The sequence below is a fragment of the Fistularia commersonii genome, chromosome 9 (assembly GCF_037954325.1).
Source record: "Fistularia commersonii isolate RoL2024-O1a breed Wild chromosome 9, RoL_Fcom_v1.0, whole genome shotgun sequence".
Classification (NCBI taxonomy): domain Eukaryota; kingdom Metazoa; phylum Chordata; class Actinopteri; order Syngnathiformes; family Fistulariidae; genus Fistularia; species Fistularia commersonii.
Genome location: NC_141292.1, coordinates 16,384,703 through 16,526,305, shown reverse-complemented (window position 1 = coordinate 16,526,305; position 141,603 = coordinate 16,384,703). Strand labels below are relative to the sequence as shown.

At 46.1% G+C, this 141,603-nt stretch overlaps 8 protein-coding genes across 13 annotated transcripts in view; 2 read left to right on the top strand and 6 right to left on the bottom strand.

Moving 5' to 3' along the window:
* Nucleotides 1-1,964, top strand: part of hapln1b (hyaluronan and proteoglycan link protein 1b) — a 17,565-nt gene extending 15,601 nt beyond the window's left edge. For all 3 annotated transcript variants that reach the window (XM_086152781.1, XM_086152783.1, XM_086152782.1), the window contains exon 6: nt 1-1,964. This exon is cut by the window's left edge and continues 802 nt beyond it. The gene's annotated coding sequence lies outside the window, so the exon portion shown is untranslated.
* A 1,098-nt stretch (nt 1,965-3,062) lies between these two features.
* On the bottom strand, nt 3,063-38,536 carry vcanb (versican b). Of its 3 annotated transcripts, none has more exons than XM_086152778.1 (18): nt 38,345-38,536; nt 36,557-36,649; nt 36,108-36,458; nt 34,669-34,843; nt 34,434-34,561; nt 33,597-33,887; nt 28,133-28,702; nt 22,522-22,709; nt 20,246-20,741; nt 19,101-19,346; nt 17,559-17,981; nt 16,224-16,337; nt 15,992-16,105; nt 10,659-10,817; nt 9,996-10,078; nt 6,303-6,447; nt 4,793-4,975; nt 3,063-3,911 (listed from the first exon to the last, which is right to left on the bottom strand). In XM_086152778.1, the coding sequence occupies exons 2-18, from the start codon at nt 36,636-36,638 to the stop codon at nt 3,703-3,705; spliced, it is 3,957 nt and encodes a 1,318-aa protein (XP_086008904.1). In that variant the 5' UTR covers nt 36,639-36,649; nt 38,345-38,536; the 3' UTR covers nt 3,063-3,702. The 3 variants fall into 3 exon arrangements, with proteins under 3 accessions (XP_086008904.1, XP_086008905.1, XP_086008906.1); XM_086152779.1 differs by having other exon boundaries at nt 36,563-36,649; nt 38,345-38,535; XM_086152780.1 differs by lacking the exon at nt 38,345-38,536 and having other exon boundaries at nt 36,553-36,578.
* A 1,290-nt stretch (nt 38,537-39,826) lies between these two features.
* LOC147231400 (DNA repair protein XRCC4-like) lies at nt 39,827-60,758 on the bottom strand. Its single transcript, XM_086152777.1, has 8 exons — nt 60,630-60,758; nt 57,562-57,705; nt 57,231-57,421; nt 51,847-52,013; nt 50,298-50,429; nt 50,097-50,203; nt 48,404-48,542; nt 39,827-40,908 (listed from the first exon to the last, which is right to left on the bottom strand). Exons 2-8 carry the CDS (start codon nt 57,701-57,703, stop codon nt 40,797-40,799), a joined length of 990 nt encoding a protein of 329 aa, XP_086008903.1. The 5' UTR covers nt 57,704-57,705; nt 60,630-60,758; the 3' UTR covers nt 39,827-40,796.
* Nucleotides 60,759-72,107: 11,349 nt separating this feature from the next.
* zcchc9 (zinc finger, CCHC domain containing 9) lies at nt 72,108-75,617 on the bottom strand. 2 transcript variants are annotated; one of them, XM_086153121.1, is made up of 7 exons: nt 75,565-75,617; nt 73,870-74,265; nt 72,999-73,149; nt 72,832-72,924; nt 72,679-72,747; nt 72,337-72,456; nt 72,108-72,242 (listed from the first exon to the last, which is right to left on the bottom strand). In XM_086153121.1, the coding sequence occupies exons 2-6, from the start codon at nt 74,248-74,250 to the stop codon at nt 72,344-72,346; spliced, it is 807 nt and encodes a 268-aa protein (XP_086009247.1). In that variant the 5' UTR covers nt 74,251-74,265; nt 75,565-75,617; the 3' UTR covers nt 72,108-72,242; nt 72,337-72,343. The 2 variants fall into 2 exon arrangements, with proteins under 2 accessions (XP_086009247.1, XP_086009246.1); XM_086153120.1 differs by lacking the exon at nt 72,108-72,242 and having other exon boundaries at nt 72,250-72,456.
* A 984-nt stretch (nt 75,618-76,601) lies between these two features.
* On the top strand, nt 76,602-89,843 carry LOC147231398 (putative ATP-dependent RNA helicase DDX56). Its single transcript, XM_086152762.1, has 14 exons — nt 76,602-76,670; nt 80,090-80,251; nt 82,675-82,829; nt 82,910-83,080; nt 83,358-83,448; nt 84,498-84,739; nt 84,820-84,957; nt 85,035-85,148; nt 88,614-88,708; nt 88,798-88,871; nt 88,950-89,039; nt 89,128-89,233; nt 89,312-89,415; nt 89,550-89,843. The coding sequence occupies exons 1-14, from the start codon at nt 76,614-76,616 to the stop codon at nt 89,625-89,627; spliced, it is 1,677 nt and encodes a 558-aa protein (XP_086008888.1). The 5' UTR covers nt 76,602-76,613; the 3' UTR covers nt 89,628-89,843.
* Nucleotides 89,844-90,278: 435 nt separating this feature from the next.
* Nucleotides 90,279-93,875, bottom strand: LOC147231397 (class I histocompatibility antigen, F10 alpha chain-like). The gene is made up of 8 exons (XM_086152763.1): nt 93,732-93,875; nt 92,913-93,179; nt 92,503-92,781; nt 91,745-92,035; nt 91,405-91,503; nt 91,210-91,227; nt 90,980-91,059; nt 90,279-90,883 (listed from the first exon to the last, which is right to left on the bottom strand). The coding sequence occupies exons 1-7, from the start codon at nt 93,787-93,789 to the stop codon at nt 91,004-91,006; spliced, it is 1,068 nt and encodes a 355-aa protein (XP_086008889.1). The 5' UTR covers nt 93,790-93,875; the 3' UTR covers nt 90,279-90,883; nt 90,980-91,003.
* A 20,782-nt stretch (nt 93,876-114,657) lies between these two features.
* LOC147231396 (major histocompatibility complex class I-related protein 1-like) lies at nt 114,658-120,680 on the bottom strand. The gene is made up of 8 exons (XM_086152769.1): nt 120,549-120,680; nt 117,461-117,727; nt 117,047-117,325; nt 116,289-116,579; nt 115,958-116,047; nt 115,763-115,780; nt 115,532-115,611; nt 114,658-115,434 (listed from the first exon to the last, which is right to left on the bottom strand). Exons 1-7 carry the CDS (start codon nt 120,604-120,606, stop codon nt 115,556-115,558), a joined length of 1,059 nt encoding a protein of 352 aa, XP_086008895.1. The 5' UTR covers nt 120,607-120,680; the 3' UTR covers nt 114,658-115,434; nt 115,532-115,555.
* Nucleotides 120,681-140,452: 19,772 nt separating this feature from the next.
* Nucleotides 140,453-141,603, bottom strand: part of LOC147231395 (HLA class I histocompatibility antigen, alpha chain G-like) — a 2,045-nt gene continuing 894 nt past the window's right edge. The window contains exons 3-4 of the mRNA XM_086152775.1: nt 141,506-141,523; nt 140,453-141,354 (exon numbers count right to left, since the gene is read on the bottom strand). Coding sequence (XP_086008901.1) covers nt 141,299-141,354; nt 141,506-141,523 — 74 coding nt within the window. The 3' untranslated portion in view covers nt 140,453-141,298. The remainder of the gene's footprint in view (nt 141,355-141,505; nt 141,524-141,603) is intronic.

Genomic DNA, 141,603 nt, shown 5'->3' with positions numbered 1-141,603 from the left:
CAAGTCAAAACTTAGCTAGCATTCACCAGCTGGGTTCTCCTTCAAGATGAACCCAACAGACACGATTTTTCTTTTCACTAGCATGATGAGTAGCGCGTGGCTACCGGCGATTTTTGCACGTAGATGTAGATTTAGCGACGAAACTTTCAATGCTAACGGTTATTACCGTATGTTTGTTAGCGGCTGTCAAAACCGTCGATTGATTCATTAGTCACTCGTCCAGCAAAACTTAATGAAGACATGTTAATAAGACATTTATTGTTGACAATTTGTACTATTTAATCCTAATTATTAAAATGATTAACTTTCACTCATTTGTTCAACTAATGAATTCAACTAATAATTAGTTTCATCTTCATTAACCAGTCAATAGTGTATTTGACTTCATCGGTGAACATGAACATATTCATGAATACATTAGTAAACAGTGAATTAGCAGAAAGCTAGCTAGACGTGGTACTAACATGACTGAGCTTGAGTTAGCGATTAGCTAGATTTGATACGTAAAACTCTTTATAGCCTTCTAACCCGTCTTCTTCTAACAACTTCACCCCTTTGATTAAGCCTCTGTTTACGCACTAACCCCTAATTAACGCTTTATTAACACTAACTTACATGTCGTAACTAGTAATTATTAATGTACAATGTGTGTGTGTCAAACCAGCTAGTGAACACAATAATAAACACATTATGCCTTGATGAATAGTTAAACCGATTAATTGTTTCATATAAAACCTGGACGGAAAAATGGAATTAATGTAATTAATGACCTGATTATTTTGTAATCAATTAACCAATATTAATCGTATTTTGATCGCATTTCATATTTGACACTTGTGCACTTTGTACAACGCTAACACAACTGACCGTGTGCTCATACAAAGCTAACATTACCAACCCGCGCTCGTACAAAGCTAACATAACCCAACTTGCATGGCAATACGAAGCTAACATTACTGGCCTGCGCGCTTGAACAAAGCTAACATTACCAACCCACGTAATCGTACAGCGCTAACATTACTAACCTACGTGCTAGTATACACTAGCATTTCCAACCCGGGCCATCGTACAAAGCTAACACTACAAGCTTGTTTGTTTGTACGAAGGTAGCATTACCAACCTGTGATCTAGTACAACACTAACATTACCAACCTGCATGCTCATATAAAGCTAATATTTATGACCTGCCTGCTAGTACATGGCTCAAAGTTGATATAAACAACTTGCATGCTTGTACAAAGCTAACATTACCAACATGTGCGCTCGTACAAAGCTACCATTACAGACCAATGCGCTAGTACAAAGCTAACATAACCGACCCGCGTGGTAGTACAAAGCTAACCGACTTGCGTGTAACAGCTGATGTTAGCGTATGCTTAAACAAAGTCAATGTCGGCGACCTGCGCGCTAGCTCTGACATATTTAGCGTTGAGGTGCTAATGGAAGGTGGAGGTGCTCTTGTGATGTAAACTTCCTTCCCACATTAAGTGCAAAAACTAGCATGTTTGATTGGTCCATCATGCTAATTGCACCACGCGTCAGTGTTATGAGTCCCCTTTGGAACTCGGTCTCTCAGAAACGTTCCACGGTGCAAATGTAAGTGCGATTAAAATGCGTTCGTTTTCTTAATTTTCTGTATTGAATTAATCGCTAATTGACGCGTTAAAGTGTGGCTTAACACTTATTACTGTCTTAATGAATGAAAACGCCCTTATTGTTGAGTGTGTCCTTTCTGTGTCAGTGAACGAGGGAATCCAGTTGTTTTCTTTGTTTATGTTTTTTTTAGGATGTTTAGAACAATATCTTTTATTTCTTAAACCTTCTTACACAGCGGCTAACAGAATATGATGGGTTTTTTTCGCACTGAGATGCGGTCATTCTCCATTGAAGCAATTGAAAATGCCTGGCATCGATTGAAATGAAATAAAAAATAAAGAAAGTACGTACCCGTTGCAGTAAATGATGCTCTTTAGTTTCAGTTTTGTCATTGTCTTCTTGCATGCTAACATTTAACGTCCAACTAACTCTCTGCTAGCATTGCCAAGGTGAATTCAGGTGATCAATCTCCAAACAAAACTACAAAAAAAAACGATTAAAAAAACTACAAAACATCCAGCATCGAATGTGGTTTTCTTTGATTGCTTGTTCTCCAAAAAGCTAATGCTTCCAGAAGCTGCCTTCCTGCGCCGAACACAGTGACTTGACTAAACCAAGGGCACCTCACTGCTGTTGCTCGCTAATGCAGAGCTAACATCAACTAATTGTTTTTAGCATGGATTAGCCAAGTGCCTCGGCTAGGCAATGTGGCTTGCTGATGCTATATTTAGTCGCTCAATAAACAGAAAACAAATACGAGCTGATTTAGCATCTTAGCAAACTACAGTAGCTTGCTAATACAGTATGGCTGTAAATAGAACAGCCTGCTAACTAACAGCTAATATATACTAGCGTGTCTTGGCTAGCTAAGAGAAAATATACTGCAACTGTCCTAACTGCAGACAGTGCTATGCTAGGAGTGCAGCTAACATTAAAATGAGTGAAAGTGTTTTATGTTGCTATAGTGACCATAGAAATCTCAAGGCTTGCTTAACTTAGCTTGCTTAGCGAACAGCAACTAAAGCGTAGCTAACCACAGTACAAATGCATAGTTAACGTGCTAGAACAGTGTGGCTAACAACAATAGCATGCTAGAGCTGATCTAACACTAACAGAAGCTAAGTCTAATGCTACCTCACCGCTCAAACTACCCGAAGGCTAGCTTCAAAGCTAGAGATTACGATGAAGCCACCTTTCACTGTTGTTGTAGCCATTTTTGGCTAACAGATTAGCGCGTCGGGGATTAGCGACGATCAAACCCGCATGAGGCCATGTGACCATAGAGGTGGAGAACATCCTGCGAGATCCTTGACCTTGACCCTTGACCCCTTAGCTATAAGGAACTGTGTGGCTAACAGCGCTAACACCGCTACATGTCAATACTGCCCCATTCCTGGGGACGATCATCTAACTAATAAACATTATTTTGTCGATTCTTTTTTTGGGAACAACACAAAGGAGGCGCGTTTGCAACGAGCTTTATTTAATATCACAGTAAAAGTGTATAATAACTTAAGGTCGTATGGCTTTGTGTGTCTATTATAAACCCTAAAAACACACACATTCACACACTCAACCCCCCTCCCCACTTCAACCCCTCCCTTTAAAATTTCTGTTAAAACTTTTTGTACAAAAAAAGGGGGAAAAAAAATATTATTCTTTTTATCCCCCAGCGAGCTCTTATTTTAAAACGCGAACAAGCGCCAGTCTGAATGCGTCGCCACGGATACGGACGGCACGGCATAGGACGCGGTGATGTCACTTCCTGTTTCAAGGGAAAAAAAAAAAAAAAATCTTTTAACTTTGAAAGACAGAATGTTTAAAAACCACTCTCAAAATAAAAGCGCCAGTGTCCGGCAATGTTTTGGACGGATTTATAAGTTAAATGAAAAAAAAAAAAAAAAAAAAAGTGGCACTTATCGGCATCTCAGATTTCCCACGCTTCCCCCCTGGCAGTGAAGGCACCGCCCCCAACCCACCAGCCTGAATGGGAACTAAACTGCAGGTTCAGCTCTGGAGAATCTCCCTGGTTCCTCCAGGGGGCGGCGAATCCGTGGATGCCCACGGGCGCCGCCGCCGCCGCCGCCTCCCAACAGGAAGTGGGCGTCAGTGATGCCTCTTCTCCCGCATCAGCTGCTGGAAGCGGCTCTGCAGTGGAAGCCACAGGTTCTGCAGGAGGCCGAAGCTCCGCTCCTCCTCCTCCTGGTGTTTAGGGTTCCTCGGAGGCTGGAGGTGGTGGTTGTACGGCGGCGGCGGCTGCTGGTGCTGCTGGTGGTCGCGGCGGCGGAAAGCGACGGATTTGTGGTAGGTGGCGGCTGAGAAGGTGGAATTTAAATGCATTATTTGTGTGTTTTGATTCAATTCTTTTTACCATTTTCGAAAGAATTTACGGCGAAAAAAAAAAAAAAAAATCTCTCAAATTGTGTGTTGATAGTGTGCTAATTCAGCTAATTTAGCTAATTGTGTCTTTATTCCACGGTAACTAAAAAAAATGAAAAAATGAAAATAAATACGAGATAGAAACATAGAGAGATAGAATGGCATTAAAACTGGAAAATACATATGTACATATATACAGAATGGGAAGGTATATAAAAATATGTATATACATATTGAGAGATCTAGAAAATATATTCAATAAAAACGGGATGGATGTAAATATATATATATATATGTATCAAAATATCCATATATATCGATCTGTTTACCTCTACATATAGATGTCGATGTATATGTATATAGATACACAGAATTTGCTAAAAATGTATAAATAGAATGGGATAGATACATATATACAGTGTATATATATATATATATACGAAGAATGGAATGGATATAATGGATGGATATAAAAGTAAAGAGAAAATGTGTAAATAAAAAATATATCTACAGACTAGGATAGCTATGAGAATAAAAATACTAAAAGAGATGGATATAATATATCTCTATCTATCTATATGTATATGTAGATATAGATCTCTCTCTCTCTTTCTATATATATATATATATATACACAAATTGAGATGGATATTGATCATAAAGATACATATATACAGAATTATATAGATATAAAAAATTCTAAATGTTTCCTAGTAATAATTCCCATCAACTATTGCATATTTTCCACACAACATCGGTTCATGTGAGTTGTTTTTTCAATGCTAGCCACCCGTTAGCCACGAGCTAAGCGACTCACGGTTCATGCAGGTGACTTTGGGGACGTCCCATTGGCCGCTGGCCCGGCAGCGTATGGTCGGCGTGTGCCTCTGGATGAGGCCCTGCTTGCAGTGGTAGCGCAGCAGGGAGTTGATTTCATAGTGCGGCTTCATGGGGCCGAACACCCGGGCGTCCTTAACCACCGGCGGCGCGCCGCACGACACTGCAGGAGACAGGTGGGAGGTCACATGACTAGAACTGGGGTGAAGAGCCATCTTGAATTCAAGGTTGACAACATGGTGTCCCCTTGGGGTTGTTTGTGGACCCAGAAGTTCTTCTTTTCCTTTGTGGTGCTCCCTTTAGGGGTCACAGCAAATCATCTGACTATCTCCAGCCCACTGGCTTGATCTCCAGAACATCTAACATGTGCTGTCCCTCTGATGGACTCCATCCTCCCGACTCCCAAAGAGAGCCTCCACATCTTCATCCCTGCTGCCTCATGTCTTCTCCTCGGACAACATGGCCACTCTTGCCTTCGTCTTCGAGATCTTTCCTTTCACACTCTTTTACCACCCCTGACCCTTTTGTCCACCTCTTCCAACCTTTTGTCCACCCACTTCATCAAACGGGCTTTTGACCTTCTGCACTTAAGTCCTCCACCTTCTTTATCTCCACTCCCTGTAGCCTCATCATCCCACTTGGTCCTTCCTTTCCAGAGCATACCTCCACCTCTCTAGATGTACCTCAACCTGTTCCCTGCTCTCACTACAGATCACAATGTCAGCTGCAAAGGCCTTGGTCCACAGAGAGTCCTGTCAAACCTCATCTGTCAGCCTGTCCATCACCACTGCAAACAAGAAGGGGCTCAGAACTGATCCCTGATGTAGTCCCACCTCCACCTTGAACTCCATTATCACACCTACAGCATACCTCACCAATGTCTCACAGCTGGCATACATGTCCTGCACCAGTCTAACAAACTTCTCTGCCACTCCAGATTTCCTCGGTTCCTCTCTCAACACCCTGTCGTATGCGTCTTCTTCTAGATCTACATAGGCACGACGCAGTTCCATCTCACTTTCTCTGGAGCAAGGGTCTATTTCATGACCGAGGAAACGGTGGGAGAGAAACGAGAAAGTGGAGATGACAGAGAGCAGAGAGCAGGAGAACATTAAGAGAATACGGTAAAAAAACAAGACCGGAGTCAATGGAGTGAACCAAGATAAGAGAACATGGAGAGAGCAAGCACAAAGACAGAACTCAGGAAGGAGAGCATGCAGACTCCATACAAGGGGAATCCAGGCTGGAGAACGCAGGGAGAAGAATGTGGACAACAGGGTAAAAAAAGAAAACAAGATGGGAGAATATGGAGAAGAACCAGGCAGGAGAAGATGGAGAGGGCATATAGACAGCACCAAGCACCTGCTGTAAGGTGACTGTGTGGACCCCTTACCTCTGACCTCTAATCTCTGACCCTTGACCCTTGACCCTGGACCCGCCCTCTACACTTAAACCCAGCAGAACCTCCCAACCCCAAGACGTGGGCCCACCTGTCCCCTTCTTGCAGGTAAAGGTCAGGTGGTAGTTGCAGGGCACGTCGTTCCACTGGCCGCCCTCGTGCCAGATCATCACCACGCAGTCCTCCCCGGACTGGAAGAAGCTGTCAGGCTGGTTCGGCCTCCAGCGGTCGTACTGCTGTTGGAACAGGAGTTTCAACAGTTTAGACCTTCTCCTGTTGTTTTTATTGTCCGTGACACCCCATAAACATCCTATAAAACCCCAGGCTTCAGGAGAGCCGGGCGGCTGGGAAGCATTAAGACACGCTTTGCGAATTACGCCTTGCCTCTGGGTCTTCAAAGGAGGCTAGGCAGGGCTGGAAACATCGGAAAGTAATCCGAAAAACACGAGGTTTCGGTTTGTGGCTCCTTTCTGGCGCTGTAATACCGACCGCCGGCCCTTTTAACTCCCAACTGGTGTGACAGTTTGAGAACGTCTGGAACCACTAGTGCTACATCCTCAAGCTAATGGTAAATGGTTGTTTCACACTGGGAAACATTCACCCATTCACACACCAATGCGTAGAAGGCGCGAAGCATACCGTTGGAGAAACTTGGGATTCAGTGTCTTCAGGACACTTCGGTATGCAGACGCGGGGAGCTGGTAATTGAACCTCCAATGAACCTCCAAAGCCGCCTCAATGTGACATTTCACTGCCTTGCCTTGCCTTTCCATTGGGATGCTGGCTGACTGGGGGCTCTCATTTGTCGAGCTTTGCTAATAAGTCAGTAGGCTACCTGCGTTCCAAAAAGATCTAGTAAGACGGATCTTATCTGTCCTGCACTGGCTCCCACTACAGCTCAGAGTAGAACTAGCAGCCCGGTGCTCAAAGACCTCCTGGAAGCAGACCACCCAGTCGGATCCTCATGCTCCCAGGATGCAGGGCAACTTTTGTGGTCTTTGGAGTCTCCAGAAGCAGAACAAGGGCTGAAGCATTGAGTTACCGAGCTCCTCTTCTGTGGAACCATCTCCCGCGCGCCATCCAGAGGGCGGACAGCCTCTCTTTGTTCAAAAATATGCTTAAAACTTATCATTTTGGGAAAGCGCTTGTAGTTAGCACTAGGCCAGCCCCTAGTTATGCTGCCATAGAAAAGTCTGATGAGGGCTATCCCACGTCTGCACTCGTTCATCGGTCAGGTTCCCGGGGGGCGTGGCTTGATCTATTGCACCGTTTCGCCAGGCGTTCACCATTGTTATTTCTTTTATGACTGTTAAAGCTCTTGTTGTATTATTTCATCTACTAGCATGTAACTGTGAGCACTGTGTTAACCGTTGTTGATCATTTGTGTGTGTCCCTTCCAACACTAATAATCCCTCTGTCTCTATCACCCTTGCTTTCTATCATTGAGTTTGGATCTATCCCAGGCTCTTGTAGGCCATAAGAGTGTGGTCCAGACCTGCTCTACATGGAAAGGGTCGTCAGACGACTGGGTTGCGATTTGGCGCCATAGAAAGAAAACCGGACGTGGCTTGACTTGAGCATACCGGCAAAAATGTTATCCAGTTTTGCGCAATTCACAGTTCTTTTTTAGGAGTCCATACAGCTCGCTACGAAGAGTTCTTTTGACAGCTTCCTCCAACTATCGTGGGCCAACCTAGTTGTCTCCATGACGAGCCCTAGGAGCGTCAATCACCTGGAATCACGACTCGTACCGCCCCCCCCGAGTCTTTGTAGGAGCAAGTTAAATTTATATTTTTTATTCCTCAATACACAGGAAAAGACATTACTGCCCCTTGTGCCAAAGTCCAAGGTAAAACACGCCTAGAAGCCCATTCAGGTTATAAAGAAGCTAAAAACCACTAGAACAAACAGTGAGCAAGATACCAGCAAGCTAACAAACGTAGCCAACAGTATTCTGAAGCTGGTCATTAGGGTTCTCTAGTGGGCATCTTCCTCCATCTGTGCTTTGTCAAGTTAGGCCGAGGACACCTCAAGAAGGCTTAACAGTGAAATCCAGCGTCCTGGAAACATACCCTCCATGCTACATAGTCGATCTACCAGATCCTACCTTAGCGACCTCCCCAGCCAGCATGCTTCCTTCTTGACCACAGCTGCTCGTTCTTTCATTCTGTTGCCAGAGATGTGTTCCAGCCTACATGTTTCAGGCTCCTACTGCGAATGCCCAACTCGGTTAGTTGGGCAATGACCAAAGTAGCTCACCTCTACAAGCCTCTACAACCTCACTGCTCTACACGTGCGGGTGCTAACTATGTATGCTGGGATAACCAGTTACTCTGAGCTATCCCTGAGTTGTGCCTGAACTTAAACGGTCTAACCTTTTCTCACTCAAGTACAAATTTAACCCTCCTTACTAGCAACTACCAAATTTACCTCTAGACGCTTTTCCTTTGACTATATAACTAGAACCTTGATGGCCAAAACTTCCAGGGCGTTTAGGGGATCCAGTTTAGTGACCTAAGGATGGGATCTTTGACCCTCCGTGATCTATGTTCCCACCCTCATCTCTGGTCAGGAGCTGTGGGTGGAGACCGAAAGGACCAGATCAGGGAAACAAGTGGACAAACTCAGTTTCCTCCTCGGGGTATCTGGGTTCTTCATTAAGACATAGGGTGAGAAGTTCAGCCCTCCACCAGGGGCTTGGAGTAGACCTACTGCTTCTCCGTATCCAGAGGAGCTACAAGAGGTGGGTCGGGCATCTGGCCAGGATGCCTCCTGAATGCCTCCCTGGTGAGATGTTCTTGTGATGTCCCACCAGGAGGAAGAAGACCAAGGCCAAGCTGAAAGATCTGGGATTCCCTCGAGATCCCCCCGGAAGAGCTGGACCAAGTGTATATTTGGTTTTTCTTCACTGCTGTCTTCCTTGCAAAAGGAGTCTCGAGACAAACTCTTGAAACTCTTTAGAATTCATTCCAGGCCTTCTCCGACCCCTGACTGACGCCACCCATGAGGATAGTGAACTCAGCGCCTCGCTAATTCGACACACATGAGGGCGGGGTGTATTTCACAGAATGACCATAGGGTGGAGCCGGTGGACCGGCCCAGCTCTGGTAGGCTTGCAAGGACATAGATGCACGGCTTTGTGTGAAAATCAAAATAACAAGCCGGGACTCCGCGAGGGGCGCGTCCCACTCCTGCAGGGGTCACATGTCCAGCCTCTGTTTTAACAGCTGTGCCCGGTCATGACCCGCCTGCAACGCCATGGTGCCGAGTGCACAGGTAGACTGACGTCACGTGGCGTTTCCAAACAAACAGGGGCTGGGAGTTTATTGGTGCGACGCGCGGTTCCATTGGTTCTGAACCTTCTGGGACGCAGGATGGTAATCGTTAGCTGAAGCAAATGCACAGAAGAAACAACTAGAAGCTAAAGTGCAGGCTAAAAACAACTAGAGGCTAACTGTATGCAGACAGACAAACAAGCTCGAGGAGTTAATTGACAAAAAAAATGTACACGTGCTAAATTTAAGTTCCCGGCTGAACTCTTTTGATCAGATTCCTCCCTGGATGCATCTCGACTCCCATCTTTTCTAGATCCAGGGGTCACTAACAAGCTCAACATAGACTCCTGTTACAACCATTTAGGCTACAGAAAGGTAAATGTTAGCTAAATAAGGTTGGTAAAGTGCAGGTCTGATGGAAGAACAAGATCCAGACCATTTAAGAATTGCAGATTATAAAGATCCAACATGGCATGCTCAACAAGAAGACAACGTTAAAGTGGCCTTACCATTGGCCTGCCGTCAGTCCACCTGAAGTCCCTCTCGAACATCTTATCGTTGAGGCCGATCCACTGGTAGTCGCTGCCCAGCTCTGCAGGGGGGAGCCAGAGTGTCATCACTGGCGGCGGCGGCGTGGGAGTTAATCATGGCTTTTTAGCTTACACGCTAATTTTTGAAGCTAATTCAAGTCTGGTTTCAGCTGGTAGTCATTTCAAGCTATGGTTTGTTGGCGTTCAAATCCAGCCGTGCTCCACGGTGTGACAAGCTAACGTGATTTGGACATCGTGGGGAAGGCGTGGAGAAGAAATGAAGGTCAAAGGAGCTTAACTAAAAGACAAACCACCAGGGAAACCCTGAATTGCCGGTGTACCTGAAGGACTTCCCCGGTGGCCGATGAAACCTTTCACGAGCCAAAAACAGGTTTGCGGGAGTCACAGTTCCCCTTTGACCTTCGAGGGTGGCCCTCATCCAGTCTGTGCCAAAGTGACCTTTGACTCCCCGACTTGGCGAACATCCCAAGCTAACGAGGTCGCCCTCTGGTATTTTTCAGAACCCCGACAAGAAAAGCCCTGAGGTGGTTTTGTGTCCAAGTGACTTTTGACCTCGGGATCCAATTAAGGCCAGTGCTGCTAACGACATCAACAACGATGAAATACGCGGCAGTCACTTACGGTTGACGAACTCCTGCTCCTCCTGGGACAGGATGCTGGCCAGGTGGGCGCCGTGGAGGCGGCACTCGCGCTCGGCGGCGTCCCACGTCCGGCGATGGGTGAAGTACTTGTAGCAGTGGGACTGGAACTTCTGCCACCCGAACCCGCAAACCTCGGTGTCTGCGGAGGAACCGGAATGTAAACTATTTTTTACAAGGTAATAACGGCGGAAGCTCGGAGGCTGGATTCACCAAGAGATAACTTGGGTGTACTCTGAGTACTCGTGTATGATACTCCAATACTTTCATACTGCAGACAGAAAGAGTACATGTATGTCACCGTCATACAAAGTGTACAAGTGAAGGGGTGCAGAGAGGTGACCTTTTTGGACTTTTCTTGAAAATAAATGGGTTCAGATTCAAGCTCAGAACATGTGGAGTTTCCAAACCTCTGTTTTGCTCTGATGAAGTTTTGGGTAGGAACCTCTGGATGGAACCGGGAAAACTTCGGGAATAAGAATCTATATGTCCAGCGCTTTAGGAATGTTCTAGAATCGCAAGGATATCTGTTTGGATGTCGGACATTAAGATAGGAAAATCAGACTTCTGGAGTTGCCAGGAAAAACATCTGGAGTATCAGAAACAAAACCCGCATTTCTGGAATCAAAAGGACAGCCTTTGGATTCTCATCAAAAAATCTAGGAATTAAAACGCACACATTTAAGAGTGAGTGGACAGAATTGCTAACAAGACAGACAAATTTTCTAGAATCACAACCTAAAGAGCTGGAATTCCCCAGCTAAATGTTTCAGGAATAGCGTTTAGAATCACAAAGGAAAGGGTTGGAAACGCAACCAACTGAAATCTCAGGAAATTATTCATGGTTATGAGCAAAACCTTTGGATTCAAGACTAAAGCTGATTCATCGTTGAACTTCTGGAGTAGCCAGGAAAACATCTAGAGTCTTAGAATCACAACCCACTTTTCCTGAATCACAAAGATAATTCCTTTGAATTCTGAAGGAAACTTTCCGGGGATTGAAACGCAAATTTAGGATTCAGGAATGAACCTTCAGGAATTTCCCCCCCAAAAATCCTGAATTCTGGATGAGTTTTCTGGAGTCACAAGCTCAAGTTTTGGATTCACCGGCAAAATGTTTCAGGAATCGCTTCCAGAACCAAAAACCGAAAAATTTCAGAAAACGCGACCAACGTTTTTGGAATCTCAGAAAAACACCCACATTTATGAGCGTAAACTTCGGATTCAAGAGCAGTTACTTTGCAGCTGCACTTCTGACAACCCGCATTTCCAGAATCGCAAAGATTGTGAAGAAAAATCTGCGGATTCAAAGAAACATTCGGGATTCAAGTGGGTACATTCAGGAATCACACACAGGGTAGCCCCAGTTCCGATTCTAGAATTCTAGATCTGGATTCTAGAATAAAAACACGATCACTTCGAAACTGCAAACAGCATAAAAACATCAACAGTTGCAACCTGAGCCTTCAGATTCAAGACTGAAGCTGGTTCACGACTTAACTTCTGGAGTCGGCCGGAAAACATCTGGAGTCTTAGAATCGCAACAGCGTTTCTAGACTCACAAGAAGAACCTCTGGATTCTGGGAGTTGAAGTGAACCATCTAGGTTCAAGAGTGAATCATGAACAAGACATCCATGATTCCTGTTTTTTGGAATCACAAGCCAAAGTTTTTGAATCGCCAGCAAAATATTTCACGGAGCACTTCCAGATTAAGAAATTGAAAAGTTCAGAACAAAGCCTTCAGATTGAAGACGAAAGCCAATTCACCGCTAAACTTCTGGAGTAGCCGGGAAAAAGATTTGGACTTTTAAAATCATAATTTTCCGGAATCACAGAGAACCACTGGAATTCTCAACAAAAAAAACAAAACAAACAAAAACAAATGAGTTTAAAATGAACACTCAAGATTCAACCGTGAACGTTCAGGAATTGCTCATAAAATACCACAAATTCCTATTTTCCGGAATCACGAGTCAAAGTTTTGGATTTGCAGGCAAACATTTCAGGAATGACTTCTAAAATCCAAAAACTAAAATTTCAGAACTGCTTAAAAGGCAGAGAAACAGGAAGGTTTACAACACAAACCTGTAGATTCAAGAGTGACATTTCACATTTCCCTGGAATCCGGAACCAAGACTTCAGGAATCAAAACTTTTCTGGAGTTAGATCCAAAATCTTGGAATTTAAACATGTCGAGTAACAGCCTCCGGATTCACAGGCCAAACGTCAACGTCGAACCCGAAACTTTGGATTCTTGTTTCGAATCAAGACTCTGGAATCACAACTCTGGAATCACGACTCTGGAATCACAACTCTGGAATCAAGACTCTAAAATCACGACTCTGGAATCACGACTCTGGAATCAAGACTCTGGAATCACAACTCTGGAATCAAGACTCTGGAATCACAACTCTGGAATCAAGACTCTAAAATCACGACTGGAATCAAAACTCTGGAATCACGACTCTGGAATCAAGACTCTAAAATCACGACTCTGGAATCACAACTCTGGAATCACGACTCTGGAATCTCGTCCCCTAACGTGAAATTGGGATGTAAAAGCGGAATCACAAGAACTCTCGTCTGTTTTGGAAAAAACTTTTTCCGGAATCCCGTTCGAACGCCTTTTCTGGATCCGGAGGTCGTGGAGGTCACCCGAAACTTCCGGTACACAACGTCTTCCATTTATCCCGAATTTATCCCGAATTTTTGTCCCGTCCAGCTGCCGCTCAATGAGCTCATCCCCGACAATCCTCGGCTTGTCCGCCTGACCTCCCGTTCCTTTCGCCCGGGCTACGGAACCGGAGTCCACCTGCCGCCCACATCTGGAACCATTCAAGATCCGGGAAGGGGACGCCAGGTGACGCCCATAATCGATCGGCGTTGATATGAGCGACCGGGTGGAACGGGAGGAACACCTGGAAGGTCAGGTCGGGGTCAAAGATGGCGCTCCCCCATCATCCCCCTCCCGACCGACTGGAAACTGACATTTACGGAGACAGAGGCGAGTCTGACCGCCGAGCAGCTGCGAAATAAAAAGAGCGATTATCTCCGTCGCTCCTCCTCGTCTTCTTTTTCTTCCCCAAGCTGGACGCCAGCGACGGGGCGACAGCTGGGAGCTCTCGGCTCGCCGCCGCCGCCGCCGCCACCGCCGCCGCCTCAACTCGACATTTATTGGGTCCAAAAAAAAAAAAAAAAGAGGAATGAACGAAAAAAAAGGAAAAAAACACTGCTCAAAAAATACAGGAACGCTAAAATAACATCCTAGATCTTAACGAATGAAATATTCTTACTAAATATTTTGTTCTTTACAAAGCTGAACGTGCAAAATCACATCAAAATAATCAACGGAAATCAGATAAAACTGTATAAACACATTAAATCAACTCAAAATGAATCAGTGTTGTTTTTTTCGGGCAGTAAAGCTTAAAACTTGACAAAAAAAAAAAAAAAAAAAAAAAAGGTGAGTGAGATCTAGCTGGCGCGTTAGATGGTAATAACAACGTAATAGCGATGTAATAACTGTGTCGTTAGCATGTAATAACCGGAAAACGAATGGATAACGCTAGAATTAGCGATACATCTTTTAGCTACCAGAAATAAACAACTCCCGTCGCCGTGGCGACAGCGTAGTTCACCCCCCCCCTCGTTAATTTCCATGGCAACGCCGTCAGCGCTGACTCACGGCGCAAATATGGCGTCTGGAAACAATCGGCCGGGTGAACCCCGCCCGGAAGGACATCCCATAATATGCAACCCGACACCTTGTCGTCATAGTAGCGTCGGAGTTTTCAATTACAATTGAATAACAAAGGGATTACTCTGAACACACACACACACACACACACACACACACGCAGCATGGGGAAACACAGACACACCATGCAGACACGAACCAGACACACACATGCTCACACACACTTGGAATTATTAAGTAAATACACACTGACCTTGTGGACACACACTCACACACCTGCTCACCATGGGGGAAAAACAATGAACACACACACTCACCATGCAGACGTATAACAGACACACACACTCGCCGTGTTGACAAACCGCAGACACACACACTCACGGTGCTGATGCATCACAGACAGACGGAGACACACACACTTGTCATGATGACGCATGACAGACACACACACACACACAATCGCCGTGTGCACACACACACACGTGCATACACAAAAACACAATCACACACATAGACACAGATACACAGACATGCACACACACATACACTGACCTTGCTGGCACTCACACACAAACAGACACACACACACACATGCACACACACACGTGCACACACACACACACAAACACACAGAACAGATACATACACACACACCCACACACACACTGATCGTGCAGGCAAACACACACACATACACACATAGAAACACATGTGCGCACACACACAGACACACAAGGGGCACACACACACACACACACACACACACACACACACAGACACTCACACACAAACACACATACTCATATACACACAGACCTAGGACACAAAAACACACTCTGACACACACACACACACACACACACACACGCGCGTGCGCACACACACAAACACACAAAACAGATACAGACACACACACTGACTGTGTAGGCAAATACAAACTCCCCCTCAGACACACACTCACACACACACACATACATACTCATATACACACTGACTGAAGGCCCAAAAACACTCACACACACACTGACTGTGCAGGCACAGACACACACACACACACAAAAACGCGAGCACACACACGCAAACACACAAACATACACACACATAGTCATATACACACTGACCTAAGGCACAATACACACACACACACACACACACACACACACAAACATACACACACACACACATACTCATATACACAAAGACGTAAGGCACAATACACACACACACACACACACACACACACACACACACACAAATATACACACACACACATATTCATATACACGCAGACCTAAGGCACAATAGACACACACACACACACACACACACACACACACACGTGCGCACACCTACACACACACCTACACACACACACACACACACACACACACACATACATACTCATATACCCACTGACTGAAGGCACAAAAACACTCACACACACACTGACTGTGCAGGCACAGACACACACTCACACACACGCACACACACACACACACACACACACACACACACACACACACGTGCGCACACACACTCATAAACACACACATACTCATATACACACAGACCTAAGACACAAAAACACACACACACACACACACACACACACACTGACCGTGCTCACACAGCTGGCCGCTGTAGCTCGGCAGGCAGACGCAGCTGAAGGAGTCGATGGCGTCCAGACAGGTGGCGCCGTTCATGCACGGGTTGGACTGGCACTCGTCCACATCTGCCGACACACGCACACACACACACACACACACACACACACACACACAGTTGCATTATTCATCCCTCCGTCCGTCTGTCAGCCCAGGGGTCAAAGGTCGTGGGGGCGGAGCTCCCACCTGTCTCGCACCGCCGCCCTGTGAACCCGGCTGGACACGAGCAGAGGAGGTCGGCGCCGCGTCGGAGGCACGAGCCGCCGTGCAAACACACATTGGTGTCGCACGGCAACAGGTCTGCACACACACACACACACACACAAAGAACACATAAAACAAAAATCAACATTTAAATGGTTAAACATTACTGTTATTACTATCTAATTACATGGTATGAATTTAGATCTTCTCATCTGGGCTGCTCCCTTCCGGGGTAACAGCCAATCATCTGCCTTCGTCTATTCCGGCAACCAATCACCTGCCTCCGTCCAACCCCTAGTGAATCACCGTGAAGCAACAGCCAATCGCCATCATTAATCTGAACTACAGCCAATTATTAATTAAGTTAGACCCTCACATCCAATCACCTTTCTCCTTAAATTCTCCTATCCAATCACGTGCCTCCACCTGTCCTACATCTGATCATCTTCCCTCCAACCACCAGCCAATCACCTGCCTCCATCTAACCCCTAAACCAGGGGTCGGCAACCTTTAACACCCAAGACATTTGGACCCGGTTTCCTCGGAAAAGAAAACACTGGGAGCCGCAATTACTTTTTGACGTCTAAAATAAAGGTACCGCTGTATATATTGCTTTTTATTACCTTTACACTTTGTATAAACAAGTGTGTTGCTTTTGAAATTTACAAAGTATTACGTAGAAAATTAAATTTTATTTATGTAATGAACTCATTTTGAGCTTTCAGAGCGTGTAGCGGAGCCTTGACCTGAATTATGAAAATAAAATCGGGAAAAAATCACTGTGTCAGTAAACAATGAAAAATAAATATTTGCAAAATATCTTCATAAATTTTTATTTCACCTGGTTTATGGGACTTCTGCTCCTGAACTTCTGCGCACAGCATCTGCACATCGGGACTTTACCGGCTTCCACGAGTGTGACGTTATTTTGAGCGGCAAAAAATAATAATTTTATTTAATATTTCAAGATCACAATAATCTTCCAACTTAGATCTAAAAGTTAAAAAAAGGAATTAACACAAATGAAACACTTCAATTAAATATTTATCATTTATTTTCCCAAGCCGCTCGGAGCCGCAGTGTAAAGATGGAAGGTTGTCGACAATCTAAACTACAATCAATTATCAGCCTCAAGTTATACCCTCACATCCAATCACCTTCCTCCTTAAATTCTCCCATCCAATCGCATGCCTCCACCTATCCTACATCATCTTGCATCCAACCAACAGCCAATCACATGCCTCCTTTTCTACATCTCCTGATATCATGTAGCCCCGCCTCCACTGTGATGTCAACCAATAGTTGTCCGCCGCTTACCCCCGGGAGCCTCGGTGCTGGTCCGCAGAAGCCCCGCCCATTGTGTGGCTCCGCCCCCTTGCGTGGCCCCGCCTCCTCGGCTGGCTCCGCCCCCTTGGGGCTCCAGCGGCCCCGCCTCCACCCGGTTGGGGAAGATCTCCCGCTCGTAGTCCACCATCTTGTCCTCCAGCAGCGGCGTGGCGTTCGGGTCGGGCCTCAGCAGCCAATCAGGCGGGATGTAGTCGTAGGCGGGAGAAGGCTCGATGGCGAGCGGCGCCGGTGTCGTCCAGGCGGGCGCTTCCGATGCGGCGCCGAAGGCCAGGGGTGCGGCGGTGACCTCTGTGACCTCTGTGACCTTTGTGACCTCTGTGACCTTTGTGACCTTTGTGACCTCTGTGACCTGTGTGACCTCCACCCCTGATGGCTGCTCCTCACGTGAGTGACCTAAAATCCAGGAATTAACCTGTTATCGATCAGTAATTAGCCTGTTATTAATCGTAATTAACCAGATATTACTGTTTTCGACCCGTTGTTAAATGTTTATTCGTCTCTTATAAGCGGTTGTTCAGTTATCAACAGAAACACACAGATCGTTCAAAACACTCAAAACCGCACACGATATATTCAATATTATTATTATTATTATTATTGTTATTATTAGTATGATAAGCGGTAGTAGTATTATTATTTTAACTATTATAATAATTATTAATATTATTATTACTATTATTATAGTAGTAGGAGGAGAAGGTTTCTAGTATTAGCAGTAGCAGTAATGATATTCTATAATTATTATAATAATAATTATTATTCGTAGAAGTGGTAGTAGTGTCGGTAATAGTAATAGGATCATTATTATTACATTACCTCTAAAACTTTTAATCTTACATTAATTCTTATTATTAGTAGTAGAAGTGGTAGTATTAGTAGTATCATCATCATTATCATCATTATTATTATTATCATTATTATTATTACCGTAGTAATAGAAACATCATTATCATTATCATCATTATTATTATTATCATTATTATTATTACCGTAGTAATAGAAACATCATTATCATTATAATTATTATTAGTAGTAGTATTAGTAGAAGTAGTAATATCATTATTATTAGAACTACAATTATTTTATGACATTATCTTTACAATTTTTAATTATTAGCAGTAGAAGTGGCAGTACTTGTAGTATCATTATTATTATTATTATTATTATTATTATAGAAGTAATAGTAGTCATAAAATTTAAATAATAATAATAAAAATAATAATAATAATAATTATTATTATTATTAGTAGTAGTAGTAGTTGTAGTAGTAGATGTGGTAGCAGTAGCAGTAAAATTCAAATGATAATATTAATAATAATGATAATAATAGTAACAATAATAATAATAATAATAATAATAGTATTAGTAGTAGTAGTATCATTTTATAATTGTTGTCACCACGATGATCATTACCAGCATTATTATAATGAAGACAATTATTGCTTTTGTTATTCTTGTTCAGAAAACAACCCGAACCCGAGCTGTAGATAAACAAAGATGGCGTCCGCGTACCTCCGAAGGCCTCGGTGGTCATCTCCAGGCGGTCCGTGCTCGGGCTCCAATCGCGAGCCGGATCCTCGGTGAGATGACCCACGCAGTTGTTGGTGGAATCCTCGGGGTCGGGGGTCGAACTTTTCAATACGGCGCCGAAGAGCTGGGGTTCGGCGGTGACCTCGTCCACCTCCGTGACCGCCGCGTCCTCCTCCCTTGGCGCCGCCCCCGATGGCCGCTCCTCGCCCAAGCCTGGCTCGGCTTTATCTGGAGGTTGAATTCCAGAAAAATGTGAAATGAACATAAATTCTCCAAAAATCTGTCTGAAAACGATACACAACTAATTATCATTCATCAGTTATTAACCCTTTATAAATCATGTATTAACATTAATAAACTCTTCACCAAAGCCCAAAATCTTTAAATTTGGTCGAAATCATCAAATTTTGTCAATGTTGAAATTTAGCATGAAATTTCGAAAACGTGATATACATGACATTCACAGATTTCACAGGAAACTTCAGATGTGCAGATCTCTGGTGATATTTCCAAACATAACCTGAAAATTCCAAATTTGGTATGATACATTAAAATGAAATGTCCAGATATAGCTGGAAAGTTTGAAATTTAACATGAGAATTCAAAATTTAACCAAATTCAGCATGAAATTTCCAAATTTCACATGAATTTTCCACATTAGGCATGACCTTTCCACATGTGACATGAGATTTCCAAATTTACTGTGAAATTTGAGAAGTCAACACAGAATTTCCTAATTTACTGTGAAATTTGAGAAGTCAACACAGAATTTCCAAATTTCACATGAAATTTTCAATCATTTATATATGATTTTAAACAAAATTTCCAAACGTAATCTGAAGATTCCAAAATTTTCTATGAAATATCAAATTTTAGCATAAAATGTCCAGATGTAGCTTGAAAGATCAAAATCTAACATGAGATTTCAGAATTGAACATGGAATTTCCAAATTTAGCATGAAATTTCCAAATGTTACCATGAAATCTCTAAAATTTAGCAAGAAATTCACCTCAATTTTACGCTCATTTGGATGAAATCCCACCAGAAAATAGAAAAAGCTCCAATTTAAAAGCTAGCTTTTGCCGTTGGGGGAGCCGGATGGAGCAGCTACCTCCTCCACTCTCACCTGAGCCGTCGTCCATGACCTTCTCCTGGTCGCCATCTTGGCCCGAGGCCTCCTCCTCCAGCTCCTCCTCCCCGGAGGCGGAGCCTTCGGCGTCCCCCTTCAGCGTCTCCGCCATCTCCGTCTCGTCGGTCACCACTCCCGCTTGCAAGTAGGCGGCGGCGGCGGCGGACGGCGGCGGCGTGAAGGTGGTGTCGGCGGAGCCCTCCAGGTGAGCGCCCGACCCCTCCATGTCCTCATACGGGGACACGCCGGTGGACCGAGCGGGCGATGAAGATGCGACCCAGCGTTCCACGCCGGCGGCCGTATCTGACGGGGTAGCGTCGGCGGTTTCCCGCGGCGACGGCGTCGGCGTTCCCGTGTGAATTTCAATGGCGCTGTAGTCAAAGGGCGTCACGCCGTCCTCATAAACCTCGCCCTCCTCCTCCACCTGGATGGGGGTCGCCGTCTCAAACTGGTCGCCTCGAGCTTCCTCCGGCAGCTCGGGTTCAAAGGTCACCTGAGGAACGGCGGCGCAGCGAGGCTTGAACCCTTAAACGACTTGTGGGCGGAGCCTGTGCCGAGGGGCGACCTCGACTGAGGTGAGAGCTGAGATAGCCTAAGCTAAGCTAAGATCAGATCAGATATCATAAAATAAAACTAGATATCTTAAGATAAAATAGGACAAGATAAGATAGCTTGTGCTGACGTACGTTAAGCTAAGCTAAGATCAGGTATCTTAAGATAAGATAGGACAAGATAAGATAGCTTGTGCTGACATACGTTAAGCTAAGCTAAGATCAGGTATCTTAAGATAAGATATCTTGAGATAACATAGGACAACATTAAGATTTAAGATAAGATGAGATGAGATAAGACAACCTAAGATAAGGATTCTGATTGGTAAGCCTCGACTGACGTGAGAGCTAAGATAATCCAAGCTAAGCTAAGTCAAGAGTTGATATCTCAAGATAAGATAAGATAAGATAGGATAAGATAAGATAAGATAAGGATTCTGATTGGTAAGCGCCGACTGACGTGAGAGATAAGATAAAATAAGCTAAGCTAAGCTAAGAACAGATCAGATCAGATATCATAAAATAAAATCAGATATCTTAAGATAAAATAGGACAAGATAAGATAGCTTGTAGTGACGTACGTTAAGCTAAGCTAAGATCAGATATCTTAAGTTAAGATATCTTGAGATAACATAGGACAACATTAAGATTTAAGATAAGATGAGATAAGATAAGACAAGCTAAGATAAGGATTCTGATTGGTAAGCCTCTACTGACGTGAGAGATAAGATAATCAAAGCTAAGCTAAGATCAGATATCGTAAGATAAGATAAGACAACATTAGATAAAATAAGATATCTTCAGATGACATATGAAAACATGAGATAATCAAAGCTAAGATGACGATTCTCATTGGTAAATCTTGACTCAAGTGAGAGCTAAGTTAATCTAAACTAAGCTAAGACAAGAGTTGATATCTCAAGATAAGATAAGATAAGATAAGATAAGGATTCTGATTGGTAAACCCCGACTGACGTGAGAGCTAAGATAAGCTAAGATCAGATATCTTAAGATACGATAAGAGAACATAAGATAAGATATCTTCAGATAACGTATGAAAACATGAGATAAGCAAAGCTAAGATGACGATTCTTATTGGTAAGTCTCGACTCAAGTGAGAGATAAGATAAAATAAGCTAAGCTAAGCTAAGCTAAGCTAAGATAAGATGAGGATTCTGATTGGTAAGCCCTGACTGACGTGAGAGCTAAGATAAGCTAAGATGAGATATTTAAGATACGATAAGAGAACATAAGCTAACATAAGATAAGATAAGCTAAGATGAGATCAGATATCTTAAGATAAGATAAGATAAGATCAGCTAAGCTAAGATAAGTTAAGATAAGTTAAGATAAGATAAGATAAGATAAGATAAGATAAGATAAGATAAGATAAGATAAGATACTTATTGATAAGCCTCGACTGACATGAGAGATAAGATAAAATAAGCTAAGCTAAGCTAAGCTAACATAAGATAAGATAAGATAAGATAAGATAAGTTGAGGATTCTTATTGATAAGCCTTGACTGACGGGAGAGCTAAGATAAGCTTAGATTAGATATCTTTAGATACGATAAGAGAACATTAGATAACATAAGATAAGCTAAGCTAAGATGAGATTTTAAGATATCTTAAGAAATGATAAGAAAACATGAGGTCACATAAGAGCTAAGATACTGGTGAGGAAAAAGGTTTGATCGGCTCCTGATCAATAATTGTCCTACCTCGTGTTTCCTGTTGACGAAGCTGACCATCGGGGGCAGGTCGACAGGCGTGGTCTCGGCGGCGCCGGCGTCCCCGCTGCCCAGGGCGCCGCCAATCAGGTGCGTCAGGTCGGTGATGTGAGGGAAGCCGGGCTGCAGGCTGTCAGCGCCGCCAGGAGGCTGCTTCAGGATCTCCACGATACGGTCCACTGAGGGAGGAACAGGAACAGAGGGCGGGATTAGGAACAAGAACAGGAGCAGGAGCAGGAAACAGGAAACAGGAAGGGAAGAAGGGAACAGGGAACAGGAAGAGGGGGATGTAGAGGAACAGGAACCGGGAATCAATACCCAGGAAACGGGAAAAGGCACAGGAACATGGAACAGGAACAGGAACAGGAAAGGGAAACAGGAACGCAGGAAGAGAAGGAGGTAACACAGAACAGGAAGAGGAAGGGGGGAAATGAAACAGGAAGTGGGGAGTGTAGAGGAACAGGAACCAGGAATCAGTATCCAGGAAACAGGAAAAGGTGGGTAAGGGGAGCAGGAAACAGGAACAGGAAGAGGAGGATGTAGAGGAACAGGAACCGGGAATCAATATCCAGGAAACGGGAAAAGGCACAGGAACAAGGAACAGGAGCAGGAACAGGAACAGAAACAGGAAAGGGAAACAGGAACAGGAAGGGAAGAAGGGAACAGGGAACAGGAAGAGGGGAATGTAGAGGAACAGGAACCGGGAATCAATATCCAGGAAACGGGAAAAGGCACAGGAACAAGGAACAGGAACAGGAAAGGGAAACAAGAACACAGGAAGAGAAGGAGGGAACACGGAACAGGAAGAGGAAGGGGGGACATGAAACACGAAGGAAGGAACAAGAACCAGGAATCAGTATCCAGGAAACAGGAAAAGGTGGATAAGGGGAGCAGGAAACAGGAACAGGAACAAGAAACAGGTAAGGGAAACAGAAACAGGACGGTGAAGAGGGGGATGAAAATGAACAGGAATCAGGAATTGGGAGCCAGGAACAGGAAACAGGAAAAGGGGAATGAACAGGAAACAGGAATCAGTATCCAAGAAACAGGAACAAGGAGGATACAGGAACAAGGAACAGGAACAGGAAGAGCTGGTAGATAGAGGAACCAGGAGCAAAAAGAGCAGACAAAAAGAGGAAACAGGGAACAGGAAGAGGAAACAGGGATAAAGAAGACTAAGAGTCATGAACCAGAACAAGGAAACAGGACACATAGACTGGAAGTGGGGGCAAGAATAGGAAACAGGAAGAGGAAGGAGAAGGGGAAAAGGAGAGCAAGAAAGAGGAACAGGAAAAAGAAAACAGGAAGCGGAAGATGGGATGAAGAATTGGGAACCAGGAGACAGGAAACAGCAAGAGGGAGCAGGAGCAAGAAAAGGAAACAGGAAGAGGAAGAGGAAATGGGGACCAAGGGACAGGAAGAGATAGAGAAACAGGAACAAGAATAGGGAGGGGGGATGCAGAGGAACAGGAATCAGGAACAATCGAAAGGGAAACTGGAACAGTAGCAGGAGCAAGAACAGCAAACGGCAAGTGGATGAAGAAGGAAGAAGAGAAAGGGGAAGAGGTAACAGGAACTGGAAAAGAAAAAAAGGAAAAGGGTACCAGGAACCACGAACCAGGACCAGGAAACAGGAAACAGGAATAGGAAGAGTGGGAAGAGGAGGAACAGGAATCGGAGCAGGGGCAAGAACACGAAGTGGAAAGGGAAGAAGAAGAGGAAACAGCAAACAGGAACCAGGACACAGTAACGGTAAACAGGAATCAAAAGACAGACCAAAAAACAGGAAACAGGAACTTGGAAGCAGAGAGAGGAAGAGGGAAGAGAGAAGAGTGAAGAGAACAAGATCCAAAAGGTCTGATCCGATCGTTGATCCTGATGTTCCTTAATCTGAGGAAGAAAATTACCATCAGCAGCTACATGAAGTTCACCCAATATACCCAATAACAAGGTGTGTGTGTGTGTGTGTGTGTGTGTGTGTGTGTGTGTGTGTGTTGGGGGGCAGTTGAGTGACTTGGGGCCTCACCGATGGCGTCAAGATAGAACACCCACAAGCGGGAGGTGGTAAACCAAGGGCATACCGTTTTCCTGAGCCGTTCCCTACAGAGCATACGGGAGTAGTTTGCCCCGACAGCAAGTCCACAGGAAGTCGGGGTGAAAAAAAAAAGTCAACGGTTCCCCACCGAAGGACCGCAGGATCAGGGGCCCCGAAAACACGAACCTCTTTGCAGTTCCCGACATTGTGACGGGTTTAGACACGAACATAAGGAGTCTTTGTTGACTGGAACTGCGGAGTTCATGTATTCACTGAGTGTGGACTGGAGGTGGGGGGGGTCAAGGGTCAAGGCTTTTACTTTGACAGAACAGAGAGGACATTGACAAGACGGAGCGGAAGACAAGGATTCTATTCTCTCCATCGGAGAAGGTCAGACAACTGGAAGTCTTTCCACTGGCCCGCTGCGACCCGACAAGGAAGTAGACTGCTCCTGAAACTGAATCTAACATGCGACATGTGAATGAGAGGGTGAAAGAGTGTATGTCTATATATGGCAAGTGAATGGGTGCATGACTTGTATGCCTTCATATGTGGTGAAACCCCGCCTCTCTTCCAATGACAGCCAAGATAGGCTTCAGGACAAGCGTTTTAGATACTAATGAATGAAAAGTATCGCCATTAAGGTCCACTGCTTACTTCTCAAGCATTGGTGAACTGTATTTTTCGCACTATACGATGCATTTGAAATCCTTAAAATTTCTCAAAAATCATCTGTGGGCCTTATAATCCAGTGCGCCTTATGTACAGTATGTGCTGACGTCGAACCAGTTTGGTTGGAGGGAGGCTCTTTCATCTTTACACTGCGGCTCCGAGTGGCTTGGGAAAATAATTTATAAAATTTAATTGAAGTGTATTTCATTTGTGTTAATTCCTTTTTTTAACTTTTAGTTCTAAGTTGTGATCTTGAAATATTAAATAAAATTATATTTATTATTTTTCGCCACTCAAAGTAACGTCATACTCGCGGAAGCCGGTAAAGTCCCGGTTTGCAGATGCTGTGCGCAGAAGTTCAGCAGCAGAAGTCCCATAAACCAGGTAAAATAAATATTTATGAAGATATTTTGCAAATATTTATTTTTTTATTGTTTACTGACACAGTGATTTTTTCCTGATTTATTTCTAAAATTCAGGTCAAGGCTCCGCTAAACGCTCTGAAAGCCCAAAATGAGTTGATTACATAAATAAAATTTAATTTTCTCCGTAATACTTTGTGAATTTCAGAAGCAACACACTTGTTTATACAAAGTATAAAGGTAATAAAAAGCAATATATACAGTGGTACCTTTATTTTAGACGTCAAAAAGTAATTGCGGCTCCCGGTGTTTTCTTTTCCGAGGAAACCGGGTCCAAATGGCTCTTTGGGTGTTTAAGGTTGCCGACCCCTGGTTGGAGGTCCAGTTTTTATGTGGTCCACTGCGTTCAAAAATCTGTCAAAATGTTTTAGTGCGACTTTGCTGAGCGACAAAGCCGCTCTTCTCAATTAGTTGTCGTGTTAAAGTGGTTGAATATGGGGTGCAACTTCAGATAACGTTAGATAACTAATGATGCAGTGCTGGAATACAACGTTGGTCCAACCTCACACTAACTTCAGGTGTCCACTATCGCCGGTAACCATTAACAATTAGAGAGCAGTGCCTAGTACACTTACCTCCGGTGCGTACTGTGCTTCAACAAAATAATACTGAGGACCCCCAAAATATCTCCTGTTAAGAGACATGCATACTAAGCGCAATTCAAACTCAAGGCTATCAGTCGCGCAGTTGATGATGGGAAAAGAGCAGCTGCGAAAGAATTCAACATGAATGAATCAATGGTACGGAAGTGGAGGAAGCAAGCAGATGAACCGCCCCAAATAAAGAAAACTAAGAGTTTCCAAGGGAACAAAGCGAGATGGCCACAGTTAGAGGACAACATTGAATAGTGGGTTATTGAACAAGGGAATGAATTGAATAAAGTTGGACTAAACTGACTGTTTTGTTTGGCTTTAAATACTGTATGTTTTATCGAGTTCCTTATAACCCAGTGCGCCTTATGGTCCGAAAAATACCGTACTTGGTCTGCGGTCCCGGGAGATGCCAAGTGACTTCATCAAGAGATCATTGCTCACAACGAAGAACAGCGAGGAAGAAGAATCCGTCAGTGTCTCCGAAGGCGAAGAAGGCAGAGGGAGAAGAGAAGGAAGATGGGAGCTCCTGAGCTTCGGGGGTTTCCTGGGAAGTACCTCCAGAAGGTCACAAGACCTTCCAGAGCGGCAGAGCCCTGGCCAAGCGAGCAGGTTTTGGTAGTAGCAGGTAAGAAAAACAGCTAGTGATGATCAAAAACAGTACTCGATTCCGATGAAAATCCAGATATATCCGACAAGAGAAGTTCAATCAGAAGCTAGCTTGTCACAGGTCATGTCTGGGCATTGCAAGTTAGCTCTAGATGCGTCATTAGCTGTAGCTAGCTCATGGTGTTAGCGAGCATTCACTCGCGATATTAGCTAGTGCTAATATGTGACGGTAGCAAGCACTAGAACAACTCAATCGGTTGGAACTTCACCGGCGCCAGTTTGCCGCCATGTTTGTTTTGACTGGTGCTCCTGGTTCCCGTGACATCAGGCCACTGGAATCACAACGCTGAGGGTTGTTTAGGAGAAACGCCAGCCGTCTGGTCCGGCATCTGACCCGCCACGTCCAGTTCACGCCTTATTAGGATCAGAATGAACGTTGTGGTGCGCTAGAGGAGTGGTTAGCGATTTGGCCTCACAGTAAGAAGGTTCCTGGTTCCTTCAGGGACTGCCGGGACAAGGGGTCTCATGACATGTGAACGAATGATTCAGGTCCACTACTTGTTCCACCAGCGGGGGCGCTAAAGGCTGAGGGGGAAGTAGCATGGCGAAGCAATAACGTGACGGCCACAGGACAAAACTAGCTAGAACATGTAACGCTTATGCACTTCCTGAGTGGGAACTTGCGGTTCTAACTGAGATGGATTTTTTCCCATGACTTGATTGTTAGCATTTCGCTAAACAACAAGATTATTAGCATTTTGCCAAACAATGGGGGGATATTTGCATGAAAGTAAACAGGACACTTAGAATTTAGCTTAACAGGACACTTAGAATTTAGCTAAACAATGGGAACATTAGCATTTAGTTAAACAGCAGGATAATTAGCAATCATCTTGACAATGGGGAAATTAGCATTACGCTACACAACAGGAAATTATTATTTCACTAAACAATGTGGAGAGTGAGGGTTGAGCCGAACAACAGGATTATTAGCATTTAGCAAACCCACTGGAAAATTTGCATTCAGCTAAAGGACTGGAAAATTAGCATTTCACTGAACAGTGGGGGAAATTAGCATTGGTCTAGCCATTGAGTAAATTAGCATTGGTCTAATCATTGAGTAAATTAGCATTTAGCCAAACAACAGGGTTAATCAGCATTTAACTAGACAACAAGAAATGTAGCATGAAGCTCAAACAAGTGACTCCTCATGATGTTTCGGGCTGTCAATCTTCAAAGGTGGAACCAATCAACGATATGGACCCCTTACCCACCTGATTGGTCCTTGCTCTGCACGTTGACGATGATGACGTGGAACGGCGGTTTGTCGGACGAGTTGGCGTCATGCGCCGGCAGGACGGCGGGCGTCACGTCCTCTTTAAAAACGACAGCAGGGCGCAACGGATCCGCCTCCACGCTGCTGACATGTATGCTCGGGATCCCGTGCAGAACCACCCCTTCCGTTGTGGGCGGGGTCTGCGGCCACGTTGGGGCGGAGCTCGAAGCCTCTGCGCCGCTCGCCCCGTCGTCGCCGCTACTCCCTGACCCGCCGTGGGCGATGTCAAGGTGCGCCATCTGCGAACGAGTGGTGGGCAGCAACGGGAGCTCCATGGGGGGCAGAACGTCTCCCCTTACCGGAACTGCCTCCACCTGAGAGAAGGTGTTGAACTCTCGCAGATCGAAGTCGTCCGGCTTTGGGGTCCAGAAGGTGGAGGTCTGACCCGGCGAGGGGGTGGGTGGAGATGTGACCCCATCAGGGTGAGCTTGGTGCCCCATTGTCCTTGCAGAGTGGGGGCCCTCCGTTGTCTCCAACGGACTTGGGGTCGTAGGTTCTGGAAGCTTTGCTGCAAAAAAAAGGAAAAAGGTTCTCGGGTACACTGTGGGAATTGAAGGGTTTCAGGTAACCATAGCAACAGTCGCTACCTTCTGAAAACTCCTAACTAGTGTGAGCTTCTGCCACGAGCAAGTGCTAGCTGTCAGTGCCCAGACCGGACCACATTCTCCAGTCTGGGTTCTCTTCATGCTCTCTTGTCTCGAGCTCCAACTCGTGTTCCCTCCATGTTCTCAGGTCAGGGTTTTCTCCATGTTGTCCTGCCAGGGTTCTTGTTATGGGATGTATCTACAGTCTACCCATGCCTTCTTGAGTTCTCTCTATGTTCTCCTGCCCAGGTTCTCCTTGTGTGGCCTTCTCATGTTCTCCTGTCTGGATATCTTTCATGATCTCCTGCCTCTGGTTCTCTCTTATCCTTCCATCGTCAGCAGGTTCATTGAAGACCCTAAATTGTCCAAAGGAGAAGGTAAACGGTTGTCTGTCTCAGTGTGTGGCCCTGTGATTGACAGCTGACCCCTCCAACCTTTTGGCAACTGTGATTGACTCCAGGCATCTTCAGAACCTCCCCCACCCAAGCCTCTAATTACAAGTTTGCATTTGCAGCCATCCAGAGCACCTTGTGTTGTGTAAACAACGCCACGGAAACACCTTGAGGGCCAGGTTTTGATTGACAGGCATGCCAGGGAACCCGCGGAGCAACCAAGCAAACACGAGGGGAACATCTTGAGAAGTCCATCGGCAAGTTCCAGATATGGAGAGAGCAGACGGACGGATGGGATGGCAAATACACAAAGCTGGGAAAACAAATAATGCAGAGCAAAAACAAACTTGGATTTTGGGAGGCGGGTCCTGAGAGGATACATCCAGAAATGTTATACCAACACTACTGAGGGACTCGCTGAAGGAAGGCGAGCCAAGTTTAGCAAAAGAACCTGGATTTGGGGTCCAAATTGTCAGGTCCTTACCATGTAACATCGACGGATGGCGGTTTAAAACCTATTGTCAACCAAAGCCTTTATTGCATCAAATAGGAGTACTTAAAATAGGAGTACTTAGGGTCGCGTACAGCCTCGACCCTACGCCAACCAGAGCAAGAAGGTGAAAGAAACGGGCAATGATGCGGTATGACATCAATGCTAGTGGCTAACACATCAACCCCATCGTCCAAACCCCCCAAAATTTCAACTCCCACATCCTTTAATTGTCTGTCCTGGAGTGAAAGGACACCTTCTCAGATTCTACATCCCTAAAGGAAACAGAAGGTACTGTACAGCTTTACATTCATGCTCTATCAACATGCTGGTAGTCATCAACAAATTGTTACAATAATATTCATGAAGCCAAATCTCTAAAGCCTTAGTGAGTGCATTAAGATGTCATGGAGAGCGGAAGCAAAACAATGACTCCTCAACCAAAACAATATTATGTGCACGGGCAGCTCAGGATGGAGCGGTCCAGATAAAAGAGTGTCCATAGCACGTCTGAGACAGTCATATGGAGAACCTCGAGTAAAGGAACGTGATTGTAGAGAAATGGATAACAACTCCATAGATGATAAACAAGGAGGTACTGAGGGTTCTTTAGATAGAGGAGGTGTGCGCTATAATGACCTTTAACACACCAAAAAGCCATGAGGAGTCTGATAACGATGGGCCAATCCGCGCAAGCTACCTCCTGGGAGAAGACCATAACAACTGTCATCGACCAATGACAAGAAGACACCGACAACTACGCATTTCATTCTTTGTATTACAAAAACATTGGGTCAGGAAAACATAACCAGACTTTGTGAACTGACACACTTTGTTGCTTGTCAGGGAAGATCAGACCCCGAGCTCTGTATGCTTTATTTTGACTGCTGAATTAAATGCTGACTTCAGCCTAAATATCTTGTATCGCGTCATTGCCGAACACGCCGGATCCACCCACACATAGTGTCAGGGTAGGTAGCAGCCAGGATCCAACAGTACTCAAGAAGCTGCTTTCCAGAAGAAGTGACTCAGGATCTGACTTGTCAGCAAGGATCTGTTCACAAATGCCTAACAGCTCTTTTATGCTAACACTACATCTGTAAACTTCTATTTCAAACGTCAAACATCACCGCCCGCAAACGTCCAATGCGAGCTTTAAGCACTGCATCCACTAGAGGGCAGTGCGGAGTTCACTTCCAAGTTCCGGGTTCCCTTTCAAACATGGGGAGCAGGAGATGGTGTGCATTCTAAGAGAGAGGCAGCACACTAGACGGCGGCGGTCTGAGCATCCTTTAAATACAAGGCAGCATGTGGAGAATTCTTCTCCCTGGTTGCACCCATGTCATGTTGTCTTCCATGTTCTTAAGCATACCGTGCAGCAGTGCCCACGACTTCCGGTGGTACCTCTCCGCTTGCTGCGTTTGGCTATGCCTCCCTGAGCTAACAGAAGAGCGGGGTTACATTTAACGGAAAGGACTGATGGCAGGCCCCGCCCATATGTGGATTTAAGGGTGCGCATGATTAAGCCTTTAGGTACAAGGTCTCCTCATTGGACAGTGGCACTGGTCCACAAATGATCCATTTGCAGGCCCCATGTCATGTTGTCTTCCATGTTCTTAAGCATACCGCGCAACAGTGCTCACGACTTCCGGTGGTACCTCTCCGCTTGCTGCGTTTGGCTACGCCTCCCTGAGCTAACAGAAGAGCAGGGTTACATTTAAGTCAAAGGACGGATGGAAGGCCCCGCCCACATGTGGATTTAAGGGTGAGCATGATTGAGCCTCATTGGAGCCTCATTGGACAGCGCCATTGGTCTACAAACGACCCATTTGCAGGCCCAAGTGCTCCACAAAGAGTCACTCGGCTGCTAAGGAAAGAGCTACAACACTTCCTTTGACGGGTAGGCGCTAAGTCAAAACAAGCTAACCTACTCGTTGGCTAATCCCAACATCTTTGCACTGACAGCTCCATGGTTTCAGACTCCTTGGATCCTAGCGAACTGGGTCACCATTCAAGAGAACAAAACCTAGCCACAGTATGCTATCGACCATCGTACTTCTTCCGTTCATCCCCAGAAAACTTTTGATTCCTGGGGTTTGAATCCGATCTTTTTTTTCCTCCAAACATGCGCTAATTGCAATCCCGAAAACAGACCGCCTGAGGGAGGAGGCTTCTGGCCGGCGATGCTAGCAAAGATCTCTATCTCATTCTGATGGAATACATACCATATGAGAAAAGGCAGGAAACACACGTCCAAAACACACACACACACGTGCATGTGTACATGCAAACACACACACACACCCACACACACAATGCAGGGCTTTGTGCGGCCGGCGAGCTGAGTTCATATAGTTAGCGTACTGGGAATATGCAGCAGGTTTGCCTCAACATCTCTGACATAATGCTTTAATAAGCGCTACAAAATTGACCAAAACACACACACACACACACACACACACACACACACACACACACACACACACTCCTACTTTGCCTGTGAGGGGCCGTGGACACGAGAAGGGGACGGGCGGGGGTTCTTATTTATGTTTCACGTCGTCCCCGGCATATTTGTTTTTGCACTTCCACTCCCGGCCACCAGGGGGCGCCATCACACATTCACCAGCTGAAGTTTTGGGGTCAAACCAAAGATCATCGGAGATCCTAAATTCTCCAGACGTATGAATGAGAGGGTGAACGGGCAAACTACGGTCGGTTGGTCTTTTTAATCCGGCCCTCCAAAGATCGGAATAGAATTTAAACTCGATGTGTTTGATTGAATGATTGGATCAATAAATGTTGGAGCTCAAACAGGAGATTATTTCATTTCTGGAGCTAATTGGGAATTTTCAGCTCCCCTGATATTCAGCTCCGTCTGATATCAACTGTTAGCATTTTTACATGTATCGTAGCTTGTGCTGAACCGTCCTGTTTGTCAAATTTTAAAAGTTGATTCGGTCCCTGAGCCAAAAAGTTTGGACTATTTGGCGCCTGAAGGAACAAGTGAAAACTGTCTGTATGTGACAAGCGAATGCGATTTTTCTTTGTAAAAATATCAATTTTTTTTATCCATATCGAACCCCCTCCGCCGTCCGCTGGCCTCTTCTCGCAGGTATGACATCATGATTCTGGCGAGCCGTGCGTTGACTTCACCGTGGAGGACGAAGAAGAGGAGGAGGAACCTCGCAGATACCGGACTATCGTCCTTATTTACTTGTTTTCCAAATCATCTGCTCCACAGATGGTTTCTGCGTCTTTATGTTTCGGGGCGTCTCGTCTTGGGAGGACCTCCACCTCCTCCTCTACCTTCTCCCCCGGCCTTGGCGGGTTCCAGCTGGGAACCATTAGGGACCCGTCCCGGTTCTGCAGGATCTGTGTCAGAGTGCACCAGGGCTCGGGGTTTTCCCCTCATAAACTCAGTGGCGGGAGCTCATGTTCCTCTTTTGGGTCGAACCCCCACCCCCCTCACCGTGATGGTACGAGCCGGACGGTACCACTGATCAACAGCAAACTACGGAGAACATGGAAGAACATGGAGGAACACACTGAGATCCCACTGAGAACGTAGGAAGAACCCAGACAGGAAACCATAGACAACCCACATATGGAGAACCAAGGCAGGAGGACATGGAGAACCCATACAGATAGAAGACAGGTTGGGGAACATGTAGGTACCAGGAAATAGAACACCCTGTAGGAGGAACCCTAGCAGAAGGTCAACTAATAGACCAACCAATAGAGAACCAAGGCTGAAGAACATGGAGAACCCAGGCAAAGGATAAACCTATAGTGAACAAAGGCAGGAGAACATGGATACAGATGGAACACAGGTTGGAGAACCTGAAGAGTCCACATAAAGCGAACCTGGAGAACCTGGTGCACAGGTAGAGGAACATGTAGATACCAGGTAAGAGAACATAGGATGAACCAGCTCACCTCTGAAGCAGTAGGCCCCGTGGAGCTCCCAGGGGTCTGGGAAGCCCGTCTGGTCAGGGTTCTTGTAGAGGGTCCGAACCCCTAGCAGGCCGCCGCCGCACTGGAGCCGGGGGACGTTGACCGGGTAGCGCACGCTGCCGTCGGACAACCAGCCGTAGTCGCAGCGGTCCAGGCCACTGCGCCAGGCGGCGAACAGCTGGCCCGGCGTCGCCAGGGTGGCGTTCCTGCCGGCGCACTCGTTCCGGGCCTCGCGGAGAGTTAGCTTGTCCCACGGAGCATAGAAGACCTCGCCTTCAGATTGGACGAGAGGGGCGACACGTCAAATCCCAAATATTGTAAGGAAACATATGGAGGTTGGCGCTAACGCTAAGGCGAAGCTGTCTGTTAGCACGGGTTAGCTTGACTTTGCTGGCGATGCGGACTGACGAAAAGAAAACGTGGAGTTCGGTCATGTGATTCTGACATACCGCAGGAATTTGTTTGCCAATGGGCAGAGTCGGTACTTCAGCTAACGTGAAGCTAGCGCTATCTTGGTTTGCTAACACTCAGATAGTTCACATCAAGACGACCTGACTTGACCTTTTTTCAGATCTCTGCGGAATGTTAGCGGTGGTAGCCTAAAGATCCCTCCTTAGAAACATATGGACGTTAGCTTGGATGGATATTAGCACTATCGAGTAAGCTAGGTCACGTCAGATCTCCGAGGTGAATTTGCTCATCTGCGATGTTTTCAACTTAAGCTCACAACTTTGCTCTCTTGTTTTCCAATAGCACTACCTAAGCTAATTTGAGCTCAGCTAAACTGAGCTAAGCTAAGCAGAAACCACAGTTGCCTACCATGAAGCTCCTCCACGTAGCAGTAAACATCGTATTTCTCCGTCAGGTTTCGGACGCCGTAGGATCGGACTCCGGGTAGGTCATTCAGGTCTCCTTCGCAGCCGGGACGAGGAGTTGTGATCGGGTACCTGATCGGGAAAATAGCAGTCGATCAATAATATTGACGATCGATCCGTCACGTTACGAAGGAAACAATCAGGATTTTTGGGGGTATGGCTGTCGCTGATGACCTCACCTGACCGTCTGGTCTTTAAGCCAGCCGGCGTCGCACTGGTCCAGGCCGTCCTCGAAGGCGGCGCTCAGCTGTGCGGGCGACGCCATGGTAGCCCCGGCCGACGTGCACGCTTCTCCCGCCGCCGCAAAGTCCAGAGTGTAGCGGCTAGTGTGAGCGCGGTAGTGGAAGACGACCCCTGGAGAGGGAACGGGCAGAAGTAAGTCTGAGAGGATCCGAAAAGTGGGTAGGGATGGTCAGAGAGGTTCAAGGAAGTCGGCAAGATTGGTCCGTGAGGATACAGGAGGTGGGAATGGTTAGTCTGAGAAGATTCGAGAAGTTGGCAGGGTTAGTCATAGAGGATCCAGGAGGTGTCTGGAGGGGGGAATCCAGGGAGAAGTCAGGGTTAGTCCAAGAGGTTCGTCCAACCCCTTAAAAATCTCCAATCCCCAAACTTAAACCGCCTCCCACCAAGACCACCCCAAAAACTACATCCTTCGGCCAACCTCCAACCCCCAAACCCATAACCCCTCCATCTCTAACCTCCAAACCTCCAAACCCAAACTTCCAACTTCCCAATGGACACCACCCCCTGCTTTCAAACTACTAGCCTCCCAACCAACATGCAACCCTGCAAACCTCCAACCTCCTACTTCAACCATCACAAGCTACACCACCTCCCACTACCACGCCCTGGTCAACCTCTAATTCCAACTCTCTACCACCTCCTGCAACCTCCCAAACCAACAACACCTCCCAACAAGACCACCCCAAAAACTACGTCCTTCGGCAAACCTCCAACCCCCCAACCCATAAGCCACCATCTCTAACCTCCAAACCTCCAAACCCAAACTTCCAACTTCCCAATTGACACCACGCCCTGCTTTTAAACTACTAGCATCCCCACCAAGGTGCAACCCGGTAAACCCCTAACCTCCTACTTCAACCACCACAACCTCCACCACCTCCCACTACCACGCCCTGGTCAACCTCTAACTCCAAGTCTCTACCACCTCCCAAACCAACAACACCTCCCACCAAGACCACTTCAAAAACTACATCCTTCGGCCAACCGCCAAACCTCCAAACCCAAACTTCCAACTTCCCAATTGACACCAACCCCTGCTTACAAACTACTAGCCTCCAAACCAACATGCAACCCTGCAAACCTCCAACCTCCTACTTCAACCACCACAACCTCCACCACCTCCCACTACCACGCCCTGGTCAACCTCTAACTCCAACTCTCTACCACCTCCCAAACCAACAACACCTCCCAACAAGACCCCCCAGACTTCCGAACCCCCGACTAGCACACCCCTTCCAACCGCCAACTCCACAACCTCAAACCCTCTACCACCCCCTGCACCTCCATCCCCAACACCATCAAGGACACTGAAGATGAGTTTTGAAAAATACCGTTCCGTCCCCGCCCCCGAGTGGTACCCTTAGGCCCAACTGACCTTTGACCTGGATGCTAACGGTTCTCTGCGTGTCGTCCATGCCTTGCATCACCTCGCAGCGGTACAGCCCGCCGTCGCTGGAGCGCAGCCGGGAAATGGCGAGCGATCCGTCGCCCGACGCCAGCGAGGGGACGGCCACCGCCACCCGGTCCTGGTACCCCTCCCCCACCTTCACCACGCTGTCCTGGGCCACCAGCACCACCTTCTCCACGCCGACGTCCACGTCCAGCCGGGTCCACTTGATCCTCAGGAGCTTGTCCGGGTACCGAGCGTGGAGGCTGGTGGTCACCGGGCAGGGGAGCAACATCCTGCCCCCTAAGGAACCGACGAGGGTCTTCATCTCCGTCGAACCTGCATCAGGACATCAGGCTTCTTTTAGTCCCGCCCACGAGTAACCACGGCAACAAGGGTCACATATTTTTTGGAGGTTTTCAAGACGTCTCACACACACTCACCTGGCGGCGGACGGGCGACACACACAGCGGACACACACAGCAGAACCAGCAGGCGGCGGGCGGCGGCGGGCGTCATGGCGACGAGACCTGCGGACGGGACGAACGCAACCACCAGTCCTTCACTTGCGTATATATATATATATACATAATAATCATAATAATAATAATGAAAATGCCTTTTATTTTAGGCGTCTTACTCCGCGTCTCAGATACACAAATACAGATTTAAAAGAAAACAAAAAATTAAAAACACAAGAAGTGACAAAGTGGTAAAATACATAAATGGATTAAATTGCTATTTTTTCCATAAATTATTGATAATTATCAATTTCTGAAGCTTTTTTTTTTTTTTTTTTTAAACAATGAGACGAAAACCTCTGTCAGTTTTTTTATGTTGGTCTAATTGCATTTAAACAAAATACTGATTTAAAAGAAATGATAAAAATAAAAACACAAAAGTGACAAAATACAGAAATGGATAAATAAATCTTAAAAATACTCTTTCTTTCTAAATTACTATTTTTTTCACAAATAATTGATAATTATCAACTTCAGAAGCATTTTTTAAATAATGTGACAAAAACTTAATTAATTGCCTCTATTGCTTTTTGCACTAGGTCTAATTACATTTAAACAAAATACTGATTTAAAAGAAACAATAATAATAAAATACAAAAGAGTGACAAAATGGTAAAATAAATGAATGAATGAATGAAATAAAATTCAAAACAAAGATTAACTTCAGATTCTGTTTATTTTCCCATATTGCTTTTTTTTTCTAAATAATTAAAAAAAAAACAATTAATTATCTCTATTCTTACAGCAGGTCTAATTCCGTATACACAAAAACAAGGAAACAATAGAAATGCAAACATTAATAGTGACAATTTATGAATTAATGAATTTAAAAATGTACTGTTTTTTTCAAAATTGCTATTTTTTTTTAATTATTGATAATTATCAACATTTTTCAAAATTGTTTTAACCAACCATCTCTTTTTTACTGTAAGCCTAAATGATTGTTAGAACAAATCCCATTTGATTTAAATTGATTAACTTATCAATGAATTAAAACATTTACTATATTTTTCAAAAATTGCTATTTATTCACAAATTATTGATAATTATCAACTTTTGCCAATTCTTTTTTAACCAACTACCTCTATCCGTTTTTTTTTAATATAAGTCTAAATGCCTGTTGGGATGATTCTTTTTTGATTTAAATTGATTAGATAATTAATGAATTTAAAAGATTAACTGTATTTTTCAAAATTGCCATTTTTTTCCACAAAGTATCTTTGATTATCAACTTTTGTCAAGGTTTTTTTTTTTAAACTAACTATCTCTATCTGTTTTTTAATGGCGGTCTAAATGATAAAAAATAAAATTCCTTTTGATTTGAATTGATTAAATTTAAAAACAATAATTAAACATGTCAATTTCTTTCAAAAAAAAAAAAAAAAGATTTCGCTTTTTTTCATTATTTTGTGAAACCCGGGTGGGGTTTTTCTCTTAACCCCGTGGCCCCCCAAAAAAGCTTTTTGAAACAAATTGTCTGTTAACAATAATATATATCTTTTTTCTATAAACATCTGTCTGCACCTCCAGATGTTTCTAAGAGTTTAAAACCCTGCAAGATTAAAAACCCTTTCAGATTTAAATCCTCTGCAGGAGCCGCCACGATGAGGACTTTTTGTTTTTATTTATATTTCCTTCATTTTCTTTTAAAACAGCTGCAGATCTGATTTATTTATTTCCCCCCCAAAAAAATAAAACACCCACCTTGTGAAATCCTTGAAACTTCAACGAAAAAAATAAAAAAAAAAGAAGAAGAAAAATCCGGTTGAAAAAAAAAAAAATGAGGAGAAAAACTTCCGTGAGTAAAAGAGGAGGATGAAGAACAACCGGCTGCGGCTCCGGTTCGCCGCAAAGTGTCGTCCCCGCAAGTTCAAATCCACTTTTACGGCGTGAGGAAGGGGCGGGGCGGGGCGGGGCGCATTGTGCGGGACGCCCAGTGCGGGAGGAGGAGGGGGAGGGGGGTTGCGGGGGCCGATGGTCCGGAGATTCCGTGGAAAGTGTTCGGTTTCGTTTTCTCATTTTTTTCTCCTATTTTTATACATATATATATATATATATTTAAATTTATATATATATATATATATATATATATATATATATAATTTTTTTTTTTTTAATTTTATTTATTTATTTATTTTTTTAAACATTAAAAAAGTGGTTTACTGTGCAAAAAGTTGTTGATGTCTGATGTCACCACTTCCGGTATGTGTTACCGCGAGATGACGGTCAAAAACGGGAAATTCTGAGATTAATGTCTCCTAACGATCACAAACGCGACTTTTATAATTTTATTATTCTTAATAAACAATTTGTAAATTCAGATGACTGCTCTTTTAAAGTTCAAATATACTTCCAAATCTGAATTTCTCAACAAATATATATATATAATATATACTGCTGTATATTTATTTATTCGTGGATTTTTTTTTGGTCTCCTTATCTCGTCTTCTGCTTTTGTATTTAGATTTATATTTATATTTATATTTCTTTTCTTTTTTGGCATCTTGACCGTTACGCTGCTGTGACAAAGAATTTCAATTTCTTTATTGATTTTCGAATAAAGTTTATCTTATAACACAATTTTTTTATATGTAAACATATAAACAAATTAACTGTGTAAGAATTAGCAAAATCAAATGATAGTATATATCTAATACATAGACTAAATATATGTGCTATATGTTTTTATATATAAAATACAAATTAACCGTTATGAATGGATAGAGCATAATCAAATAAGCAAAACATGTTTATTTTGAAATGATATACATATAACATTAAAAAAAACCATAAATATTTATATATGCTAATATATACAAATAATTTGGGGTTTATGTGGTCAAAAAATATTTTTATATTATACTTGGGCATATATTTTAAAAAGGTGATATAAATATATATTATATACATATATACATAAATATATCAGAACACATACATATATATGTATATATACATATAAACACTTATGAGTGTGTATATACATGTACATACATATAAACAGATGTATAGATATATATTTATGTACATATAAATACTTAACCATACTGATCTAAATGACAGTGATGAGTTTCTCTTGACTGTATCAGTTGTTGCCATGGTAACTATCACCGAACGGTCGTCGGGGGCGACAGAAAATGTCTCCTGTTGATGAAGACTTCTAAAAACACACCTAGCGGAACGCGGTGACATCATCACACTTCTTTATTTAGTACAAAAAAATAAAAATAGTTTCGCGGTTTTCAGACGGAGCTCCGGAGAACGTTGCGTAGGTGGAACGTTATGCAGGAACCACCTCAACGTTCCTTTTTACGTTCTCCTGAAGACCTGGAATGTTCTTTTCAGGTGCTTTCCTTCCACGGTTCCACTCAATAAAATGAAGGGTTCATGGGGTCCAGATAAAAAAAATATTGTTCTAAAATGGGATTCTATTAAACATAGTTCTCATGTTCTAAGGTTCCTGATATTTGAGCTTCTGGGATGTTTAGCGGGTTCTCTAGGTGAGGGTTTGAACTGGGTTCTATCATGTATGCTTAAGAAGGCAATCAAGGGTCTGTTGGGAGGGTTCTAGAAAACCCCTTTGGGGTTCTAGATGTTCCATAATAAGGTTCCTTTCAAAATAGCAGTTCACATGTTCTGGGGTTTGAACTTCTGGGATGTTTTGTCGGTTCTCAAGGTTACGGCTCTGTAGGCTTTGCTCGGGCTAAAGATAAATTTGGGATTCTACCTTGTATGCTTTAGGTGACATTGCAGTGTCTGTAGGGAGGGTTCCAGAAAAACTTTTGTGGCTCTAGATGCATTTTATGGGTCTATAATGTGGTTCTATAAAACAAGCTTCTTCTGTTCAGCGGTTCCTGAATTTGAACTTTATGATTATTTGGGGGCTTTCCAGGGTTCTTTTGGGTGACTTTAGGGTTCTGTTTTTGGGGCGACACTTCTTGAGGTTCTCTCATGAGGTTCTGTATGATTTGTTGGTTCTAGTTCTGATGATCCGTGGTTCCACCTGGTTGTGCTGGCAGCTTCGAAGCAGATATCAGCGTCTTGCTCTTGATCCTCCCAATGTTCCATGAGGTTCCTGGAGGTTCTACACCACCGCTGGCTTGAGAACCAAAGATCTTTGGCCTTGCGGAGAAGGTTCCCCACTGGATGTTCCACATCACATGCCTTCAAACAGATCCTCATCTGCAGAATGTGCCGCCTCGTCCACATTGCGCGCTGGCGTTGGCATCGGCGGCTGCTGCTTAGCGGCTGCTGCAGGGCAGGGGTTACTGTGCAACACACACACACACACACACACACACACACACACACACACACACACACACACAGAGCAGGTCAGTGGGCTAATGAGGCTGGTTTACAGGAGAGTTTTCCTGTTGAGACAGGAAGTGGATCATGTGGCTCATAAGGAGTGAGACCAGAACCATGTGTGTGTGTGTGTGTGTGTGTGTGTGTGTGTGTGTGTGTGTGTGTGTGCGTCTGCGTCAAGATCAGGAGCTCGTATATCCCGGCGAAGGCGGCGCTGTGATGTTTTTAACGGCGTCAGACAGTGAGGATGAGGAGGGGTCGGCGGATCAAAGATGCCCAGTGGGAAGCAGGACGGGGCGTTTCCAGGTTCCCTTCTTGGGTTCCACTGAACTTCAGATCATTACAAAGGTTCCTTTTAGGTTCCTTGTGGAACGTGACCTCGTTAATGGCCGGTAACTTCGGGGTTCTGATGTTCCTCCGCTTTAGATTGGAGTTTGTGACGAGACGGATGTTCTTCTTCAGCCGCTTTCAAACAGTTCGAAGACCTGTCCAGCTCAAATTTGGTTCCAGGAAGTAGCCTCCTTCAGAGGAACCTTGGACTTTTTCATTCCCACGAGCAGTGAAAGGACCACGATGGGGTCCAAGTTAGACCTTGGAGAGTTCCTTGGTCCTGAAAAGTCCTTCCACATTTTGACGCTGCCGAAGGAATCGTTCCGCCAGGCAGGATGTCTCGGTTTGGCGAGGAACCGCGAGTGAAGTGGTGAGCACCGTCCAGAAACAACAGCTCAAGAACAAAACGGCAAATGGTCTCCACTTCTTCAGCGCTGGACACTAGATAGCATTCAACCAAGTCACACAATCTGCCCTTTCCTGTAGAGCCATAAAAGAATGGAACGGGCTTCCAGACAATCTTCAGAACATGACTTGATTTACCCTTCTGGGTCACATCTGATGGCCCCCAAAGTAACAATATCACAACAAGAGCACTTTCAACTTGCAAAATACATATTTTATTGCCTGTTTATATATTGTAGAGTTATTTCATTGCCTATCTGTATATTTTATATATATTGTCTATTTTATACAGTTTTATATTTGTATTGTCCAGGACTACAGATGGAAATTGGCTATGAGCTACAATCTGGTACAAACATCTCTGCCTCTGTGCTTCATGTATTTGTACACCGTCCTGATAAACTTCTAAACAAACGAACAAACAAGGCGCGAACCACCCCAACAGGAGGAGGCGGGAATCGAACCGCCGACTATCTGAGTGTTGGGGACAATTAAGGTGACTGTTTTTGGACTGACGATTGGAGAACCTACAGAGGAACCCAGGCAGGAGCTCAGTCTGACCACGTGGAACCCTGTTGCCATGGAAGGGGGGTGAGGCTCTGGGCTTCTTTGAAATCAGTACCAAATGGATGATAAATACTGCCCCCCTGCTGGACCAGGTTAGGAGGAAATAAGAGACGGGGGTTGGACCACCGCAGAAAAGGGGGACATTGGAGGGGGGCTGTAACCCCGGACAACAAGGAACCCCCACATACAGCGACGGAGCACGACGTGAGCTTGCTGCACCACCACTTTGAAGTTCAAGCCAAGCGCCTTCTGTTCGGACTCTGTTGGTGAGCGGTGCGGGCGCAGGGAGGGGGTAGGCAAGGGCACAATCGCCGTTGTTGACCATTTTGGGCAAAAAGTAGGAGCAAACGAAGGGCAAAGAAGAAGGAGGCATCCCATCAAGGGGAAACAGCGCCTCCCGATGACGTTGAAGCCATACAAGGGTTGATGCCCGATGACGTAACCCCACCACCACGGGGCGATTACTTCCCTCGCCACATAGATGAAGATGCGAACTGCAAGTCATGCTTGCGCGTCGGAAGGCGTCACGTCCAAGAAAACTAAGAAAGCGCTGATTCCGGCACGTAGCGTCAGAGGGACTCCGGTGCGCGGTCTTGAAGTGATTATCGGTGATGGCCAGGGGCGATGGCTGATGGTTTACAGAGCTTGTGCACGTGTGTGTGTGCGTGCTCATACACTTCCCTGCAACCCTCTCGGTTGAGTTCCGTGGGAACAAACATGCTTTAAGTACACAAACACTAAATCTAGAACTACCAGCGAAGAATCAGACAGGGAAGTGGCGACTCGGGCATCCAGATGTTGGAGGACCTCCAAACTTCTCCGACTTTGTAAAGCTAGCTTTCTTCCTCTTGCTAATGTGCAAAAGCTTTTTTGAATACAATTTGGGAGTTAAGGGCATGTACTCTTAGGGTAGTGGATAACATCTCGAGGAAGACCCTCGACCTCGTCATCTTCCGCCGTCAACCGACACACCTGATCCAACTGTTCCAATTGTGTCAAACGTTCTTCCCAGAAAAACCTGCGCTAACTCAAGGTGACCTCATCCCATGACATCACCATGGCGCCACCTCTGGCGCCGCGCCGCCCTTTTGAATCTCCACTTAAGGGACACCTGGGATGCTGATGTGCGGAAGCCTCCTGGGCGCCTCTCTCTTTTCAATGTGCCGAGTGACGGAATTAATGAAAACAAACAACAGGCCGGTGTGGGATTGCCAGAAGCCTGCACCCCCAACCACCCCTCCTCCGCTTCTTCCACTTCCCTCCTCCTCCTTCACATTCAGACAAAGGCTTCTCTTCAGCTGCCGGCGTTTGCCAGCTCCGAGGGAGGCCCTCCCAGCGTCCCACCGGCCACAGATGCTCGCCGGCGCTCGGTAATCAGCCCCCGCTAACGGGCACCATCGCCGACTCCTGACAGCGGCCGAGGATGGATGGCACCCCCTGCGGTTGCCTGCATGCGGCGCAGGCCACGGTGGTTGGAGAGCGCCCAGCAGAGCCTCGGCGCCGGAGGGGTTCGGCGGATTGCTTCACAAACAAGTCCTTGGAGAAGATGAGGGAGCTGGCAGGGGAAGAACGAGCCCGGTATTGTTAGGCCTTGGACGTGATTCTTGACGCCTCTTTGAGACCCGACTGACTTTGGCCCACCAGGTTCTGGTCTCCCAGACCTCCCTTAGAAAGTCTGTCCCCTGGCCTCCCCAGTGTCCACACCAGACCATAATAGCATTCAAACGCGTCCAAGAGGGTAGCTTTGCTACTCGGGGTCATCGCGGGTTCACCTGTCCTCAGCTGCACCGCCACAGCGCTAACCTAAAGCTAAGTTAACCCACCAACTAATAGAAATATACGGGTAGTTTTCCTGCTCACGCCTTTATTTAATTCTTGCTAAATATACCAGACTCTAGAAATCAGCAAGGTTAGAGAAGAGATGGTGATAAAACAGTATGAAAGTGAAGGTGTAGAAGGCGGAGGTGAGAACCACCACAAGATAAGATAAGATAAGACCAACTTTATTAATCCCAAAGGAAATTGTTGTGCCAGAGTTACAGAAAATAAAACAGTAATGAATAATAAAAAGAAAAAGGCAGAATTAGAAATAAAAATAAACTACAAACTATAAAGTGTCTCAGTGAAACTATAAAGTGTCTTAGTAAACAAGTGATAAAACTACAAGTGTCTTAGTAACAAGTGAGGTAAGGAGTGCACAATAGTATGATATGATGTTGTCTGGTTTAGGGACACTGAGCAGAAGACAGGAGGCAACAGGGATGAAGATGTGGAGGTTCTCTCTGGGAGTGAAGAGGATGGAGAGGATCAGCAACAAGTCCATCAGAGGGACAGCACATGTGAAATATACCGGAGACAAAGTCACACGGCAACGGTTTGGACTTGTGCGGAGGAAGGAGAGTGAAGATCTGGGTAGAAGATGCTGAGGTTCTAAGCATACAGGAAGACCACGGAGATGTAGGGGTGGAGGAAAACAGGGCAGATGGAGGCAGGTGATTGGCTGTGCAACCCCAAAGAAGATGGAGGAGGAGATATTATATCTCGACACCTTTGATGGAACTACCTTTGAGAAGCCGACGTAGCTTGTTGTGAAAACATACCGAGGTTTGTGGCAAAAACTCGAGTTTGTGCTTCAGAACGGGTAAAATGTAGCTGCCACAAAGTTCAAAACATAAACGTATCATAAAATGAGTATGCAGGGGATTCGTTCTTCAAGAGCGTCAAAGGTCCGAAGGTAAGAGATTCCCACCGCTGACATCGAGGTACAGCTGCGAGCTACTCATATAGAAAAATATACTCTCTGTGAGATGTTTCAGAAGGTTCTAGAGGAGAGCCAATCAAATCGGAGGCGTCGCAGCTCTCCATATGAGGCATTTCAGCAAGGAAGCGTTATCTTCATCCGCAGTGACTGGAGGTAAACATGGAGTGGACCAATGGTTTTGGCCTTTACCAGCATTTGCATTGACATCTGCGATGGTCCGTTCCATAGCCACGATGGTATGTCCTACCCGTGGCCCTGGTTTCCTGCAATATTTCCCCTTCCTCCTCATGTTCCTCCATCGGAGAGCTTCTCCGGGTCCCCTAGTCCACTATGAGGCCTTCGCAGGATCTTATCTTCTCGGTAACAGCTTTATTGACCAAGTATGTTCACACGTACAAGGAATTCGGCTCCAGTTGCAAGTTACACCTCGGACTGTCGCGGTATCTCAGGAGTGTTCCCGGACCTAGGAGCCCACTCTCACTCCGAACCCTCGCCTAGGTGTTCAGCAGATTATTTGACAGCTGGAACATACATATTTTCCAACGACGCTAACTCCTCTTACTCGTGATTATACACCTCGAAATCGGCCACGGAGATCTTAGGAATACTGACGCCTCCGTCTGCTGTTTGGCACTCTCTCATTAGTGGAGCGGCGTGTTCGTAAAACCTTCATAAAAACCCCGGGTGGAAGAGGTCCCTCTCCCGAGGCGACATCCTCCGCCCCAGCTGGCCCCCGCCTGGAGCCTCCACAGCGTCTTCTGGACGGGTAAGGAGATAAAGCGGGGGCCAGGCTGGGCGGCCGGACCGGGAGGACACCCGTAAAGCCCGACCTGCCCTGGAGGGTTTCAGCTGGGCTTTCTGGAAACTTCTCCTCTACCTTTCTATTTTAACCCTTTGAGGTGGTGTCTTCTGGGCACATGTTTGATGTTTTGGAGAGAAGGTCAGAGAAGCCAGACGGAGATGGTTGGGTCATCTACAGAGGAGGGATAGTGAACACATTGATCGATGGACTCTGGAATTGGAGCTGCCAGGCAGGAGATTTACTGATGTACCGAGAGAAGATATGAAGCTAGTTGGTGTGAGAGAGGAGGATCCAGAAAATAGGGTTAGATGGAGAAGGTTGATTCACTGTGGTGACCTCTGAAGGGAAAAGGCCAAAGGAAAAGAAGAAGAAGGTGGTGTCTTCTTCAAGACGGAACTGTCCATCGCCCTTCGGATCAGCGAGCTTTCGCACTCATGTCTTTGACAAGGTGCGACAAAAGGAACCAGAAGGACTGTGAAGAAACAAGTTTTGGGGTTCCACCTCACCACGCCGAGATGAGTCCCTTTGTCACTGAAGGAACTTTGTGCGGTTCCAAAAAACCTTTTCAGGAACGAGGTCGTTTTTGCCCCGGACCTCCTAGTTCCTACTTCTTGTAGGATGTGAGATGGGAATAACTGACAAGCAAGGAGGTTCCAGGTTATGATCGGTCGAGTTCTCCCCATGTTCTCAGGCCTGTTCTAGAACCATCTGAACGCTGACTCAGAAGCAGGGTCTCTTTATGGATCCGTAGGAACTGACATGACGTAGGTACTTGGTGACTAGTGGAACTCTTAAGCCACGTCCATTAGCAGATACCAGATGTTCCCATATGGACAGAGGAGCGCCATCTTTAAAAACGATTACGGTCACTGGGCGGCTTTTTTCTTTCAATTAAATTCGACAAAAGCGGCGAGAAATAGAGCAGCAAAGAGGGGTTTCCAGAGCTCACAGAGAAATGTCAACATTTTGGCCAAAATAAGTCTGGCGTTAGCGCCGGCTAACAGAGAGAAGCTAAAAACAATTCAACCCATCTGATAGTCCATGGTTATTATCCCCGCCATGCAGAACATGAACACTTTTGGCAGCCTTGCTCTTCTTGCTGTCCTGGCATCTTCCTCTTCTTCGGTGTTTGCTTTTAAATATTGGGACACAGGTTCCTTCAGGGAATGTGAAACTAAAATGATCTCTTGGAGGAGGAAGGTACAGTATACCCTTGTTTTTGGCGGGGGCGACGTTCCAAAAAGAACGGCAAAATCCGTGAAGTAGAAACCTTTATTTTTTTTTTTTACAATTATCATACGAGTATCATCCACCTCTTCCCTGTCAGCAAAGTTTTGATACAGTATTCTCGCTTTTGTGCAGATAACGTTTGTATCAAACGTAATTTTTTCCTGTAGTCATTAATCCACAGAGCTAATGCAGACTCCATCCTCACCATGTTCTTGTTGCGGACAGTTGCAACCCTTTTTGCATCCTTATTAAAACTTATCGCTGCTGTCGTCCTTATGTTTTTTTCTTCCTTCTTAATGGAACGGACGGAAGATTCATTCATTCCGTAATGCCGACCTGCAGCCGCATAGCTTTTAGCTTCCCTTAGCATGTCCAGAAGTTTAACTTTATCTGCCATAGATAGCATCTTCCGCTGCCTTTTGGGCCCTTTTGTCGCTCCAGAGCGTTTTGTCAACATTATGGGTTTTAGAGAAACTCGAAATTGCGAGAGAATTTGCACGTACGTCATGTAAATTCGTCAAGCTGTTTTACGTACGTGTACATATTAAACTGCGACGTTATTGACGCACAGGTAGAGAAGAAGCGGAGTGACATTTTAGCCAATCAGAATGCAGAACACAATGCACCATGCAAATCCAGGAAGTAGCGAAACCGTGAAAAGTAAACCGCGTTATAGCGAGGGATCACTGTAGTGCCTGAAACTTACCTGGACACACTTCCGTCTGAAAGCGGTTTTCATTACATGCAAACTACAAACCATTGGTGGATCATGACTTGTATCTTCTTTTGAAGATGAGCCGCTCTGTCTGCCGTCTTTTTGCAGGGTCTTCCTGCTTAGACTTACATTCGGGCTCCGGGAAGGATTTGGATGACAATACCTCCCTGGGTCTTTGTGGACGTTTTGGGTTTAGTCTACATCCCCAACCCCCACCCCCGTGAAAATCACACATCCCTCCGCAGGTTTACCCAGGAGACTGCGGGTCAACGGGGGGTTTACGGCCTGCAGCGAGCATACCGCCAGCCTCCGCATCTGCGGCGTACGTACTTCCCGGGAATCTCCTTGAATGGAGGGTAAAGGAGATTCCCGGTGGGGTGTCATTGTGGGGGATTCAACGCTGTTTGATTTTCCCGTTGAGCTCGGTACCACGTTCCCTTCTCTTGTTTGAACCCCTTTGCGTATAAACAAAGCTGGAGTCGGGGAGGAGAGGAGCCGCCGGCTAACTCAATTAGAGATGTTTTATTAGCCGCCAGTAAAAAGTGTGTTTACGCCGACGTGGCGTTCGCTCGCAGTGGGAGTATCTACGCGCCCATTCAAGTGCACGACACGTTAAACTGATAACGAATACTTCCCCGCGGTTACCTGCGTGTTTTCTGCGGGGGGTTGCGCTTCGACGCCACGTCCGAGTCGCCGAGGTGACGGAGGCGGCGCTTGCGGCAGGGCGCCACGTCTGTCAGGTCACTCAGGCCAACGTCGTCCAATGGGCTGGGAGAGGAGGCACCTGAGGGGAGAAACACAACGTCAACGTTCATTCTTACGCTGATGACACCCTGCTCTATAGAACCCCTCCAAACCAAAGTCCTCTCCTTCGCCATCTTCATCAAGGTCGGGTCACAGTTCCCCTGAGGAGGTTCCCGAACTCGCCAACTTGTCGGCGCGACCCTCGGTTCAGGGAGTCACCCTAGACCTGTGGTGTATCTCCAGTTCCATATTAACATCTCCAAGTCCACCGATCTTTATGTTAAATATCAACAGACTCTGTCCATAGCCTGGTCACCTCCTTCTGCGCCCTGGAGAACCTCGATCCTTCAGCAGCTCCACAGGCCGCCCACAGAACCTCAAGATAAATGCATCCATACCCGTCCCAACCTCCTTTTTATTCGATTTTTATTCATTTATTGTAACGTCACTTCCTGTTTATAAAGGTGCCCACAAATTAAATTTTAATATTTCAGTTTTTTTTGTTTTTTTTTTTCAGTTAAATTCTAACCAATTTCTGGGAATTTCTGTCCATAATTTATTTGTTTTTTAAATTAACTTTATAAAAGTGAACAAAAAACAGTAAGAGTTAGATTGAACTACAAATATGGAGGCCACTTGTCGGCCATGTTTGTTTACCCTCCGCGGCTTTCATAGTCATGGCTGCTTTTGTGATGCGTTCATTCTTGAATTGGAAATAAAAAAAAATTATTCTTGAAAAATTAATCTATTTTATCATTTTTATTCGCTGTTTTTTTCACATTTCCTGCTGACCGTCACGGAATTTCGGTGGTTTTATTTTAATATTCTGTTATAATATGACATTACAAAATGTGTTAACAATTATTTTAATGAGCCCCTTAAATGGAATCTTATTTTTGTGTGGAAAAATAATTATAAAATAAAAACTTCCATGAGCCAGTCATTAATCATATTTTCTACTTTTAATTCCAGTAATGTTTAAAAAAGCTAAAAAAAAGAATAATTATTTGTTGTTTTGTTTCCAGCGCTCTCAGCGAGAACAAACGCTGCCTGTATCTGGTCGCCAACGGCGACCGGCTGACTCATTGTCGTGGCAACGGTAACAACACACATGTTTCACTCTCCCTTTTTTTTTTCCTCCCCGTCATCCGACGGAGAAGACGGGGTCACCTGAAAAACCCCCGGACTCACCAAACACACACACACACTCATGCATATGTGTGTGTGTGTGTGTGTGGACGACCCGCAAAGGTGTGAGAAAGTGGAAAACAGGGAGGGGGCTGGACTGCGAGGCCGCCGGGTGACGGCACGTTAATCAAGTCCAGGGCCGCTGCTGCGCGATGAAGGTGATGAGGAGGGGTGTGTGTGTGTGTGTGTGTGTGAGGTGCTACTCTACTCCTTGTTACATAACCCCCTTGGTGATGTCATGGCTGCCCGTGCTGCCAGACACGCACGCTCGGCTGCTGTGGCAACGGTTCGTCGAGACGTCCCGTGACGGGGCCGTCACACTAAATTTCTACTTGTGTAATTACCGTGTAATAACAATCGTTTTTATTCCATTCGAACATTTCGGCAATTTTTCCCAGCTCCATACCTCGGCACGGCGAAGCAGCGGTGGCTGGCGTCCCCTCCGGCTCTTCGTCGGTGCTTCCTCCGTACTCGTCCTCCCCGCCTTCCGGCTCCTTTCGGCCCTCTGAACTCCTGCAACGCGGTAATACACCTGTTATTACATGCTTAGTACACATTGTGGGTTATACTTCATATATAACGACGGCATCAACGACGAGGGGCTCACCGCACTTCCTGCGGCCCGCGCATGGCATCCTGCAGGCTGCGGATCTTGGCTTTCTTCTCGTTCAGCACCAGCACGAAGCGGGAGTACAGCTCCGTCTCCAGGGCCTCCTTACTACCGACGTAGCGCTTCAGTCTGAAACAGCCATTAGCCAATTGGTATTACTTGCTAAGTCATAACTATGATATTACACCTCACTTCCAGCGTGAAGGTACCGTATTTTTCGCACTATAAGGCGCACTGGATTATAAGGCGCAACCTCAATGAATGGCCTATTCTAAAAAAAATTTCATATATAAGGCGCACCCCATTATAAGGCGCATATAAACAGAAGCTACAGTAGTGGCTGGGGTTGCGTTATGCATCCACTAAATGGAGCTGCGCTAAAGGGAATGTCAACAAAACAGTCAGATGAGTTAGTCAAACAAACCTACGTTCCGACAACTCCCAAAACAAGTTAGTCCATTCACAATTCGGTAACGTACGTACCGGTAGCTCTTACCGGTATTTGTGCCGCCTTCATTAAAAGGAATGTATTTCCAACTCCATTTGTCACAGTTCAAAGCCTTTCATAAAACGAAAGCACCGAGAAGGACCGCCTCTAAATTCATTGATGTTCATGTCGCTAGCTAGCGCTGTTGCCTTCATTTGAATAGTGACCGTAGAGATGCTTCTACCTGCTGCTCTCTGTTCAACAACCCACTAATCAAGTTGGTCCTCCAACTGTAGCCATCTTGCTTTGTTCCCTCGGAAACTCTGTTTAGTCTTCTTTACTTGGTGCAGGTCATCTTGTCGCTTCCTCCACTTCCGCACCATTGATTCATTACTGTTGAATTCTCTCGCCGTTGCTCTATTCCCGTGTTCTACTCCGTGATTGATCGCCTTGAGTTTAAAATCTGCTTCGTAAGCTTGTCTCTTGAAAGGTGGCGTTTTGGGATCTTTTTACACACACAAGTGGTGAGACTGGAATTCCCCCTTTACCGCGCACACACACACACACTTAAATGGAAATGGAAATAAAAATGCGCACTTCGCGCAGTCATATATCCCAGCATGCGCCGCGCGCTACTTCTTCTACAAGAGAAAATGGAGTTGGCGGCTGCTTCTCGTAGTTGCAAGATCTCTTGCGGCTCAATATTATCCATATATAAGGCGCACTGGATTATAAGGCGCACTGTTGGTTTTTGAGAAGATTATAGGTTTTTAGGTCCGCCTTATAGTGCGGAAAATACGGTAAATGCATCTTATTGTGACAGCAGAATCTCGTGGGTTGTGAATCACAGAGGCTGAATCACACACACACACACATACATGAACGCACGCAGTTGTACATGTTGGGCAATAAGAAAGTGCAGCTTTCAGGGAAGTTCATTTGTCGTGACGCAGCGGGACATCCCCCAGGGTTCAAACAGCAGTCGAAGTTATGCTGTCACAGCTAAAACGTCCGCAGGAAACACGACGTTCTCACCTCGCCGTTCTAATTATGCTGGTGTTCTTGTATGAGGTTGCCGGACATCCTGCTGCGCAGGCATCTCCAAACAGCGGTACTTACTCGCCCCTGATGCGTTCGTGCTCCAGCTTCAGACGCCGATTCTCCTCCTCCAGATTCCGGTTGTGCTTCTCCAGGTCGCTCCCTTTCTCCAGAATGTGGAGCAGCATGCCTCGCACCGCCGTCGCCGGGTCGTCGACGATGCCCAGCATGACGGAGCCCAACCTGAACTGGACGAGTGGTGGAAAGCAAAACATCGGGAGCTGAGCCAAAATGGCACATCTGGGTCTCATGAGGTGTTCACAGACACTTGAAAGCACCTGGAGTTCAGTGACTTCAGCGAGTACCGCCAGCATCGCGCCACAGGGTCGCGGCTAGCATAAACCGACGGGCCTCCTAGCACCCAGGGCAACTATGTATACACGAGGACGTCATAGACAAGACACCGCAGGTTGACAGTTAGTATCAGGTCGCTGAGTGTTTACTGATGTGTACTCTTACGGTACATACCATTTCAACCGTCACTAGACGTCACTGTCCACATACTTCCCGCTCTGGTGTAGAGTTCAGAATTCACTCACAGGCTATGAGTTCAACAAATGCTGATGGAGAAGCTGGTGATGATGTGCATTCTAAGAAGAAGGCAGAGGTCATACCGACACCTTGTCTTTTTCTCTGCTCCTTTTGCTGGTCACGTTTGAGCATACCGTGTGGCGCAGCTCCGTTTGGCAAACAGAAGGACTCATCCATAAGCATTTAACTTTTTTGTGAAACTTCAGGCAAACTTCAGTTGCATTTTGTTGTCGCAGTAGCTGCTTCGGACAAAAAATTCAGACTGAAAACTCTTCCTCCAGGAGAACGTCTTAGGTATGCATTCCCACGGGCAGTAAGGGACCGATAGGACGTATACCTTCGGCGTTACACTCAAAAACCAACCATGGAAGAAGAGGAAGACAACCCGGACAACATGTAGGTGGAAGGTGGCCCCAACGTTCATGTTCCACCTGACGGGAGTTAAACCATGGACTATTAAATGCTGAATTGTTTTATTTTCTCCCTGTGCTGCTTCACAGTGTGAATACACCTGTTAGCCATTAGCTAACACGGAGAACGTTGCGCACAATTGTGCAAACGCGCACTGCTCCAGCGTTCTCTGTGCACAACAATGCTGAACTGTAGATAAATTAAGTACATTTATCTTATGTACAGTTCAGCTCAGATTTTATTTTGTGCACAACATAGATTTGAACGCTGGAGCAGTAGGGTTAGGGTTAGTGAGAAGCTATGCAGTAACGCCGCAGTGCAAAGCAAGCTTGAACGCCAACTCCAAACGAAATACCATTCCGTTCAAAACAAGCCGATGGACTATTTTGTGCGCTTACGTACAATTAATGAGAAGCGGGTAATTTTTTGGAGAAAAAAACCACGAAGGTAAACGAGAGAGCCCTCAAAGCTAGCTACCTTGTTGCTGAACTCGTAGCTAAATCAAAAAAGTCCCAAACTGTGGCAGAAACAAGAATACTGTCAGCTTGTAAGGCTCGAGCAAGAGCTTCTTGTGTGTCTTTCGACCATGACTGCCAGGATATCCATTGTGTGCTCATCCAAACAGACCCAGGTTTCACACTAAGTGAGTGTAAATACATTAAAAACTATATTATTAACTGTATGATATGTATTGTGTTAGAGTGTCATTTTGGTTGGTGGTGTGCCCCAGGATTTTATAAATGTAAAAAAAATGTGCCGCGTCTCAAAAAAGGTTAAAAATACCCTTTAATGTGAACATACTGACTCACATGAATGAGCTGGACGTGAAGCTACAAGGGAAAAACTGGTTTGTCCATGAATTTCAAGCAAATGCCAGAGCCTTCAAAACCAAGATGGTTTTATTTTCAAAGCAAATGTCAGATGAGTCGGATATGTACCATTCACAAATGTGTTTTTTTTTTTGTAGTTATATGTATCGTATCTTGCGTTGAAGTCAATGTGGTCCCTGAGCCAACAAGTTTGCCCACCCCTGGACTCGTTCCTGAAAAGGTTCGAGGAACTGCAAAGTTACTCCAGTGCCAAAGGGGCTAAACACATGATCAACAGTGATTTACGACCATTCACCCTCTTATTCACACTTGTGGACAATTTGGAAGTCTTCAGTTTACTTCTCTGGACCAGAACCTGGAACCTCCTTGGAGAGCCTCCTCCATCCCAGACTTCCCTTTACCTTTCTGCCGCTTCTTTTTGTTGCGCTTCGTCAAAAAGATGAGAACCCGCCTTGGAGTAGGAGCTAAAATGGAGCTGAAGGTTCACTGTTCCCGCTCCTCTGCCGTCTGAATGCAACAGTGTACTTCCCAAAAAGGTTTTCGGAACTCCCAAAAGGCTTTGGTGCCAAAGGGCTACTGCACATCGTGTTAGCGCCGGCATTGTCCTCGTCAACTGTCGTGCAAGGTTTACCGCTAGTTCCCCCGAGAGGAAATACGTGGCCAACGGGACAAATTTCTAAGACTGTCACTTGCTATTCGCTACGAGGCTCATCAGCACAAACCACAGATGCTAGTCGCTAACAGCAACTGGCGCACACATGTGTCTCATAGTGTCCAGAGTAACTTCTTCCTTCTACTCTTCTGCTACGTGATGCCTCTTTTCCCCATGGCGTGTTTTTCCCCAACCTGATGTGGAGTACACAAAGGTCATCTTCACCCAAAGGAGGAAGGACGACGCCTTCCACACCCGGCTCCTTACGCCATCAAATCTACACAGGAAGTTGACCCGGCGCCCGACAGGAAGTTGTAGCGCGGTGTTAGACGCACACATTCTAACTCCACATTTGGACAAACGTTTTGCTTCCACGACACTTGCCCTGATCAACATGTTCTCCTGTCCTGCCACCTTGTAGACTCCATATTGACCTTCCTCCGTTCTCCATGTGTGGTGTCTCCAGGTTGTCCTTCCTGGGTTCTCCCAACGTTCTCCATCTTCAGTCCAGACACGGTCACCAGGTTCATCGAGGACTCTACCATCGAATGATTGGCCGTCTCCATACGCAAGCATGTGATTGACAGCTAACCCGTCCAGGTTAAGCCCCGCCTCCACCATCCTAGTAGTAACGCTGAATGTAATAACAGCTGTAAACACTTGATAGCCTTAAACTTGGCAATTTATATTTTATTGTATTTCTTATTCTCCCTCCTTCCTACTATTATCTATTTTTTTATTATTTTTTTTTAAATAAAAAGGTATAATAACTGTGTAAAATACACACTTTTCAGTGTGTGTGTGTGTACACAGGAAAAGCCTTAATCGCAGACACGTCCTCCAATGCCTCACACTTCGGCTGGAACGCCGACACACACACAGCCAGGGGGGAACACGGACACACACACACACACACACACACACACACACACACACACACACACACAGGCCTGGTATGCAGAACCCGGCAGGTAACACCTGTAGCAGAGCGCTGCTGTGATTAGCAGTGATTAGAGGGAACCACCGCCTGTCATCATGACTCATCGCCGTGGCGACGGATGACCTCGCCGTCTTTCGCCATGGCGGTGACGCAGCCGTGCGCTTCTCTAAATTCCTACTTTCACCCTGAAAAGAAACTAATAACTAAAATAAAAAAAGGGAAAATTAAGAGCTGCAACAGGCGCACGAGGCTTTCCATTTGGTCATCGTAACCTTGGCGACGAGGCTTTCTGTGCGTGTGTGTGTGTGTGTGTGTGTGTGTGTGTGTGTGTGTAAAACGCTGCGCTAACGCAGTGAAACACTGTTCACTCTTCGAGGTGTTTCATACGATGTTTCTTGAAAACCTGTGTGTGTTTTCCCTCATTAAATGTGGTCATTGTTTCACTATAAATATTTATATTATTATTATGTAATAATTATGTAATAGCCCATAATAGCCCACCTTTAGTGGGATTTGTCAGTTGTTCCAAAGTCGATGGGAATTCAGTGCTGATTTCCATGACGTCTGACATAATCTTAGTTGTTATCTGTTTATTTATAATAATATAGATAATTATAAAATAGAATCATGATCTGATTTACACACAGTTTTCAACCTGGGATTTAACGCTAAGGGAATTCCATGCGATAATCTCTTTTTGGCTAATTTTGAGATAATTTCATGCTATTCCAATGGGATTTTGCTGCTAGCATCAACGCATTACATGAAAATTCCCTCGAGACTGGCATGAAATTACTTTAAAATTAATCTCCGGGTAATTTGTGCCATTTCTCAATTTAAAGGGTAATTTTCATGCTCTCCTCGGAAATTGTAGCTGATTTTAAAATATATGTCGAGCCAATTTGTAGCTTATTTTCAAGTTAATTTATCTTCTGAGCATTGTAGCTCACTTTAAGGGAATTTGTAGCTGATTTTAAAAACAATTTCACACCTATGTATGGGGAATTTTGTACTAATTTTGCAGGAAATTTTGACTAATTAAATGGGATTTTAACACTAATCGCCAGGAAATTAATCATAAATTTAGGGGGAATTTGTAGCTAGCATTCAAGGCAATTTTCTTGAGGCATCCCGATATTCCTCAATTCCTTAATAAGATTTCTTTGCACAGTTTACATGTCTTTGCACTTATTAGACTTCAATGCGAATGGCAAAATAAGCATTTCATTGTACAGGGAAACAAGTTTTCCAAACACTTTATATGAAAATCTTCAACTTCAAGCTAATCTTGAAGCTCTTTGTATGTAATTTTAAGGCAATTCCATACAAATTTCCAGGGATATTGTGACTAATTGTACCCAGGGGAATTTGTTGCTAGTTTTGAGATCATTTCATTTTAACTTGCAATCTGAAACGTAGACAATTTTAAGCAAATTTGGGGAAAGTTTATAGTGACTGTATGGTTAATTTTAAGATGATGTTATTCTAACGTCATGGGATTTTGTAGCAATTTTAAGGGAAATCAAACTAACTATGAGGTAATTTCATGCTAACCTTTAGGGTGAATGTTGTTAATATTAATGGAATTTGTGAGGTAAATAAGAGTGAATCTTGCTAGTTTCACAACAATTCAATGCTAATCTTAAGTGAATTTGTAGCTAAAGTTTAAGGAAAACTCAAGATAATCTCTGTGTGATTTTAAACCTAGAATCATGATATCCTTTTGGGCAATTGCTACTTATTTTCAGGGAATTTGTCGCTAATTTTGAAGCACAATTCATGCTTTCATACAAATATAGCTACTTTTTAAAGGGACTTTCATGCTAGTCTCCGAGAAAATAGTGATCGATTTAAGGGAACGTGTTGCTAATTTTAACTTCAAGCTATTCTTGGAGGTAGTAATGAGCAGCTAATTTCAAGGTATTATTAGTTAATTTCCCCAGGATTTAATGCCAAGGTGAATATAACATAACTGTAGCTAGTTATGCTAATATTACATTCATTTGATGCTAACCCGCTAACCTCTTTAGCAGAGACTCACCGAAATGTCACCCTGGACCTTCTCGTACGTCAGCGTCACGGTGTCGCAGCGCGCCGTCGGCGACGGCGTCAGGTCGAAGCTGTAGGAGGCGGAGCCTCCCATCCCGGTCAGCGCCTGCTGGAGGTCCTCCTCGTACACTTCCTCTTCCATCTCCAGCTCCGACGCCTCCTCACGCAACGCCGCCTCGCTCACTGCGACGTAGACAAACGCACACCTCGGCTCATCAAAGAGTGTAAAAGTATTTTTTTATCATAATCTGTCGTAATTAGCGTAAATCTGTCGGGACATATGTGTGAAAAGTCCAAAGGTCAAGAGGTGTGGGTGTGTTTACCTTCTCCTCTCCATGCATCCCGACCATCAGTGAGCATCAGCTGGAGCCCCGAGGATAAGCCCCGCCCCCTCCATTCCACCCGCAGGAAGTAGGCGGAGTCAGGGTCGGAGGAGGCGCGGATTTCGCGCAACGCCGTCTTCATCCCTGGCGGCGGAAAGAGGACGACGTATTTTTAGCATCCTTTCCAATTTTAATAACCAATGATCGGAAGGGGAATTCTTGTCGCCGGGCGGATTTTAAAGACAAACGACAGGGAGGTGGAAGGTGGGACAACATTAGGGATCTGCTCTGAGACCCTTCTTAATCGCCATGGTGAGACGCGGTAGACAGGAATCTATGGATTAAGATGTTTCGCAGATGACACTGTGATGAGCAGTGAGAGCAGGAAGCTGGGGGAGGAACATCTAGAGAGGTGGAGGTTCGTGAAAGAGTCGAGGTGGAGAAATGGCGACGCCGGAGGAAACAAGAGATGAAGGTTCTCCTTGCGAGCGAGGAGGTCGGACAGGAAGCAACGAGATCACCAGAGGGACCGCAGATGTTCTGGAGATGAAGTCCCACTGGGAAGGTTGGGACATGGACAGAGGAGGGATGGTGAAGATCTGGGTAGAAGGTAGCTGAAGTTGAAGGAGTAGGGGAAGACCAGGGAGGAGATTTATGGACAGGAAGTGAGTTGATGTGGGAGAAGAGGATGGAGGCGGATGATTGGCTGTGGCGACCCAGAGGAGAAGCAGAAGAAGCAGAAGACCCGTGTTGTAATAACTTAGCAGTTACACAGACAGCTGGAGCACCATAGCCGGAATCTGTCGTTTTGGGGAAAAAAAATACATAAAAACCCGCTTGGAGAAAGTGTCAAAACTCCCGCAGCTGCTCTGAGGTCATTTTCCTGGCGTCGCCACCATCATGGCAGCCGTTTACTTCCAGTGTAGGGAGCTATTTACGAGCACTTCCCATCTTCTGGCGTTGATGTTAATCAAGTCTTCTGGCTAATAATCTGCTCATTTCTGCGATTTTCCTTCTTCCCGGCTACTTGTTTCGATCGCTTCTTCAGGAGCTCCTGAATTTGGGAATGGACGCCGGCCCCCGGGAGGCCCTGGTGTACCTCCGGCGATTATGTAATTGTCAAATGTAGGTTTTTCCGCCACGTACACGAACGCGCGACCCCCTCATTAGGCCTAAGTACAGGCGAGGGTGGGGGACACACACCTCCGTCAGCTGGATGCTAATGGCTAACAATTTACGACATCCGTCACACACCTGCTTCACGCTGACACACAGACGTACGCGACGAAAAGACGGAACGAGCCTCCTCCTGGGGAACCTTTTAGCTTTCTGTGGCGTAGCAAACCAGGAGTGCTTGGACCTTCTCGTTGGTCCACGATGGGAGCTCCACATGTCACGTGAGATCCTGTGGAACCGTAAGAAGAGCCTGCAGAGGTCCACGGTGTCTGGTTCTTCTACGGTCCAGTTGCACTAAGGAATGGTTGAGTTTCTGAAAAGGTTCAAGGAAGTAGCCTAGAAAAAGCTTGCATCAACCCATCTTTCTTCGGCCTCAAATCCGAGGTGGGATCTCGGGGGCAGCAGCTCTTTTCTGCTCCCGAACCCACCGAGAGAAATGCATCTTGGGTCTTCCTCCTCCCAGGGAGGACGTCTTGAGGAGCATCTCTCCCCTCTGAGCTCCTCACGCTATCTCCTTGGGAGAGCGTAGCTCCACCAGCCGGGTCATTTTGAACTCACCTGTCGGTCCACGCGGGATCTCCTTCTCATTTTGGATTTGTTTTGAATTGTTTGTATTTGTAGCTACTTTTTTTTTTAGGCACATTTCAAGTCCTTCAACTTCTCGGCAGAGCGTTCAGTGACCGAGCTCCTCTTCTGTGGAACCACCTTTCAATCTCCAACCCGGGACGCCGAGCTCCTCCCTTAGTTAAAGATAGACTCAAAACCTCCCTTTTTTCAGGCGTAGACTGAAACCACCAAGGAGCTCCACGGAACGCCACAGGAGGTCTTTCCTACCTGAGGCTATCAGACTTTTTAATTCCTCTTCCTTCAGCCAAAGGGAATCTTCAAATCTTTGTACTTAAGACCTTAAAACACTTGATAGCCTTTACAACTTACATTTTACTGTATTTCTTATTCTCCCTCCTTCCTACTATTATCTATTATTGTTATGTTTTTGCTTGAAACTCTGGCACAACAATTTCCTTCAAAATAAAGTTGTTCTTATCGCATGTTATCTTAGCTTTTTGAGAATGCTTATAATTAGCATTAGGCTAATGCCTAGTTAGCATCCCACTGCTACGACCATGAATTACTGGATATCTTGCGAAATTGAAATAGTTGATGCAACACTTTTGCCCTTTTGCACTTTTGTTACTTTGACCCCCAGATGACCAAAGTAACAATATCACAACAATAGCACTTTCAACTTGCAAAATACATATTTTATTGCCTGTTTATATATTGTATAGTTATTTTATTGCCTATCTGTATATGTGATATATATTGTCTACTTTATACAGTTATATATTTGTATTGTACAGGACTAGAGATGGAAATTAGCTATGAGCTATAATCTGGTACAAACATCTCTGCCTCTGTGTTTAATGTATTTGTACACTGTCCTTATAAACTTCTAAACAAACAAACAATGTTGTGCTCATTTTCTACATATAATTTCTGACCTTTTTGCCCATAATTCAAGAAAACTGATTTCATTGCAAACCCCACCTGTTTGATATGAAGTGTCATCAGCTCATAAGGGAAAAGCAAGCAAGGCTCAGAAGTGGTGATATTTGACGATTATTTCTGATAAAAGGGAGTCAGAAATAATAACGGAGGTTCGAGATGACGCGTCAACACCCGCAAAACAAGAAAAGAAGTAGATTTAAACTCCTTTCAGCAAAACCCCGACGCCACAACCGATGTTTACATGGAGCACACCGGCGGTGGCGGGGGTGTGAGCTAACCAAGCTAATCATAACACGGAACTCCGAGCGTCAAAAAACGGGGTAAGACCCCCAAAAATGGGGCGTTTCCAACGGTGTCACACTCGGCGCCGGTTCAGGACTCACCTCCGAGCCGCTCCGAAGCCACCACCTTCTCCCCCGGGTTCCGTTTTGACAAGAAATCCGCAACTTGCACCTGCTAGGCTAGCAGACGGATCAGAGCGACGCCGGGATTAACGTCATCTTCCCGCGACGCTTACCCTGACGTCATCATTCTGCGACAGGTTTCGAAAGATTGGGTTTTTTTCCTTTCAATTGCTTTATTGACAACAGAGCATAGAAAACACACACACACAGCACCTAACTCAACGAGATTATACAAAAATGGTATTAATTAAAAGTTTTTATGTATGAAGAAAAATTTATACATATTCTTAAGTAGTCCCTTTACATTTTTTTTGGTTCATGGAGTTTGCGAAGGCACGCCGTTGCCTAGCCAACCTTTTAGTCCAGTGATTGTGTTGTGATTTTCTACTGCAATTTGATTTATTTTTGTTAATATTGTCACAGCCTGCAGACTGATTTATATTATCTCTTGATCATTCTCAATTAAAATATGCTTATCTTTTGGGGTTGGGGGGGCTGTTTTAGTTAAGTATTTTTAAGTATCTCAGCGGGCCAAAATATTAATCACAATAAATTTTAGCAAACATAGAATGGGATATTATTTCAATGGTCCCAAAGTGGGGAAAGTTCAATCTCAGTGGACATTGCAAGAAAAGTTATCAAAAATAGAGGAACTACGTATAAAAAATAAACAGTGTTAATATATATAAACAGGTAAGGCTTGTGTTAACAAGTACCTAAATAATATGACAATATAGAACCAGTAAGTGCAACTTGCAGGGAAACAACAGCAATACTTGTGGTAAAATGGGGTGTGAATTAAAATGAATGTATGTCTCTATATGTGTGATAATATATGGCAACATTACCATTTTTTCTCCTCCTTTGCACAGAGAAAACCATCATCCTGCTATTACAACGTATACCATTATGGTTCTTTCTTCTGATCTTTGTGCTAAACTGTGCAGAAAGAAAACATATCAGTCTGTACTTACATGCACTTTATATTTCACCTACACAGTTTAATGTTTACCGTTTAATGTAACAGTGCACTTTACTGCTGATTTGCACTCAATTATTATTATTATTACTATTACTATTACTATTATTTCGTGAATTTCACATCATATCTTCTCCAGTCCCCTGTTTATCCGATGCATGTGAAGAAATTGAAAATAAAGCTGATTTTGACTTTGAATGTATATGACGTGAACGAGAGGGTGAATGTTTGTACATCTCCATAGCAGAATCAGAATCAGAACACTTTATCGATCCACCAGAGTAAAAATAGCAAATGATAAGAAATGAAATAAATAACAGTAAAGATCAAAAGAAAGAAATTAAAATAAAGTCAAAGGTATGTTAAAAATGAGTATTTACAAGTACATGTATATGATTACTTATAGTATTTATAAATCAGGGTTGTTGCATAAAAGACAATCGGACTATTAAACACACGGAGAATTAATTTTCATATGAGGTGTGAATGAGTGAGGAAATGTTTGTATGTCTCTATATGAGGTGCAAATTAAAGGGTGAATGGATCCGCAAAGAAAATCTTTCTTGGTCCAAATGATAGCTTTTTCATTCGGCTTTCCGGGTCCTATTTTGAAAAGCGACTATTTCCGCCTTCGCCTTACTGCCGACCTTAACTCTGTTGCGCAATTCATACATTAGCTACCACAAGCTAGCCCTTGAAGAAAATGAGTCGGAAACAAAAGTCGCCAGAGAGCTTTTTGGGTGAAAACGAGCAAAAGCAGCACAGACTGCAAGCGAAAAAAAAAAGCTGCATTTAAAAGAAAATATCAAGATTCCTAATATAAATACATTTATTATTCATAATTTATTATTTATTTGGGGGGCACGGGCCGGTGTCTTCCTGAGCCGGTCCCCAGATAAATGCAGCAGGTTACTTTAAACTGTTACCAAACCAAACATGCGGCTCAAACCTAATAATCTCATACCGGATCAGCCGAGGACTAGGTTAACAATAAAACGCCATTGGTGCCCATGACCTACAGGGAACCAATGGACACTGGGCTACTGTAGGTCAAAGAAGGAGAGGTGGAAGGTGCGATCGGAAGCAGAGAGGGAAGAGGAAAGGCAAGAGTCTGGGACTGAGAGGAGGGACTCTGAATATTGGGACTATGACAGGAAAAGGTAGAGAGTTGGTGGACATGATGCAGAGAAGGAAGGTGGATATACTGTGTGTCCAGGAGACCAGGTGGAAAGGTAGTAAGGCTAGAAGCTTAGGAGCAGCTTTAAGTTGTACTATTATGGTACTGACAGGAAGAGAAATGGAGTAGGAGTTATCTTGAAGGAGAAGTTTGTTAGGGACGTCCTAGAGGTGAAAAGAATGTCCGGTAAACTTTTGAGTCTAAAACTGGACATTGAACGTTTGCTGCTCAGTGTTGTTAGTGGCTATGAACCACAGGTGGGATGTGAATCTGAAGAGAAGGAGAAGTTCTGGAATGAGTTGGATGAAGTGATGCAGAATATTCCCAGTGGTCATTGGTGCAGACTTCAATGGACATGTCGGTGAAGGCAATAGAGGGGATGAAGAAGTGATGGGCAGATTTGGTATCCAGGATAGGAATGCAGAGGGACAGATGGTGGTAGATTTTGCAAAAAGGATGGAAATGGCTGTAGTGAACACCTTTTTCCAGAAAAAACAGGAACATAGGGTAACTTATAAGAGCGGAGGTAGGATCACGCAGGTAGACTACATCTTGTATAGACGAGGTAACCTGAAAGAGATCAGTGACTGCAAAGTAGTTGTAGGTGAGAGTGTAGCCAGACAGCATAGGATGGTGGTTTGTAGGATGACTATGGTGACAAGGAAGATCAAGAGGACAAAGGCAGAGCAGAGGACAAAATGGTGGAAGCTGAAAAGGGAGGAGTGTTGCATGGTTTTCAGGGAGGAGTTGAGAAAGGGTCTGGGTGGTCAGGGTGAGCTTCCAGATGATTGGACAACAACAGCTAGTGTTATCAGGGAGACAGGTAGAAGAGTACTTGGTGTGTCGTCTGGAAGGAAAGTAGATAAGGAGACTTGGTGGTGGAATGAGGAAGTGCAGGAGTGTATACAGAGAAAGCGGTTAGCGAAGAAGAAGTGGGATACTGAGAGGACTGAAGAGAACAGACAGGAGTTCAGGGAGATACAATGTAAGGCAAAGACAGAGGTAGCAAAGGCAAAACAAATGGCGTAAGATGACTTGTATGCTCTGGCAGACAGTAAAGGATGGAGAGAATGATCTATACAGGTTGGCGAAACAGAGAGATAAAGATGGAAAGGATGTACAACAGGTCCGGGTGATTAAGGACAGAGAGGGAAATGTATTGACAGATGCTAGAAGAGTGATGGGAAGATGGAAAGAGTACTTTGAAGAGCTGATGAATGTGGAAAATGAAAGAGAGGCAAGGGTAGAAGAGGTGATTATCGTAGACCACAAAGTAGCACAAATTAGTAAAAGTGAAGTGAGGAAGGCATTGAAGAGGATGAAGAGTGGAAAAGCAGTTGGTCCTGATGATATACCTGTGGAGGTGTGGAAGTGTCTAGGAGAGGCAGCGGTAGATTGTCTGACTAGATTATTCAACAGGATCTTAGAGAGTGAGAAGATGCCTGAGGGGATGTGCAGAATTGTGGCAACTACAGAGGGATAAAGTTGATGAGCCATACAATGAAGTTGTGGGAAAGAGTAGTGGAAAGTAGACTGAGAGCAGAAGTCAGCATTTGTGAACAGCAGTATGGCTTCATGCCGAGGAAGAGTATTACAGATGTAGTATTTGCTTTGAGAATGCTAATAGAGAAGTTCAGAGAAGGCCAGAGGGAACTGCATTGCGTTTTTGTAGACCTAGAAAAAGCATATGACAGGGTGCCAAGAGAGGAGCTCTGGTATTGTATGAGGAAATATAGTGTAGCAGAAAAGTATGTTAAACTGGTGCAGGACATGTATGCTCACAGGGTTTAGATGGAGAAGGTTGATTCACTGTGGAGACCTCAAACTGGTCCCTGGTACAAAAAAGGTTTCTGACCGATAGGAACCATGATATGTGAATGAATGGCTGCATGTCCCTTTGTGGTGTGAATGAGAGGGTGAATGGTTGTTAAAAAAAAACAACAAACATGCAGCAGACTCTGGGGGTCTTGGGTTTATATATGGCCCCCCCGACCCGTCAGAGGGGGCTGAAGCAACAAGCTGCCTGCTGCATGCAGTGGCGGGGGGGAAATGAAGGGATTATTCCAAGGCAGCCGTTTCCCTTCTGCAAACACACACTCCGTCCAAGAATAATTGCTTCAGGAGGAAAAAAACGCACACACACACACACACACACACACACACACACACACACACACACACTCATGGACAGGGACTCATCTGTTGCATCTATGCGCCACGCAGCGAGGGAGGGGGGTTATGACACAGCGTTACCGACACAGTTGCCCCAGCGTTACCGTGGCAACCAGACAACGCTGACCCTGCCACCCCGATGGCGGCGCTCGTCATCCTACAAGGGGACGGCGTCCTCTACTCCCATTGGGCGTCCGAGCGCTCCTGGATTCGTAGAATCCCACAACCGCCTCTACGTCCTCCATCTTGAACGATGGCGTCCGGAGATTAATATTCCTATTTGTTCTGGAAAAACGACGAGCTCCAAGGCGCTTCTCGAGAATCGGGGGGATTTCGGCGACCATCGATCACCGAGGCCGTGGTGGAACGCCGAGCACATCTGGAAGGGGATCCCGTAAATGGTGAGAAGGTTTTGGAGGTGAACCCCTTAACGGCCCTCTGTGGACGTCCCTTGAAAAAAAGAGGTTTCTCTGATAGCGAAAGTCAACAAACCCGGAGTCCAGCAGCCTGGGATTTGTTTATACTGGCGCCCGGACGGCGTGGTCGTGAGACGGGGCCTCCTGGGGAGAAGATCCGGAGGAGACCAGACGAGGAGCTTCCGATCCTGGCGGCCGAAACGGCGGCGGCGGCCAGCCGATGTCACTGGGAGGTGGGAGTCGCAGCCAATCCCGGCAGAGGGGCGGGGTTTAACCTGGACTGATCAGCTGTCAATCATAGGTCCACATATAGAGACGTCCAACCATTCACACCTATGGATATTGGATGGTGTCTTTATATGGTGTGTGAATGATTCTAGATCAGTGTTTCCCAACCGCTGTGCCGTGAAAGATCATCAGGTGTGCCGTGGAAAAATGCCCACTTTCACCCGATTGGTCCGAAAATTATTTATCCAACGCAAATAATGTGTCTTCGATGGCAACGGGTAGCGAATTAACCTGTGCATCTGTGTATCAGAGTGATTAGTGACGCTTTGCGTGATACATTTTTAAAATAAAAAGTACCGTAATTTCTGGACTATAAGGCGCACCTCAATATAAGCCGCACCGGCTAAACCAGGGGTCGGCAACCTTTAACACCCAAAGAGCCATTTGGACCCGGTTTCCTCGGAAAAGAAAACTCTGGGAGCTGCGATTACTTTTTGACGTCTAAAATAAAGGTACCACTGTATATATTGCTTTTTATTACCTTTACACTTTGTATAAACAAGTGTGTTGCTTCTGATATTCACAAAGTATTACGGAGAAAAATTAAATTTTATTTATGTAATGAACTCATTTTGGGCTTTCGGAGCGTGTAGCGGAGCCTTGACCTGAATTTTAAAAATAAATCGGGAAAAAATCACTGTGTCAGTAAACAATAAAAAATAAATATTTGCAAAATATCTTCATAAATATTTATTTCATCTGGTTTATGGGATTTCTGCTCCTGAACTTCTGCGCACAGCATCTGCAAATCGGGACTTTACCGGCTTCCGCGAGTGTGACGTTATTTTGAGCGGCGAAAAATAATGAATATAATTTTATTTAATATTTCAAGATCACAATAATCTTCCAATTTAGAACTAAAAATTAAAAAAAGGAATTAACACAAATGAAATACACTTCAATCAAATATTTATCATTTATTTTCCCAAGCCGCTCGGAGCCGCAGTGTAAAGATGGAAGAGCCGCATGGGTTGTCGCATCGGCTAGCCGGTCGCTATCTTTAGCTTCCTCCTGCGCGCTAAAAACACCAAAGTTGTCTTCTTCGGTGTCGGAGTTGAACAGACTCAGAATTTCCCGGTCATTTCATCGGTCCGATGTGATGAGGATAAACGTTTTAGCGGCGTGAAGCTCGTTAGCGTCCCCCCAACCAAAGTCCATATATTAGCCGCGTCGTTGTTTACGTGAAAAAAGTCGCGGCTTATCGTCCGGAAATGACTTGTATCTGCGTAAACAAACAGGCAGCATTGTTGAAAACTACCAGGACGAGTTGCTGAACTCATCTGTAAACCCAAACAGCAAAACATTAATACGACCTGCCGGCAAAATCATTGGAGAAGAAATGCTCAGTTCTGGCGTTGATAAAGAAATAGCCAGTTCTCTCAAATAATACCATTTCCAGACATATTGATGACATGTCTTTGGACATTGAAAAAAGTGTTCTGGAAAAGTTGCACATCAGTGGGAAATTTGCATTGCAACTTGACGAATCTACAGATATTAGATATATTAGATTTCACACTAAGTAAATCGAGACTACGGTTTCATGCTAATTCGTTAAAAAATGTTTTTGACATATTTATTTGGTGGTGTGCCGTGTGATTTTTCTAATGTAAAATATGTGCCGTGGCTCTAAAAAGGTTGGGAAACACTGATCTAGATGACATGGGAATGAATTAGTGAATGGTTAAATGTCTCATATATGGCTATGTTTTTATATGATGGGAATGAATGAATGCATGTCCCTGCATGATGTGAATGAGAGGCTGAGTGCCACTGAGGGGGCAATACTTGTATGTCTCTATAACGTGTGAATTAAAATGAATAGTTGTATGTCTCCATATGATGTGTGATGAATAAGTGAATGGCTGCATGTCTTTAGATGAAGTGCTAATTAAAGGGTGAATGGTTGTTCCTCTATAAGACGTGTGAGTGAGAAGGTGAATGGTTGATCTGATTGGTCCAGGGTGAACCCTGCCTCCCGTCCAACGATGACCAATTGCTAAATGCTACAATTGTAGCTTTAATCTTCCCAAAGCAGCATAAGTCAGAGCTAGGCTAACGCTAACTATTAGCTTTCTGAAAATGAATCCCCGCCCCCCCACTGGATGGAGAGCTAGCTAACGCAGTATTAGCCTCCGGGCTAGTAACAGTTAGGCTATTTAGTGTTGCAACAACTCTTTCAATGTTGCAAGACATACAATAATTTGCGGTTGGGGCAGCGCAGGGGGTCGGAGGAGGAGGAGGAGGGCTGCTTCTGTTCATCTGGTGGTTCCCACAAAGCTGTGAGGAACATAAATACATGTTGCGCAACTACTTCCCCGCGGTATCGGCGGTCGCTCGTTTCAGGTTCCCGTCTTATTAACACATAAACGGCTGGAAACAGATGAGGGGGGTCAGATCTGAGGCTCCTCTCCAATGAATGAACAGAACTTGTGTCATGATTTTTGAAAGGTTCCTGACCCAAATGCAGAAATACTCTGGAGGTAAGGCGCTTTAAGGGGTTTATTTACAAAGGGCACGAGTGGAGGATGCACTGGGTTGTTTCTGGAATCGGGAGTCGCAGGAACTTGCGGGGAAAGATAAGACGTAGACCTCTGGACGAGGAAAAGCAAGGTGTAGAATTCTGGACTCGGGAACCGGGGACTTAAAGAAATAGATTTTTGGACTTTGGAGAAGCCCACTCAGGGACAGGAAGCCAGCATACACTGACATGGGAAGAAGCCCGGTCCAGGACGGGCAGCTAGCATACGCAGGCATGGGCAGCTAGCATACACCGACAGTGGGAGAGGCCAGGTTGGGGATGGCGGCTAGCATACGGCGACACAGGCGGCTAGCATACGCTGACACGGGCAGCTGGGAGAAGCCTGGTTGGGGACGGGTGGCTAGCATAGGCCAACACAGGTGGCTATCATACGGTGACACGGGCGGCTAGCATACGCCGGCATGGGAAGAAGCCCGGTTGGGGACAGGCAGCTAACATACACAGACACAGGCGGCTCGCATACACTGACTTGGGAAGAAGCCCGGTCCAGGACGGGCAGCTAGCGTAAGCCCACACGGGCGGTGAGCATACACCGACGGTGGGAGAAGCCCAGGCGGGGATGGGCGGCTAGCATACGGCGACACAGGCGGCTAGCATACGCTAACACGGGCAGCTGGGAGAAGCGTGGTTGGGGACAGGCAGCTAGCGTACGCCAACACAGGTGGCTATCATACGGTGACACGTGCGGCTAGCGTACGCCAACAAAGGTGGCTATCATACGGTGACACGTGCGGCTAGCGTACGCCAACACAGGTGGCTATCATACGGTGACACGTGCGGCTAGCGTACGCCAACACAGGTGGCTATCGTACGGTGACACGTGCGGCTAGCATACGCCGGCATGGGAAGAAGCCCGGTTGGGGACAGGCAGCTAACATAAACAAACCAGGGAGAGTTTGGGAACAATAAAGAGATAATAGGTCTTACTGTGGAGATGATGAGGATTCACCTGGAAGGGATGAATGGAATCTGGGAGAGGGGTCCATGTGGAGGTACCCACTCTAGGTACGGAATCAATGAAATGAAGTGGTGAAATAAACGAGTTTCCGACGTGTAGGAGGTCGAAAACATTCATTTACAAAAAGAAAATGAGGAACAAGTTCCCCCATGTTTGTCATGTAACGTTTGACCCACCAAATTAGCATGCTAACATTAACGGAAGGTGGGCTAGCCTCTGTTGCTGTTAGCGTCAATGTCGCAATCTGATGAGTGTGGTGCGGTTAGCGTCTTATAGTTCCGAGAGATGTTGAATGAATGAATGAATGAATGAATGAATTGTGTTAGCCATTAGCATGTTACCATCGGCACTACTGGTATTTGACACCATTAAATCCGGATCTACAGGGGGTTTGGAGGTTCCACGCTGCTGAGGACGCAGAAACAGACCCCCGTCGTCCCGGGATACGGCGAGATCGGGGATTATTTACTGTCGCGGAGCGACGGCGGCGGCGTTCTCAGGCTCGTTTGCGGCGCGAGAGTGTTCCCATGTGTGCCGGCGGCAGGAGGATGGATGGCGGTGGCAACATACGCCAAGTCAGCGATGAAGAGGAGGGCGACGTTCCCCAGGAAACAGGAAGATGGCCTGACGCCAAACAGGAAGTCGACATGGAGCCGGTAGCATTAGCGCTAACTCCACGTTCTCCATGATACTCCATCCTGATTAGCCGGTTGACGGCATCATCATGCTTCACCTTTGACCTCCATCTGGAGGATGAATGTTCTGACCCAGTGGGTGACTGGGCTCTTCATCTTCTCCCAGGTTCTTCCTGTTCTCCTGCCTGGGTTTCCATGTTCTCCTATCTCTATGGGTTCTCTCCAGGTTCTCCTTCCTCCAAAAGGAAGTGACAGGAAGGACTAAATCCCGGGTTCGATGAAACGATAAAAACAGGTAAACCCGGGACGCCGTCTCCTGTCGAGAAGATCGGAAGGGGCGACTGCGGGAGGATCCTCGGGTTCTCCGCTGCATCATCTCAGACGTCTGGTGAAGAAAACCCGAACGTGGGGGGGCCGAGGAGGACCAGGACCTCCAGGGGCTCGGCTGTTGAGCAAGGCAGCGTCTGGAAGACAATCGCGGGAGGCCTCCCCGAGGGGGGGCGCTAAGTGGAACCAGGAGGCGGCGGTGAATGGATCCCTTTGTGCTTTTGTTACGAGGCGTAAACGTCCACACACACACACACACTCACACACACACACCCAAACAAACCCCACGCAGCTTCCTCCTGCACCCATTGGCCGAAAACACAGCCGACAGGGGGCCAATCCGGCGAGGGGGAGGAGGCAATTGGGCGATATCGGCGCAAATGAGGCGGTAATCTGCCCCTTTTTTTTTTTTTTTGGGGTCCACAGACCGGTTGAAGATACCAGATCAAGAACATAATGAAGAGCAGGAATGAAGGAGTAGAAAATGAATGAAAGTATAGTGATACCGGGTAAAAGGTACTTGTATGTCCTCTTTCCCCAATGTGATTACATTACATTACATTTGGCAGACGCTTTTATCCAAAGCGACTTACAATAGAGGACATAAGGACTGCAAATACACCTGCAAATACAAGATGCACAGGAAATATACAGAACAGTAAGCTGGGGTTAGTGAGTTTTTTTTGTTTTTTTGACAAAGACATACACACACACACACACACACACTGCATAGCCTAACTTGCTGCCTCACCTGATCTGGGGCATCAGCGCGGTATAAAGTCCTGAAAGAGAACAGTTTTTACCTGTTTCTTGAAGGTTGAGAGAGATGATGCTGGTCTTGTTGCTTCCGGAAGTTTGTTCCACCACTGAGGTAGTAGAACTGAGAACAGTTTTGCCTGAGATCGCTTAGAGCGAGCAGAAGGTCCTGCTAGTAGGTTTGTATTAGAGGAACGCAGCTCTCTGCCGGGAACATAAGGTCTTATCGTTTGGTTCAGACATGCTGGACCTGTTCCTGAGGTGGTTTTGAAGGCCAGGGTCAGGATCTCGTGCTCGATCCTGGCAGCTACTGGATGAACAGAGGTGTAACATGAGCCCTTTTTGGGTGCTGCAGCATTCTGAACCATCTGCAGTGGTTTTATTGCACAATATTGAGGAATGTGATGTGATGTGATGTCGGGGAACCTCCTCATAAGCGCCGCACGTGAAACTACGGCGACGTCGGCTCTTTTATCCCGAAGCAACGGCGTTTTTCAACTTTGCCAAACTTCTTGCACTTCGTCTTACGTGGCAGTCGCCCTCCTCTTCCCGAAAAGCTCGCTTCCTGCGCCAAACCGCCGTCCACTTCGACATTCCCGACCAATCCTCGGTTGTCCTCGGCGCTCGCCGTATCAGTCTGACTCACGGAAAACGACCTTCCGCCCGACGAGTTTGATGCTGTCCAGCCCCCCCCCCGGCGTTATCGTCCAATAGGAACCCAAAAAAAATAGAAGAAAAAAATAAACGGCGTCATTTCGTCTGGACGTTCCTGATCTCGCCCGGATTCCCCGCCTGTCCTTGAAAGGACTGTTTCTGGATGTGAGACAGGTCGAGCGCCCCATGTTCTCCATGTTCTCCATGGGGTTCCTCAGGGTTCTCCGGGTTCCAACCAAAGTCCAGCAGGAGCTTCATGGAGACACTAACCTGTCCAGATGTGTGATAGACACTGAACATTCTCCCTGCTGGATGGTAAACTAATCCTTCATCAGGTAGTCTTTTTTTTTTTCTTCTCAATGGTGCTTCATATTTGGCGCTCAAAATCCTTACATTTTCTCAAAAATTTGATATAATAATTTATATTTGATTCAAATAATCTTCATTTCTTTGCTGTGTTGCTTTACTTTGAACGGGAACTTCCAGTCCCGGCAGGCGGCGGCTCATCGAGGAACGGCGCAACGCTGCTCCCTAGCGGCGCAAGGATGCTAGGAACACTAGCAAGCAGGGATGGGAACCAAAAAAGGTCACCATGGTAACGGAAAAACTCTTAACTACGGAGATATTATCGCTTCCTCTCCTCCTTCGTTCAATAACGAATGAATTTTTTTGATCGACTTCCAGGATGCTAAACCACAGTAGGAAAAAAAACAACCTTTATTGATAATTTGCTATTTACACGCCGGCGGAGTCCAGGTTACCGCGGTAACATCAGCGCCTACCGTCGCCTCAGAACACGACCACTTTGGCCTTCTTGGCCGGCGCTTTCTTCACGGGGACGTGGACCTCCTCGTGGTCGGCGCTCATGTTGTTGGACAGCCACGCCACGGTGACGGCGTTGCCTGGGAGACAGAGCGGAGGGCAAAATTCACCCAAGTGTTTTATAGTGGGAGGAAAACGATAGCCCTGATAATTAGCGAGGAGATACTTAGAAGATAACAATAATATATAATAAGGCCGTGGAACTTCATGATAATTCAACTGTTATCGCCAAAAGTGCAGCCATTTCAAAATAAAAGCATTTAATGATTAAACAAAAGAATTTTGTGTGGGTTTTGTCTCACCTGCGGCCTGATGTTCTGGACAGTCCTTCTGGAAGTGTTCTACTGAGCCACACACACGACAGCAGCCTCCTGCGTGCGCACACACACACACATATTCAGCCCGGAGATGGTGATGCAGGTGTGTGTGTGCGTGTGATTGTGTGTGTGTGTTACCTTGTGCGTACATTCCTTTGGGATTGTCCGGACAGGATCGAGACAAATGTCCAGTCTGACTGCAGATGAAACACTTAGCGTACGGGAAGTCACCTAGGATGGAACAACTCGCGGTTAGACCCATCACGTGTGTGTGTGTGTGTGTGTGTGTGTGGGGGTTAGCTCACCGAGGGCCGGGTCCACCTTGGCCCTGCACTTCTGGATCTCGTGCTCCGTGGAGCCGCAGCGGTAGCAGATCCCCCGTCCCATCTCCTCGTCCCTGTCGGCCTCCGGACAGTCGGCCAAGCCGTGACCGGGCTTTCTGCAGTTAAAACACAACTGGAGAAAGGAAGGGGCAAGATGACCTTTGACCTTTGAAAGGCATTTATCTACCACACAAGTATCCTCTAGTCCAGGGGTCGGCAACCCGTAACACCCAAAGAGCCATTTGGACCCGGTTTCCTCGGAAAAGAAAACACCGGGAGCCGCGATTACTTTTTGACGTCTAAAATAAAGGTACCGCTGTATATATTGCTTTTTATTACCTTTACACTTTGTATAAACAAGTGTGTTGCTTCTGAAATTTACAAAGTATTACAGAGAAAATAAAATTTTATTTATGTAATGAACTCATTTTGGGCTTTCAGAGCGTGTAGCGGAGCCTTGACCTGAATTTTAAAAATAAATCGGAAAAAAATCACCGTGTCAGTAAACGATAAAAAATAAATACTTGCAAAATATCTTCATAAATATTTATTTTATCAGGTTTATGGGACTTCAGCTCCTGAACTTCTGCGCACAGCATCTGCACATCGGGACTTTACCGGCTTCCGCGAGTGTGACGTTATTTTGAGCGGTGAAAAATAATAAATATTCAATATTTCAAGATCACAACAATCTTCCTACTTAGAACTAAAAGTAAAAAAAAAAGGAATTAACACAAATGAAATACACATCATTTATTTTCCCAAGCCGCTCTGAGCCGCAGTGTAAAGACGGAAGAGCCGCGGGTTGCCGACCCCTGAACTGGACTGCTACATCTTCACATGCTTTCCTCACCATCTTGTTCTTCTTGTCCTTCTGCCTCTTGACCCTCCGGTCCTCTCGCCTCTGGTCCTTCTTCAAGGCCACCTCCACCTCCCCCATCAGCTCCTTAAGCTCCGCCCCCTTCCTTTGGCACCCAGCCCCTCCCCTCGCCGCCGCCGCCGCTCCAGCTCCCTCGCCGCTCTGCCGCAGGAATTCCATGAAGCCGTTCACGTCCTCGTTGTCGTACTCCTTCTTCTTGCGGTTGGGCTTCTTCACCCCCGAGCCTGTGGGTCTCCGGGGTCCCGGTGGCCTCCCTCCACCTCGCCCTCCGCCCCCTCCACGGAGCTGACTCCAAGGCGTGGCATCCGCCGGCTTGTGTTTGTGGACGTTATTGGCTCTCGCCCACCTCGTCATGGCTGCGCCCTCTCCCTGAGAGATTAAAACAAAAGAAGAAAAGAAATTTTGGGCGGCATTTCCGAGCTTTTGTCATAAAACTACAACTACAGAGCTTTACCAAACAAACACTTTGAAGGAATCAGCTGGACTACAAGCCTCAAACAGCAGCTTAAACAATGATACGGCTAATTTATGGATTTTTTTTGGGCTAAACCATTTCCCCTCATCACACCAATGGATCAATGAAATTGTGCTTCACTCACGCACCCTCATCATGGAAAACGCTTGAAGAAATGCAGATGATGCAGCTTATGACTTAAAAGCAATCAAAACGGCCGTCAAAAGACGAAATAGAGCCAAATAAGCATACCGGTATATATTTAATTTAATAGTTTTATAAAAATGCATCTGTGTAAATATCTCATGTCACAACGTGAACACCTGCAGCATATACACATTTACACAAATAGTTATTTGATCATTTTTGTTTAGCCGGTGCAGCTTATGTTCAGGTGCGCTCACTGGTCAGGAAATACGGTAAATGGAAATGAAGTCCAAAGTTACATCTGATCTGTTTTTCAAGCAATTTTGGAATGAGGAATGCAAAATACAGTTGATTATCTCTAGATGATTTTGGTACGTTTTGCTCTCCTCAAACTGTCCGTAATTTTTTATTTCTTTTCAATATAATTACTTGGAGTATTTAACGTACTTTCATTAAGATATTTTATATTTATATTATCACAAGAAGTGGAGATTTCTTGAAAATGTGCTCATAAACTGATAAGAATTACTTGCAAATTCAATCATTCAGTGACTGTATTTTTAAGTTAACATCGGAATTTAGTGGAATGTGTCAATATACCTGCAAATTGGCAGTTGACAGTGAGCACGACATCAGTGGAAAATAAATGAATGTTGGCGAATTTTATTTTTTTTGAGTTTCAAAGAAAATTAGCAGGGATTTACCTGCACATTAGCTTGCCGTTTATTAGTTCTGCTCATAAAGTAGAGTAATTTTACATACCAACAAAATGTGTTTCGTTGGAAGACAACAGATTTGGATGCCATGTCTTCAAGGGTCTATTCTTGTTGATAAAAATGTTTAAATTCCAACGAAGAAGACCGAATGATTGTTTGTTTACAGTTTATACTGAGTCGGATTGGCCAGTTAGCATGTTAGCTTCGACTGAAAAGGTCGGTTTTTAAAATATGAAAAAGCAACAAAGTTGCTGAAATGCTAACAAAATAACGACCGTTTGATTGCGTGTGATATTTTCATTGTTTTGTAATCGTTGTCTTTCAGAAAACACAGAGAATAATTAGACTTACTTTTAAACGTTATGGTCCCATGTGTTTTCCACAGACCGGAAGTTACTTCTTCTTCGTGTGTTAGCGGTGGCTCGGGAACTTATAGCGCCCTCTGGCGGTCAAGATTAAAACGACAGCTGGAAGGAAAATACAGGAAATGGGTTTTTTTTTTTATTCTTTGGGGTAAATTTTCGATAATAAATTTCTCTTGTTAAAATCTGAATTTAAATGTGTATTTTTGACAACTTAATAAAGATTTCCCACTTGCAAGGGGAATATAATATCTATTTAACTTGGTCATTCACAAGGAAACTCAGACAGCAAACTGTATATTTTTTGGTTTTTGTGTTTTTTCCATAAGTTTTAAGGGTTTTTTAATATTATTCAAAATCGTTTATAAAGAACGTAAAATTAGGGGAACACTTTTGCACTCTGTTTTCGTGAATGAAGAACTTGGCCAGGCCTGCAATAACATTGACACAATTTGTAGCTTAAAAGCAAACCAAATGTAATATCATCTGTTGAAGAATGGGGTTAAATGGAGACAGAGGCCTTGACCTCTGAAGGGAGCAGGCAAAAGGAGAAGGAGGAGATGTATTTACAATGATTTAATCTCCACTTTGTATTCTATAACGTGAGTTATTTTCATTCACCCCTTCCATGAATTAATTAATTTTTTTTTCCCCAATAATTATGTGTATGTTCTGTCTTCTGTCTTTCACTTGTAAAGCATCTTTGAGTACCTTGAAAAGCGCTATACAAATCGGATGTATTTTTATTATTACTATTAATAAACACCAACGACAAATGCAATTATTATAATAACAGAAGTGTTTACATTTTGTCAAAACGTGTTACTACAGTCCATTTGTGAATTTTCCTCTGAAATTTAATTCAATTTAAGGTGGACGGTCAAACAATTTATTAGATTTTTCAAATTAATTAATGATTTATTTTTTAATGTTTACGGGAAAGACCGGAAGTCGTGAGGTTTAACCGGAAGTCGTAGCGTAACTGTGACGCAAAAAGGGATGCGACCCACGTGCGTGTCCACAGTGTGTTGTGAAAACATGGCCGCCGACAGGCTGCAGTTCCATGAGATGGGTCTCGACGACCGTCTTTTAAAGGTAAGAAACCACCCGACATGCCGGGAAAATAATGTTTAATAATTCCAGGAGACGCCGAACGGCCGGAAGTCGACGTGGATTTGGTTTGCCAGCCTGACAGGCTGACGTAAAAGGGCGAAAAAACATCGCTGTCTGGGGACAGAGCTTGAACTAGCTAAATGCTACTCCGCTAAATCTTGTCGTGAAGTGGGAATTTAGATAAATATATCTGTTTTATGCCCGTCAAATTCGTGAATTTTAACTTTGAAATTACACCCTCATTTCATTTATTTATTTTCGCATTCAGACGACTGGTGTCAATAATGGCTAGCAGTTATATCCTCATCTAAATCAAGTATCTGCACCAAACTATACAACCGCAGTTACCCCCACTATCACTCCAGGAAATCTCAATTCTGGATAGAAAATGCAGCAACTCCTTTATTAGGAAATGTTGTACAGAAAACTTATTCCCTGGACGTCAAAAAACAAATTATCTTAAATACATTTGATAAGGAATCGATTGCCACGCTGCGAACTATGTATCTGATTCTACCCAAGGCAAAAGAGACCCACTTCAATTATCGAGGTTATGCTTTAATATTGAAGATAATATTTGTACATTTTGTGAAGACAACATTGAAACCACTGATCATATATTTTTCTCATGTGAAAAAGTACAAGGCTTTTGGGCTAAAACCCAAAAATGGGTTAAAGACAAAATTCCATCGTCATCAGTTTCTTTCTCAAGAGATGACATAACATTTGGTTTACTTTAAAGCAACAAAACAGACGAACTCTGTGTCAGTGTTATTTTAGGCCTGGACAAGTTCTTCATTCACAAAAACAGAATGCAAAAGTGTTCCCCCAATTTTATGCTCTTCATAAACGATTTTGAATAAAAAAAAATATCTTAAAACGCATGGAAAAATTCAAAAACCAAAAGATATACAGTTTGATGACTGAGTTTCCTTGCGAACCACCAAGTTACATACCGTATTTTTCGGCCAATACGTCACTCCGGATTTTAAGTCGCACAAGCCAAAAATGAAGAATTAAGAACGAAAAAATCATATATAAGTCGCGCTGGAGTATAAGTTGCATTTTTTGGGGGAAATTTATTTGATAAAATCCAACACCAAGAATTGACATTTCATCTCGAAAGGCAATTTAAAATAAAAACAGACAAGAGAACAGGCTGAACAAGTATAGCCTAGTATAGCCTATATGATGCATAAACAACGAACTGAGAACGTGCCTGCTAGGCTATGCTAACGTAACATAATTCAGTAAGAATCATTCAAATAACTATAGCATATAGAACATGCTAAAACCAAACAATCAGTGTCACTCTTAATCACTAAATCCAACGAAATCTTCTTCTTTGGTGTCCCTTCTGAACAACTCCGCCAACTCCGAAGGTAGACAATGTTCTGCTTCCTCTTCTACCGGTATGTCGCTTACGCCGGAGTCACTTGCAGTTCCAATTATTCCAGCTTTCTGAATCCCGACAGGATGGCGTCCTTGCGATTGCGTTGCATGAAGCGGTAACACCAGGAAGGTCCTCCCGCAAACTCATTTCTATTCACCTCCTTGGCAACTACCTGGCGTGAAGACGCAACTGTCCTGTTGACAAGCCTCTCCCGGCAGCGCCTTGTTCAAACACCAAGTGTGAACTGGTTCCTCTAGCCGTGGACAGCTAGCTTTTAGCCCGCGATTAGCTTCTTTAGTTTTCTTCATTTCAGTAAGAGTAACCTCCGCTTTCCGTCAGTCCCTTACAAGTTTCTCACTAACTTCAAACTTTCTTTCTGCTGCTCCATTACTGTTTTCGGCTGCATATTTCACTCCTTCCAGCTTGTAACCTGCAGAATATGGTTTTCTTTTCGGTGCCATTTTTGTTCAGCCCTTCTCAGTTGTTTTTATAAGTTACCGCGAATGTCGACATGATCAATTTTCATAGGTATAGAAGTTGCTGGTAGCTTCTTTTTTCACAACGCACTTCTGCCATGACCCGCCACCGCTGAATTTTGATTGGTTGGCGTGTGTGTGTGAAGATCGCTGTTATATTAAAGACACACACGCAGACACACATATCAAAGCAAGACAGCTCAATAATTTCATCCATAAGTAGCTCCAGAGTATAAGTCGCACCCCCGGCCAAACTGAAAAAAACTGCGACTTATAGTCTGAAAAATACGGTGCATGTTATATTCCCCTTGCAAGGGTTTTCTTTTTTTCTTTTTTTTTAGAGGGAAAAAAATAAAAATCCAAGTATCTGCTAATACGAAATTATGATCCTCCATTTATTACTAAATTTGATATTGCAGTTAAGCCAAAAGAGCATGACATAATCTTTAGTTCTATCTCAAGAAATGTCTTGCAACTACTTATTGGCTCTACAGCAGATCTTCATGTCACTTCTGAACACGAATTGACAAATGTTCAAATGAATACATTAAAAAACTTGTAGGTGTAACTGCTCCGATGGCAAAAGCTTTTGGGTCTTCTCTATAATGATTTAAATTGGAATGAAATATTGCTGATTAGTAGTAAATTCAGTCTAAACAATAATCTCTTCACAAAGCTACACAAAATATATCCAGCACAAAAAACATCAGAACAATTTAAAATTGATATTGATGACTCTTGGGATTTCAATGGAATAAATGCAGGATCAATTGAACATTTATTTTATAATTGCTTGTACTCACAAATATTCTGGTTAAATGTTCAAGGCTCTATCAAGAGAATTCCTGTTTCCACTTTTGGAAACTGAAAACCTGTTGGTTTGAAAGACTGCGATAATATCAAACAGGTTTTGATATTCTTGCAAGCCAAAGAGCAGGAAAAGACTGATCTAAACCCGCTCAGATTACCACTTTATACTTTAAGGCTGAGATGACGGGAACCCGCTGCAACTCTAAAGTTCCATTAAAACTTCGATGCAACTTTTCAGTTTTTAGTCTGTGACTGAAAATTTAAATATAAGGCGAGCAATAGCGACACATGCGTTTGCGACATGCACCAAGCTGTTGTTCTGGTTCTGCGCGGTGAGCATACTAACCGCGCGTTATCAGAAGGGTTGAAGTGTTTCTCTGTGTGAAGAACCCCGCCGTCCGCTAAATCCATTCTTATTTTGGAGAAATCTTTATGTACCTCTGCGAGCCCTGTAAATCCCACTGTGGCATAGCAGGCCAGAAGAGCTGGGGCCTCTTCATCACTCCATTTCTTGCCGGATCAGTCTTTTTTGTTGCAAGAAAACAGCTGGCCAGTGACTAACAATCATATTTATCAAGCATTTGTATGGATATATTTATTTGTTTCACCCCTTTGGTGCTTGTTTAACTACAGATGTTATCTGTGTGTATTTGTTCGCATATATCCGACACCAAGCTTGCAAAACATTCTTTGAGCCACTTCCTGTCTGGTGCCATCTGCAGGCGGTGGCAGATCTGGGCTGGTCACAGCCAACCCTCATCCAGGAGAAGGCCATCCCTCTGGCCCTGGAGGGAAAAGACCTCCTGGCTCGTGCCCGAACTGGGTCAGGGAAGACGGCAGCCTACGCCGTCCCCGTCATCCAGCGCATCCTGGACTCCAAACAGGTGCGAGATGCTGGCTGTACGTTCTATCCCAAGGGGTTCCAGAGGATCCTGATTTTCCTTTGCCTGTTGAGGAGAATAAAAGAGAATATTTTAAATATTTAAAAAGTACTTGATGCTCAAAGCTGTACTTTCAAAGGTAGTAGCTCAAAACATATTACCTGTAATGATGCTGTTTACTGGTGGATAGAAAATGTGAACAGGGTGGCAGAAGATCCTGTAAAACAAGCCAAGAGGAGTAGAAGAGGCGACAATTGTAGACTACAATGTAGCAGAGTTTAATAAAGGTGAAACAAGGCGGTCTCTGAAGAGAATGAGGAGTGTAGAGCTAGTTGGTCCAGTTGATGTACCTGTGGAGGTATCGAAGTGTCTCAGGAGAGGCATCAGTAGAGTTTGAGAAGATCATTCCATGGGATCTTAGAGAGTGAGAGGATGCTGAAGGAAAGGAGAAGTGTGCTGGTGCCTATTTTCCAAAAAAACAAAGGAGATGTGCAGAGTAGTATCAACAGAAGCTGAAAAAAAGATGAGCCATGCAATGGAGTTCTTTGGAAGAGAAGTGTAAACTACACTGAGAGCAGAAGTCAGCATTTCTGAGCAGCAGTGTCGTCTCATGGCTAGACAGAGTACTACAGATGCAGCATTTGCTTTAAGAATGCTGGTTGAAAAGTACAGAGATGGTCAGAGGCCACTGCACTTCTGTTGATATAGTAAAAGCGTCCAACAGGGTCCCTAGAGAAGAACTGCAGTACCGTATGAGTGGCAGAGAAGTCAATTAAACTGGTGCAGGACATGTATGTGAGGTCTGAGACAGTGGTGCGGTGTGCTGCAGTTGTGATGGAGAAGTTCATGGTGGAGACAGGACTACATCAAGGATCAGTTTTGACCTTCTTGTTTGTGATGTTGTTGGACGGGTTGACAGTTGAGGCTAGACAGCAATCTGCTTGGACAATAATGTTTGCAGAGAATATTGAGATCTGTTGTGGGAGTAGGGATTAGGTGGAGAAAAGTCTAAAGGTGGAGGTATGCTTTGGAAAGGAGTAGAATAAAGTTAGCCACAGCAAGAGAGAATTCATCTGTATGAATGAGAAGTAGAGATGGAGAAGGTGAAGCATTTCAAGTACAAAGGGTCTACAGTCCAGAGCAGTGGAGAAGAGGTCAAGAGACCGTTTTATGTGCAAATGGGAACAGCTTAGGAAAGGTTAGAATATCAAGTTGAGACCAGATAGGTTGACTGATTTGGAAAAGACAGGAAGCTGAGCTGGAGGGAACAGAGACAAATATGTCGAGCTTCTGTTTGGGAGTGAGGAGGGTAGATGGGATCTGTCCACCAGAGGGACAGCACATGTTCCGTGCTCTGGAACAAAAGTCGGACTGAGACTATTTGGACATGGACCGAGAAGGGAGAGTACAGATCTGGGTAGAAGGATGCTGAGGTTGGAAGTGCAAGAAGGGAGGCCTAGAGGACGACCGGAGAGGAGACTTGTGGACAGTGGGAAAGAGGAGAGCAAGGTAGTTGATGTGAGAGAAGAGGATGCAGAAGAGAGGATTAGATGGGGGCAGGTGATCGGCTATAGTGACCCCTGAGGGGTCACTAGCTAATACCGGGAGTGGCAGCAGACCGGTATGCTCCAAACTAAGTGTCAACATGTTGACATCAGGTGTGAACGTGTTCAAATTGGCCATTCTCATTTTAACATTTGATGTTAGCGTGTTTGTGTTATTTTGAAGGTGCTAATTTAATGTTAGCTTGATATGAACATAGCAAAATATACACTGCTCAAAAAAATAAAGGGAACACTTAAAAAACACGTCCAAGATCTAAATGAATGAAATATTCTTATGAAATACTTTGCTCTTTATACAGTTGAATGTGCTGACAACAAAATCACACAAAAATGATCCATGGAAATCAATTGTATCAACCCATGGAGGTCTGGATTAGGAATCACACTCCAAATTAAAGTGTAAAAACAAACTCCAGGCTGATCCAACTTTGATGTAATGTCCTTAAAACAAGTCCAAATGAATGTGTGTTGCTTCCTGAGTGGACACTATGATTTCACACAAGTGGGATTGACTTGGAGTTACATTGTGTTGTTCAAGTGTTCCCTTTATTTTTTTGAGCAGTATATATAGCTGCTAAAACTACGTGTGAACCTGCCAAATGAGTTTGAACAAATGTGTTAACTGAGTGACACCAAGTGAACGAGTGGTTTCTGGTCGAGGCCACGCTAATGTCGGATATATGAAGGTGTGAATCTTTAAATATCAGGTGTGAACACACTCATTCAGTGGTGTTGGGCGTTTATGTGTTTTATTGAACACAATTTGTCATAATAGGTCTCAGTGTGTGAATGTTTAGTTGGCGCCTGAGATGTTAGATGTTTCGATGTTAATTGGTCGTGAACTATGTCCCTCCTTCTCAGACGGTGCGTGAGCAGGCCGTCAGAGCTTTGGTCCTGGTTCCCACCAAGGAGCTGGGCCAGCAGGTCCAGGCCATGATGCGGCAGCTGGCAGCCTATTGTTCGCGGGACGTACGCGTTGCCGATATCTCCTGGAAGGCGGACCTGTCTGCTCAGAGGTCAGCGCAGTGCCCGATGTCTGACACCTTCTTCTCTTAAAAGCTCAGATGATGAGGAAGGTGCACTTCCTGTCCCGCAGGCCCATCTTGATGGAGAAGCCCGATGTGGTTGTGGGGACGCCGTCCCGCGTCCTGGCCCACCTCAACGCCCAGAACCTGGTCCTGCACTCGTCGCTGGAGATGCTGGTGGTGGACGAAGCCGACCTGCTCTTCTCTTTCGGCTTCGAGGCAGACCTAAAGAACCTGCTGTGGTGAGAACCAGTGCAACTCCGGAGAAAGGTTCAGAGTCTGGCCCGTGGAAACAACTCTGGGCCAAGACAGAAGCTTCTCTGGTCAGAAAAATGGAAGTTATTCTGGATCTATTCAGCTAGATGGACAAGATTGATTCACTGTGGCGACCCCTGAAGGGAAAAGCTGAAAGGAATCGAAGAGGAGACACTGGATTGATTCAGGAGTCACTGGAAAAGAAACTCATCAAACTCTTCCCCTCCACAATTATCCACCGCTCTGCTCCTTGTGTTTCAACAGCCATCTGCCGAAGATCTACCAGTCGTTCCTGATGTCAGCCACCTTCACTGAGGATGTCCAGGCCTTGAAGGAGCTGCTGCTTCACAACCCGGTAAAGATAGATTCCTATTCATTTTATCAAAGAGATCTAAACATCAATCTACCAGTGGTACTATGAAGAATACTCCTGTAACCTTAAAAGGGCTCCTGTGTCCAATGAAGGGTTTTTGTTGCTTAGTCACTTGTTTGATGCGTGTCTTGTCAATGTTCCAGAGTTTCATGTGGATCTTGGAGGCAAGTCAGATGTCTGATTCATGTCAGTTATCTGATCCATCTCCTGCAATAAGATCAGAGTTCATCCCTGTTTTGTTGCCTGGTCAGGTGTTTGTTGTTGTCTTTGTCATGGTCAGGCATCAGAAACAGAATTGCTTTAAGTACAAAGTCATTTTTCAACGACAAGGAATTTGCTTTGGTTAGCAGTGTTAGACAACAGACAACATGTAACAGTCATTAAATTAAGAAGTGAATCAGGGCGATTGTGGTTGGTGGTGCAAAGTGGCAAGTTGTGAAGAAGTAGTGCAATAGTAGGGGTGGCACAGTGTCAGTGGGAGTCCGGGGCCTTATTGATGGTCCAGGCCACTGATGGGAAGAAACTGTTTTTGTGGCGGGTAGTTTTGGTCCCGAAGGGCCACGGTCTCCTCTTAGAGGGGGGTGTTTCTAAAAATCCATGTCATGGGTGAGAGGATTCACCAGGGCCATACCTGTGCGCCTGCGGGTCCTGGGGACATACAGGTCCTATTGAGAAGGTAGATTTCAGCCAATCACCCCCTTGCAAAGCAGATGATACACTGCAGTCTGCCCTTGCCTCTGCCGATGGCGGCGGCGTACCAGATGGTGATGTAAGAGGTGGGGATGAACTTGATTATGGAGGTGTAGAAGTGCAACGTCATCGTATTTTGCTCGTTGTATTGCCTTCAAGTCAGGTGATCACTCCTTGTCTTGCTCTCTGGGCAGGTGTTTGATCCTCGTTTTGCCTTCAGGTCTGGTGTTTGATTCTTGTTTTGCTGTCCTGTCAGGTGTGTTATCTATATTTTCCATCCAGTTGGGTGTTTGATCCTTTTCTTGCTGTGACATCAGGTGTTGTTTCTATCTTCTGGTAAGGTGACCCTGAAGCTCCAGGGCTCCCAGCTGCCCGACAGCCAACAGCTGCAGCAGTTCAGTCTGCGCTGCGAGGAGGAGGACAAGTTCCTGCTCATCTACACGCTGCTGAAGCTGAGGCTAGTTCAGGGCAAGACGCTGGTATTCGTGGGCACAGTGGATCGATGTTACCGCCTCAAACTCTTCTTGGAACAGTTCAGCATCCCAGCCTGTGTGCTGAACTCTGAGCTTCCTGTCCAGTCCAGGTGGGAGTCGTCCTGTCCTGAGAGTCCCCGGGTTCTTTCTTTTTTTGTGCGTGATCTCATGGGGGTTTCCCCTGCTGCAGGTGTCACATCATCACCCAGTTCAACCGTGGATTCTACGATTACATCATCGCCACGGACGAGCACAGTCTGGCCGACCCAGCTGCCTCACAACCGGTTGCTAAGGGCAAGAAGAAGAAGGTGGCAGAGAAATCAGCAGTGTAAGTCCAGCACTATCCTGCATGTACAATTATAATGCCCGCAGGTTCCAAATTGACTGGATCCACTTTTTCCATAGGACAAAGGATAAGGAGTACGGTGTTTCCAGAGGGGTGGACTTTCAGAATGTTGCCAATGTCATCAACTTTGACTTCCCCTCTACAGTGGAGTCGTACATCCATCGCGTCGGCAGGTAAAGTTACAGCACCACCACAATAGAGTGAGAGGTTGTTTAAACAGTTTTTCAAAGTATCAGTTGTTTTTTTTTTCTTTTTTTTTTTGATGGTGCCGTGTCTGACACGTTCCATTAAGAGCAACTATGAACTACCACTCTGAAAGATGATCTCTAGATACCTAATATTCTGCTAGGGGAAGGCCCTGCTAGGAGCAAGCACAATGCCAAGGAGACACTGACTTTTACTGGCACAGAGCATCGAATGCCCTGGCCCTGGACCTTGGGAACCTTGCGCCCCCACTTGCGGGACCCCGGTAGCCCCAAGCGCCCAGTCGCAGGACCTTGGTAGGACCCGCGCGCCCAGTTGCTGTGACCCCGGAATCCAGCCTGCCCTGATGCTGGGAACCCCGCACAGCCTGTTGCTGGACACCAGGAGCTCCGGGAGTAGTACGCCCCCTACCCCCGGACACCGGGAGCCCCGCCCACCCTTCAACAGAATTCCCATGTACCCCGTCAACAGGATTTCCGCTTGCCCTGTTGCTGGACTCCAGGCGCTCCGGGAGCCGCGTGCCCCTTAAACCCGGGCGCCAGGAACACCTTGCACTCTTTCACCAGGATTCCCACACTTCCTGTCACATGGATTCCCGTGCGTCCTGTCCCCGGGAACCCCGCGCGCCCTGTTGCTGGAGCCCAGGGAGCCATGAGCCCCCTTCCCCCCAGACCCCAGGAGCCCCACACGCCCTGATGCCAGTAACCTAGCCCCAAGAGCCCTGTTTAATCCCGAGAGCCGTGCGCGCCCAGATGCCGGGTATCTTTCGCACCTTGTCGCTGGACCCCGGAAGCGCCGCATCCTGAGAGCCCCGCGCGCCCTGTCGCCGCAGCCCGGGAATTTCGCGCGCCCTGTGACTCGGAACCCAGGTAGGCGTGGGCCCCTCTTCTCAGACGCAGGGAGCCCCGTGCCCCCTTCACCAGGATTTCAGAGTACCCTGTCAACAGGATTCCCTCGCACCCTGTCAGCAGGATTCCCACTCGCCCTGTCACATGGATTCCCGTGCGCCCTGTTGCCGGGAACCCCGTGTGCCCCAATGCGGGAGCCCAGGGAGCCATGCGGCCTGACGCTGGACCCCAGGAGCTCAGGGAGCCATACACCCCTCCCCCCCAAACGTCAGGAGCCCTGCTCGCCCTGATGCCAGCAACCTTGCCAACCATGTTGCTGACCCAAACAGACTTGCACCTCTGGATCCCCACACGCCCTGTCCCTGCTCCCCAGGATCCCCGTGCACCCCTATTGCTGCACCTGGGAGCCCACTGTATCCTGTCTCTGGGATCCATGCGCATGCGTTGTTGCTTGGCCCCAGGAGCCCTGCGCCCCTAGACGCTGGGAATCTTTCGTCCCTTGTTCCTGGACCCCAGAGGCGCAGCACCCTGGATGCCCTGCGCGCCCAGATGCAGGGAATCTTTTGGGCCTTTTTGCTGGACCCCAGAAGCCCCGCGCCCCATGTCGCGGCACACCGGAAGCCCCGCAAGCCCTGTCATGGCACCCTGGGAGCCCTGCGCGCCCTGATACGGCACCTTAGGAGCCCCACGCGCCCAGATCTGGGAATCTTTCGCACTCTGTCGCTGGACCCCAGAAGCTCAGCATCTCGGGAGCCCAGCGCGCCCTGCTGCGGCACCCCAGGAGCCCCGCGTGCCCAGTCGCCGCATCCCGGGAGCCCTGCACACCCTGTTTCCAGACACCGCCCGCCCTGCCTCTGGAGCCCCCGTAGTTGCGGGCCCCTCTCCCCAGAGGCCGGGAGCCCCGCACCCCCATTCACCAGGAACCTTGGCAGCTTGTTGCTTGACCCAAGTAGCCACACATCCCTGTAGCCCCTGTAGCGCGCCTACTTGTCTGACTCGGGTAGCCCCGCGCGCATCGTGTCAACAGGAAACCCGCGCGCCCTGTTGCTGGACTCCAGGATCTCCTGGAGCCGCATGCCCCTTAACCTTGGGCGTCGGGTGCCCCTTGCACTCTGTCACCAGGATTCCTGTGCGCCCTGTCACCAGGTTTCCTTTGCCCCCTGTCACCAGGATTCTCATACGACCTGTCACATGGATTCCTGCGCACCCTGTCACCAGAAACCCCGCGCGACCTGTTGCTGGACGCCAGGAGCTCCAGGAGCCATACACCCTGATGCCGGGAACATTGCGCACCGTATTGCGGGACCCTGGGAGCCCCGCCCCACCCTTCGGACACTGGTAGTCTCAGGCACCTGTCCCGGGGTTCCTGCCGCACCCTGGGAGCCCAGTGCGTCCTGTCGCCGGGAACCCTGCGCGCCCTGATGCTGGACCCCAGGAGCCCAGGAAGCCGTGCGCGCCCCTCCCAGGCGCCTGGAGCCCCGCACACCCTTACGCCAGGAACCTTGCAAGCCTCCTTCCAGGCCCCGCACCCCGGGGTCCCCGCGCGCCCTGTCCCTGCTCCCTAGGATCCCCGCGCACCCCAATTGCTGCACCCTGGGAGCCCACTGTGTCCAGTCTTTGGGATGCATGCGCGCGCTGATGCTGGATCCCAGGAGCCCCGGGAGCCCTCCGCGCTCAGACGCTGGGAATCTTCTGCATCTTATTGCTAGACCCCAGAAGCGCCGCACCCCGGGAGGACCGCGCGCCAGGTCGCTGCACCCCGGGAACCCCGTGTGCCCTACCACTCGAGCCCCGGTAGCCACAGGCCCCTCTCCCCAGACGCCGAGAGCTTGCAGCCTCATACTCCAGGAACCTTGCCAGCTTGCTGCTGGACCCAAGTGGCCACACACCCCTGGATCCCCGAGGGCCCTGTTGCTGCACCCCGGGAGCTCACGGAGCCGTGCGCACCCTGCCCTTGGACACCGGGAGCCCCACGCTTCCTTCACAAGGATATCCGAGCACCCTTTCACCAGGAACCCTGCGTGCCCTCTTCCCTCTCCCTGGATGCCGGGAGCCTCGGGACCCCGTGCGCCCTGTCACAGGGAACCCCGCACGCCTTTTCTGTGGACCCCAGGAGCCCTTCCCCCCCAGACACTGTTAGCCCCTACTCCCCAGATGCCGGGAGCCTCAAGGGCCCTGTCGTCGGGATTCCTGCTTGCCCTCCCACCGCACCCCGGAAACCCCGCACGCCCTTCCACCGTACCTGGGAGCCCCGCATGCCCTCCCACCTGTCGCCAAGAGTCCCGGGAACCCCTCACGCCCTGTCACTGCTATCCTTCAGAAGAGTAAGCCGGTGGCATATTCACAAATTGCTAGCCTAATGCTAATTGTAAGCTTTCCACTGAAACACTTGCAGGAAACTGGCAGGGACTGACCAAACAGTCGTTAGGGAAGTGCAAAGCTTAAAGACGGAAATTAATTGAGAATTGAGAAAAGCGCCAATAAAGTTAGTACGCAATGATTTAAACCTTGTGAAGAACCCTCAGGAACTTCTCCCAGAAAGTAAAAGTGGCAGGAAATCACTTGCATGTGTGCTAATCCTGGCAGAACGGCAAGAGCGGACAACCCAGGGACGGCACTGTCCTTCGTGTCTCACAGCGAGGAGCAACTGCAGTCGGAGGTGGAGGAAACACTGACTGGAGGTGAAGCATGCACTTTTAGCAAGAAATGCGTAGAAAACGCGAATGAGGAGAGAACCTGTCATGAGAGTTAAATGCTGTTTGGATTCCAGATGATGCTGAGTGCCCCCTAAAGCCGTACCAGTTCAAGATGGAGGAGATTGAGGGCTTCCGGTACAGATGCAGGGTGAGTTACTGTCTCTGATGCTTCGCTTCCTGCAGGGCTGGGGGATCCTGACCCTCCCTGCTGTGTTTCTGTTTGCAGGACGCAATGCGTTCAGTGACCAAGCAGATGGTGCGCGAGGCTCGGCTAAAGGAGATCAAGCAGGAGCTGCTGAACTCAGAGAAGCTGAAGGTGAGCAAAATTGATCCCTGGTGGTCGGCTGTTAGGTTTAGCTTCGTCTCCTAGCCTGACCAGCCCCTACCCCACTTCTTTCCCTCAGACATACTTTGAGGACAACCCTCGTGACCTGCAGCTCCTGCGTCACGACAAAGACCTCCACCCGGCTGTCATCAAGCCCCACCTTAGGAACGTGCCAGAGTACCTCAGTAAGGCCCCCCTCCCCATTTTCTGGATGCTAACAGTAACCGCTTGTCGCCTGACTCTCTGTGTTTTGATCTCTACAGTTCCCGAGACCCTAAAGGGGTTGCTGGACCCCCTGTCCTGCAGGAGGAGGCGTAAGAGGAAGGAGACATCCCGACCAGAGGGAGTTGCCAAGACCGTTTTTAAGGTGAGGCCAGTTGAGTCCCATTGACCTTTAACTCTATCAGAAGAGACGATCCCCCAAAACGGGAGTCCAATCAGATATCACCAAAAATCAAAATTATTTTCAGTGTAAGTATTGGTTCAATGTGTCTTCTACAGAAGAACAGCCGTGGGAAAAACCCCCTGAAGAGCTTCCGCTTCACAGGAGGAAAAAACAGGAAGGGCAAGACGAGCTGATCCCGTACTTTTGGAGTGGGGATAAACTTTGCTAACTGAACTTTGGGTGAAATGTTGTGCCCAAGTCTCACGCACGTTGGATAAAATAAAGGAACATAAACTCCACCTGGACTATCGATGTTCTACAAGGTTGCAGCTCCTGTACGATCCCGATCGATGCCTTTCGTTCTGAAACCTTTCGATTCTTTTCTAAAAATAAATTCTCCCTGACTCCCTTCTGTCTGTAATGCTAACACGCTCTTCTTAACGTTAGCATGTTGGCCAGTTAGCATGAGGCTCAAACTGGTAATTCGCCTCTGTTGTAAGTGTTTGATTTCCGGTTGAGTCAGATCAGCAGAACAAAACTGACTTTTTTCAAAACTGATTTTTTGCTGTTAACCTCAGCGGAGGACAAATGTTTCCTGACACTTGTCATTTGTCAGCAGTCTCTGCAGAACTCAGCAGAGCAGGTTTTTCAGGGAAAACACCTGGACCGTCATGAGTGTGCGTTTGTCTGACAAAAATAAAACACGCACTTCTAAATGCCAGTTTCCCACTATTTCTTTTCTTGTGGACCCGCTTCTATGGCCCATGAAATCACAGGAAGATTCTGTCAGGTTGGAGCCGCCTTGATTTTATCCGCCACAACTGCTGTTCACAACTCATTTGAGATTTTCGGGGAGTTTTAGGGAATTTATTGAAGATCAAAAGTCATTACAAGAATCAATGAGACATCAGTGCAGCGACACTTCAACCAAAATTGTAGTATTGGACAAAAGTGACAAATCCCAGCTTTGATTTTTTTTTCTTTTACAACAAAATCCACAGAAAAGAAACCCCGGTTTCCAAGTAGAGATTTTCTATCCAACAAAACAATTCAATATCAGGAGCAATAAAACGGAGAAAACCCCAAAGTATGTCTGTTCAAGCAGAGCAACATAGAACAGGAAATTCTGGATGAATAAACTGTGTGTGTGTGTGTGTGTGTTTGAAAAGCCACCACCAGATAGTTTCAGTTATCAGACGCAGAGAAGTGGTGCTGCATTCAGAGCCAGATCTCAGGATGATTTGTCAACGTGTTGTTGGGAAACGTGTCTTTCAGTGATGCTGAGTTTTTATGGAGTCAAATCCTTTTTAAATACACTTTTATAGTTGCTTGTCTTCAGAAATCCAATTTTAAACTCCATTCTAGATGTTGAACTCGTTGTTCCAAGTTTTCAGCTGGACTGAAGATGACGTCTCCTCTCTTTGGCCACTTCTACAATTCATCTGAAAGCCTGAAGAGACACAAAGAACAAAAATACATGAAACGGCCGACAAAAGAAAACACGTTTACAAGAAATTCTGGAAGGCAGCTTTCAGGAGGAACTCACTGAGTGCAGGGGTTGGTTTGTCCCTCAAGATGAGGAGGATTTGGGATTGAGTTCCTTCAAAACTTCTGAGCTGTCGACAGCTGGAAGGTCAGAAACAAACAATTAGCTTGAATCCTGTTCCAAACTACAAGTCTTTTCCCTGCAGGAAACACCTCTGCTGGTTTCACATTTTGGATCCTCGGAGAGCAAGTCACTTCCAAAGAACTGAACAAATAAATGCGTCTACTTACGAGACGGAGGAGCTTTGGCTGAAATACAAAGAGAAGAGAAATAATTCAGCTTTGCCAGAAGAGTTTGCAGACGATGTGTCTCAACATGGCGAGGCTGAAAGTCGGACACTCGCACGGCTTCACGTTGGGACAAAGATATTTACAATGAAACGACATCGAGTCCAAGTCAAACATCTCCCTGTGGAGGTCTCTCACCAGACTTCTTCTTGTAGAAGACGTATCCAACGGCAACCAAGGCGAGCAGAGCGACAACAACCAGTGTGATGACGACGGGGAGGACGAGGCCAGGCTTTGCTGTCCAGCAAAACACAACACAAACAGTTTCTGGTCTTGAAATCGTCTCTCTGCTTCTCTGAGGTTCAGTTCTTGTTAACCAGTTAAGTTTGACTGATCCTGACTTGAACAATTCGGCAAGAAGAAAAAGCCCAACTGATGGCAGACATGAATCCGACACACTTTGGATCTGAAGATCTGGACGCTGATGGGAAACTAGAGGGTCGTTTCCCACCTTCATCCCCTGTGAGTCCAGTCTTACCGTTGCTCCTGATGGCGTCTCTGTCCAGGACGGTGACCTTGTCCTCCTTGACACCGGAGAGCTGGAACACACACTTGTATGCCCTCAGATCTCCGGGTGTGTCCGGGAGCTTCAGGTCAGTGCTCATCTGGAAGGTTCCATTGGAGTTGGGGAGGATCTCTCCGAGCTCCTGAGGGACCTTCTCTCCGTCCTTCGTCCAGAACAGCATGGCTTCCCTGGGGAAGAAACCGGTGGCGTGGCAGGTGACCGGAGAGGAGGGCGTCTTCTGGAGGAGATGCACTCCGGGAAGATCTGGAGCGTCAAGAGAAACAGAGTTTCTGTCAACGCCTGAACTCAGAAGAACTTCCATCCACACGGAGGAGGCAGATTAGAAAGTGGGCAGGAGAAGGAAGGCAGAGACATGGAGGAAGAAGAGTGAAGATACAAACATCACACCTTCTTCTGCTGTGGACAAATATTACTCACTGTCTCGTCTAAACTTTCAATATTTAAGAGTGAAATCAGTGAAAAAGCAGAAAGGAAGAACCCAAGAATCTGCATCCAATGAACAGAGAAGCAGGAAAGAAGATTGATTGATTGATTGATTGATTGATTGATTGATTGATTGATTGGTTCGTGTTCATTGGACATCAAACTGGCCTGAGATGGACAATTTTACTGGAAGTCCGAAAATTGTTTCCTCAAAATCAAGAAAATAACCAAAGATTTGAAAAGAAGTCGAAACATTGTTGAGACGACGTCAGGTCATGTGATTCCACCTGTTCTCAGCAGGGAGCTCCTCCCGTAGTCCAGAAACTTCTTCAGCCACTCAGGACAAAGCTGGGTGAAGTAGTGCTTCCTGTTTTCCTTCATGGCCTCCTCATTGTCCCACTTCTGTTTGGTGATGAAAGCCTGTGGTCTCGGAGCGATCCATGTCATTGTCTTCAGGTCAAATGAGATGAAATCTTCTCCATCATAAGCATCCTGATCAAATCCATTCACTTCTCCAGTCTCATCGTTCCACTCACAGCCAAACATAGACTGGAGAATGTGGACTCCTGAGAGAGACAGAAGCTGCAGTGAACCAGTGAGATCTCAGCACAGTCTGCTGTGTTTATTATGGGATGGACATAAACTCAGGGTGCAGAGCTGTGTGTGTGTGTGTGTGTGTGTGTGTGAGTGAACAAACCTCCAGTCTGGTTGAAACGCTGCTTTGCAGTTTCAATGTTGCCTTTGAAGACCTGCTGGTGACCCTGTGAGTACTGGGTCTCTCTCTCCCAGTACTTTGGATCATTTGCTGAGACTTGGTCCATCCAGGCCTGTCTGGGTTCTGCTGTTCTGGTGTTGCTGTCATAGTGAGCTATTGGAACTTCATTCACCAAACCAACAGCTACAAACTCTGGGAAGTTTGGGACTTGAGAGGATGCCGTGAGGAAATACTTCAGGGAGTGAATCACTGGAAGAAATATTTCACCGAATGATGAGGTTTTGGTGACTGACAGTTCCATAAACAGCTTTAAGTTACTCAAAGATGTAAAAACACAGTGAATGATGGAACTATTCTAGAACTTACACTTTGAATTCTCCAGAAAAGCAGTTCAACATTTAGTCAGAAATACTGCAAGTCAATCTCAAAGTGAAGGATTATTTCCAGTATTTTAGGAAATGGGATGATTTCAATCTGAACAGATAAAACTCCAACATTAATAGAAAGGGACTTTATTTGAAGATCTTTGCTTCCGTCCTTCCTTCATGCTGGATTTCCTAAAAGGCCTCATATTTACTTTCACTTTCGTTTTGACTGATCTTAAACTCCAAACAACGTCCGTATTTGCTCCCATCTCCTCTGAACTCTCACTCTGAACTAAAAACTACAGTTTCCATCTGATTCTAAAGGTGAAATGTTGATGAGAAACAGGCTGAAGATCATCTTTGGACCAAACTAAACACGAGCTGCTGCTTCAGACTCTTTGAGGAAATCAAATGAAGCGAAAAGAAACGGACTTACCGGCCGTCACGCTGGACGTTCCCATGACAACCAGCACAAGTAGAAAGATCTTCATCATCTCCAGCTTTGAAGAGCGTCCAGAAGTTCACAGGTTGTTGTTCTCAAACACACGCTGGTCTTCCAGGTGGAAGATCTAGAGCTCAACTGAAGGATCCACTGGGGAGGAGCTGCAACGAACCCTCGTCTGAGCCAATGAGAATTCAGATCGGGCTGAAACGTCACGGGTCGCTAGGTAAACTCAAAATGCACAGGCTAGACGCTGAAGTCGGTCAGAATGAGTCAGAATGCTTTTATGGTCGTGGAAACATTGCTGTTACTACTGTAAAATGCAAAGATATAAATTATAAAAAGTATATAATAAAAAAAAAACAGTTTACATATCGGTGTGGGAAATACTGCGTTGTATGACGCAGTTGTTTTTATCCACTTTATGAGGCGATTTCATGATAAATAAAACTCATTTCGAGTTTCCCGCTGTTCCAAAGTCATATTAATACCGATCAAAGTTTCAATTGATGGATTTTCTGCTCTTTCTTTCCGTCCTGATCAAAATATCACGACAAGCTTCAAAAACATGCGAGTTTCCTGTGACTGAGTTTGTCTCAGGGCGCCCCCTAGTGGACGCCTGGAGAACTGCAACCGTTTCTCAGTGGAAATGCAGTTTTGTGAATTAAAACATTTGTTCAGTTCAACTTTCTTCACATATTGTTGTTATTAATTATCAATGCTATTCGTCCATGTGAAGGCAGCGATCGTGTTCATGTTTTCTCATATAATAATCACGTCTACAACTTTTCTATGAAATCACAATGTCCCATTTTCACAAGACACTAAATTTTGAACAAATCCTGCACTACATTGCAGCATGTTAGTAAACATACAACTATTTTTAAACATTCTCATCACATTTTGAACCTCACATCAAGTACCTGCCATCAGAACTCTTTCATGGACTCACTTACTCATTCACTTCAATGCAAAAAAAGTCCTGTAAAAACAGTTAATGCAACTGCACTTTCATACTGCTATCACTTTTCTTTTTTTTCTTGCCACTGCACCTTCTGTCACTTGTTGACAGAACTGACAAATCGAAAGAAAATTGTGCTCCTGCCAAATCTACCTCTGCGTAATTCGCCGTAGTTCTCCGTTGTTCTACTTCAATGCTCTGTATAAGAATAAGAAAAACTTTATTTATCTCGAAGGAAAATGTTGTGCCAGAGTTAAAAGAAAAACATAACAATAATAAATAATACTGGAAAATTGTATGAAAAAAAGGAGGAATAAGAAATATGTGTGAACATCTGGCAGTTTTGACAATAAAGTTGACTTTGACTATTTGTGACAAAATCATCATCTTTTACATCTGATAAACATGAGATTACTCAAGCTTTGATCGTCCGGGCCAATACTGGGAGAAAACAGCACTAAACATCTGCCTGGTCCAAAGGAGATATAAGCTTCTCAAAAAAAAAAACAGAAGGTGAACAACTGACCAGTGGAAAAAAACAAAACAAGAGAGTGAACCGTAAAAGAACTCCTACCTTGGCAATGTGTGTGTTGAGTTCCCAGGATTTAGTCAGTCCAGTCCAACGTGTCCCGTTCTGCTATCAGCTACGCTACTACCTGTCTACCTGACGGGCAGGATCGGAGGGTCCGACGTCTTCGTGACGGACCAATGGCGTTGGATCTGGGTCATACGGTTGGCCACAGCTCATCCACAGTCTGCACGGACTCGCCACCTCAGCGTTCTCATTCAGGTTTTTAAATTGGTGGAAGACAGAAATACCTTCATTTTCACATTCAGTTCTACACAGAGCGCAACATCAGGGAAATTTGACCCTTGCATTTAATCCATCATGGATGAACCGTGAGCAGAAGGCAGCTAATGAGCAGCGCCAGGGGTTCAAGGTCTTGCTCAGCAAAACCTCAAATGGCCCGTTGGGAACTGAACCCAGAACGTTAAGTTCCGGGGAGAACCACTCTCACACCCTGAGCCACACCGCCCATCAACTCCAAAGGGCTATATGCTAAGCTATCGATCTTGAAGTTAGCTGTCAGTTGTCACAGGGGGTGTGGTCAAGGAGCGGTGATTGACCGAATGATTGAACTGGGATTACATTCACCTGTTCACTGTGGCGGCTGCATGGAAAGGGAGTGAGGAGGGGAAACGTCATTTTTGTTGAACGCAAACCAACTAGAAAGTGAACATTTGGAACTGCGTGCTGTGCCTCGCCTTGTCTGTCTTGGTTGTTAGTCGTTGGAATAAATAAGGCCAGACGAGGGCATGGAAGTGGACTTAGCCTCTCGTTCACTTTGTTTTTTTCTTGGTTCGGAGTCTCTACAACTTTGTCGACAAACAAGCTACACCCAAGTGGCATCTGTGGACACAAGGATCACGTCTCACAGTGCACCACTGCAACGCCAGAGACTTGTGGTAGGACTGTATCACGCTGTGTATGTTGGCTTGAACGGAGTTTGATAGACAGCGCATCTATCGGGGAGTGCTGTTTGTATGGGAAAGTCGGCTGAGGCTATTGTTTTTCGAACGAACTTTATTTCAGGCAGCATGAACACACAGAACGTTCGTTCTTCACTGGACACATACAAGCAGAACAACACGATGATAGAACAGTAGCACCATCTATTGGTAAAAGTACTGACCATTTACAACCCAAACACTATCCAGTGTCAATGCTGGAGGTTCAGTAGGCAATGGAGAGCAAAACATGGTTCTTGATATTACGAAAAGGCACAATGAAATAGCAAAGTTTATCCCTGCCCAAGAGAGATATTCAGTTTTTTTTTAAACTAAATGTTTATGTAGTTTTTCTCTAAATCAATGACAGGTACATATACCACATATAATAATAATAATGAATATGACCCAACCATCTCCGACCTTCTCTCCAAAACATCGAACATGTGCTGTTCCACCACATTTCCAGTCTTGGGCAAAGGTCCAATTAGGATAGCCACTGGATTTGAGGGCTGTACCAATATTTTGGACCTCACTTTTTCTGTATTCGGTGGTTGACGGGATGTTCTTGGTCCGGTGGTGTAGAATTCTGATAACCCCGAGTTTGTGTTCAAGGGGGTGATGTGAGTCAAAGAGTAAAAATTGATCAGTGTGTGTTGGTTTCCAGTTAATCCTCTGTCCTGTTGAGTATGAGTGCAATAGTCCAAGAAAGGAAGTTTGCCAACAGTGATATCTTCCCTAGTGATTCTGATGATGGGATGGACATAAACTCAGGGTGCAGAAGTGTGTGTGAACAAACCTCCGGTCTGGTTAAAGGGCTGCTTTGCAGTTTAGAGGTTGACTTTGTACCACTGCTGGTTAACCAGTAACCTCTGGGTCTCTGTCTCCCAGAACTGTGGATCATCTGCTGAGACTTTGTCCATCCAGTCCTGTTTGGGTTCTTTTCTCCTGGTGTCGCTGTCGTAGTGGGTTATTGGAACTTCATCCACCAAACCAACTTCCACAAACTCTGGGAAGTTTGGGACTTGAGAGGATGCTGTGCAGAAATACTTGATGATTGCAATCTGAACAGACATAACTTCAAGATTAATAGGATGAAAGCAATTTTATTTGAAGATCTTTGCTTCTTCACATTCTTCATGGTGTATTTCCAGAATCTCTTCACATCTACAGTTAGGCCCAGGAATATTTGGACAGTGACGCAATCGTCATGATTTGGGCTCTGCATGCCACCACATTGGATTTGAAATGAAACAACTACAACAGAATTGAAGTGCAGACTTTAAGGTTTAATTCAAGGGGTTGAACTAAAATATCTGAATAGCATGTAGGAATTGTAGCTACTTTTATACAAACGCTCCTCATTTCAGGGGCTCAAATGAAAATTGGTCAAATAAACATAACCCCTAGTAAAATGTTTATTTTCAATATTTTTTTGAGAATCCTTTGCAGTCAGTGCTTGAATTCTGGAACCCATGGGCATCACCAGACGCTTGGTTTCCTCCTTTCTGATGCTTTGCTGGGCCTTTACTGCAGCTGTCTTCAGTTGTTGCTTGTTAGTGGGTCTTTCTGCCTTCAGTTTTGTCTTGAGCAAGTAAAATGCATGCTCCATTGGGTTGAGATTTGGTGACTGACTCAGCCATTGCAGGATATTCAATTTCCCCGCTTTAAAAAACTCCTGGGTTGCTTTTGCAGTATGTTCTGGATCATTGTCCATCTGCACTGTGAAGTGACAGCCAATCAACTTTGCTGCATTTGGCTGAATCTGAGCAGAAAATATATCCCTAAACACTTCACAATTCATCCGGCTGCTTCTGTCTTTTGTCACATCATCAATAAACACAAGTGGAAGCCATGCATGCCCATGCCATCACACTGCCTCCACCAGAAGATGTGGTGTGCTTTGGATCATGAGCACTTCCAATTCTTCTTCACACTTTCTTCTTCCCATCATTCTGGTACAGGTTGATCTTAGTCCCATCTGTCCAAAGAATGCTGTTCCGGAACTGGACTGGCTTCTTCACGTGTTTTTTGTCAAAGTCAATTCTTTCTATTTTTGAGGTTGACCAATGGTTTGTACCTTGTGGTGAATCCTTTTTATTTACTCTCATCTTTATGGTAGACATAGATACTGATAGACCTACTTCCTGGGGAGTGTTCTTCACCTGAGGGGATGAATGAATGAATGAATGAATGAATTTTATTTAAGGACAGACAGTACAGTGCCATTAAACATTTCAGCATAAAACGCGATATGAGAAGATGGATGTACCAGACAGGCTTAGCAGAGTTGCTATATTGCACCCGGCTGTCCGTGGGTGGAGTAAATGTACTCCAGTGGGGAATAAAAACAATTAGTAAGTAGCTAAAACAGGTTGAAGACAGGTTAAAACCGGAAAACAAGTTAAAACATGTTAAAACCAGTTAAAACCGCTTGCTTGTGGTTAGGGCCGTGATAAGAGGTTCATATCATTCTTTTTTTTAAATTTTTTTATTATATGCAAAAGCAGGGCGGAAGCATCAAGGAGGCTGGCGGGGCAGGTCGCTAGACAGTTTGGCTGGAGACGGAGACGGTTCTGGCTTAGTGTTGGCATATTTGTTTTCTTAGCAGGAGCTGTTTGGTGGCTTCAATGAAGCTCCGAAGACTCAAAGTTTTAACTCCTAGGGGCAGATCGTTCCAGAGTTTTGGGCCGACGAAAGAGAGCGAGTTCTGACCGAAAGATGTTTTTTTGTTTGGAACGGAGCAGTTTCCCTGGGTGCCACTTCTTAGGTTGTTGTGGGATTTGTCGAAGAATTTGTCTAGGGGGCCGGGGGCTGCACCGCTTAGTATTTTGTGGACTAGGGTGAGGTTTGCTAATTCGAAGATGTGTGGGAGGGCAAGAAGATTATGTTTTTCGAGAATTCTACAGTGGTGATGTGTGAGATTTTTTTTATCTAGAATTTTTAGTGCTCTTTTGTGCACAGCTGTAATTTTGAAAATCGCATTACTAGTGGCGAAACCCCAGGTAGTGCTGCAGTATGTTATTCGGGAGATGATGAGGGCGTTATAGAATGTTTTGGCGGCATCTAGGGAGAGAGAGTCTCTTATCTGTTTGAAGGTGTTTACTGTCCTTTTCAGGTTGTGGGACAGGGCGTTGGCTTGTTTTTCGAAGTTTAGGTGGTTGTCAATGATAATGCCTAGGTATTTTGTTTCGGTGACGTTTTGGATTGGCTCATTATTAACCGTAAGAGTGAGATTGTGGTTGGGTGGTAGTGCTCTGATTGAGAACAAGACCGCCATTGTTTTTTTGACGTTGAGCGCTAAATGGTTGGTTTCTAACCAACCCGCGATTCTACTTAGAGCGCTGTTTAGGGTGGTGTTGATTTCGCTTATGCTTTTCGCATGAGCCAGGACGACGGTGTCGTCCGCATACATTTGTGTCATGATATTTGGGCAGATGCTTGGGAGGTCGTTGATGTACATACTAAATAGGAGCGGAGCTAATGTCGAACCTCGTGGCACTCCCATGGTGCGTTTTCCAAATGCGGATCCGCTTCCGTTGATATTTATGGTTTGGGTTCGGTTATTTAGGTAGGAGGCGAGCCAGTCGCGTGTGTTATTAGATAGGTTGAAGAGTTTCAATTTTTCAATGAGAGTTTTATGATTGACGGTATCAAAAGCTTTTCTGAGATCCAGAAAGATGGCGCCTACCTTAAAGCCGTTGTCTGGATGTTTTTTGATAAGTTCTATTAGATGGCAGCATGCAGTTTCGGTGGAGTATTTGGGTCTAAATCCGAATTGCATGGGGTGAAGTAGTTGGTTGGCCTCTAGATGGTTTGTTAGTTGCTTCGCTACTGTTTTTTCTATTACTTTGGAAAAAACCGGTAGGATGCTGATGGGTCTGTAGTTATTTACGTCTTGAGCGTTTCCCGCTTTATGAATCGGCGTGACCACAGATTTTTTCAGCGCCTCAGGGAAGGTGTTGTTGACAAAGGACTTGTTGATCAGTGACGTTAGGGGGAGCACAAATGCTAATTTGTTACGTTTGACCGCGCCGGCATCGATGTTATATATGTCCTTGGCTCTGGAGTTGGAGAGCGATGTGATGTAGTTTAGGGTCTCTAACTGTGTTATTGGTAAGAGCTCAAGGGGTGGTGTTTGGAAAAGGGGGGCCGAGACAGAGATAACACCGTCCGCCATTGGACAGATGTTGAGGAAGTGTTTGTTAAATGCATCGGCAACTGCGATGCTGTCTGTGATGAGTTCGCCTTCCATATTCAACTGTAGATTTTTTGAGCTTTTAGCTGGTTTGCCCGATAGTTTGTCAATCTGTTGCCAAAGTCATTTACTATTTCCTTTGGCTGTGTGAATTAGCGTTAGGAAATAGTTTGCTTTGGCCAGTCTGAAGGCAGCGATCGTTTTATTTCTGAGTGATTTGAAAAGGAGGTGGTCAGATTGTCTTTTCGCTTTGATATATCGTTTTAGTGCCAGGTCGCGTTTTTTCATGATTGCCTTTAAGTTGTCGCTGAACCATGGCAATTTTTTCTGCTTCTTGCAGGCTTTCGGGAGTACGGAGTGTTTATTAATTTTATCAGTTGTGTTGGCGATGATTGCTTCACAGAGTGCATCACGGTTCGTTTCCATTATCATCTCAACCCGTGGAATTCCTTCAATATCGTTGTCTAGTTGTGGAAAATTTTTTGGGGGGACGAAAGGGGTTTTTCTGAGAGACTGAGGGATATTTTTGGAGTTGTTGATTTTCCTGATTAAGAGGATGAGATTGTGATCTGATAGGCCCGTCAATAAATTGTAGGTTTTGGTGATTCGTTCGGGCTTATTTGTGAATATTAGATCAATTGTAGAGTTGGAGAATTTGGAGATTCTGGTTGGGGAGTTAATGAGTTGGGTGAGGCCTGACTTTGAGCAGGTCTGTTTGAGCTTTGAACTGGTCTGTTTACTTTGCCAGTTAATATTGAAATCGCCAATTATGATTTGTCTCCCAGAGTTTTAATGATGTGGTTCAGTTGGGTGAAGTCATTGTCATTTTCTTTGGGTGGTTTGTATATGACAACGATATTCAAGGGCATCTTGTTTGCAAAAACCATTTTTATACCTAAACATTCCATACATCCATCTGGGAGTGGGATCTCTTCACATTGAAATGTGTCTTTGATATAAAACACTATTCCACCACCTCTCTTGGGGCGGTCTTTTCTAAAGATTTTAAAACCAGGAAAAGTGACAAGGTTACTCTCAATTGAAGCAGATAACCAGCTTTCAGAAAGGGCTGGAAAGTCTAAATTTGTGTTTGATAGCAAGATTTCAAGTTGTGCTTTCTTTGGTAACATGCTGCGTATGTGAAGATGACCACCAATTAAACCTTTGTGTTTGAAGTTGGGATTCCATATTATATTGGCGTGGTTAACCCTTTGGAATATTTTATAAGTGTTTTGAAAATGACAGACTGCCGGGTGCAGTTGTTGCTTTGCGCCAGCAGGGGGCACTGGTGAACGATTTGAGTGCGTTGCTTGTGGTGATCCGGCAGGGGGCAGTATTGTTTCACTGATGGGTGTAACACTAGAAGCTCTTGATGTTATCGCCAGAGTTACTGTGTCCTGTTTTGATGGGCCTTCCGTATCTCCGTTGGGAAGAGATTATTTGAGTTCACATATGAGGTCCTCTCCCTCGTTGGAATCCATATTTGCGACGTCATACTCGTACAAGGGCTTGTGATGGGGGGTTGGTGTGGAGTCGAGGAGTCGCTGCCCAGGCCTCATCAGAACCTTGGTTCTGGTGGCGCCTGGGCACCGCTGATCGCGTCATTGTTTGAGATATTGGAGAATATTCTCCCTGATGATCTCGGCACCGCGGTAATTGATTCGCTCCCCGTATGCAAAAAGTTCTGGGCGTTTCCAGAACGAGTCGAAATTGTGTATGTATCCGTGACCGGATCCATCGATTGATGTGTTCCATATAAGCGACTGAATTTTTCGGAACCGTCCCGAGGTGCCGGGAAGGTTCCGGAAAGGATACAATGGCAGTTGAATTCGTTATTAATTTGGCGCGTGAGACTTTTTAATTGGGTCATCAATGCCCAATTTTGTCTGCGCCTGGCGTCATTGTTCCCGGCGTGAATGATAACGGTTCGTGTTTTGGGGTGTTCCGTGAGAATCAGAGGGACGTGCCGTTTAATATCTGCGATGTTTGCATCGGCAAAAGAGTGAGTTATAGTTTCGGGTAGTGAAATCGAACTTACATTTTGGTCACCGATTAGCAGTCTTTTAGGAACCGTTTTATGAGGTGGGAACTGTTTTGGGGTGTTAGTGGTGGTCTTGTGACTGTCGACGTCTCGTCTCGGCGTGCGGCTCCGAACAGCATTTTTGAGGAGTTGAAGTCTTTTGTTGGTGGAATTGCGACGAGAAGGGAGCGTACCTCCCGGCGCTGGGAGTGGTGGGAAAGCCGATTCACTGTTCAGTCTCAGCGGGGTGCTGGCTTTCCTCTCCCGCGTGGGGTATGGATCTCTGACTGGGTCCCAAGGAAGCGTGTCTTCCAAATCCTCTCTACTACCGAAAGAGGTGGCTTTGAGTGGGCCGAAGACCACTGTGTCGTCTTGGGTTGTTCTTGATGTGCATTTCGCTTCCGAGCCGGTGGAGAGTGATGTCTCTATATCGCGCAAAAAGTCTTCTCCTTCGTTAATCGCCCGGAGGGTGTCAATTCTCTTTTCCGGAACCGCGATACGCTTGAGCAATTTCGCACAATTCTGACAGGCGCTGTCGTCCGGGTGGCATTGGTTTGCGAGCGGGGAGTGGGGCGGCATGGTGCTGGCGGGGGAGCGGAGGTTGACGGGCGGGGGAGATGTTAGGTCCTCGGCGGCCACAGTGAAAATCAGCAGGCTCTCTCTTACCTCCAGCCCCGTGGGCGGCGAACACGCCGCGTGACGGAACCACGGGGAGGTAGGCAGGGAGCCGGGCAGTTATGCGCGGGGCCGCAGGTCGATCAGCTAGTAGTGGCTAGCTGCTAGCAAGTTGCCGGTGGAGAGTGATGGCGAGAGTGATGCAAACGTAAAGCAGCTTTTACCGCACAGAGACAAGCGTTGTGCTACAGTTTTGCAAGCAGTGCTCTAACCTTTGTTACGGCAGCAGCAAAACAAAAAGGTAAACTCACTTCTTCGGAGGAACCTGTCGAGCTCCAGCGGCGCGGTCTATGGTGGTGACGCCAATTCACTGAAAGAAGAATAGCCAGTGTCCTGGCGGCGGGTTCTTGCTCCAGGCAGTTGCAGTTGTGAAGGGGTTTTTTCTTCACCATGGAAAGGATTCTGCAATCATCCACCCCTGTTGTCTCCTGTGGAGCTAAGGCCCTTTTTGAGTTCCCAAACTCACCAGTGCACTTTTTTTTTTCAGATTTGGCTACTTTTAACATTTCTGCTATCTCTTTTTCTCGGCCTCAGGTTGGTCTGTTTCACCTCCATTGAGAGGTCCTTTGACCACATGTTGTGTGTTCACAGAAGCCGCTTCCACCTCTTTTGTTTTTTCTAAAATGCTGCTGGAGGACAGCAGCCTGTTGCAGCAGCTCCTACTGTCTTTAATTCTGTCTCTTTATTTCCTTAACTTATTTATTGACCTGTCCACTCTTCTTTCACGTGTGTGACTAGATACCGTTTCTCTAATGCACTGTGTTGTTTGCCACGGTGTTCCTCCTGCCAATACTAAAGGCAATAAGAAGCCTGCTCCTAAGCTTCTAGCCTTACTTCCATTCCAACTGGTCTCCTGGACACACAATATATCCACCTTCCTTCTCTGCATCATGTCGACCAACTCTCTACCTTTTCCTGTCATAGTTCCTATAGCCCCCCCCGCCCCCCTTGCAACTCGCACCATAACCTGGTACTCGTGGACACTGGTGGTGAAGCAGCAGGCGGCCAGCACCAGGTCTGTGAAGATCTGGTCCAAAGCCACAGAGAAGGCATTGTAGGAGTGCTTCAACGCCACCGACTGGAGCCTTTTTGAAAGGACTTTGGTGACAACATCAAGGGCCTCTCCCGTTGCATAACAGACTATATCACAATAAAAGGTCTGTTGTTTCAATAACAACAAGCCATGGATCAACAAGGACATCAAAGGCCTCCTTAACAACAAGAAGAAGAGAGCCTTCATGGCTAAGGACCACCAGACCCTCAGGGCTGTCCAGACTAGATGATGGGGAAACTATGGGAGGCACAGGCAGTACATGGGTGTGGAGGATGCACTCATCTCTCTCACTCATAGAGCCCTATCTCATGTGGAGCGTACAGTAAGCAATGGGAGAGTCACCTTTTTTGACTTTTCCAGTGACTTCAACAGTGCCGTCAACCCACCCTCCTCAAGGACAAGCTGCAGAGTATGCAACTTCACCTTCACATCACTGCCTGGATCCTTCATTACCTAATAGGACTGCTGCAGTATGTCAGGGTGGATGGGTGTGTTTCCGAGGCCATGGCGTGCAGCACAGGAGTACCCAAGGTACTGTCCTGTCTCCATTCCTCTTCACCCTCTTCTCCTCCACCTTCCGGTACAACTCCAGTTCCTACCACCTGCAGAAGTTCTCCGATGACTCTTCCATTGTTGGATGCATCAACCAGAGACCAGAACCACTTCCTAGTCAACATCTCCAAGACCAAGGAGGTGGTTGTGGGCTTTCGGAAGAATCAGAGATGTACCATCTTCAATGGGTGGCAGTGGGGAAGGTGAAGGACAAATTGGGAGTGATCCTGAACAATCCTTCCCATCCCCTGCACCACGAACTGTTGCTGATGGGATGCTCCTTCAGCCAACGGTTCATCTCACCCCGAACGCAGAACCAAAATGCTTTAGACGCTCCTTTGTGCCTGGAGAACAACAGTATGGACGACACACAACTCTGACCAGCCTGAGGTGCATCTGTGCTGCTTCCACAATCTCACTACCTCACCCATGTACATGTCATGCCCTAACTCTGCTGTCTTTCTTACTCTTGTTCGTCCCAGGCCGCACAAATTCTGCCTATTTTTGTTTATTCGTATTCTTGTTATTGCTATTGTCGCTCTACTTATACTGTCATTAAGATCTGGTTGTGTATTTTTCACCCTTACTGTTCCATTATGTTGTCTCAATGAAAGAGAGGCAAGAGTAGAAGAGGGGACTATTGTAGACCACAAATTAGTAAAAGTGAAGTGAGGAAGGCATTGAAGAGGATGAAGAGCGGAAAAGCAGTTGGTCCTGAGGATATACCTGTGGAGGTGTGGAAGTGTCTAGGAGAGGCAGCGGTAGATTTTCTGACTAGATTATTCAACAGCATCTTAAATAGTGAGAAGATGCCTGAAGAATGGAGACAAAGTGTGATGGTGCTTATTTTTAAGAATATCGGGGATGTGCAGAATTGCGGTAATTATAGAGGGATAAAGTTGCTGAGCCATCCAATGAAGTTATGGGAAAGAGTAGTGGAAACTAGACTGAGAGCAGAAGTCAGCATTTGTGAACAGCAGTATGGCTTCATGCGTAGGAAGAGCACTACAGATGCAGTATTTGCGTTGAGAATGCTAATAGAAAAGTACAGAGAAGGCCAGAGGGAGCTGCATTGTGTTTTTGTAGAATGAGAAAAAGCATATGACAGGGTGCCAAGAGAGGAGCTCTGGTATTGTATGAGGAAGTCTGGAGTGGCAGAGAAGTATGTTAAACTGGTGCAGGACATATATGCTAGCTGTGAGATACAATTACGGTGTGTTGTAGGGGTAACAGAGGAGTTCAAGGTGGAAGTGGGACTCCATCAGGGATCATCTCTGAGCAACTTCTTGTTCGCAATGGTCATGGACAGGCTGACAGATGAGGTTAGACAGGAATCCCCACGGACCATGATGTTTGCTGATGACATTGTGATCTGTAGTGAGAGCAGACAGCAGGTAGAGGAAAATCTAGAGAGGAGGAGGTATGCTCTGGAAAGGAGAGGAATGAAAGTTAGTCGCAGCAAGACAGAATATATGTGTGTGAATGAGAGGAACTCGGGTGGAACGGTGAGGCTACAGGGAGTGGAGATCAAGAAGCTGGAGGATTTCAGGTACTTAGGGTCAACAGACCAGAGCAAAGGAGAGTGTGGAAAAGAGGTGAAGAGACAGGTCCAAGCAGGTTGGAATGGGTTCAGAAAAGTGTCCAAGACAGCAGGCAGAACTAGAGGTTGCAGGGATGAAGATGTTGAGGTTCTCTTTGGGAGTGACCAGGATAGACAGGATCAGGGATGAGTCTATCAGAGGAACAGCACATGTTAGATGTTTTGGAGAGAAGGTCAGAGAAGCCAGACTGAGATGGTTGGGTCATGGACAGAGGAGGGATAGAGAATATATTGGTAGACGGATGCTGGAATTGGAGCTGCCAGGCAAGAGGTCTTGAGGAAGACCAAAGAGAAGATTTATGGACGTAGTAAGAGAGGATATGAAGGTAGTTGGTGTGAGAGAGGAGGATACAGAGAATAGGGTTAGATGGAGACTGTTGATTTGCTGTGGCGACCCCTGAAGCGAAAAGCCAAAAGAAGAAGAAGAAGTCCAGAAGTCATACTGCTGCTCACAAAGGCTGACTTTTGCTCTCCGTCACTACGCTTTCCCATAACTTCATTGTATGTCTCATCAACATTGTCCCTCCATAGTTGCCGCACTTCTGCACATCCCCGATATTCTTAAAAATGGGAACTATCACACTTCGTCTCCATTCTTTGGGCATCTTCTTACTGTCTAAGATCCTGTTAAATAATATAGTCAAAAACTCTACCGCTGCCTCTCCTAGATACCTCCACAGCTATATCATCAGGAGCAACTGACTTCAATGCCTTCCTCACTTCACTTTTACTAATCTCTGCTACTTTGTGGTCTACAATAGTCACCTCTTCTACCCTTGTCTCTCTTTCATTTCCCTCATTCATCAGCACTTCAAAGTACTCCTCCTATCTTCACATCACTCTTCTAGCATCTGTCTATACATTTCCCTCACTATCCTTAATCACCCGGATCTGTTGTATATCCTTTCCATATTCATTTCTCTGTTTTGCCAACCTGTATTGATCATTCTCTCCCTCCTTGCTGTTCATCCAAGCATACAAGTCATCATACTCCCTTTGTTTTGCTTTTGCTACCTCTATCTTTACGCAGTATTGCCCTGAACTCCTGTCTGTTCTCCTCACTCCCCTCGGTGTCCCGCTTCTTTGCTGACCACTTTCTCTGTATATATTCCTGCACTTCCTCATTCCCCCACTAAGTGTCCTTATGTACTTTCCTCCCAAATGATACACCAAGTACTCTCCTACCTGTCTCTCTGATAACATTAGCTGTAGTTGTCCAATCATCTCCAAGCTCTCCCTGACCACCTAGAGCCTTTCTCAGTTCCCCCCTGAAAACCATACAACACTTCTCCCTTTTCAGCTTCCACCACTTTGTCCTCTGCTCTGCCTTTGTCGTCTTGATCGTCTTTGTCCCCAGAGTCATCCTACAAACCACCATCCTATGCTGTCTGGGTATGCTCTCATCCACCCTATGTCCCTGTCTCTTCTGGAAAAAAGTGTTCACTACAACCATTCCCATCCTTTTTGCAGAGTCTACCACCATCTGTCCCTCTGTGATCCTATCCTGTATACCAAATCTGCCCATCACTTCTTCATCCCCTCTATTGCCCTCACCAACAAGCCCATTGAAGTTGGCACCAATTACCACTCTCATCTCTGGGGATATTCTGCATCACTTCATTCATCTCCTTCCAGAACTTCTCCTTCTCCTCCAACTCACATCCTACCTGCAGGACATAGACACTAACAGCATTGAGCATCACACCTTCAATTTCCATTTTCAGACTCATAAGTGTATCTGACATTCTTTTCACCAACAGAATATTCCTAACAAACTCCTTCTTCAAGATAAGTCCTACTTCATTTATTTTCCTGTCAGTACCATGATAGTACAATTTAAAGCCTGCTCCTAAGTTTCTCGCCTTACTTCCTTTCCACCTGGTCTCCTGGACACACAGTATATCCACCTCCCTTCTCTGCATCATGTCGACCAACTCTCTACCTTTTCCTGTCACAGTCCCTGTATTCAAAGTCCCTAGTCCCAGACCCAGACTCTTGCCTTTCCTCTTCACTCTCCACTTCTGAACACACCTTCTTCCTCTCCCTCTTTGACCTTGAGTAGCCCAGTTTCAATGGTATCCTGTAGGTCATCGGTGCCAATGGCAGTCGTTGACCTGGGCCTTGACAGATCCCGTATGAGATTATTACGTTTGATTTGCATGTTTGGTTTTGGCTCAAGGAGACACTGGCCCGTGCTGCCCTGAGGCTGAATCATTGTGTATTCACAAATATTCTGGTTAAATCTGCAAGCCTTTATCGAGAGGAGAATTGGATTCTCACTGCAACTGCTGGGTAAGGGCATTTTTCTTTATGATGAAGACCACACCAAGGAAAAGGACTTCATTTTTTCTTTTTGGTAAAACTTGTTCTATTTTTTTGGAAAATTTCACATTCATAAAAGAAAATGGACTAACAGCAAACAAAACTTCAGTCTTTCAACAGGAAATGTATGAATACGGCACCGTTATAAATGGACTTCAAAACCCCGGTTCAAAAATAACTTTATTTTGAGAAAAAAATGTTTAAGTTTCGTGTGTATGTGTATACATGTGTATATGCTACCCCAGGCTAAATGACTTCCTGTGTATATATTTGTTAATTAAAAAATTACCAAGCGAGCAAAAATATATAATCCTCCGTTCATAGAAACCCCTGTATAACTTCCACAGAATGAATGCCATAGCTTAAGCATGAAAAGAAACAGCCCTTCAAGTCTCTCACAAGTCTCTCACAGCACAAGTGTCACAATTGACCCTATAAAATGAAACAAATATAGAATGCAATTCATTTTAAATCACCAAAAGGACAGGCCTTCCCAGCATTACAATTTTGCTAATGACCCTGAGATACTGCTTGATTTTTGTTTGAGGAACTAGCCTCCTCCTGGAGGACTTTTTAGTTTTGGATTCCCTCAAGGCAGTTAAACTACTTGTAGTAGACTGACAAGACTTGTGGAAAACACTTCTCACACCTGCTCACATTGAAGGACTAATTTTTAGAGTTCAGTCTCTGAGCAGGATGGGACTCCAGGAGCTCCGGGAGCCGAGTGCCCCTTAACCCCGGCCGCTGGGAGCCCCGTGCACTCTTTCACCAGGATTCCAGTGCCCCCTGTCACATGGCTTCCCGCGCGCCCTGTTGCTGGACCCCAGGAGCTCCGGGAGTCACGCGCCCTGATGCCAGGAACATTGTGCGCCTTATTTTCAGGCACCCTGTAACCTGGATTCCTGCCGCACCCTGGGAGCCCAGTGCGTCATGTCACTGGGAACCCCACGTGCCCCTGATGCTGGAGCCCAGGGAGCCATTCGGCCTGATGCTGGACCCCAGGAGCCCAGGGAACAATGGGCCCCCTCCCTCCCAGATGCCAGGAGCCCCGCACGCCAGGATCCCTGCGCGCCCTGTCGCCTCACCCCGGGAGCCCACTGCGTCCTGTTCTTGGGAAACCCCGCGTGTGCTGATGCTGGACCCCAAGGGCTCCGGGAGTCGTGCGCCCACCACCCCAGACGCCGGAAGCCCCGCACACCCTTCATCACGATTCCCGAGCACCCTGTCAACAGGAACCCTGCGCGCCCTGTTGCTGGACTCCTGGAGCTCCGGAAGCCGCATGCCCCTTAACCCCGGGAACCGGGAGCCCCTTGCACTCTGTCACCAGGTTTCCCATGCGCCCTGTCACATGGATTCCCGCACGCCATGTCACATGGATTCCTGCGCGCCCTGTCACCAGTAACCCCAGGAGCTCTGGGAGTCACGCTCCCTGATGCCGGGAACATTGCGCGCCTTATTGCTGGACCCCAGGAGCCCCGCCCCACCCTCCGGATGCCAGGAGTCTCAGGCACCTTGTCACCGGGATTCCTGCTGCACCCTGGGAGCGCAGCGCGTCCTGTCACCTGGGACCCCGCGCGCCCTGATGCAGGAGCCCAGGGAGCCATGCGCGCCCTCCCCCCCCAGACGCTGGGAGCCCAGCACGCCCTGACGCCAGGAATCTTGTTGCTGGACCCAAGTAGCCCCGCAACTTGGGATCGCTGCACGCCCTGTCGCAGCACCCCGGGATCCCTGAGCGCCCTGTCACCAGGAACCCCAGGGGCTCTGGGAGCCATGCGCCCTACTCCCGGGAACATTTCGCGCCTTATTGCTGGACCCCAGGAGCCCAGCCCCACCCTCTGGATGCGGGGAGTCTCAGGAACCTAGTCATCGGGATTCCTGCCGCACCCTGGGAGCCCAGCACGTCCTGTCACTGGGAACCCCGCGCACCCTGATGCTGGAGCCCAGGGAGCCATGCGCCCCCCCCCCCCCCCCCAGACACTGGTAGCCCAGCACGCCCTGACGCCAGGAATCTTGTTGCTGGACCCAAGTAGCCCCGCAACTTGGGATCGCTGCACGCCCTGTCGCAGCACCCCGGGATCCCTGAGCGCCCTGTCACCAGGAACCCCAGGGGCTCTGGGAGCCATGCGCCCTACTCCCGGGAACATTTCGCGCCTTATTGCTGGACCCCAGGAGCCCAGCCCCACCCTCTGGATGCGGGGAGTCTCAGGAACCTAGTCATCGGGATTCCTGCCGCACCCTGGGAGCCCAGCACGTCCTGTCACTGGGAACCCCGCGCACCCTGATGCTGGAGCCCAGGGAGCCATGCGCCCCCCCCCCCCCCCCCAGACACTGGTAGCCCAGCACGCCCTGACGCCAGGAATCTTGTTGCTGGACCCAAGTCGCCCCGCAACCTGGGATCCCCACACGCCCTGTCGCCGCACCCAGGATCCCCACACGCCCTGTTGCCGCTCCCCGGCATCCCTGAGCGCCCTGTCGCTGCACCCCGCGAGATCTGGGAGCCACACGCAACCTACCCTTGGACACCGGGAGCCCCACGCACCCTTCACCAGGATATCCAAGCAACCTGTCACCAGGAACTCTGCACGCCCTCTCCCCTCTCCCCAGATGCCGGGAGCCTCAAGCGCCCTGTCGCTGGGATTCCTGCTTGCCCTCCCACCGCACCCCAGGAGCCCCGCATGCCCTCCCACCCGTAGCCCCTCGCGCCCCGTTGCTGCTATCCTTCAGAAGAGTAAGCCTGTGGCATAATAGCAAACAGCTAGCCTTAATGCTTATTATAAGCTTTCTACCGGAATACTTGCAGGAAACTGGCAGGGACTGACCAAACAGTTGTCCGGGAAGTGCAAAGTGTAAAGACTGAAAGCAATTGAGAATTGAGAAAAGCGCCAATAAAGTTAGTATGCAATGACCTAAACCTTGTGAAGAACCCTCAGGAAGTAAAAATGGCAGGAAATCACCTGCATGTGTGTTAATCCTGGCAGAAAGGCAAGAGCGGACAACCCAGGGACAGCACTTGCCTTCGTGTCTCACAGCGAGCAGCAAATACAGTCAGAGGTGGAGGAAACGCTGACTGGAGGTGAAGCATGCACTTTTGGCAAGAAGTGCGGAGAAAACACGAATGAGGAGAGAACCTGTCTTGAAGGCTAAATGCACTTTGGATTCCGGATGATGCAGAGTGCCCCCTAAAGCTGTACCAGTTCAAGATGGAGGAGATTGAGGGCTTCCGGTACAGATGCAGGGTGAGTTACTGTCTCTGATGCTTGGCCTCCTGCAGGGCTGGGGGATCCTGACCCTCCCTGCTGTATTTCTGTTTGCAGGACGCAATGCGTTGACCAAGCAGTGACCAAGCAGATGGTGCGCGAGGCTCGGCTAAAGGAGCTCAAGCTGGAGCTGCTGAACTCAGAGAAGCTGAAGGTGAGCAAAATTGATCCCTGGTGGTGGGCTGTTAGGTTTAGCTTCATCTCCTAGCCTGACCAGCCCCTACCCCACTTCTTTCCCTCAGATGTACTTTGAGGACAACCCTCGTGACCTACAGCTCCTGCGTCACGACAAAGACCTCCACCCGGCTGTCATCAAGCCCCACCTTAGGAACGTGCCAGAGTACCTCAGTAAGGCTCTCCTCCTCATTTTCTGGATGCTAACAGTAACCGCTTGTCGACTGACTCGGTGTTTTGATCTCTACAGCTCCTGAGACCCTAATGGGGTTGCTGGACCCCCTGTCCTGCAGGAGGAGGCATAAGAGGAAGGAGACATCCCGATCAGAGGGAGTTGCCAAGGCCGTTTTCAAGGTGAGGCCGGTTGAGTCCTGTTGACCTTTAACTCTATCAGAAGAGACGATCCCCCAAAACGGGAGTCCAATCAGATATCACCAAAACTCAAAATTATTTTCAGTGTGAGTATTGGTCCGATGTGTCTCTTACAGAAGAACAGCCGTGGGAAAAAAACCCTGAAGAGCTTTTGTTTCACGGGAGGAAAAAACAGGAAGGGCAAGACGAGCTGATCCCGGACTTTTGGAGTGGGGGTAAACTTTTCTAACTGAACTTTGGGTGAAATGTTGTGCCCAAGTCTCACGCACGTTGGATACAATTGAGGAACATTAACTCCACCTGGACTGTCGATGTTCTACAAGGTTGCAGCTCTTGTACGATCCTGATCGATGCCTTTCGTTCTGAAACCTTTTGATTCTTTTCTAAAAATAAATTCTCCATGACTCCCTTCAGTTCTGTCTGTAATGCTAACACGCTCTTCTTAACGTTAGCATGTTGGCCAATTAGCATGAGGTTCAAACTGGTAATTCGCCTTTGTTGTAAGTGTTTCATTTCCAGTTGAGTCAGATCACCAGGACAAAACTGACCTGAAGGTGGCACCAGAGGACAGAAGCAGGACTCCTGCTCCTGTCAAAACGAGTTTTTAAGATTCACTTATTTTCCCCTAAATAAACTTCTTAAGTAAGGAAAACAAATTGAATCGTTCCTAAAGGACACATTCTCGTCGTTCCTGCCTTTTTTTTTCCTCCAGGGTCTCCTCCCACTGTCCAAAAACACTTGGTCGCTTCATTCTCCAATCATTGCCTCCATCTGACCTTCACGGGATCGTCTACTGTCACATCAACTTACTTCCTGTTCTTCTTCCTTCATTCATAAATCTCCCTAGGCCTTGAACCTCATCGTCCTTCTACCCAGATCTTCACCATACCTCCTCTGTCCATATCCAGACCATCTCGGTCTGACTTTATCTCCAAAACATCGAACATGTGCTGCCCCTCCTTCCTGATCCTCTCTATCCTTCTCACTCCCAAAGAAAACCTCCACATATTCATCTCTGCTGCCTCCTGTCCCCTCCTCTGTCTCTAAACCAGAGAGCATGGCTGGTCTTACCACCATCTCCTCCACCTTTAACGCTCTTATCACTTGACACCTTACTCCACTTGCTCCACACTGCTTGTACACATTTCTTCACTTCTTCTGCACACTCTCTATGAAGTTGTCCTTAAGTACATAAAATCCTGCACTCTCTTTATCCACTCCGTTGCCTCACCATTTCACATGGGTCCCTCTCATTCACACTCATGTATTTTGTTGAGCAAACAGCCTCTCCTTTCCAGAGCATACCACCCACCTTCAGATTCCACCTCCTAGCATCTTCATCTCAAATGGCAGATCTTTCACAAATAAAATGGATGTGCTGACTGTAACAGATAGCCGCAAACAGACTCATCCAGGACTGTTGTATTTCGCTGATACTTGAGATGTGGCTCCACTCATCCATTCCAGACACGGCAATTGAGTTCACTGCCATGACAGAGACAGTTATTCCTGTAAGAGCAAGGGACTGGGTATTTACATGAACAACTGGCGCACCAATGCCACAATCATTGATAGCCACTGCTCCTCACACTTGGAGTACATGACTGTCAAGTGCAGACCCTCGTCTCTACCACAAGAGTTTCCTGTTGCCATCGTGAATGCTGTGTGTATTGCACCGAGTTCTAATGCTAACTCTGCCCTTACCTATCTGCACAATGCCACTAGCCACCAACAGAACCAGAAAACCTATCCAGAGGTAGCCCATATGAATGCAGGGGATCTTAGCCAACGATTAGAAGGTAGTGCTCCCCAAGTTCCATCACCATGTTACGCTACGCTACAGGGCTGCACTGCTCCCCCATCTCAGCCTACCTTATCGTTTCCCTTCTGTTGATGGTGCCTCTCAGCAGCTGCAGGACTGTTTTTAAAACAACAACCTGGATATTTTTCAAGACCAGGATTGGGAAGTGTACACCTCAACTGTGTCTTGTTACATCTAACACTGTGTTGCCACTGTCATGGTGGACAAACAAATTTGGGTGTATCCAAACCAGAACCTGTGAAGAAGCGGAGGTCGAAGTGCTCCGAAAAGACAGGAACGGTACCTTCTCATCTGGGGAAAAAGCTCAGTTCAGGGCTGCCAGAGTCAGTATGACGAAAGGCATCAGAGAGGCCAAGTTATATAAAAAGAGGGCTGAGCAGCCCAAATGACTCCAACCAAGTGGCTCTCGTTTAAACATTTATTTATTCTAGCTGTTGTCTTACATTTTTTGCTGTTAACCTCAGCAGAGGACAAATGTTTCTTGACACTTGTCATTCGTCAGCAGTCTCTGCAGAACTCAGCAGAGCAGGTTTTTCAGGGAAAACACCTGGACCATCGTGAGTGTGTGTTTGTCTGAAAAAAATAAAACACTCACTTCTAAATGCCAGTTTCCCACTATTTCTTTTCTTGTGGAGCTGCTTCTATGGCCCATGAAATCACAGGAAGATTCTGTCAGGTTTTCTTTTACAACAAAATCCACAGAAAAGAAACCCCGGTTTCCAAGTAGAGATTTTCTATCCAACAAAACAATTCAATATCAGTTGCAATAAACAGTACAAACCCCAAAGTATGTCTGTTCAAGCAGAGCAACGTAGACCTGGAAATTCTGGATGAATAAACTGCTTGTGTGTGTGTTTGAAAAGCTGCCACCAGATCGCTTCAGATATCAGATGCAGAGAAGTGGTGTTGCATTCAGAGCCAGATCTCAGGATGATTTGTCAACGTGTTGTTGGGAAACATGTCTTTCAGTGATGCTGAGTAGATGTTGGACGGAATGTCCGTCAGTTCAACTCATGTTTTTATGGAGTCAAATCCTTTTTAAATACACTTTTATAGTTGCTTGTCTTCAGAAATCCAATGTTAAACTCCATTCTAGATGTTGAACTCGTTGTTCCAAGTTTATGGCTGGACTGAAGATGACGTCTCCTTTCTTCGGCCACTTCTACAATTCATCTGTAAGCCTGAAGAGACACAAAGAACAAAAATACATGAAACGGCCGACAAAAAGAAAACACGTTTACAAGAAATTCTGGAAGGCAGCTTTCAGGAGGAACTCACTGAGTGCAGGGGTGGGTTTGTCCCTCAAGATGAGGAGGGTTTGGGATTGAATTCCTCCAGAACTTCTGAGCTGCCGACAGCTGGAAGGTCAGAAACAAACAATTAGCTCGAATCCTGTTCCAAACTACAGGAGTCTTTTCCCTGCAGGAAACACCTCTGCTGGTTTCACATTTTGGATCTTCGGAGAACAAGTCACTTCCAAAGAATTGAACAAAAAATGCGTCTACTTACAAGGCAGAGGAGCTTTGGCTGAAATACAAAGAGAAGAGAAATAATTCAGCTTTGCCAGAAGAGTTTGCAGACGATGTGTCACAACATGGCGAGGCTGAAAGTCGGACACTCGCATGGCTTCATGTTGGGACAAAGATATTTACAATGAAACGACATCGAGTCCAAGTCAAACATCTCCCTGTGGAGGTCTCTCACCAGACTTCTTGTAGAAGACGTATCCAACGGCGGCGAGCAGAGCAACAACAACCACTGCGATGACGACGGGGAGGACGAGGCCAGGCTTTGCTGTCCAGCAAAACACAACACAAACAGTTTCTCGTCTTGAAATCGTCTCTCTGCTTCTCTGCGGTTCAGTTCTTGTTAACCAGTTAAGTTTGACTGATCCTGACTTGAACAATTCGGCAAGAAGAAAAAGCCCGACTGATGGCAGACATGAATCTGACACACTTTGGATCTGAAGATCTGGACGCTGATGGGAAACTAGAGGGTCGTTTCCCACCTTCATCCCCTGTGAGTCCAGTCTTACCGTTGCTCCTGATGGCGTCTCTGTCCAGGACGGTGACCATGTCCTCCTTGACACCAGAGAGCTGGAACACACACTTGTATGCCCTCAGATCTCGGGATGTGTCCGGGAGCTTCAGGTCAGCGCTCATCTGGAAGGTTCCATTGGAGTTGGGGAGGATCTCTCCGAGCTCCTGAGGGACCTTCTCTCCGTCCTTCGTCCAGAACAGCATGGCTTCCCTGGGGAAGAAACCGGTGGCGTGGCAGGTGACCGGAGAGGAGGGCGTCTTCTGGAGGAGATGCACTCTGGGAAGATCTGGAGCGTCAAGAGAAACAGAGTTTCTGTCAACGCCTGAACTCAGAAGAACTTCCATCCACACGGAGGAGGCAGATTAGAAAGTGGGCAGGAGAAGGAAGGCAGAGACATGGAGGAAGAAGAGTGAAGATACAAACATCACACCTTCTTCTGCTGTGGACAAATATTACTCCCTGTCTCGTCTAAACTTTCAATATTTAAGAGTGAAATCAGTGAAAAAGCAGAAAGAAAGAACCCAAGAATCTGCATCCAATGAACAGAGAAGCAGGAAAGAAGATCGATTGATTGATTGATTGATTGATTGATTGATTGATTGATTGGTTCATGTTCATTGGCCATCAAACTGGCCTGAGATGGACAATTTTACTGGAAGTCCCAAAATTGTTTCCTCAAAATCAAGAAAATAACCAAAGATTTGGAAAGAAGTCGAAACATTGTTGAGACGACGTCAGGTCATGTGATTCCACCTGTTCTCAGCAGGGAGCTCCTCCCGTAGTTCAGAAACTTCTTCAGCCACTCAGGACACATCTGGGTTAGGCTGTGGTTCAAGTAATTATTATCGCGCGCGTCATTGTCCAACTTCAGTTTGGTGATGAAAGCCTGTGGTCTCGAAGCGATCCATGTCAGTGTCTTCAGGTCAAATGAGATGAAATCTTCTCCATCATAAGAGTGCTGATGAAATCTGTTCACTTCTCCAGTCTCATCGTCCCACTCACAGCCAGACATCATCTGGAGAATGTGGACTCCTGAGAGAGACAGAAGCTGCAGTGAACCAGTGAGATCTCAGCACAGTCCGCTGCGTTTATTATGGGATGGATATACTCAGGGTGCAGAGCTGTGTGTGTGTGTGTGTGTGTGTGTGTGTGTGTGTGTGAACAAACCTCCAGTCTGGTTGAAACGCTGCTTTGCAATTTCAATGTTGCCTTTGAAGACCTGCTGGTGACCCTGTGACCTCTGGGTCTGTGTCTCCCAGTACTTTGGATCATCTGCTGAGACTTGGTCCATCCAGGCCTGTCTGGGTTCTGCTGTTCTGGTGTTGCTGTCATAGTGAGTTATTGGAACTTCATTCACAAGACCAACAGCGACAAACTCTGGGAAGTTTGGGACTTGAGAGGATGCCGGGAGGAAATACTTCAGGGAGTGAATCACTGGAAGAAATATTTCACCGAATGATGAGGTTTTGGTGACTGAAAGTTCCATAAACAGCTTTAAGTTACTCAAAGATGTAAAAACACAGTGAATGATGGAACTATTCTAGAACTTACACTTTAATTTCGCAGAAAAGCAGTTCAACATTTAGTCAGAAATACTGCAAGTCAATCTCAAAGTGAAGGATTATTTCCAGTATTTTAGGAAATGGGATGATTTCAATCTGAATGTTGAATGTTGGGACTATAGACTACATCTTGTATAGACGAGGTAACCTGAAAGAGATTAGTGACTGCAAAGTAGTTGTAGGTGAGAGTGTAGCCAGACAGCATAGGATGGTGGTTTGTAGGATGACTCTGGTGACAAGGAAGATGAAGAGGACAAAGGCAGAGCAGAGGACAAAATGGTGGAAGCTGAAAAGGGAGGAGTGTTGCATGGTTTTCAGGGAGGAGTTGAGAAAGGGTCTGGGTGGTCAGGGTGAGCTTCCAGATGATTGGACAACTACAGCTAGTGTTATCAGGGAGACAGGTAAAAGAGTACTTGGTGTGTCATCTGGAAGGAAAGTAGATAAGGAGACTTGGTGGTGGAATGAGGAAGTGCAGGAGTGTATACAGAGAAAGCGGTTAGCGAAGAAGAAGTGGGATACTGAGAGGACTGAAGAGAACAGACAGGAGTTCAGGGAGGTGCGGCGAAAGGTAAAGATAGAGGTAGCAAAGGCAAAACAAAGGGCTTATGATGACTTGTATGCTCGGTTGGATAGTAAGGAGGGTGAGAATGATCTATACAGGTTGGCGAAACAGAGAGATAAAGATGCAAAGGATGTACAACAGGTCCGGGTGATAAAGGACAGAGAGGGAAATGTATTGACAGATGCTAGAAGAGTGATGGGAAGATGGAAAGAGTACTTTGAAGAACTGATGAATGTGGAAAATGAAAGAGAGGCAAGGGTAGAAGAGGTGACTATTGTAGACCACAAAGTAGCAAAAATTAGTAAAAGTGAAGTGAGGAAGGCATTGAAGAGGATGAAGAGTGGAAAAGCAGTTGGTCCTGATGATATACCTGTGGAGGTGTGGAAGTGTCTAGGAGAGGCAGCGGTAGATTTTCTGACTAGATTATTCAACAGGATCTTAGAGAGTGAGAAGATGCCTGAAGAATGGAGACAAAGTGTGATGGTGCCTATTTTTAAGAATAAAGGGGATGTGCAGAATTGTGGCAACTACAGAGGGATAAAGTTGATGAGCCATACAATGAAGTTATGGGAAAGAGTAGTGGAAACTAGACTGAGAGCAGAAGTCAGCATTTGTGAACAGCAGTATGGCTTCATGCCTAGGAAGAGTACTACAGATGCAGTATTTGCGTTGAGAATGCTAATAGAAAAGTACAGAGAAGGCCAGAGGGAGTTGCACTGCGTTTTTGTAGACCTAGAAAAAGCATATGACAGGGTGCCAAGAGAGGAGCTCTGGTATTGTATGAGGAAGTCTGGAGTGGCAGAGAAGTATGTTGGACTGGTGCAGGACATGTATGCTAGCTGTGAGACACTGGTACGGTGTGCTGTAGGGGTAACAGAGAAGTTCAAGGTGGAGGTGGGACTCCATCAGGGATCAGCACTGAGCCCCTTCTTGTTTGCAATGGTGATGGATAGGCTGACAGATGAGGTTAGACAGGAATCCCCATGGACCATGATGTTTGCGGATGACATTGTGATCTGTAGTGAGAGCAGACAACAGGTAGAGGAAAATCTAGAGAGGTGGAGGTATGCTCTGGAAAGGAGAGGAATGAAAGTTAGTCGCAGCAAGACAGAATATATGTGTGTGAATGAGAGGAACTCGGGTGGAGCGGTGAGGCTACAGGGAATGGAGATCAAGAAGCTGGAGGATTTCAGGTACTTAGGGTCAACAGTCCAGAGCAACGGAGAGTGCGGAAAAGAGGTGAAGAGACGGGTCCAAGCAGGTTGGAATGGGTGGAGAAAAGTGTCAGGGGTACTATGTGATAGAAGACTATCGGCCAGAATAAAAGGAAAGGTGTACAAGACAGTGGTGAGACCAGCGATGATGTATGGACTAGAAACTGTTACAATGACCAAAAGACAGCAGGCAGAACTAGAGGTTGCAGAGATGAAGATGTTGAGGTTCTCTTTGGGAGTGACCAGGATGGATAGGATCAGGAATGAATCTATCAGAGGGACGGCACATGTTCGATGTTTTGGAGAGAAGGTCAGAGAAGCCAGACTGAGATGGTTCGGTCATGTACAGAGAAGAGATAGTGAATATATTGGTAGACGGATGCTGGAATTGGAGCTGCCAGGCAAGAGGTCTCGAGGAAGACCAAAGAGAAGATTTATGGACGTAGTGAGAGAGGATATGAAAGTAGCTGGTGTGAGAGAGGAAGATACAGAGAATAGGGTTAGATGGAGAAAGTTGACTCGCTGTGGCGACCCCTAACGGGAAAAGCCGAAAGAAGAAGAAGAAGAAGAAGAAGAAGGATGATTTCAATCTGAACAGATAAAACTCTAACATTAATAGAAAGGGACTTTATATGAAGATCTTTGCTTCTGTCCTTCCTTCATGCTGGATTTCCTGAATGTCTTCATATTTCCTTTCACTTTCGTTTTGACTGATCGTAAACTCCAAACAACGTCCGTATTTGCTCCCATCTCCTCTGAACTCTCACTCTGAACTAAAAACCACAGTTTCCATCTGATTCTAAAGGTGAAATGTTGATGAGAAACAGGCTGAAGATCATCTTTGGACCAAACTAAACACGAGCTGCTGCTTCAGACTCTTTGAGGAAATCAAATGAAGCGAAAAGAAACGGACTTACCGGCCGTCACGCTGGACGTTCCCATGACAACCAGCACAAGTAGAAAGATCTTCATCATCTCCAGGTTTGAAGAGCCTTCAGATGTTCAAGCATTGTTGTTCTCAAACACACGCTGGTCTTCCAGGTGAAGGATCTGGAGCTCCACTGAAGGATCCACTGGGGAGGAGCTACAACGAACCCCCGTCTGAGCCAATGAGAATTCAGATTGGGCTGAAACGTCACGGGTCGCCAGGTAAACTCAAAATGCACAGGCTAGACGCTAAAGTCGGTCAGAATGCTTTTATGGTCGTGGAAACATTGCTGTTAGTACTGTAAAATGCAAAGATATAAATTATAAAAAGTATATAATAAAAAAAAACAGTTTACATATCGGTGTGGGAAATACTGCGTTGTATGACGCAGTTGTTTTTATCCACTTTATGAGGCGATTTCATGATAAATAAAACTCATTTCGAGTTTCCCGCTGTTCCAAAGTCATATTAATACCGATCAAAGTTTCAATTGATGGATTTTCTGCTCTTTCTCTCCGTCCTGATCAAAATATCACGTCAAGCGTCAAAAACATGCGAGTTTCCTGTGACTGAGTTTGTCTCAGGGCGCCCCCTAGTGGACGCATGGAGAACTGCAACCGTTTCTCACTGGAAATGCAGTTTTGTGAATTAAAACATTTGTTCAGTTCAACTTTCTTCACATATTGTTGTTATTAATTATCAATGCTATTCGTCCATGTGAAGGCAGCGATCGTGTTCATGTTTTCTCATATAATAATCACGTCTACAACTTTTCTATGAAATCACAATGTCCCATTTTCACAAGACACTAAATTTTGAACAAATCCTGCACTACATTGCAGCATGTTAGTAAACATACACCTATTTTTAAACATTCTCATCACATTTTGAACCTCACATCAAGTACCTGCCATCAGAAGTCTTTCATGGACTCACTTACTCATTCACTTCAATGCAAAAAAAGCCCTGTAAAAACAGTTAATGCAACTGCACTTTCATACTGCTATCACTTTTCTTTTTTTTCTTGCCACTGCACCTTCTGTCACTTGTTGACAGAACTGACAAATTGAAAGAAAATTGCGCTCCAGCCAAATCTACCTCTGCATAATTCGCCGTAGTTCTCTGTTGTTCTACTTCAATGCTCTGTATAAGAATAAGAACAACTTTATTTATCTCGAAGGAAAATGTTGTGCCAGAGTTAAAAGAAAAACATAACAATAATAAATAATACTGGAAAATTGTATGAAAAAAAGGAGGAATAAGAAATATGTGTGAACATCTGGCAGTTTTGACAATAAAGTTGACTTTGACTATTTGTGACAAAATCATCATCTTTTACATCTGATAAACATGAGATTACTCAAGCTTTGATCATCTGGGCCAATACCGGGAGAAAACAGCACTAAACATCTGCCTGGTCCAAAGGAGATATAAGCTTCTCAAAAAAAAAAACAGAAGGTGAACAACTGACCAGTGGAAAAAAACAAAACAAGAGAGTGAACCGTAAAAGAACTCCTACCTTGGCAATGTGTGTGTTGAGTTCCCAGGATTTAGTCAGTCCAGTCCAACGTGTCCCGTTCTGCTATCAGCTACGCTACTACCTGTCTACCTGACGGGCAGGATCGGAGGGTCCGACGTCTTCGTGACGGACCAATGGCGTTGGATCTGGGTCATACGGTTGGCCACAGCTCATCCACAGTCTGCACGGACTCGCCACCTCAGCGTTCTCATTCAGGTTTTTAAATTGGTGGAAGACAGAAATACTTTCATTTTCACATTCAGTTCTACACAGAGCGCAACATCAGGGAAATTTGACCCTTGCATTTAATCCATCATGGATGAACCGTGAGCAGAAGGCAGCTAATGAGCAGCGCCAGGGGTTCAAGGTCTTGCTCAGCAAAACCTCAAATGGCCCGGTGGGAACTGAACCCAGAACGTTAAGTTCCGGGGAGAACCACTCTCACACCCTGAGCCACACCGCCCCTCAACTCCAAAGGGCTATATGCTAAGCTATCGATCTTGAAGTTAGCTGTCAGTTGTCACAGGGGGTGTGGTCAGGGAGCGGTGATTGACCGAATGATTGAACTGGGATTACATTCACCTGTTCACTGTGGCGGCTGCATGGAAAGGGAGTGAGGAGGGGAAACGTCATTTTTGTTGAACGCAAACCAACTAGAAAGTGAACATTTGGAACTGCGTGCTGTGCCTCGCCTTGTCTGTCTTGGTTGTTCGTCGTTGGAATAAACAAGGCCAGACGAGGGCATGGAAGTGGACTTAGCCTCTCCTTCACTTTGTTTTTTTCTTGGTTCGGAGTCTCTACAACTTTGTCGACAAACAAGCTACACCCAAGTGGCATCTGTGGACACAAGGATCACGTCTCACAGTGCACCACTGCAGCGCCAGAGACTTGTGGTAGGACTGTATCACGCTGTGTATGTTGGCTTGAACGGAGTTTGATAGACAGCGCATCTATCGGGGAGTGCTGTTTGTATGGGAAAGTCGGCTGAGGCTATTGTTTTTCGAACACGAACTTTATTTCAGGCAGCATGAACACACAGAACGTTCGTTCTTCACTGGACACATACAAGCAGAACAACACAATGATAGAGCAGTAGCACCATCTATTGGTAAAAGTACTGCCCATTTACAACCCAAACACTATCCAGTGTCAATGCTGGAGGTTCAGTAGGCAATGGAGAGCAAAACATGGTTCTTGATATTATGAAAAGGCACAATGAAATAGCAAAGTTTATCCCTGCCCAAGAGAGATATTCAGTTTTTTTTTTAAAACTAAATGTTTATGTTGTTTTTCTCTAAATCAATGACAGGTACATATACCACATATAATAATAATAATGAATATGACCCAACCATCTCCGACCTTCTCTCCAAAACATCGAACATGTGCTGTTCCACCACATTTCCAGTCTTGGGCAAAGGCCCAATTAGAATAGCCACTGGATTTGAGGGCTTTACCAATATTTTGGACCTCACTTTTTCTGTATTCGGTGGTTGACGGGATGTTCTTGGTCCGGTGGTGTAGAATTCTGATAACCCCGAGTTTGTGTTCAAGGGGGTGATGTGAGTCAAAGAGTAAAAATTGATCAGTGTGTGTTGGTTTCCAGTTAATCCTCTGTCCTGTTGAGTATGAGTGCAATAGTCCAAGAAAGGAAGTTTGCCAACAGTGATATCTTCCCTAGTGATTCTGATGATGGGATGGACATAAACTCAGGGTGCAGAAGTGTGTGTGAACAAACCTCCAGTCTGGTTAAAGAGCTGCTTTGCAGTTTAGAGGTTGACTTTGTACCACTGCTGGTTAACCAGTAACCTCTGGGTCTCTGTCTCCCAGAACTGTGGATCATCTGCTGAGACTTTGTCCATCCAGTCCTGTTTGGGTTCTTTTCTCCTGGTGTCGCTGTCGTAGTGGGTTATTGGAACTTCATCCACCAAACCAACTTCCACAAACTCTGGGAAGTTTGGGACTTGAGAGGATGCTGTGCAGAAATACTTGATGATTGCAATCTGAACAGACATAACTTCAAGATTAATAGGATGAAAGCAATTTTATTTGAAGATCTTTGCTTCTTCACATTCTTCATGGTGTATTTCCAGAATCTCTTCACATCTACAGTTAGGCCCAGGAATATTTGGACAGTGACACAATCGTCATGTTTTGGGCTCTGCATGCCACCACATTGGATTTGAAATGAAACAACTACAACAGAATTGAAGTGCAGACTTTAAGGTTTAATTCAAGGGGTTGAACAAAAATATCTGAATAGCATGTAGGAATTGTAGCTACTTTTATACAAACGCTCCTCATTTCAGGGGCTCAAATGAAAATTGGACAAATAAACATAACCCCTAGTAAAATGTTTATTTTCAATATTTTTTTGAGAATCCTTTGCAGTCAGTGCTTGAATTCTGGAACCCATGGGCATCACCAGACGCTTGGTTTCCTCCTTTCTGATGCTTTGCTGGGCCTTTACTGCAGCTGTCTTCAGTTGTTGCTTGTTAGTGGGTCTTTCTGCCTTCAGTTTTGTCTTGAGCAAGTAAAATGCATGCTCCATTGGGTTGAGATTTGGTGACTGACTCAGCCATTGCAGAATATTCCACTTCTTCACTTTAAAAAACTCCTGGGTTGCTTTTGCAGTATGTTCTGGATCATTGTCCATCTGTACTGTGAAGCGACAGCCAATCAACTTTGCTGCATTTGGCTGAATCTGAGAAGAAAATATATCCCTAAAAAATTCACAATTCATCCGGCTGCTTCTGTCTTTTGTCACATCATCAATAAACACAAGTGGAAGCCATGCATGCCCATGCCATCACACTGCCTCCACCAGAAGATGTGGTGTGCTTTGGATCATGAGCACTTCCAATTCTTCTTCACACTTTCTTCGTCCCATCATTCTGGTACAGGTTGATCTTAGTCCCATCTGTCCAAAGAATGCTGTTCCGGAACTGGACTGGCTTCTTCACGTGTTTTTTGTCAAAGTCAATTCTTTCTATTTTTGAGGTTGACCAATGGTTTGTACCTTGTGGTGAATCCTTTTTATTTACTCTCATCTTTATGGTAGACATAGATACTGATAGACCTACTTCCTGGGGAGTGTTCTTCACCTGAGGGGATGAATGAATGAATGAATGAATGAATTTTATTTAAGGACAGACAGTACAGTGCCATTAAACATTTCAGCATAAAACGCGATATGAGAAGATGGATGTACCAGACAGGCTTAGCAGAGTTGCTATATTGCACCCGGCTGTCCGTGGGTGGAGTAAATGTACTCCAGTGGGGAATAAAAACAATTAGTAAGTAGCTAAAACAGGTTAAAACAGGTTAAAACCGGAAAACAAGTTAAAACATGTTAAAACCAGTTAAAACCGCTTGCTTGTGGTTAGGGCCGTGATAAGAGGTTCATATCATTTGTTTTTTTTTTTTTTTTGTTTTTTTTTATGATATGCAAAAGCAAGGCGGAAGCATCAAGGAGGCTGGCGGGGCAGGTCGCTAGACAGTTTGGCTCGAGACGGAGACGGTTCTGGCTTAGTGTTGGCATATTTGTTTTCTTAGCAGGAGCTGTTTGGTGGCTTCAATGAAGCTCCGAAGACTCAAAGTTTTAACTCCTAGGGGCAGATCGTTCCAGAGTTTTGGGCCGACGAAAGAGAGCGAGTTCTGACCGAAAGATGTTTTTTTGTTTTTTGAACGGAGCAGTTTCCCTGGGTGCCACTTCTTAGGTTGTTGTGGGATTTGTCGAAGAATTTGTCTAGGGGGCCGGGGGCTGCACCGCTTAGTATTTTGTGGACTAGGGTGAGGTTTGCTAATTCGAAGATGTGCGGGAGGGCAAGAAGATTATGTTTTTCGAGAATTCTACAGTGGTGATGTGTGAGATTTTTTTTATCTAGAATTTTTAGTGCTCTTTTGTGCACAGCTGTAATTTTGAAAATCGCATTACTCGTGGCGAAACCCCAGGTAGTGCTGCAGTATGTTATTCGGGAGATGATGAGGGCGTTATAGAATGTTTTGGCGGCATCTAGGGAGAGAGAGTCTCTTATCTGTTTGAAGGTGTTTACTGTCCTTTTCAGGTTGTGGGACAGGGCGTTGGCTTGTTTTTCGAAGTTTAGGTGGTTGTCAATGATAATGCCTAGGTATTTTGTTTCGGTGACGTTTTGGATAGGCTCATTATTAACCGTAAGAGTGAGATTGTGGTTGGGTGGTAGTGCTCTGATTGAGAACAAGACCGCCATTGTTTTTTTGACGTTGAGCGCTAAATGGTTGGTTTCTAACCAACCCGCGATTCTACTCAGAGCGCTGTTTAGGGTTGTGTTGATTTCGCTTATGCTTTTCGCATGAGCCAGGACGACTGTGTCGTCCGCATACATTTGTGTCATGATATTTGGGCAGATGCTTGGGAGGTCGTTGATGTACATACTAAATAGGAGCGGAGCTAATGTCGAACCTCGTGGCACTCCCATGGTGCGTTTTCCAAATGCGGATCTGCTTCCGTTGATGGTTTGGGTTCGGTTATTTAGGTAGGAGGCGAGCCAGTCGCGTGTGTTATTAGATAGGTTGAAGAGTTTCAATTTTTCAATGAGAGTTTTATGATTGACGGTATCAAAAGCTTTTCTGAGATCCAGAAAGATGGCGCCTACCTTAAAGCCGTTGTCTAGATGTTTTTTGATAAGTTCTATTAGATGGCAGCATGAAGTTTCGGTGGAGTATTTGGGTCTAAATCCGAATTGCATGGGGTGAAGTAGTTGGTTGGCCTCTAGATGGTTTGTTAGTTGCTTCGCTACTGTTTTTTCTATTACTTTGGAAAAAACCGGTAGGATGCTGATGGGTCTGTAGTTATTTACGTCTTGAGCGTTTCCCGCTTTATGAATCGGCGTGACCACAGATTTTTTCAGCGCCTCAGGGAAGGTGTTGTTGACAAAGGACTTGTTGATCAGTGACGTTAGGGGGAGCACAAATGCTAATTTGTTACGTTTGACCGCGCCGGCATCGATGTTATATATGTCCTTGGCTCTGGAGTTGGAGAGCGATGTGATGTAGTTTAGGGTCTCTAACTGTGTTATTGGTAAGAGCTCAAGGGGTGGTGTTTGGAAAAGGGGGGCCGAGACAGAGATAACACCGTCCGCCATTGGACAGATGTTGAGGAAGTGTTTGTTAAATGCATCGGCAACTGCGATGCTGTCTGTGATGAGTTCGCCTTCCATATTCAACTGTAGATTTTTTGAGCTTTTAGCTGGTTTGCCCGATAGTTTGTCAATCTGTTGCCAAAGTCATTTACTATTTCCTTTGGCTGTGTGAATTAGCGTTAGGAAATAGTTTGCTTTGGCCAGTCTGAAGGCAGCGATCGTTTTATTTCTGAGTGATTTGAAAAGGAGGTGGTCAGATTGTCTTTTCGCTTTGATATATCGTTTTAGTGCCAGGTCGCGTTTTTTCATGATTGCCTTTAAGTTGTCGCTGAACCATGGCAATTTTTTCTGCTTCTTGCAGGCTTTCGGGAGTACGGAGTGTTTATTAATTTTATCAGTTGTGTTGGCGATGATTGCTTCACAGAGTGCATCACGGTTCGTTTCCATTATCATCTCAACCCGTGGAATTCCTTCAATATCGTTGTCTAGTTGTGGAAAATTTTTTGGGGGGACGAAAGGGGTTTTTCTGAGAGACTGAGGGATATTTTTGGAGTTGTTGATTTTCCTGATTAAGAGGATGAGATTGTGATCTGATAGGCCCGTCAATAAATTGTAGGTTTTGGTGATTCGTTCGGGCTTATTTGTGAATATTAGATCAATTGTAGAGTTGGAGAATTTGGAGATTCTGGTTGGGGAGTTAATGAGTTGGGTGAGGCCTGACTTTGAGCAGGTCTGTTTGAGCTTTGAACTGGTCTGTTTACTTTGCCAGTTAATATTGAAATCGCCAATTATGATTTGTCTCCCAGAGTTTTAATGATGTGGTTCAGTTGGGTGAAGTCATTGTCATTTTCTTTGGGTGGTTTGTATATGACAACGATATTCAAGGGCATCTTGTTTGCAAAAACCATTTTTATACCTAAACATTCCATACATCCATCTGGGAGTGTGATCTCTTCACATTGAAATGTGTCTTTGATATAAAACACTATTCCACCACCTCTCTTGGGGCGGTCTTTTCTAAAGATTATAAAACCAGGAAAAGTGACAAGGTTACTCTCAATTGAAGCAGATAACCAGCTTTCAGAAAGGGCTAGAAAGTCTAAATTTGTGTTTGATAGCAAGATTTCAAGTTGTGCTTTCTTTGGTAACATGCTGCGTATGTTAAGATGACCACCAATTAAACCTTTGTGTTTGAAGCTGGGATTCCATATTATATTGGCGTGGTTAACCCTTTGGAATATTTTATAAGTGTTTTGAAAATGACAGACTGCCGGGTGCAGTTGTTGCTTTGCGCCAGCAGGGGGCACTGGTGAACGATTTGAGTGCGTTGCTTGTGGTGATCCGGCAGGGGGCAGTATTGTTTCACTGATGGGTGGAACACTAGAAGCTCTTGATGTTCTCGCCAGAGTTACTGTGTCCTGTTTTGATGGGCCTTTGGCCTTTGATGGAATCCATATTTGCGACGTCATACTCGTACAAGGGCTTGTGATGGGGGGTTGGCGTGGAGTTGAGGAGTCGCTGCCCAGGCCTCATCAGAACCTTGGTTCTGGTGGCGCCTGGGCACCGCTGATCGCGTCATTGTTTGAGATATTGGAGAATATTCTCCCTGATGATCTCGGCACCGCGGTAATTGATTCGCTCCCCGTATGCAAAAAGTTCTGGGCGTTTCCAGAACGAGTCGAAATTGTGTATGTATCCGTGACCGGATCCATCGATTGATGTGTTCCATATAAGCGACTGAATTTTTCGGAACCGTCCCGAGGTGCCGGGAAGGTTCCGGAAAGGATACAATGGCAGTTGAATTCGTTATTAATTTGGCGCGTGAGACTTTTTAATTGGGTCATCAATGCCCAATTTTGTCTGCGCCTGGCGTCATTGTTCCCGGCGTGAATGATAACGGTTCGTGTTTTGGGGTGTTCCGTGAGAATCAGAGGGACGTGCCGTTTGATATCTGCGATGTTTGCATCGGCAAAAGAGTGAGTTATAGTTTCGGGTAGTGAAATCCAACTTACATTTTGGTCACCGATTAGCAGTCTTTTAGGAACCGTTTTATGAGGTGGGAACTGTTTTGGGGTGTTAGTGGTGGTCTTGTGACTGTCGACGTCTCGTCTCGGCGTGCGGCTCCGAACAGCATTTTTGAGGAGTTGAAGTCTTTTGTTGGTGGAATTGCGACGAGAAGGGAGCGTACCTCCCGGCGCTGGGAGTGGTGGGAAAGCCGATTCACTGTTCAGTCTCAGCGGGGTGCTGGCTTTCCTCTCCCGCGTGGGGTATGGATCTCTGACTGGGTCCCAAGGAAGTGTGTCTTCCAAATCCTCTCTACTACCGAAAGAGGTGGCTTTGAGTGGGCCGAAGACCACTGTGTCGTCTTGGGTTGTTCTTGATGTGCATTTCGCTTCCGAGCCGGTGGAGAGTGATGTCTCTATATCGCGCAAAAAGTCTTCTCCTTCGTTAATCGCCCGGAGGGTGTCAATTCTCTTTTCCGGAACCGCGATACGCTTGAGCAATTTCGCACAATTCTGACAGGCGCTGTCGTCCGGGTGGCATTGGTTTGCGAGCGGGGAGTGGGGCGGCATGGTGCTGGCGGGGGAGCGGAGGTTGACGGGCGGGGGAGATGTTAGGTCCTCGGCAGCCACAGTGAAAATCAGCAGGCTCTCTCTTACCTCCAGCCCCGTGGGCGGCGAACACGCCGCGTAACGGAACCACGGGGAGGTAGGCAGGGAGCCGGGCAGTTATGCGCGGGGCCGCAGGTCGATCAGCTCGTAGTGGCTAGCTGCTAGCAAGTTGCCGGTGGAGAGTGATGGCGAGAGTGATGCAAACGTAAAGCAGCTTTTACCGCACAGAGACAAGCGTTGTGCTACAGTTTTGCAAGCAGTGCTCTAACCTTTGTTACGGCAGCAGCAAAACAAAAAGGTAAACTCACTTCTTCGGAGGAACCTGTCGAGCTCCAGCGGCGCGGTCTATGGTGGTGACGCCAATTCACTGAAAGAAGAATAACCAGTGTCCTGGCGGCGGGTTCTTGCTCCAGGCGGTTGCAGTTGTGAAGGGGTTTTTTCTTCACCATGGAAAGGATTCTGCAATCATCCACCCCTGTTGTCTCCTGTGGAGCTAAGGCCCTTTTTGAGTTCCCAAACTCACCAGTGCACTTTTTTTTTTCAGATTTGGCTACTTTTAATATTTCTGCTATCTCTTTTTTTCAGCCTCAGGTTGGTCTGTTTCACCTCCATTGAGAGGTCCTTTGACCACATGTTGTGTGTTCACAGAAGCCGCTTCCACCTCTTTTGTTTTTTCAAAATGCCGCTGGAGGACAGCAGCCTGTTGCAGCAGCTCCTACTATCTTTAATTCTGTCTCTTTATTTCCTTAACTTATTTATTGACCTGTCCACTCTTCTTTCACGTGTGTGACTAGATACCGTTTCTCTAATGCACTGTGTTGTTTGCCACGGTGTTCCTCCTGCCAATACTAAAGACAATAAGAAGCCTGCTCCTAAGCTTCTAGTCTTACTTCCATTCCACCTGGTCTCCTGGACACACAATATATCCACCTTCCTTCTCTGCATCATGTCGACCAACTCTCTACCTTTTCCTGTCATAGTTCCTATAGCCCCCCCCGCCCCCCTTGCAACTCGCACCATAACCTGGTACTCGTGGACACTGGTGGTGAAGCAGCAGGCGGCCAGCACCAGGTCTGTGAAGATCTGGTCCAAAGCCACAGAGAAGGCATTGTTGGAGTGCTTCAACGCCACCGACTGGAGCCTTTTTGAAAGGACTTTGGTGACAACATCAAGGGCCTCTTCCGTTGCATAACAGACTATATCACAATAAAAGGTCTGTTGTTTCAATAACAACAAGCCATGGATGAACAAGGACATCAAAGGCCTCCTTAACAACAACAAGAAGAGAGCCTTCATGGCTAAGGACCACCACCAGACCCTCAGGGCTGTCCAGACTAGATGATGGGGAAACTATGGGAGGCACAGGCAGTACATGGGTGTGGAGGATGCACTCATCTCTCTCACTCATAGAGCCCTATCTCATCTGGAGGGTACAGTAAGCAATGGGAGAGTCACCTTTTTTGACTTTTCCAGTGACTTCAACAGTGCCGTCAACCCACCCTCCTCAAGGACAAGCTGCAGAGTATGCAACTTCACCCTCACATCACTGCCTGGATCCTGCATTATCTAATAGGACTGCTGCAGTATGTCAGGGTGGATGGGTGTGTTTCCGAGGCCATGGCGTGCAACACTGGAGTACCCATGGTACTGTCCTGTCTCCATTCCTCTTCACCCTCTTCTCCTCCACCTTCCGGTACAACTCCAGTTCCTACCACCTGCAGAAGTTCTCCGATGACTCTTCCATTGTTGGATGCATCAACCAGAGACCAGAACCACTTCCTAGTCAACATCTCCAAGACCAAGGAGGTGGTTGTGGGCTTTCGGAAGAATCAGAGATGTACCATCTTCAATGGGTGGCAGTGGGGAAGGTGAAGGACAAATTGGGAGTGATCCTGAACAATCCTTCCCATCCCCTGCACCACGAACTGTTGCTGATGGGATGCTCCTTCAGCCAACGGTTCATCTCACCCCGAACGCAGAACCAAAATGCTTTAGACGCTCCTTTGTGCCTGGAGAACAACAGTATGGACGACACACAACTCTGACCAGCCTGAGGTGCATCTGTGCTGCTTCCACAATCTCACTACCTCACCCATGTACATGTCATGCCCTAACTCTGCTGTCTTTCTTACTCTTGTTCGTCCCAGGCCGCACAAATTCTGCCTATTTTTGTTTATTCTTGTTATTGCTATTGTCGCTCTACTTATACTGTCATTAAGATCTGGTTGTGTATTTTTCACCCTTACTGTTCCATTATGTTGTCTCAATGAAAGAGAGGCAAGAGTAGAAGAGGGGACTATTGTAGACCACAAATTAGTAAAAGTGAAGTGAGGATGGCATTGAAGAGGATGAAGAGTGGAAAAGCAGTTGGTCCTGAGGATATACCTGTGGAGGTGTGGAAGTGTCTAGGAGAGGCAGCGGTAGATTTTCTGACTAGATTATTCAACAGGATCTTAAATAGTGAGAAGATGCCTGAAGAATGGAGACAAAGTGTGATGGTGCTTATTTTTAAGAATATCGGGGATGTGCAGAATTGCGGCAATTATAGAGGGATTAAGTTGCTGAGCCATACAATGAAGTTATGGGAAAGAGTAGTGGAAACTAGACTGAGAGCAGAAGTCAGCATTTGTGAACAGCAGTATGGCTTCATGCGTAGGAAGAGCACTACAGATGCAGTATTTGCGTTGAGAATGCTAATAGAAAAGTACAGAGAAGGCCAGAGGGAGCTGCATTGTGTTTTTGTAGACCGAGAAAAAGCATATGACAGGGTGCCAAGAGAGGAGCTTTGGTATTGTATGAGGAAGTCTGGAGTGGCAGAGAAGTATGTTAAACTGGTGCAGGACATATATGCTAGCTGTGAGATACAAGTACGGTGTGCTGTAGGGGTAACAGAGGAGTTCAAGGTGGAAGTGGGACTCCATCAGGGATCATCTCTGAGCAACTTCTTGTTCGCAATGGTGATGGATAGGCTGACAGATGAGGTTAGACAGGAATCCCCACGGACCATGATGTTTGCTGATGACATTGCGATCTGTAGTGAGAGCAGGCAGCAGGTAGAGGAAAATCTAGAGAGGTGGAGGTATGCTCTGGAAAGGAGAGGAATGAAAGTTAGTCGCAGCAAGACAGAATATATGTGTGTGAATGAGAGGAACTCGGGTGGAACGGTGAGGCTACAGGGAGTGGAGATCAAGAAGCTGGAGGATTTCAGGTACTTAGGGTCAACAGACCAGAGCAAAGGAGAGTGTGGAAAAGAGGTGAAGAGACAGGTCCAAGCAGGTTGGAATGGGTGGAGAAAAGTGTCCAAGACAGCAGGCAGAACTAGAGGTTGCAGGGATGAAGATGTTGAGGTTCTCTTTGGGAGTGACCAGGATAGACAGGATCAGGGATGAGTCTATCAGAGGAACAGCACATGTTAGATGTTTTGGAGAGAAGGTCAGAGAAGCCCGACTGAGATGGTTCGGAAATGTGCAGAGGAGGGATAGAGAATATATTGGTAGACGGATGCTGGAATTGGAGCTGCCAGGCAAGAGGTCTTGAGGAAGACCAAAGAGAAGATTTATGGACGTAGTAAGAGAGAATATGAAGGTAGTTGGTGTGAGAGAGGAGGATCCAGAGAATAGGGTTAGACGGAGAGAGTTGAATCGCTGTGGCGACCCCTGAAGGGAAAAGCCAAAAGAAGAAGAAGAAGTCCAGAAGTCATACTGCTGCTCACAAAGGCTGACTTTTGCTCTCAGTCACTACGCTTTCCCATAACTTCATTGTATGTCTCATCAACATTGTCCCTCCATAGTTGCCGCACTTCTGCACATCCCCGATATTCTTAAAAATGGGCACCATCGCACTTCGTCTCCATTCTTCGGGCATCTTCTTACTGTGTAAGATCCTGTTAAATAATATAGTCAAAAACTCTACCGCTGCTTCTCCTAGATACTTCCACACCTCCACAGCTATATCATCGGGACCAGCTGACTTCAATGCCTTCCTCACTTCACTTTTCCTAATCTCTGCTACTTTGTGGTCTACAATAGTCACCTCTTCTACCCTGGTCTCCCTTTCATTTCCCTCATTCATCAGCACTTCAAAGTACTCCTCCTATCTTCACATCACTCTTCTAGCATCTGTCAATACATTTCCCTCACTATCCTTAATCACCCGGATCTGTTGTATATCCTTTCCATATTCATTTCTCTGTTTTGCCAACCTGTATTGATCATTCTTCCCCTCCTTGCTGTTCATCCAAGCATACAAGTCATCATACTCCCTTTGTTTTGCTTTTGCTACCTCTATCTTTACGCAGTAGTGCCCTTTACTCCTGTCTGTTCTCCTCACTCCCCTCGGTGTCCCGCTTCTTTGCTGACCACTTTCTCTGTATATATTCCTGCACTTCCTCATTCCCCCACTAAGTGTCCTTATGTACTTTCCTCCCAAATGATACACCAAGTACTCTCCTACCTGTCTCTCTGATAACCTTAGCTGTAGTTGTCCAATCATCTCCAAGCTCTCCCTGACCACCTAGAGCCTTTCTCAGTTCCCCCCTGAAAACCATACAACACTTCTCCCTTTTCAGCTTCCACCACTTTGTCCTCTGCTCTGCCTTTGTCTTCTTGATCGTCCTTGTCCCCAGAGTCATCCTACAAACCACCATCCTATGCTGTCTGGGTATGCTCTCACCCACCCTATGTTCCTGTCTCTTCTGGAAAAAAGTGTTCACTACAACCATTCCCATCCTTTTTGCAGAGTCTACCACCATCTGTCCCTCTGTGATCCTATCCTATATACCAAATCTGCCCATCACTTCTTCATCCCCTCTATTGCCCTCACCAACAAGCCCATTGAAGTTGGCACCAATTACCACTCTCTCAACTCTGGGGATATTCTGCATCACTTCATTCATCTCCTTCCAGAACTACTACTTCTCCTCCAACTCACATCCTACCTGCAGGACATAGACACTAACAGCATTGAGCATCACACCTTCAATTTCCATTTTCAGACTCATAAGTGTATCTGACATTCTTTTCACCAACACAATATTCCTAACAAACTCCTTCAAGATAAGTCCACTTCATTTATTTTCCTGTCAGTACCATGATAGTACAATTTAAAGCCTGCTCCTAAGCTTCCAGCCTTACTTCCTTTCCACCTGGTCTCCTGGACACACAGTATATCCACCTTCCTTCTCTGCATCATGTCGACCAACTCTCTACCTTTTCCTGTCATAGTCCCTATATTCAAAGTCCCTACTCTCAGTCCCAGACTCTTGCCTTTCCTCTTCACTCTCCGCTTCTGAACACACCTTCCTCCTCTCCTTCTTTGACCTATAGTAGCCCAGTTTCAATGGTATCCTGTAGGTCATCGGTGCCAATGGCAGTCGTTGACCTGGGCCTTGACAGATCCCGTATGAGATTATTACGTTTGATTTGCATGTTTGGTTTTGGCTCAAGGAGACACTGGCCCGTGCTGCCCTGAGGCTGAATCATTGTGTATTCACAAATATTCTGGTTAAATCTGCAAGCCTTTATCGAGAGGAGAATTGGATTCTCACTGCAACTGCTGGGTAAGGGCATTTTTCTTTATGATGAAGACCACACCAAGGAAAAGGACTTCATTTTTTCTTTTTGGTAAAACTTGTTCTATTTTTTTGGAAAATTTCACATTCATAAAAGAAAATGGACTAACAGCAAACAAAACTTCAGTCTTTCTACAGGAAATGTATGAATACGGCACCGTTATAAATGGACTTCAAAACCCCGGTTCAAAAATACCTTTATTTTGAGAAAAAAATGTTTAAGTTTCGTGTGTATGTGTATACATGTGTATATGCTACCCCAGGCTAAATGACTTCCTGTGTATGTATTTGTTAATTAAAAAATTACCAAGCGAGCAAAAATATATAATCCTCCGTTCATAGAAACCCCTGTATAACTTCCACAGAATGAATGCCATAGCTTAAGCAAGAAAAGAAACAGCCCTTCAAGTCTCTCACAAGTCTCTCACAGCACAAGTGTCACAATTGACCCTATAAAATGAAACAAATATAGAATGCAATTCATTTTAAATCACCAAAAGGACACGCCTTCCCAGCATTACAATTTTGCTAATGACCCTGAGATACTGCTTCATTTTTGTTTTAGGAACTAGCCTCCTCCTGGAGGACTTTTTAGTTTTGGATTCCCTCAAGGCAGTTAAACTACTTGTAGTAGACTGACAAGACTTGTGGAAAACACTTCTTACACCTGCTCACATTGAAGGACTAATTTTTAGAGTTCAGTCTCTGCGCAGGATGGGACTCCAGGAGCTCCGGGAGCCGAGTGCCCCTTAACCCTGGGCGCTGGGAGCCCCGTGCACTCTTTCACCAGGATTCCAGTGCCCCCTGTCACATGGCTTCCCGCGCGCCCTGTCCCCAGGAACCCCGCGTGCCCTGTTGCTGGACCCCAGGAGCTCCGGGAGTCACGCGCCCTGATGCCAGGAATATTGTGCGCCTTATTTTCAGGCACCCTGTAACCTGGATTCCTGCCGCACCCTGGGAGCCCAGTGCGTCATGTCACTGGGAACCCCACGTGCCCCTGATGCTGGAGCCCAGGGAGCCATTCGGCCTGATGCTGGACCCCAGGAGCCCAGGGAACAATGGGCCCCCTCCCTCCCAGATGCCAGGAGCCCCGCACGCCAGGATCCCTGCGCGCCCTGTCGCCTCACCCCGGGAGCCCACTGCGTCCTGTTCTTGGGAAACCCCGCGTGTGCTGATGCTGGACCCCAAGGGCTCCGGGAGTCGTGCGCCCACCACCCCAGACGCCGGAAGCCCCGCACACCCTTCATCATGATTCCCGAGCACCCTGTCAACAGGAACCCTGCGCGCCCTGTTGCTGGACTCCTGGAGCTCCGGAAGCCGCATGCCCCTTAACCCCGGGCACCGGGAGCCCCTTGCACTCTGTCACCAGGTTTCCCATGCGCCCTGTCACATGGATTCCCGCACGCCATGTCACATGGATTCCTGCGCGCCCTGTCACCAGTAACCCCAGGAGCTCTGGGAGTCACGCTCCCTGATGCCGGGAACATTGCGCGCCTTATTGCTGGACCCCAGGAGCCCCGCCCCACCCTCCGGATGCCAGGAGTCTCAGGCACCTTGTCACTGGGATTCCTGCTGCACCCTGGGAGCGCAGCGCGTCCTGTCACCAGGGACCCCGCGCGCCCTGATGCAGGAGCCCAGGGACCCATGCGGCCTGATGCAGGAGCCCAGGGAGCCATGCGCGCCCTCCCCCCCAGACGCTGGGAGCCCAGCACGCCCTGACGCCAGGAATCTTGTTGCTGGACCCAAGTAGCCCCGCAACTTGGGATCGCCGCACGCCCTGTCGCAGCACCCCGGGATCCCTGAGCGCCCTGTCCCCAGGAACCCCGCGTGCCCTGTTGCTGGACCCCAGGAGCTCTGGGAGTCACGCGCCCTGATGCCAGGAACATTGTGCGCCTTATTTTCAGGCACCCTGTAACCTGGATTCCTGCCGCACCCTGGGAGCCCAGTGCGTCATGTCACTGGGAACCCCACGTGCCCCTGATGCTGGAGCCCAGGGAGCCATTCAGCCTGATGCTGGACCCCAGGAGCCCAGGGAACAATGGGCCCCCTCCCTCCCAGATGCCAGGAGCCCCGCACGCCAGGATCCCTGCGCGCCCTGTCGCCTCACCCCGGGAGCCCACTGCGTCCTGTTCTTGGGAAACCCCGCGTGTGCTGATGCTGGACCCCAAGGGCTCCGGGAGTCGTGCGCGCACCACCCCAGACGCCGGAAGCCCCGCGCACCCTTCATCACGATTCCCGAGCACCCTGTCAACAGGAACCCTGCGCGCCCTGTTGCTGGACTCCTGGAGCTCCGGAAGCCGCATGCCCCTTAACCCCGGGCACCGGGAGCCCCTTGCACTCTGTCACCAGGTTTCCCATGCGCCCTGTCACATGGATTCCCGCACGCCATGTCACATGGATTCCTGCGCGCCCTGTCACCAATAACCCCAGGAGCTCTGGGAGTCACGCTCCCTGATGCCGGGAACATTGCGCGCCTTATTGCTGGACCCCAGGAGCCCCGCCCCACCCTCCGGATGCCAGGAGTCTCAGGCACCTTGTCACTGGGATTCCTGCTGCACCCTGGGAGCGCAGCGCGTCCTGTCACCAGGGACCCCGCGCGCCCTGATGCAGGAGCCCAGGGAGCCATGCGGCCTGATGCAGGAGCCCAGGGAGCCATGCGCGCCCTCCCCCCCAGACGCTGGGAGCCCAGCACGCCCTGACGCCAGGAATCTTGTTGCTGGACCCAAGTAGCCCCGCAACTTGGGATCGCCGCACGCCCTGTCGCAGCACCCCGGGATCCCTGAGCGCCCTGTCACCAGGAACCCCAGGGGCTCTGGGAGCCATGCGCCCTGCTGCCGGGAACATTTCGCGCCTTATTGCTGGACCCCAGGAGCCCAGCCCCACCCTCTGGATGCGGGGAGTCTCAGGAACCTAGTCATCGGGATTCCTGCCGCACCCTGGGAGCCCAGCATGTCCTGTCACTGGGAACCCCGCGCACCCTGATGCTGGAGCCCAGGGAGCCATGCGCGCCCTCCCCCCCCACAGACGCTGGTAGCCCAGCACGCCCTGACGCCAGGAATCTTGTTGCTGGACCCAAGTAGCCCCGCACCCCAGGAGCCCCGCACAGCCTCCCACCGCACCCGGGAGCCCCGCATGCCCTCCCACCCGTAGCCCCTCGCGCCCCGTTGCTGCTATCCTTCAGAAGAGTAAGCCTGTGGCATAATAGCAAACAGCTAGCCTTAATGCTTATTATAAGCTTTCTACCGGAATACTTGCAGGAAACTGGCAGGGACTGACCAAACAGTTGTCCGGGAAGTGCAAAGTGTAAAGACTGAAAGCAATTGAGAATTGAGAAAAGCGCCAATAAAGTTAGTATGCAATGACCTAAACCTTGTGAAGAACCCTCAGGAACTTCTCCCAGAAAGTAAAAATGGCAGGAAATCACCTGCATGTGGTTCACTTATTTTCCGCTAAATAAACTTCTTAAATAAGAAAAACAAACTGAATCTTTCCTGAAGGACACATTCTCGTCGTTCCTGCCTTTTTTTTCCTCCAGGGTCTCCTCCCACTGTCCAAAAACACTTGGTCGCTTCATTCTCCAATCATTGCCTCCATATGACCTTCACGGGATCCTCTACTGTCACATCAACTTACTTCCTGTTCTTCTCCCTTCGTTCATGAATCTCCCTAGGCCTTGAACCTCATCGTCCTTCTACCCAGATCTTCACCATACCTCCTCTGTCCATATCCAGACCATCTCGGTCTGACTTTATCTTCAAAACATCGAGCATGTGCTGCCCCTCCTTCCTGATCCTCTCTATCCTTCTCACTCCCAAAGAAAACCTCCACATATTCATCTCTGCTGCCTCCTGTCCCCTCCTCTGTCTCTAAACCAGAGAGCATGGCTGGTCTTACCACCATCTCCTCCACCTTTTAACGCTCTTATCACTTGACACCTTACTCCACTTGCTCCACACTGCTTGTACACATTTCTTCACTTCTTCTGCACACTCTCTATGAAGTTGTCCTTAAGTACATAAAATCCTGCACTTTCTTTATCCACTCCGTTGCCTCACCATTTCACATGGGTCCCTCTCATTCACACTCATGTATTTTGTTGAGCAAACAGCCTCTCCTTTCCAGAGCATACCTCCCACCTTCAGATTCCACCTCCCAGCATCTTCATCTCAAATGGCAGATCTTTCACAAATAAAATGGATGTGCTGACTAACAGATAGCCGCAAACAGACTCATCCAGGACTGTTGTATTTCGCTGATACTTGAGATGTGGCTCCACTCATCCATTCCAGACACGGCAATTGAGTTCACTGCCATGACAGAGACAGTTATTCCTGTCAGAGCAAGGGACTGTGTATTTACATGAACAACTGGCGCACCAATGCCACAATCATTGATAGCCACTGCTCCTCACACTTGGAGTACATGACTGTCAAGTGCAGACCCTCGTCTCTACCACAAGAGTTTCCTGTTGCCATCGTGAATGCTGTGTTTATTGCACCGAGTTCTAATGCTAACTCTGCCCTTACCTATCTGCCCAATGCCACTAGCAACCAACAGAACCAGAAAACCTATCCAGAGGAAGCCCATATGAATGCAGGGGATCTTAGCCAACGATTAGAAGGTAGTGCTCCCCAAGTTCCATCACCATGTTCAATGAGCCACCAGAGGAGAAAATACTCCTACACTACAGGGCTGCACTGCTCCCCCATCTCAGCCTACCTTATCGTTTCCCTTCTGTTGATGGTGCCTCTCAGCAGCTGCAGGACTGTTTTTAAAACAACAACCTGGACATTTTTCAAGACCAGGATTGGGAAGTGTACACCTCAACTGTGTCTTGTTACATCTAACACTGTGTTGCCACTGTCATGGTGGACAAACAAATTTGGGTGTATCCAAACCAGAACCTGTGAAGAAGCGGAGGTCGAAGTGCTCCTAAAAGACAGGAACGGTACCTTCTCATCTGGGGATAAAGCTCAGTTCAGGGCTGCCAGAGTCCGTATGACGAAAGGCATCAGAGAGGCCAAGTTATATAAAAAGAGGGCTGAGCAGCCCAAATGACTCCAACCAAGTGGCTCTCGTTTAAACATTTATTTATTCTAGCTGTTGTCTTACATTTTTTGCTGTTAACCTCAGCAGAGGACAAATGTTTCTTGACACTTGTCATTTGTCAGGAGTCTCTGCAGAACTCAGCAGAGCAGGTTTTTCAGGGAAAACACCTGGACCATCGTGAGTGTGTGTTTGTCTGAAAAAAATAAAACACTTCTAAATGCCAGTTTCCCACTATTTCTTTTCTTGTGGAGCTGCTTCTATGGCCCATGAAATCACAGGAAGATTCTGTCAGGTTTTCTTTTACAACAAAATTCACAGAAAAGAAACCCCGGTTTCCGAGTAGAGATTTTCTATCCAACAAAACAATTCAATATCAGTTGCAATAAACAGTACAAACCCCAAAGTATGTCTTTTCAAGCAGAGCAACGTAGACCTGGAAATTCTGGATGAATAAACTGCTTGTGTGTGTGTGTGTAAAGCTGCCACCAGATCGCTTCAGATATCAGATGCAGAGAAGTGGTGCTGCATTCAGAGCCAGATCTCAGGATGATTTGTCAACGTGTTGTTGGGAAACATGTCTTTCAGTGATGCTGAGTAGATGTTGGACGGAATGTCCATCAGTTCCACTCATGTTTTTATGGAGTCAAATCCTTTTTAAATACACTTTTATAGTTGCTTTTCTTCAGAAATCCAATTTTAAACTCCATTCTAGATGTTGAACTCGTTGTTCCAAGTTTACGGCTGGACTGAAGATGACGTCTCCTTTCTTCGGTCACTTCCACAATTCATCTGAAAGCCCGAGGAGACGAGAAGAACCCTGGAAGGCAGCTTTCAGGAGGAACTCACTGAGTGCACGGGTTGGTTTGTCCCTCAAGATGAGGAGGGTTTGGGATTGAGTTCCTCCAAAACTTCTGAGCTGCCGACAGCTGGAAGGTCAGAAACACACAATTAGCTCGAATCCTGTTCCAAACTACAGGAGTCTTTTCCCTGCAGGAAACACCTCTGCTGGTTTCACATTTTGGATCTTCAGAGAGCAAGTCACTTCCAAAGAATTAAACTAAAAATGCGTCTACTTACGAGACGGAGGAGCTTCGGCTGAAATACAAAAAGAGAAGAGAAATAATTCAGCTTTGCCAGAAGAGTTTGCAGACGATGTGTCACAACATGGCGAGGCT

Excerpts from the sequence above, each read along its gene's own strand:
- vcanb (XM_086152778.1), bottom strand. The coding sequence starts at position 36,638 with ATGACGCCCGCCGCCGCCCGCCGCCTGCTGGTTCTGCTGTGTGTGTCC. Across the intron at positions 34,562-34,668 it reads CTTAAAGACCAGACGGTCAG|GTACCCGATCACAACTCCTC; the intron begins GTGAGGTCATCA and ends TTTCCCGATCAG. Across the intron at positions 4,976-6,302 it reads TACCTGCAAGAAGGGGACAG|TGTCGTGCGGCGCGCCGCCG; the intron begins GTGGGCCCACGT and ends TGTCTCCTGCAG.
- LOC147231400 (XM_086152777.1), bottom strand. The coding sequence starts at position 57,703 with ATGAAGACGGCGTTGCGCGAAATCCGCGCCTCCTCCGACCCTGACTCC. Across the intron at positions 50,430-51,846 it reads CACGAACGCATCAGGGGCGA|ACTGAAGCGCTACGTCGGTA; the intron begins GTAAGTACCGCT and ends TGGCTGTTTCAG. Across the intron at positions 40,909-48,403 it reads CCCCCGCAGAAAACACGCAG|TAACCCCTGCCCTGCAGCAG; the intron begins GTAACCGCGGGG and ends TGTGTTGCACAG.
- zcchc9 (XM_086153121.1), bottom strand. The coding sequence starts at position 74,250 with ATGACGAGGTGGGCGAGAGCCAATAACGTCCACAAACACAAGCCGGCG. Across the intron at positions 72,925-72,998 it reads CAAGGTGGACCCGGCCCTCG|GTGACTTCCCGTACGCTAAG; the intron begins GTGAGCTAACCC and ends GTTCCATCCTAG. Across the intron at positions 72,748-72,831 it reads CAAAGGAATGTACGCACAAG|GAGGCTGCTGTCGTGTGTGT; the intron begins GTAACACACACA and ends GTGCGCACGCAG.
- LOC147231398 (XM_086152762.1), top strand. The coding sequence starts at position 76,614 with ATGGCCGCCGACAGGCTGCAGTTCCATGAGATGGGTCTCGACGACCGT. Across the intron at positions 84,740-84,819 it reads GAGCTTCCTGTCCAGTCCAG|GTGTCACATCATCACCCAGT; the intron begins GTGGGAGTCGTC and ends CCCCTGCTGCAG. Across the intron at positions 89,040-89,127 it reads TGAACTCAGAGAAGCTGAAG|ACATACTTTGAGGACAACCC; the intron begins GTGAGCAAAATT and ends TCTTTCCCTCAG.
- LOC147231397 (XM_086152763.1), bottom strand. The coding sequence starts at position 93,789 with ATGATGAAGATCTTTCTACTTGTGCTGGTTGTCATGGGAACGTCCAGC. Across the intron at positions 92,036-92,502 it reads GAGCTCCCTGCTGAGAACAG|ATCTTCCCGGAGTGCATCTC; the intron begins GTGGAATCACAT and ends TTGACGCTCCAG. Across the intron at positions 91,504-91,744 it reads AGACGCCATCAGGAGCAACG|CAAAGCCTGGCCTCGTCCTC; the intron begins GTAAGACTGGAC and ends TTTGCTGGACAG.
- LOC147231396 (XM_086152769.1), bottom strand. The coding sequence starts at position 120,606 with ATGATGAAGATCTTTCTACTTGTGCTGGTTGTCATGGGAACGTCCAGC. Across the intron at positions 117,326-117,460 it reads GCGTTTCAACCAGACTGGAG|GAGTCCACATTCTCCAGATG; the intron begins GTTTGTTCACAC and ends TGTCTCTCTCAG. Across the intron at positions 116,580-117,046 it reads GAGCTCCCTGCTGAGAACAG|ATCTTCCCAGAGTGCATCTC; the intron begins GTGGAATCACAT and ends TTGACGCTCCAG.